At 34.4% G+C, this 134,441-nt stretch overlaps 22 protein-coding genes and 3 long non-coding RNA genes across 33 annotated transcripts in view; 11 read left to right on the plus strand and 14 right to left on the minus strand.

The window, feature by feature from the left end:
* Positions 1 to 2,112: 2,112 nt before the first annotated feature.
* Positions 2,113 to 2,562, plus strand: LOC133696577 (uncharacterized). Its single transcript, XM_062118796.1, has one exon. The coding sequence runs from the start codon at positions 2,113 to 2,115 to the stop codon at positions 2,560 to 2,562; it is 450 nt and encodes a 149-aa protein (XP_061974780.1).
* Positions 2,563 to 5,346: 2,784 nt separating this feature from the next.
* LOC133696314 (probably inactive leucine-rich repeat receptor-like protein kinase IMK2) lies at positions 5,347 to 8,542 on the minus strand. Its single transcript, XM_062118477.1, has 2 exons — positions 6,276 to 8,542; positions 5,347 to 6,181 (listed from the first exon to the last, which is right to left on the minus strand). The coding sequence occupies exons 1-2, from the start codon at positions 8,233 to 8,235 to the stop codon at positions 5,559 to 5,561; spliced, it is 2,583 nt and encodes an 860-aa protein (XP_061974461.1). The 5' UTR covers positions 8,236 to 8,542; the 3' UTR covers positions 5,347 to 5,558.
* A 1,510-nt stretch (positions 8,543 to 10,052) lies between these two features.
* LOC133697132 (PRA1 family protein B3-like) lies at positions 10,053 to 11,176 on the plus strand. Its single transcript, XM_062119511.1, has one exon. It carries the CDS (start codon positions 10,318 to 10,320, stop codon positions 10,945 to 10,947), a length of 630 nt encoding a protein of 209 aa, XP_061975495.1. The 5' UTR covers positions 10,053 to 10,317; the 3' UTR covers positions 10,948 to 11,176.
* Positions 11,177 to 11,822: 646 nt separating this feature from the next.
* LOC133697130 (uncharacterized) lies at positions 11,823 to 16,657 on the plus strand. 3 transcript variants are annotated; one of them, XR_009842820.1, is made up of 10 exons: positions 11,823 to 12,062; positions 12,359 to 12,481; positions 12,588 to 12,655; positions 13,575 to 13,628; positions 13,864 to 14,124; positions 14,262 to 14,324; positions 14,452 to 14,758; positions 14,983 to 15,051; positions 15,134 to 15,179; positions 16,383 to 16,406. XR_009842820.1 is itself a non-coding variant. In XM_062119510.1 (9 exons), exons 1-9 carry the CDS (start codon positions 12,029 to 12,031, stop codon positions 16,445 to 16,447), a joined length of 783 nt encoding a protein of 260 aa, XP_061975494.1. In that variant the 5' UTR covers positions 11,824 to 12,028; the 3' UTR covers positions 16,448 to 16,657. The 3 variants fall into 3 exon arrangements, 1 of the variants encoding a protein (XP_061975494.1); XR_009842821.1 differs by lacking the exon at positions 16,383 to 16,406 and having other exon boundaries at positions 14,452 to 14,763; XM_062119510.1 differs by lacking the exon at positions 14,452 to 14,758 and having other exon boundaries at positions 11,824 to 12,062; positions 16,383 to 16,657.
* A 1,578-nt stretch (positions 16,658 to 18,235) lies between these two features.
* On the minus strand, positions 18,236 to 20,475 carry LOC133697129 (uncharacterized). Its single transcript, XM_062119509.1, has 2 exons — positions 19,182 to 20,475; positions 18,236 to 19,065 (listed from the first exon to the last, which is right to left on the minus strand). The coding sequence occupies exons 1-2, from the start codon at positions 20,036 to 20,038 to the stop codon at positions 18,420 to 18,422; spliced, it is 1,503 nt and encodes a 500-aa protein (XP_061975493.1). The 5' UTR covers positions 20,039 to 20,475; the 3' UTR covers positions 18,236 to 18,419.
* A 2,303-nt stretch (positions 20,476 to 22,778) lies between these two features.
* Positions 22,779 to 24,213, minus strand: LOC133695977 (cation/H(+) antiporter 15-like). Its single transcript, XM_062117970.1, has one exon. It carries the CDS (start codon positions 24,060 to 24,062, stop codon positions 23,034 to 23,036), a length of 1,029 nt encoding a protein of 342 aa, XP_061973954.1. The 5' UTR covers positions 24,063 to 24,213; the 3' UTR covers positions 22,779 to 23,033.
* Positions 24,214 to 24,624: 411 nt separating this feature from the next.
* On the minus strand, positions 24,625 to 26,121 carry LOC133696578 (cation/H(+) antiporter 18-like). The gene is made up of 2 exons (XM_062118797.1): positions 25,981 to 26,121; positions 24,625 to 25,638 (listed from the first exon to the last, which is right to left on the minus strand). Exons 1-2 carry the CDS (start codon positions 26,119 to 26,121, stop codon positions 24,625 to 24,627), a joined length of 1,155 nt encoding a protein of 384 aa, XP_061974781.1.
* Positions 26,122 to 29,442: 3,321 nt separating this feature from the next.
* LOC133696579 (cation/H(+) antiporter 4-like) lies at positions 29,443 to 32,255 on the minus strand. Its single transcript, XM_062118798.1, has 3 exons — positions 32,034 to 32,255; positions 30,735 to 31,754; positions 29,443 to 30,570 (listed from the first exon to the last, which is right to left on the minus strand). Exons 1-3 carry the CDS (start codon positions 32,253 to 32,255, stop codon positions 29,443 to 29,445), a joined length of 2,370 nt encoding a protein of 789 aa, XP_061974782.1.
* A 3,480-nt stretch (positions 32,256 to 35,735) lies between these two features.
* Positions 35,736 to 36,591, plus strand: LOC133696551 (protein EARLY RESPONSIVE TO DEHYDRATION 15-like). The gene is made up of 2 exons (XM_062118769.1): positions 35,736 to 36,071; positions 36,178 to 36,591. The coding sequence occupies exons 1-2, from the start codon at positions 35,807 to 35,809 to the stop codon at positions 36,360 to 36,362; spliced, it is 450 nt and encodes a 149-aa protein (XP_061974753.1). The 5' UTR covers positions 35,736 to 35,806; the 3' UTR covers positions 36,363 to 36,591.
* Positions 36,592 to 38,396: 1,805 nt separating this feature from the next.
* LOC133696901 (copper transport protein ATX1) lies at positions 38,397 to 39,290 on the minus strand. Its single transcript, XM_062119196.1, has 3 exons — positions 39,125 to 39,290; positions 38,942 to 39,017; positions 38,397 to 38,778 (listed from the first exon to the last, which is right to left on the minus strand). Exons 1-3 carry the CDS (start codon positions 39,131 to 39,133, stop codon positions 38,633 to 38,635), a joined length of 231 nt encoding a protein of 76 aa, XP_061975180.1. The 5' UTR covers positions 39,134 to 39,290; the 3' UTR covers positions 38,397 to 38,632.
* Positions 39,291 to 44,380: 5,090 nt separating this feature from the next.
* On the minus strand, positions 44,381 to 46,045 carry LOC133697948 (putative UDP-rhamnose:rhamnosyltransferase 1). Its single transcript, XM_062120785.1, has one exon. It carries the CDS (start codon positions 45,987 to 45,989, stop codon positions 44,556 to 44,558), a length of 1,434 nt encoding a protein of 477 aa, XP_061976769.1. The 5' UTR covers positions 45,990 to 46,045; the 3' UTR covers positions 44,381 to 44,555.
* Positions 46,046 to 49,360: 3,315 nt separating this feature from the next.
* On the minus strand, positions 49,361 to 51,023 carry LOC133697397 (putative UDP-rhamnose:rhamnosyltransferase 1). Its single transcript, XM_062119906.1, has one exon. The coding sequence runs from the start codon at positions 50,976 to 50,978 to the stop codon at positions 49,545 to 49,547; it is 1,434 nt and encodes a 477-aa protein (XP_061975890.1). The 5' UTR covers positions 50,979 to 51,023; the 3' UTR covers positions 49,361 to 49,544.
* Positions 51,024 to 55,541: 4,518 nt separating this feature from the next.
* LOC133697901 (staphylococcal-like nuclease CAN2) lies at positions 55,542 to 57,832 on the plus strand. Its single transcript, XM_062120727.1, has 9 exons — positions 55,542 to 55,934; positions 56,154 to 56,209; positions 56,297 to 56,411; positions 56,525 to 56,635; positions 56,739 to 56,926; positions 57,012 to 57,068; positions 57,154 to 57,313; positions 57,392 to 57,460; positions 57,539 to 57,832. The coding sequence occupies exons 1-9, from the start codon at positions 55,782 to 55,784 to the stop codon at positions 57,650 to 57,652; spliced, it is 1,023 nt and encodes a 340-aa protein (XP_061976711.1). The 5' UTR covers positions 55,542 to 55,781; the 3' UTR covers positions 57,653 to 57,832.
* A 77-nt stretch (positions 57,833 to 57,909) lies between these two features.
* LOC133697902 (uncharacterized) lies at positions 57,910 to 62,639 on the minus strand. Of its 2 annotated transcripts, XR_009842951.1 has the most exons (5): positions 62,028 to 62,639; positions 61,062 to 61,131; positions 60,891 to 60,980; positions 59,227 to 59,325; positions 57,910 to 58,143 (listed from the first exon to the last, which is right to left on the minus strand). XR_009842951.1 is itself a non-coding variant. In XM_062120728.1 (4 exons), exons 1-3 carry the CDS (start codon positions 62,364 to 62,366, stop codon positions 60,937 to 60,939), a joined length of 453 nt encoding a protein of 150 aa, XP_061976712.1. In that variant the 5' UTR covers positions 62,367 to 62,639; the 3' UTR covers positions 59,070 to 59,325; positions 60,891 to 60,936. The 2 variants fall into 2 exon arrangements, 1 of the variants encoding a protein (XP_061976712.1); XM_062120728.1 differs by lacking the exon at positions 57,910 to 58,143 and having other exon boundaries at positions 59,070 to 59,325.
* A 1,612-nt stretch (positions 62,640 to 64,251) lies between these two features.
* Positions 64,252 to 65,518, plus strand: LOC133695963 (protein LURP-one-related 14-like). The gene is made up of 3 exons (XM_062117951.1): positions 64,252 to 64,619; positions 64,791 to 65,012; positions 65,220 to 65,518. Exons 1-3 carry the CDS (start codon positions 64,386 to 64,388, stop codon positions 65,349 to 65,351), a joined length of 588 nt encoding a protein of 195 aa, XP_061973935.1. The 5' UTR covers positions 64,252 to 64,385; the 3' UTR covers positions 65,352 to 65,518.
* A 4,701-nt stretch (positions 65,519 to 70,219) lies between these two features.
* On the minus strand, positions 70,220 to 72,064 carry LOC133695849 (uncharacterized). The gene is made up of 2 exons (XR_009842561.1): positions 70,914 to 72,064; positions 70,220 to 70,510 (listed from the first exon to the last, which is right to left on the minus strand). It is a non-coding gene; the product is annotated as an uncharacterized LOC133695849 (long non-coding RNA).
* A 5,160-nt stretch (positions 72,065 to 77,224) lies between these two features.
* LOC133697795 (uncharacterized) lies at positions 77,225 to 80,127 on the minus strand. Of its 2 annotated transcripts, none has more exons than XM_062120574.1 (3): positions 79,879 to 80,127; positions 79,734 to 79,800; positions 77,225 to 79,143 (listed from the first exon to the last, which is right to left on the minus strand). In XM_062120574.1, exon 3 carries the CDS (start codon positions 79,018 to 79,020, stop codon positions 77,350 to 77,352), a length of 1,671 nt encoding a protein of 556 aa, XP_061976558.1. In that variant the 5' UTR covers positions 79,021 to 79,143; positions 79,734 to 79,800; positions 79,879 to 80,127; the 3' UTR covers positions 77,225 to 77,349. The 2 variants fall into 2 exon arrangements, with proteins under 2 accessions (XP_061976558.1, XP_061976557.1); XM_062120573.1 differs by having other exon boundaries at positions 77,225 to 79,040; positions 79,879 to 80,126.
* An 848-nt stretch (positions 80,128 to 80,975) lies between these two features.
* Positions 80,976 to 84,560, minus strand: LOC133697796 (alpha-soluble NSF attachment protein 2-like). The gene is made up of 9 exons (XM_062120575.1): positions 84,264 to 84,560; positions 83,908 to 83,957; positions 83,750 to 83,822; positions 83,399 to 83,478; positions 82,995 to 83,146; positions 82,353 to 82,512; positions 82,220 to 82,267; positions 81,821 to 81,901; positions 80,976 to 81,478 (listed from the first exon to the last, which is right to left on the minus strand). Exons 1-9 carry the CDS (start codon positions 84,403 to 84,405, stop codon positions 81,398 to 81,400), a joined length of 867 nt encoding a protein of 288 aa, XP_061976559.1. The 5' UTR covers positions 84,406 to 84,560; the 3' UTR covers positions 80,976 to 81,397.
* Positions 84,561 to 87,400: 2,840 nt separating this feature from the next.
* On the plus strand, positions 87,401 to 90,484 carry LOC133695978 (amino acid transporter AVT6C). The gene is made up of 5 exons (XM_062117971.1): positions 87,401 to 87,846; positions 88,039 to 88,191; positions 89,302 to 89,505; positions 89,608 to 90,073; positions 90,166 to 90,484. Exons 1-5 carry the CDS (start codon positions 87,426 to 87,428, stop codon positions 90,287 to 90,289), a joined length of 1,368 nt encoding a protein of 455 aa, XP_061973955.1. The 5' UTR covers positions 87,401 to 87,425; the 3' UTR covers positions 90,290 to 90,484.
* On the minus strand, positions 89,865 to 93,579 carry LOC133695980 (uncharacterized). 2 transcript variants are annotated; one of them, XR_009842582.1, is made up of 3 exons: positions 92,571 to 93,552; positions 91,424 to 92,042; positions 89,865 to 90,786 (listed from the first exon to the last, which is right to left on the minus strand). It is a non-coding gene; the product is annotated as an uncharacterized LOC133695980 (long non-coding RNA). The 2 variants fall into 2 exon arrangements; XR_009842581.1 differs by lacking the exon at positions 89,865 to 90,786 and having other exon boundaries at positions 91,237 to 92,042; positions 92,571 to 93,579.
* Positions 93,580 to 95,377: 1,798 nt separating this feature from the next.
* Positions 95,378 to 98,555, plus strand: LOC133697195 (uncharacterized). Its single transcript, XR_009842836.1, has 3 exons — positions 95,378 to 97,084; positions 97,454 to 97,961; positions 98,243 to 98,555. It is a non-coding gene; the product is annotated as an uncharacterized LOC133697195 (long non-coding RNA).
* A 233-nt stretch (positions 98,556 to 98,788) lies between these two features.
* Positions 98,789 to 109,671, minus strand: LOC133697194 (endoribonuclease Dicer homolog 2-like). Of its 4 annotated transcripts, none has more exons than XM_062119605.1 (24): positions 109,549 to 109,671; positions 109,393 to 109,429; positions 109,151 to 109,223; positions 108,746 to 108,923; positions 108,042 to 108,155; positions 107,129 to 107,263; positions 106,393 to 106,477; positions 106,227 to 106,291; positions 105,101 to 105,241; positions 104,889 to 105,017; positions 104,660 to 104,813; positions 104,466 to 104,559; positions 103,892 to 104,087; positions 103,647 to 103,807; positions 103,288 to 103,506; positions 102,902 to 103,128; positions 102,491 to 102,765; positions 101,963 to 102,384; positions 101,770 to 101,873; positions 101,111 to 101,307; positions 100,824 to 101,033; positions 100,291 to 100,701; positions 99,835 to 100,113; positions 98,789 to 99,392 (listed from the first exon to the last, which is right to left on the minus strand). In XM_062119605.1, coding segments are annotated over exons 2-24 (4,245 nt in total). In that variant the 5' UTR covers positions 109,394 to 109,429; positions 109,549 to 109,671; the 3' UTR covers positions 98,789 to 99,017. The 4 variants fall into 4 exon arrangements, with proteins under 4 accessions (XP_061975589.1, XP_061975590.1, XP_061975592.1 ...); XM_062119606.1 differs by having other exon boundaries at positions 109,389 to 109,429; XM_062119608.1 differs by having other exon boundaries at positions 104,660 to 104,795; positions 109,393 to 109,668.
* A 4,629-nt stretch (positions 109,672 to 114,300) lies between these two features.
* On the plus strand, positions 114,301 to 115,859 carry LOC133695856 (uncharacterized). The gene has a single exon (XM_062117820.1). The coding sequence runs from the start codon at positions 115,003 to 115,005 to the stop codon at positions 115,684 to 115,686; it is 684 nt and encodes a 227-aa protein (XP_061973804.1). The 5' UTR covers positions 114,301 to 115,002; the 3' UTR covers positions 115,687 to 115,859.
* A 488-nt stretch (positions 115,860 to 116,347) lies between these two features.
* Positions 116,348 to 118,192, plus strand: LOC133696857 (large ribosomal subunit protein eL38z/eL38y). Its single transcript, XM_062119143.1, has 3 exons — positions 116,348 to 116,470; positions 117,359 to 117,542; positions 117,943 to 118,192. Exons 1-3 carry the CDS (start codon positions 116,468 to 116,470, stop codon positions 117,963 to 117,965), a joined length of 210 nt encoding a protein of 69 aa, XP_061975127.1. The 5' UTR covers positions 116,348 to 116,467; the 3' UTR covers positions 117,966 to 118,192.
* Positions 118,193 to 134,193: 16,001 nt separating this feature from the next.
* LOC133696768 (AP2-like ethylene-responsive transcription factor BBM2) overlaps positions 134,194 to 134,441 on the plus strand; it is a 5,175-nt gene continuing 4,927 nt past the window's right edge. The window contains exon 1 of the mRNA XM_062119042.1: positions 134,194 to 134,441. This exon is cut by the window's right edge and continues 261 nt beyond it. The gene's annotated coding sequence lies outside the window, so the exon portion shown is untranslated.

The following is a 134,441-nucleotide window of genomic DNA, read 5'->3' on the forward strand; positions in this document are numbered from 1 at the left end:
TATTATCAGTTTTTATTATAAGAATAACACATAATTAAGAGTTTCAATTCAGGACCAACCCGATCCAAACCCGGGTAGTAGATCAAGTCAACTCAAATTTTGACCTTTTTTTAACATATTATTTTAATTAAAAAAACTGAGTTCTCCACACCAGGCACAAAACTCAGATTAGCCGGCAGGCAGGGCGGGGTCTCACGATTGGAATAATAAACTAAGTTGCTCTTACGTTCTAACAAGGCATGGCTTAAATACAAGCTACCAAGTCTAATCCATGGCTAAAACTACTGCCATCCTCCCCACTAGGCATTAGGCATCTGGATTGAGCTTTCTAATGAGACAATGTTACCCCTGATAATAATTAATAATGTTGTGGGCTCGTAGCTTAAAGGATTAGCATTGTCATTTCGACAATTCAGGATGGAGTTTTTGCCTAGAATTTAGATAGGCTTTCATTTTAATTGACCGTGCTTTATTTATGACCTCAAGATACCGTGCTTTAGAATTCCTCTCTTTTTGTTCAATCCAAACATCAGGCTGACTGTCGCCGTCTTCCAGAAAGCGTGTGTAGCCATGCCAAAAGGACGGATGAGTTGAATAATCTAGCTTTTGGAGAGTTCATACTAAAAAAAAAAAATAAACAAATCTCAATCTAATAGTTGCAAAGTAATTCTCAAACTAGCATACCCCTGCGCAACACGCAACTAGATGTGTTGCGCAGGTGCTACATACGCAACTGTAAATTTAATTTTTCTTCTTACATATCCATGTTTTTCAAAGTGTAGAGCATTTCCAATTAAAAAAAACTAAATTGAGGAGCTAAATTAATAAAATGATTTTTTGAATAGTATAGATATAGCTTTTTTGATTACGTGTATTCTAATGATAAAAAACTTTGTAGAAAAGGCATTTATATTTTAATATATTTCATGTTAAATTTATTTTTATATAATTATATAACTAATTTAGATATTTTATATATAATATAATTATGATGTTATTAATTATATGAGTAATATGAGTAATTTATAAAAATAATATAAAATTAAATGAAATAATATGAAAGTTAAAAGATATAATTTAAAATTAAACTTAAAATTTATTTATATGAATATTTTTAATTTTCAGTTTTATATGTTACTGTTAAAAATTTAATTTTTTAAAAGTAAATTCAAATTCAAACTTTGAAAAAAAACTGTCAATATTTTAAATTTTGATTTTCAATTTTTTTTAAAAAAATTCATGTTTTGAAAAGATGACCGCCACCATTTTAAAATTTCAAATTTTGAAAAAATGACCGCCAACATTTTAAGATTTCAAAATTTAAAAAAATAATCCATCTATAAATATTCTCATATACCTTAACATTTTTTCTCATCATTCCATTGTTTTCTCTCCAATCAAAAATATATTTCATTAAAATTCATCATGAATCATTCTAATTTTAATTTTTATGATGCTTTTGATTTTGATGATGACACTCCTGTGTTTGCTTTTCAAGTTGCTGTTGTTGTGGTTGCTAAAGAAGAATCAAATAATCAAGGGCAGAAAACAGGGTATCGTGGCTCTATTTTTTGCCACAATATTGTCAATCGTAATAGAAAGGAAGGTGAGTTAAGGTTATATAATGATTATTTTGTTGAAAATCCTAAATTCATTGAAACTCAATTTCAAAGAAGATTTAGGATGAGTCGTCGTCTTTTTCTTTGGATCGCAAATGCAGTGGAAGCTCATAATCCATATTTTAAACAAAGGACAGATGCTCTTAGTGTTCTTGGTTTATCTTGTCTTCAAAAGGTAACTACAGCTCACATAATACTTTTGTATGGTATTCCTACAGATCTTACTGATGAATATCTTCAAATTGGAGAAAGCATTGCGATAGAAAGTCTTAGAGCTTTCGTCAAAACAATCGTAGAAGTTTTTGGTGATTGGTATCTAAGGGCACCAAACGAGGCTGATATTTGTTGATTATTATCAATTGGAGAGTAGCATGGATTTTCAGGGATGTTAGGGAGCATTCATTGTATGCATTGGAAATGGGAGAAATGCCTAATTGCATGGCATGAGATGTATACTGGTCATTGTCGTGAACCAACTATAATTCTAGAGGCGATGGCTTCACAAGATCTTTGGATATGGCATGTCTTTATTGGAATGCCTGAATCATTAAATGATATTAATGTTCTTGATCAGTCACCTATCTTCGTTGTACTTGCTGAAGGTCATACTGCTCCTGTCAATTATACAATTAATGGGCATGAATATGCAATGGGATACTATTTAACAGATGATATTTATCCTAATTGGTCAATTTTTGTTAAGACAATTCCAAGGCCATTAGGAGCAAAGAGAAAATATTTTACAAGAAAGCAAGAGTCTGCAAGAAAGGATATAGAGCGGGCATTTGGGGTGCTTCAATTTCTTTTTGCGATTGTACATGGACCTGTTCGATACTGGGATGAAGAAACGCTTGCAAATATTATGAAAGTTTGTATAATAATGCATAATATGATTATTGAGGATGAAGGAGTAATGAACTTTGGATTTGACCATGAACGTTAAGTCAATTCCTTTATATCAGTGTCATATGATGAAATACCAGAACTACATGATTTTCTTCAAACTTATAATCGAATCAGGGATAGAGCAACTAGCTTTCAACTATAAGAAGATTTGGTTGAACATTTATGGGAACAATATGGTAACGAGTAGAATCATTAGCTTTGAACTTCTTATGTTATCATAATTTTCAAGCTTTTTATGTTTTTTTTTTCATTATGGTTGTTATCTTTTAGGTTAATTAATCTTATTTATTGCTACTAAGTATTAGAAGAACTTCTAAAAAGTATTATGAATTGATACCACTTTTATAACAATATATTTAAAATAACCAATAAATTTCTAAATATTTAATTAAAAATACATTACATTAAACAATAAATAAATCTAGTTAATTAAAAATTAAAACCCCTCTTTTGCATAATTTCTAACTTTCTATTTTGAAAATACGCTGCAGAAATTGGAACCAAATTAAAAATATTCATTTTCATAATTTGTTTTTCTTTCTCAATCCTGTCTAATTCTTGTTTCTCTTGACTTTGTTGAATCATCATAGCTTGTTGCTCTAACATAATTTTTCTATCTTGTTTCTTTTGATCCTCAATTTCAACTAAAGTATCCCTAAATTGTTGTAAGAGATTTGTTACAGTTGTCTCCCTAACTTTATCTTTTCCTTATTTATGTTTAAGTCGTTCCTTTACAGCCTTCTGACCAATTGGTATATCTTAATAAATCAACGGTTCACTATCTTCTCCTAAACTAACAGAATCAGGGGTAGATGGAGCTGATGAAGTCGAACTTGCATTGACATGACTTTTTTGTTTCTTGTTTGACATTTGATGTTGACTTGCACGCTCAAATTGCAATTTAGGTTCTTTTCTTAAGATAACCCAACAATGTTCTAGTTGAAATCGTTTGCCAACGCAAGAAGCATATATTTGTCGAGCATCATTAATCTGGTAAGTAAAAAATTAGAGAAATTAAATAATATTAAAATATATGTTAAACAATTTAACATGAAAACGAATATTAAAATTACCCTTGATTCTTCGGTGATTCCACTTTGCTGACAATTTTCAATTTGAGTAACAAATCCAACAAATTTACCGACTTCTCTATTTATTTCTTGCCATCTATTTGAGATGCTTGTTTGGGAACGATTATTCAAGTTTCCTCCATTCTCTACAAAGTAAGCATGTACTCGAGCCCAAAATTATTTTGTTTGTTGTTCAACTCCTGTAATTGGATCTTTGCTTGCATTTAGTCATGCAGAGACAAGTAAATAATTTTCCTTTGGCGAGAAGTTTTTACTTTTTTATGATTTTTTTTATTGTATGAACATTTAAATTCGAGTATGTTAAGTCATCAATTAATTGATTAGAATTACTTGGTTGAGAGAGAATATCTTCTGACTCACTCATAAGAAAGTTGATGAAAGAGCTTGGAAAATTTAAATCCATCTACATTAAAAAAAAACCTCAAGTTAAAACCTTATAGGAGAGTGTAAAAGAATCGCACATTCAATGTCTAGCAATTTTATAGTTTACATACATGTGAATTAATAACAAGCATTGCATCCTACTTGTTCTAACATTACAATTTGACTATTTTTTGCAATTAAGAGAGGATTAATATACTGGTTTAAATGTATTTTCAACAAGATAAAATATAATTAACCTCAAATTAAAATAGACAATCAAAAATAAATTTTAAATATGTCACTCTATATTTTTATCAATATCAGCTGCCGTTATTACTTCCTCTTAATTTTGTCAAAGATAACAACATAAATAAAAAATTGTTTTCCTTAACCCATATCAAAAACATAAAATAACAAAGAAATAAAAATCATTACAAATATCAAATTAACAACAAAAGATCTACAAAATCAAGACATATTAAAGAGAAAATATAAAAAGCTTTTAAATAAACATACCTTTTAATTTCAGTTAATTAACACAACCGATATAACCAGAGAATAATTGATTCTTATTTTTCTAAATTTGAGAGAAGAGTGAGGCACAATACAAGATTTTTTTTTAAAAAAAAGTTTCTTTCCTTGCTTTTAAAGGAAAAAAAACACTTTTGACCAACGGCTATAAAAATAGTCGTTGGCAACGTTAATTCCATTTTAGCTATTCTACATAAACTTGTAGAAATAGCTCTTCCCAAATTGAATAGCTATTTTGGCTTCTCTTTTGCCTGCGGCGTTGGAATGGTAAAATAAAGAAACATAAGTTAAAAGGACACATTTTTAAATTTACCTCTTCATTTACCTCTCTTGTTGGAGATGCTATTATATATATAAAAGTTAAAATGCATGTTTGTGTTTTTATCTCTCCTTTCATATACTTATATTCCATGCCATCTTTTTTTTATTATTATTACCATTAGATTATTTATGTTTTTTTTTCATGAACATAAGATGTTTATAAAACATAAACTTGCATTTTAACTTTTACATATATAAACTTGGGGAAGCATGGATCGAAAGAGAAAGAAGTGGATTTGCAGACTTGCGCGGTACATGTGCGTGCGAATTTACGTAAAGAAGTGATGTAAATCAGCCTTGGTAAAGAAGGGTCATGATAGTGAATTGTCATCTGAAAATTATTACATAGTTAAGTCATGTCGATAATCAACTTTTTATTTTTTATTTTTGAAGGAATTGATAATCAACCTTATCCATATAGGGGTCAGTGATGCAACATGATCGGAAAACTGTCCTGTTTTTCAGATCAATTGGAAGAACCTACAAACACTAACGATAACGCTAAAAACCAAGACTCAATAATGAAAGATTTGTAGATTCATATATATATCAGTGATGCAACATGATCGGAAAACTGTCCTGTTTTTCGGATCAATTGGAAGAACCTACATACACTAATAATAACGCTCAAAACCAAGACTCAAGAATGAAAGAATTATAGTGGTCTACTCTATTTCCTAAACTCTCTGGCCACCAAATAAGTAACCCCATTTCTAGAGTCCCTTCCTTAATCACTTGTTGAAGGAACTCCTGCACCGTCATCTCCGGAAGGTCCGGGACTTGCAGCTGTCTCTGGTCTAATCTCTTCCAATTGCTGGAGGACTAGTTGAACTTCTGGTCGTGCTGAAGGTGAGGGATCAACACAATGCAAAGCCAATTTCAATGTGTTGAGCAACTCATCACCGATTATCGAGGCATCTTTCATCAATTCTAAGTCAAAAACTTCGTTGGTCCACTCTTCTTTGACAATAGAGGCAACCCATTGAGGCAAATCCACTCCATTCATTGCCTCACCAGGAGACTTCCCTGTAAGAAGTTCCAAAATAATCACTCCAAGGCTGTATACATCTGTTTTTGTGTTTGCTTTCTTAAGCTTTGAAAGCTCTGGTGCTCGATATCCTAATACACTTGCAGTTGCAATTACATTAGTGCTGGCAGCAGCTGTCATTAGCCGAGATAGGCCATAATCTGCGATTTTTGCATTTGTGCGCTCATCAAGAAGGACATTGCTTGATGTAAGGTTTCCATGTATGATATTCTCGTTGTTGTGAAGATAGAACAGGCCGCGCGTCATGCCCTGAGCTATTTTCATTCTTGTTGGCCAATCAATTAGTGTATCAGGTCCTCTAGCTGCCCAGCAAGTTAAAATACAGCATGTCACTAGCTGAAGAGAGCGCTTATAGAAATTTAAAGCCAATTAAAAAAAAAAAACAATTTTGCTAACCATGGAGGAATGTTGCCAGACTCCCTTTAGGTATGTAGTCGAAAACAAGAAGCTTCTCTCCTTTAGGTCCCAAATAATATGCCCTTAATGCCAAAAGATTTGGGTGCCGGATTTTACCAAGCACATTAACCTCGCTTTCGAACTCTCTTTGGCCCTTGGTGATCTTTTCTCTTAATCTTTTCACTGCAACTTGATTCCCATCCTCTAATGTGGCCCTATAGACAGTCCCATAAGTGCTCTTTCCCATAATTTCAGCAGTTGCGCACAAAAGATCATCAGCTGTAAAAACCATTGGCCCATCAAAATGGACTAGTTTCCCTCCAGCTTCTCCACCAGATTCAACTTCACCTGCCGCAGGCGGGACCCCCTTTTCGCCTCTTGCCGCTGCTGCCCTTGTCGTGGCTTGACCATTATTTGATTTTGATGCAGCCCTTTTCCTTATCAAACAGCAAAGCAAAATGCAGCAAATTATAAGCATTACAACGAGAAGAGCTCCTGCTGCAATGAGAATTATGTCTTTTGTGCTCAGTTTACGATGATGTTTCTTCGGTTTCTCTGGTGGTGAAACTGGGACACTTGGGGAAGGCGCATGGGAAGGACATGGAGCAGTACCACTATATCCACATAGTTGAATATTCCCCACGAAAGAGCTTGAATTGAACTTTTGAGATAGAGGAATGGGAACAGGACCTGAGAGGTTATTGTAAGAAACATTGAATGAAATAAGGTTATTTAGGTCGGCAAGGGAATCTGGAATTTCTCCACTGAGCTTATTCTCGGACACGTCAAGTTGTGTGAGTGTAGAAATGTTTCCTATTGTTGCAGGAATGTGACCACTAAATTGGTTTCCCTTCAAGTTGAGGACAGAGAGATTATGCAATCTGCCAATGGCTTCTGGAATTCGGTTATCAAGGTAATTGTTCTCGAGATTCAACAGAACAAGAGAGGATATATTGGAAAGGCTATCAGACAAGCTTCCATTAATGGCATTATTGGAAAGATCAAGTGTTCTAAGCCTAGAGAGCCCCCCTATTTCAACAGGTATAGCTCCATTTATTTGGTTGTGACTAACATAAATATCTTGGAGCTCTCTCAGCTTGCCCAAAGAAGCAGGAATACTTCCAGAAAAGAAGTTATGACTAAGGGATAAGTGCTGAAGTGGAAGAAAGTTACTCTTCTTTTGCGTTGCACCCCAAGAGTTTGGAATGGCACCAGAGAGGTTATTGTATTGAAGATCAAGGAAAATCAGGGAAGAAGAGCTTGTGAGACTAACTGGGATTAAACCCGAAAGTGAATTGTGGCTCAAATTGAGCCTAAAAAGCTTGGTAGAGTTTGCAAGACTAAAGGGGATAGACCCAGTGAGTAAATTATTACTAAGGTCTAGAGTTTGAAGCAAAGGGCAAGAACCTAATGAAGGAGGGATTGAACCTGACAACCGGTTATTGAATAACTGAACACCTCTAAGATTGGGGAGAAATCCCAATTCTTGAGGGATTGAGCCACCGATGACATTGTCATGGAGGCTAAGCTTTCTTAGTTCTTGAAGTTGGCCAATTTTCTCAGTGATTCTGCCCCCTAGTCCTTTCCAAGGAAGCTGGATTACAATAACTTGGCCTTGAGCACACTTGATTCCAATCCAACCACCAGAACAAGCTCCATAGCCACTGTCATTCCAGCTTCTCAAGATGCCTTTTGGATCAACCAGTTCATGCTTGAAGGCTTGCAGTGCTTGAAAATCAGCTTGGGTGACAATCACACCATCCCAAACTTGGCTCGAAACTGGTTGAAATGCAGAAATGAGCAGAAGCAAGAAAATGTGGGTGTATAGAGAAAAGGGATTTTGTAATTGTGACTGAATCTTCCATTTCTCCTTCTTCTTATTGGACATGCAGCATGAATCGGCTAGATTTTGGAAAGGGTAGTTGTAAAAACTATTGAGTGATTTATTTGGATTCTCCATAAACCATCAAACAGGTAGAAAAAATGAGATTAGAAATGACTAAACAAGAAGGAAAAAGGAAGGAAGAAAACAAAGATTATTTTGTTTTGCTTGTTTCAACGAAAAGGAGAGAGTTTGAGTTTATAGACATTAGTATAGAGGAATGAAACAGGAGCTAAAACACCTGTGAGTGGGTTTTGTAGTGTCAAACTAGAACAAGAGGTGGGTTTCTGTCATGGACCACGTGAAGATCTTACTCACAGTAGAGTAGAGAGGGGGAGAGGAGGAATCTTTGTATTGGGAGAGAGAAATCTTGGAGACATGTTGTCAGGGGGAGCCGGGAGGCATTAAGTTGCACTGAGAGAGTGGCTCTTCCTCCTATACAAAATCCCAACGGCTAGTTTTTTCTTAATCCATAGTTTTCCCTCTTCTCAACGAACATTTTTTTTTTACCAGTTTTTTTATTCATGTGCATTCGTTCATGGATTATACAATATGCTCTTTTATTGCCCTACCGCGCCCCTAACGGCTATCTTCTTTAAAGGGTCAAAATCCAATAAATCAAATGTAAAAACACATCATGCATCCAGAAAAGACAATATATATAATATGCAAATTTCTTGTTTCTTTGTTTTTTGAATGAAAAATTTTCCGGTTTCATGGATCGATAAACTGACGAGGGAGGTAGATCTTCGTGAGTGCCAGTAGCTACATAAGCTAGGTAACTTCAAAATATTGTAGTAAGAATTAAGGGAGACTAATGATTTAAAGTATGTAGAGGAAGACCTACGCCCTAAACATCTTATTTCTTATACCTAATTCAAATTTTGAAGCTAGGACTTTCTTTTTAAATATTCCAATATATATCTTGTTCTTTTTGAGATTGAATAGCTGGTTTTGGGCTATAATACTAGCCTGAGGACTTGGCACGATGGGATTTGTCTTCAAGGGGCTTCATTTAGTTAGTTAGTGATACGAGGTAAAACAAGACATGTCTTTGTCTCTTATGTGAATCCAAAATTCCTGACAAAAAGCGGGGTTGGTTTCTTTCTTTTGAGGATGGTGGAGTTCTTGCTTAATCTACACCGTTGGATGGCTATCTTTTCCAGGCTAATATTTTTTAAATTTGCATGGATCTAGAAGAGAAAGAGACACCCACGAGAGGGCCCCTTTAGCATTTATTAATGATTAAACTTAACTTGGAAAGGTTAGTCTTTTATAACCTGGAAAGAGTCATCATCATCATGTTCATGGGGGTGGTCCGGAAGTTCAGATGGGAGATCCATCGTGGTCTTCGATGGACCATTGCATCACATTCACAGGTGCGCACAGGGGATTAACCAGAACATGCGGTGGTCCAGACTCCAAAGGCCTTTTACTGTCTAGAAAATATACACAGCCCAAATCTAAAGGAATATTGAAAGTGGGTTTTCTTTGTTGATGGGCCAAGAGATTAACTCTGTTTCAGAGGCTCTCGTAATTTTCTCTACAGACTTTTAAGAGAGTTTGAAAGTGCCTTTTCAAAGTGATTTACCATGTGAAAATATATATAAAAAAATTAATTTAAAGTAAATTAAAAAATTAAAATTTTTTAATTTTTTTCAAAAATATTTTAAATATAAAAACAAACCGGTTAGGGGTCAAAATCAAATAAGTCCTTGAAGTAGAAGATTTTACTAGAAGAAAATTCTAATTTAGAAGGTCCCAAAAGCCTCAATGAAAAGGGCTTGAAGCCTTTCCACGAGTAAGGCCCAAGAAGAGGCCATCGCAACTGCACGCGAATGATCAATGATGAACGTAGTGAACTGTTTATTGGTCTGTTAATTGATAAACGAAGCGCGTCGTCGCCAATCAGAAAAAAGATGATTACCGTTGATAAAGAGATCAAATCCAATAGCACCGACAATCACCCCTGTCAACCTCCGTTACTGGATCCAGCGATGCATTCAGTAACTTCCCTTCGAACCTCCAATAAGTCTCTCTTTCTCTCTCCATTCACCAACACCACTGGTCCTCTACTGCATCCTCTCTTGGAGTAAAGATCTCCTAGCCACCTCCTCGCCTTTTCCACACCCACGTCTATTGCTCTCACGCGCCGCCAAAATGTCCTCTCCTACAATCCCAATCTCAAATCCCCAAACCCAATCCCCAATAGCAACTCCCGCTTTCCGCGCGTTCCTCTCCCGCATCTCCACCTCCATCCGCCAAGGCTTCTCTCAACGCCGCCCATGGTCCGAGCTTGTAGACCGGAATTACATGGCCCGACCCGACTCCCTCTCTGAAGCTGCAACCCGTATCCGAAAAAATCTCTCATACTTCAAAGTCAATTACATTACCCTACTCGCACTTATACTCGCCTTTTCTCTCCTTTCTCACCCTCTCTCACTCATCGTCCTCCTATCACTCCTTGCCTCTTGGATCTTCCTCTACCTGTTTCGACCGTCAGATCAGCCTTTGGTTATTCTCGGCCGTTCATTCTCGGACCGTGAAACGCTGGGGATTCTCGTCGTTTCGACAATTGTTGTTATTTTCTTGACTAGTGTAGGATCGCTCTTGATCTCTGCTTCGATGGTTGGGTTTGCTCTTGTTTGTGCTCATGGTGCCTTTAGGGTTCCTGAGGATTTGTTCCTTGATGATCAAGAACCTGCTAGTGCGGGTTTATTGTCTTTCCTTGGTGTCACCTCTACCTCTGCCGCTGCTGCAGCTGCACCCGCTGTTGCCGCTCGTGTTTGATTGTAATTGAACGCCAAGTGTACGGATTGGTTCTGTTTAAATTAGCGATGAAAAGATTCATCGGTATCACGATTGCAAAAGATTTGGTTACGATTTTGTAGATTGAATGAATTGAAAATTTGATGCAGTATAAGATCTTTCCAGTAATTGATTTCGCAATGTGGTTTTGATCTTGTAACGATGGATTTGATATTTTCAAGTACATGCTTATTTTTTCTATTTTTAGATTGTTTCCCTTGTATTGTTGATGATTAATCATTTACCACTTAAGAACCAATTATTATTTTATTTTGGGAAAATCATAGTGATGGCAAGGATCAGGGTTGCCCAAGTTATGATAAATAGCTGTTACTGGATGCCTTGAAATTGTCTAGTATTATGATAAATAACTTTCTTTTCTCTTTAACTAAGTTCATAAGAAAAACTTGAGAGGGTTGATTTGATTGAACATGTTTCCCCAGCTTTATTCTTAGGCTTCAAACCTGCGGTAAAGTTTCATCAAGTTTCAGCACGAATGGCTTGTGTCTAATTGAACCTTTTTGTATGCAAAATCAGTTCAGATGAATCACCTAGCTGTAGAGCTAAAATTACCGAAGATAAAATTGTTTGTTTGCAGAAAGACCTAGTCCAAATAAATCTAAAATTACCCATTGATGCTAGTTTTATTGATGAGATAACATTTTCAAATCTCTACAGTTTTCGGTAGAATTTGTGACTTGGACCAATTCTATTACCAATTTCCTGTACATCATTACTAAAATCAAATAGCTGAAGGGTGAAATTGAATAATATTAAACCTTAGGGACTAAATAAAACAAAAAATATAATGTCGGGATTAATTTGTATAATTGTCTTGCGTTTTAATGGGGGTGGAGTGGAGAAACTGAGGAGAGTGGGTGGACGGACATTATAAAGGAAGTGCCTAATATCTGTATGAACCGTGGGGGGTGTAGGTGCAGCTAAAGCTAACTGAACTAACTACCAATTTCGGAAAGCTCCTCCATCCTCAATAATAAAAAACTCGCTGCTATCTTCTCTTCACATTACACAAGCATAGCTCAAATTCTTCATTTCTTCACCAATGGAATCCTCTCTTCTTCTTCGATCCTTTCAATGTAACTCTCTCTCTCTCTCCCTCCCTCCCCTTGCATTTGTGTATTTTTCGGTTAATTTGCCGATAATTTGTTCCTTTTTATCTTTTCTATGTAATTAGATCCAAATCAGGTTGCAATTAGTGATGTCTTTTGTTTATTTGTTTATGTTTATGAGGCTAAAACTAGAAAGGAGAGAGAGAGATTTTTTATAATTAAGGCGCGTTTGGCTGAATATTCATAAATTTGCATTCCAATTTCTTTAGTTATCTTGCTGTTTTTAAACTATAACTATTTGACCTTTGAAATTCCTATGGCAGGTAACCTGCACACTCAAGGCTTGACTGTTGGGAGGAAGCTGATATCGTATCCAGTAAAGAGAGATCGAAGACTAGTATCCTGTGTTAAAACATCTGAAGCTCCTGCAATAGCCAAGACTGACGGTGAGTTATGTTTTTTTTTTTTTTTTGTTCAATTAATGTTTGTATATTATTATTATTAGAGTACATTTATTAAGATTTTCTGCTACTGATGAGGCGTGCTTGCTAGATTCCAATAAACAAGGGTCATTGGAGAAGAATTCTCAACGAAATGCAACTTTTCCAAATGGATTTGAAGTGAGTTTTTTTGCCTCTTTGAAGGCTTATTAATTGCTATCCTAATTTGTTGCTATTAACTTGTGAATTTATTTCTTATTAATAACTAATGTCATTTTTCTGCTTTCAACTACTTTATGTTGTTCTGATCACAATTTTTAACTGCTGCTTATTGTATCCTAAATAAACGTGGATTGATTCTACTCTTCATGCTATCAGAGATAAATTGAAGTTTTTATTTGGCTGCCCTTGCTCTGAGAAAGCTTGACTAATAATTTAAATCCTCTTCCATTCCAAGAGAAGTTGAGATTTAGGAGACATAGTAACCAAACTAGAGATCGATTGTGCTATCTCTCTCTCTCTCTCTCTCTCTCTCTCTCTTGTTAGAAAATTATGTAGGTAATGCATCGATCATCTTGAAAGTCAGTTACTTGCCTCTAGCAAAATTGTTGAAACTTGATGTGGGATATATGGATTTGGACTTCCAGCTTAAAAAAGTGACTAGATGCTTCATTATGGGCTGCATATAAGCTTGTTAAGATCATTATAGGCGCTGTCCTGATATTAGCCAATGCTTTACCAGAATCACAAAACTAACAACTAATATTAGTCCTGCCAGTATTTGCCCTAGCAGGCAAACGATGGTTTCAGATTTGATTTTTACACCAACTCACCTTTGGGATTCAGGTGTTGGCAAAACTATATTTGCTTCTTAGCGTAATGCTTGACAGAATGCTTAGGCGATGGCCTTTTCTGTTTTTAGTGTTTTCCTTATGCTAGTTTGATTATATATCATGGCTTTTGTTTTCTCGAGAAGGCTTGATTCAAAGTCTAATTTTGGTTCGTTTGCCATTGATAATGAATATTTCATTTTGATCTATACCTGTTTGCGTCTTTCTGATATGAATCTTTCTTGTCTATTGTTTTGAAATCATCAAAGGCATTGATACTAGATGTCTGTGACGAGACAGAGGTTGCTGAGCTGAAACTTAAGGTGAACTCCTGATCCATACTGTGCTTGTTTTTGTCTCTCATGGAACACCATTCTTATTTCTTACCCACATCCTTAGAAATGCTCTAATTGTTAAAAATAAGGTTTTAACACCTCAGCAGAAATAAAAATAGTAGTGACACAAGCTTCCACTCCTGCAATTTCCTTGAATCTTTGCCAGGTGCAGGTTTTCAGCCTTAATAATACATGATATGACTGTTTCTGCTGTTTGTGATAGGTTGAGGACTTTGAAATGCATCTGAAGCGGAACATTGGGGTTGCAAAAGCTCCCTTTACATCATCAACACCACTATCACCACCACCTATTCCAACTCCACCAATGGAGTTATCAGCAGCTGTTTCTCCAGCACCATTGCCATCTAAATCCTCTGTCGAGAAAACCACTCCCTTTACAAATGTCTCCTTCAGGAAGTCATCTAAGTTGGCAGCGTTAGAGGCTTCTGGAGCTAGTGGATATGTTCTAGTTGCTTCTCCAACTGTAAGTAATATTAACAGAGAGAAAAAGGCCGATTTCCCCTTGTGAAAAAGCCTTTAAGAAGACATATGCAATCGATATATATATATATATATATATATATATATATATATTTTTTTTTTTTTTTTTTTTTTTGTTAGGTTGGCTCATTTCGAAGGAACAGAACGGTGAAAGGAAAGAAGCAGCCACCTATCTGCAAAGAGGTACATGTGCTCACACCACTTTTCTCCATCAGATATTTTGTATTTGTTGAATTATCATGTTTATTGCCAACCAACTCCTTTTTTGAAAATTTGTCAGTTATTTGATAACTATTTTCATTTATTTCAGCTATGTGTCATTTGCCAGTTAATTTGATTGTAGATGGTTGGATAGTCCCAGGGTGATGAGACATTGTTTAAGCTTAGTGGATTTATAGTACATGTGGAAGTAATTATCCATTACTGATGGACTGCAGATAAGTAACTCTAGTTATGCTCTGCTCATTTATTAAAGGAGAATAGCCATGTTAATGGGATAAGTGTGCGCAGATAACTGGCATGTGCTAGGAATTCTGTAAGATCTGAATCTGGAGATCTCAAATTTAAAATGTGATCCAGATCATTTTTCCATCATCAAAATTGTGGCCTGGCATGCGGTGATGTATTTTTTGCTCTCAGCTGATCATCTTTACCATCCATTGCAGGAATAATTTTTTGGAAAGATATCTTTAAACCTCATTATCATGGCATCACATTCACTCTTGACATTTATGTTGCATTAATTTAAAATAATCCAAATGTTGAAATTAATTTTGTACAGTGACTTCATGTCTTCTATCGCCTCTTCTTAATTCTAAACGTTTTAAATTCAAATTTGTAGGGTGATGTGATTAAAGAAGGACAAGTGATAGGATATTTGGATCAATTTGGCACTGAACTTCCTGTGAAAGTAAGTCTCCTATTTAGTTTCTTCAGGCCAGAGTTCGCTTTGATAATTGATTTGTCTTATACCTTTGTTGATGATTGAGCAGTCTGATGTGGCGGGAGAAGTATTAAAGCTCCTCTTCAATGATGGAGGTAACACATCAACCATTTTATTGTCATTTGTAGATTTTTAGCATCTTAATATTTTGAATAACTTACAAGTCAACTTTGCTTTGACACTAACAAACATATAGGCACCACTTATGGAGCCTAGCTGGGTTTAGAATAAATCAGGCTACGAGTGCCACCCAAGAAGCATAAGTAAAGGATACGAGTTTTGATAAAAATGAGTTAGACAAGGGATGCATTCCCAAAATAAATAAATAAATAAAAATAAAAAATTAGTGCAAGCAATGAGTAATTAGGTCTCTGGAAAATTGTAGATAACTTTATACCCTATAAAGATGTTTGCCTAAAGTGCAATGTTTAGCACATGAGTTTTTGATAAAAAAAAAAAAAAAGAGTTACAAAAGGGATGCATTTAAAAAAGAAGAAGAAGCAAAAGAACATCATTTGAAGAACATAAAGGGGTCAGCAAGAGTGCAAGCATGTGGAGAGATGCCAAGGGAGAAACGGGAATAAAATATCACTGCATCTTTCTATCTATAACACACTTCTAATATAAGTATCAATCTACTATTTCTGATGATTTTGGGCATATTTTGTGAGTGATGTAATTAAATGCAAGTTATAGGTTTTTTCATGCAGAGTTTTAGGAGTTTATGCATTTTCCGCTGAGGATCAAACATGTGATATACCTTTTTAATTACTTATTAGGGGAAAATGTGAAAGGGAGGGGTCCACTTAATTATCAGGATAGATAGGTGTCTAGCTGTGTCTACGTAATGTTGCAGCTTGGTCCTGGAACACTCTGGTCGAGCAAAGTTTTACTCACTAAACTCCACCCTTCCTTTTCTTTTAATGGTGGTGCTTTTATGTGAGGACTATGCTCCTTATCTTGAATTCTGTAGTAACAGAATACTTTTTTGGTGGGGATTGGACCAGTTGCTTCCATTTGATCTATGACCTTATTATTTGGTGGCTAATTACCTTGGCAGTGACCAGTTTTGTGAAATTACTTGACATTGCTTTAGAATTTAGAATATACAGTTGTGGCATATTAAATTGTTAAGTCAGTACTGCGAAAATCTTGGAACTGTACTGAGGCATTGATGTTGGTGCAACATAAACAACTACAGTTGATGGATTGATATATTATCTGGCTGTGAATAAACTTGTCATTTTATTTTTTTTGGTTTTTGAGGAACTGATAATCTTATTTTCGGTGTAAAACAGATGCAGTTGGTTATGGAGACCCTCTTATAGCTGTCTTGCCATCATTCCATGCTACCGAGAAGTGACCATACCGTCTCTGGTAACTTTGATGCAATTCTTGGGAAGCCCTGCAGGGTTGGATATTACGTTCGCTATTTCTTTCCGTCTTTGCATCTTGTGCTGGAGATCAGAAGATAGAGTTCTGTTGGTGTACTTGGGCGTTTAGGTCAGTTAAATTGATATAAGAATAATTTGTTGAGCATTCTAGGTTGTTAAGAGGATTGTTTTTTTTTCTATTCCTCCTTCTCCTTCGGTCCGTAGAAGGATTATCTAATATTAAAAATAAATTTTTTTTAAAAAATAATAAAATATTATTTTATTATATTTTTAAATAAAAAATATTTTGAAAAGATACATGTTACCTAAAACTTCTGTTCCTTTATCACTGATTTGAGTTTGGAGACCTGAAAGTCAAGAACTCACATGATCTGTATAGCCACTTCATCAAGAAAATTGTTCGTATAGAACCTGTAATTTTATTAGTACTTTTATTTTTGAAAAACATAACTTAGTCTCTCGATCAAATTTGATTGTAATTATTTTAAAAATTCCTAAAGTATTTTTTTTAAAATACACTTAAATTGTAGATCAGATTGAAAATTTTACTTACAAATGAATGGTATCTTAACCAAATAATTTATTCAATTATGAAGAAAAAATCAACAAAAGAAGAAAGTCACAATCAAATATGAAAACACAGAGACAAAATATTAGATTTTTTATTTTATATTAGTGTTAATATTTTTGTAATGGCGTTTATATTTAAAGTGTTAGAGCTTAAAGGATATAAAATATGGTTTATAATTTATGCACATGCTTTAAATTTTGAATACACGACAACTACATCCTATCAAAAACTCAATTTAATTAGGCTGATAAAGGGTCAAAAGATAAAATTTTATAACACTAATAAGTTTTTTGTTCAACTCATTTTCAAGCATAATCAAACACACCAAAAATTGTTTTTCAGAAAAAAAAAACACTAGAAAATAATTCATTTTCTTTAAATCCACTTTTTTTTTCCGACCAACAAACAAAGACATTATAGGCAAATTCAGCTAAATCTCATTTCCTTGTTCGATTCTACATAAAATGATTTTTATATCTTAAAAAATTATCGTTTCATCATTTGTTTATTCTTCCTAATTTACTTTCTCCGTCCGGAATTATGCTAGGAAGAAAAAGGGAAGGGGGAATGCAAAATGAGATCGGGAAAACTGTGAGGGGGTCTTCGAAGGACAGAAAACGGGGGATATTTAGGCCTCGTCCGTTGATCCAAACCTAGATATAAGGTCGAAGGTTGAAAATGCTGGTTAATATCAAGAATTGATCCAAGAAATGGGTTTCTTGACGGGCCTCATATGAGACCACTCATCCAAAGCTGGGTATAATTCAGAAAAGCAAAGTGGATCTGCTAATCCGCCCATATTAGTATTATCCAATTACAAAATTCGTCAAACAATATTAAATTAACCCGAGTCCGTATAAAAAAGAGCTTAATTACCTCGGAAATGGAGGGGGGTGTTTCGAGAGGGACACTCAAAAATAAACCTATTGGTTTCACCCCTCGAAAATAATTTTTAACCAGGGCTAAAATCTTGATAAGACAAGTTTTATACATTAGTGGCACGATTAAATTTAGTTAATTACATTTTAAACTTGCTTCATTGCTTTGTCACGCGGATATAATATATATGTGCTGGGTAATGCTTATCTTATTATTATTATTATTATTATTATTATTATTATTATTATTTGCCGAGTGAATTCGAGATATAATACTTATCTTCATTGCCTTAAGAGACTGTACAATATTGATCTCAACTCAAGTACTGGATATATTTGATTTATTTCGAGCATTCATTCCCTTACTTGAAACTTGCTTTTGATATTTATTACATTTCGACGTACGTTCATGGTCACAATGATAAATACACAATGACATGCGCTTCTTAACTAATTCTAGCTGGAACAGAAGTTAAGAAACTGATAATTAAGTTAGGATGGTGGAATACTAAGATGAAGAATTTCCTTAAATTGCAGTCTCCTAGTCTCACTATACGCTGTTCTATACTTATTAGGCCAATACGTTAACCAAATCCACCCTTTCATTTCCCATTCCATTGTCTTCCCCATGGTACTTTTGTCCACCTTCCACTGCACACTCTTTCCATACTCATCACCGGCAAAGATCACCCCTCCTTGCCTAGTGAAAGGCCGGTAAGAGCTTGAGTACCGGTTTTTGAACCATGCCTTGGGTTTGATCAATGCCGTCCTTGGAGGTTTGTTCGAGAAAACCTCTCTTCCATCCATGTTATCATGAAGAAACCAATTCATTGTTGCACTGGAACCATAAACAGATTGCTCAAACTTCCAAGGCTTCAAGCTCATTGACACTGTCTCTCCTGCGGAGACCTTCAGCCCCAAGAAACTGTTTGGTGGATCAAAAGAAGTTTCTATACCTTTTTCCATTTCAATCTCTCTTGTTGGATTAGCTGAAGACTTGCCTACTGAAACGCTTATTATGTTGGTTTGAAGAATTGGAGTGAGATGCAACGATATTCTCGAAGGGAAATGCTTCTCATCAGTCCCAGCTCCTTGTTCAGTCATGAGAGTTTCATTCACTAGTCGGACTACATCACACCTAGCAAAAGTAGGAATATCTCTGATTAAAGTTGAAGATCATCAGGCCACCAAGCATAATACTAATTCATTTCAATACGGTCCACATATGCCTAAAGAAATATATATTATCAGTACCTTATGTTATCCGTGTTTACAATCACATCCACCCAATTTTCTTGAACGATGACTTTGTAGTTAAACTGGATGACACATTCAAGTTGGTGGTATTTCAGGGAGAAAAGAAGCCTCTCGTGAGCTGGAGGATTGCTTGAACTTTCGATATCCATGGCTATGACAGGACAATATAATTGAACTTTCCATAATCCCGGTGTTGAAAATGAGTAAGAAAAGAGTGGTGATGGAGTTTTGAGAGTGTGGTGGGAAGCTTGGAGCTCTGCAATCCAGTTTGTGATTGCAAGATTTAAGGACCGCATCCACTGCTCTTCTAGATTGGATCCCATGATTTTCATGAGTGACTTTGATGCTCCTCGCAACTGGCTATCAGTCAATTGATTCTTGAGACTAGCAAGACATTCAGAGCGTAGATCTGCAGGAGCTTCGTAGATGCAAATGAGGAGTGAGAGTGTTAGAAATGCAACGTTGAACGTATCTTTCAAGTGGGAAAGTACCGAATCCGTTTTGAGAACTTTGGTGGAGGAGCTACATGACTTGTTTGAGGCATAACCAAGGACATCTTCAATAAGATTGATTGAGAGACTAGAAATTGTTTCATCATCTAATAACTTCAATGATTTGGGGTTGGTTTTGATTGGTTTTGAGGACCAAAGAGATATAGGGAGATTGAGATCTGCAATGATAGAGAAGGAAATAGTTGGAGATTGTAGGTTTTTGGCCACAGAAAGATTGAGGGATGGCTGGAAAGAGCCGGAAGAACATATGCATATGGACAGGGGATTTTTTTCTTTCCATCGAGTGATTGGTGGAAGGTTCTGAATCCAAGCAAGAACATCAGGATAGCAACAAGAAGCCATGAAAGCAGCAGCCTAAGTTGAACTCCCCTTGCTTGTCTCTTTAACAATTTGATAGATAAACTTCATATTTAAAGACAACTTCATTCATGAAAGTAAATAAAGTTGAGATTCTAATTGGGAAGAAATGTCAAAAGTGAAGCAAATAATATTAATTAAAAGGTTAGATGATAGTGCTAAAATCCTGCATAGCCTAGGGGAATACTTGTAAGATGGCTAATTGTACAAGAAAATGAGCATGGAATCACTCTTGCTGAATCCGCTATGCATGCTGCGAAATGTCCAAGTCCTTTGTACTTGCTATATATGCATATGATACAATTAAAGGGAAAGTTCTGACCAGTTTGTGGTTGATCAGCTAGCATCAGATGCCTAAATCCTTTCAAAGTCATGATTATGTTACGTGGACAGGCTCCTTTTGCTATGTATATATATGATCCTGCGCCAATTTGTTTTTCTCAAGTAGTCAAGCATTCTCTCTTTTTTTAGTTATGCTTTCACTTCGAGCATCGTTATTCTTATACACTACCAGTTCTTATTTATCTCCAACTATGGCAGATCTTCTCTAGACAGCGTGCGAGAGCACTACAATCATATTTAATTTGCCAATCAAGATAATTTGGATCATCGGCCAATTTTATTCTTCATGATTCTTATTTATGGAATCAGATTCTCCTACACTACACTTATATCATTTTGATTAAAAAAAAAAACAAATTGAATTTTTTTATTAATTTGATATGGATTAAGTTTCAAGTCAACAGGCAACCAAAGATTAAAAAAAAAAGTTACAAGCTCGAAATTTATGACTCGAAAGGATGTTTGAGAGTATAGTTGTTATTATGTTTTAAAATATTTTTTATTTAAAAATATATTAAAATAATATATTTTTTTATTTTTTAAAATTTATTTGTACTATTATCATAGTATAAATCAATTAAAAGATAAATTTTTAAAAAATATTTATTTGGATAGGAATCCCAGGGGCTAGGACAGCCCTTGTATATATATTCAGGAAAAAAAAAGCTGTCCCAAGCAAAAAAACCATTGCAGAGCATCATGTTGCACGCGCCGTCCTGGTCAGGGATACAAATTCACTCACACACGCCACCATCGGCGAACCCGTGGATTATAGTAGCTTACTTTAACAAGTGAACCAGAGTATTTGGCTGCAGGATTCACTAAGAAAATACAGGAACATTTCTTTAAAACTTGAGTGGCAAGCAACTGATGAAGCAGATAAAAACTTGCAGAATCCCGGCAGTTTGGTAAATATCAAATTGAAAAGGTTGGATTCGAACTTGTACCAATAAAAATCAACTAATGTTGATGTTTAGTCACATACTTTTGGATATGGCTCCATTAATTATTAAAATAAATAATAAATAAATAAAAAACCCGGCTAAGAAATGAATCATTTCCTTCACCAGGGAAATTAAAAGAGTGAAGATACCAAACAATGGATGTGGCCTTGGAGAATCAAATTATGCTTTTCAGCTCTTTACGACATGATTATATTCTTTAGTTAGGCAATATCCATCTTCTCTTTCTTTTCTCTAAGATGCTCTCTTCAAATCTCAATGGCTGGCAGCGGCAACAGAAAACAGTAACAAGACCCAGCTTCCCCTGAGATATGGCAAATCAGCTGAAATCGCTCTATACCTATTTATAGATATCCCTAAAAGCCTATCAAAGCGGCACTGGGCTGCCCAAATCTGAGCATGCCAATAGCCCATTACAAGCAAGCCCATACCATATGTCCAGTAAATCTCAAGACAATTTTTTCTTTTTTAAGGGAAAAAAAACAAGAAAAAAAAAGTATCAATTAAACAGGAAGCTCGGAATTCCCAGTAGTCGGGAGCCGAAACTTTTCTCGGGAGGGATGCATTTGATGTTTGTACGCAGGCCGTGCAAGTGATGTATTTGATGTGTGTATTTATGATGTGCAAATGATGTATTTAATGTATTCATGCACGGTATACAGATGATGTATTTAGTGTGACGAATGGTCATCATACATTTTCAAAACGTTGAACCAAAAATATAAACTGATATACCTCGGGAAGGTTGTGATGGGTTATGCACTAATATAAAGATTTCTAATACAATCATCATCATATCATATTGTGTGTTTGATAATATTAATTATTCTAAGATATATTTACTTTGATTACTCGTGAAAACTCATTCTTTCCACAAATTATTAAATGCAGGAAAAATATATTGACCAATTATGAATGATGGGACCATGATTTGGAGATTCAAGGTTGTTTATCTTATTATAGATTTTCAATTATGATTTATATATTGAAATATTGTTATTTGGATTAAGATAATTTAATTGTATGAAAATTGTGAATGGAGTTACTATTTTTAAGGTGTTTAATGGGTAATTGATGGGACCATGGACTTGGCATGGTAATTGATGAAATTAATATGTGTGAATTTTTTATTTTTTTTGGATTTTTTATAGATTCAAGTCTTAACTCGGTAGGGGATTTTTTGGTGGAAATTCCCTTGATGATATATCAGTTGCATTTTTGGTCATTCTGTTTGGTAATGTATTTTGAGGTGTAATAAATAATTTTTTATAATTTTTTAAAATTTCTTTCCTCTCATATATTAATTACACCGAATTAATCTCAAACTATTATTTCTAACAAAATAATCTAAAATCAATCAATCTATTACCTATAATAATTTATCATAAATACAAAATGCAAATCTTCATCAGCCTCCACAATTCAAAAACATAATTCAACAACAAACAATCATGTATATCAAAGTATCCATCTCTTCCCTTTCTCTTTCTTTCCTTCTTCCTCTCTTTCTTTCTTTCGGTTTCATCTCTTCTCAGTTTATGGGTTCTTCTTCTTGTTTTTTAACTGCATATTTATATATTTATTAAATTGTGTGAAAGGTCCAATTTGCTCTTCTAGCTGGGAGCAACATGTCAAGCTTAAAAACTAATAATAATAATAACAACAATAATGACCTCCTAAAATATTCTCTGATTCCTTCTCTCCATCGAAAGGCATACTCTGTTATCATCTGGAGCTTCATGAATAAGCGGTTCCGTTTCGTTCACTCTCATTCTTGGCTGCTGAACGACTAAGACTGATGCAGTGCACTCAAAATCTGGTGAAGCAAGCATATCGCCAATGACCCCTAGCTCAGGGCACTCACTCCACTCTTCAAGGCCTCTAAATAGAGGAGACTTCTGATGATATTTCCCCACTAAAACTAAATCAAAACAACCCACCATCTTTGCCAGACATCCAGCGAGCTCTACCCCATCTCTTACCACTTCTTCGAAATACAAAAATTGCTGATTTCCCAAGTTACCTTTTCGATATTCATTGATTAAATCGCTGTCTCGCTTCCTTTCTTTACTGTTTGCATTTCCAAAGAGAAGAAAGTTCACGACTGTTATCTTTACACATCCATGTCTCACCATGCGAGCTCCATAAGCTAGTGACTCCGCGTCATCTGGGCCGCCAAAGAATAGAACAGCAACATTGAACAACAACCTACCATTCAGAACAGACAATGACCCGTTTAAGATTCCACGGTTAATGAGAATTCCAACAGAACATGGAGCGTTTTTGAGGACATTGCGGTTCATTTGTTGGATAGAACGGTTTGTAGATTCGATGGAGCCATCGATGGCCCATTTCTTATGAAACGGCATGATTACAATAGTGGCTCTCTTGTTCATTGCCAGACGACAAATATCATCATGCATTGTTTCAAAATGCGTGATTGAGGTGAATGATTGGACGGTGGAGGAGTTCCGATGATTTTGCTCATAGTTCCTTAAGGCATTGAGGATGCTGGTTGTACTGGATGATTCTGTCTCCGGGACTCCTTTCCCGCTGTTTTCTATTAGGATTGGGGCAGCTCGTCCCTCAATCTTGACGAGCACCAAGCCAATGACTGCTATAGGGCTCTCTTCTGTGGCGTGTGATATTTCTAGAAGGTTTATGATTGCAGGGACATTGTCACGTTTGTGGATGCAGACCAGCATCCGAAATTCTGAATCTCGCCTGCAATGTTGGATGGTGCTTCTTTTCAAAGTATTGTATTGCCTTGAAGGATTATAGAGTAGTTTCACCAATGGGGCAACAACTACATTTGTTAAAATCACCGAAACTACGCACAAAGCGTAATCGCCATCATGTAAAGCCTGCAATAATAGAATATATATATATATATATATATATATATATATATATATATATATATATATATCAGGCCATTGTAGATTAGCATGGAAAGGAAATTAATAAAAGATAAAAGTGATAGATCTTCTTAGAGAAACTTCATGGAAAACACCTTCCACTAGCCAGAGAAAGGGTGCTTTAGCTTTCAGGAAATAATTAAGAGGTGCTTTAAACTTTAATTATATTCTTTTGACTCCTCTATTTCCCAAATAAGGGGAAGGAAAGAACAACCTTATAAATCATTTGGGGCCATTTTTGGCGCGGGTGTCCCTAATGGGGATGTATATATTCAAAAGTTTTCCTTTTCTTGCCTCGTGAACGTTGCCATGGGGCTCTCTTACAACAGTACCAGAATTTAAACTATCTTCAAATTAACCAGACCTTGTTATCTTTCCAGAAGTTGTAAACGTTGATTTCCACAATCCCCTTTATATTCAAAATGATTGCCAGCAGAAAAGCATCTCGAACGGGCACCTGAGAATGCAAGGCTGGCAAAATGACTGCTCCCAACTTAATTATGATGCCAGAGACCATAACTATCCCCACAATAATTGCAGACTGAAAATCAACTTTGAAGATATTGGTCTGCAGACCAGTAACAGCAAGGTAAGCGGGATAGAGGAGACCGCAAACTAAAGTACTTAGCTTCGATACCAAAGTTGCTCCAAAAGGTGGTCCGATCGGTAAAACCAAGCCAAAAATCAATGGCCCAAGGACGTAATGCTGGCCGACGATCTCGCTCACAAATGCGAGGAGTAGAGTGACAACGGTGGTGATAAAAATGCATTTCTCACCCACAAGTTTCATTTCTTTTATAGGACCCATCATCCACATTACCATTGGCTTGATGATGAACACGATAACAATAACAAATGCAATGTTTGATAGGACTGCCCGCACTGGCGCTAGTGGGTCAGAAACGACATCCCCAAGCGTGAGCGAAATTGCGGCCACAACAATATCAATTAAATCAGCATATACTGCTGAAGCAAGGGCTAGGCGACCAACATCTGTGTTCTGGATCTTGAGCTCAGTTAGGAAGGCAGCAACGACTGGAAAACCTGTAAATGACTGTGATGCAGCTATGAAGACAATCGATTTATTGAGATTAGCTTCCATGGTGAAAATGGTTTTCAATAAGAATGATAGTGCAAGGGAAAGAAACAAAGCGATGCAGAACATAGAAGAGCCTATATACATAGCAGCTCGACCTGGCTTTAGCATCATTGCAGGATCTGCCTTCACTGCAATTAGAAAGGTATAGAATAAATTTCCAAATGATGCCACTGTCCACAGCGTTGCCAAACTTCTTATAGGGAACATGGTATCTAGCAACTTCTTGTTTTGCCCGAGGAGAGAAGGACCAAATATCATACCAGCCTGTCGACATGCATGCAAAATTTGTTAGATATAGGCCTATCATTATTATACATTTCTAACGTACATGATAGACTAGGTACAAATACGATATATATCATAAATTCGAAAGGGAATTTATATACAGCTGGTTTCTGCCATCTTTTATAAAAAAAAAAATGACGGACAACAAGTGCAGAGTTCCTTTGGTGTAAATTTGAAACCTTTACAATTAAAGGTCAGACGTTTTCTTAGTATATACGATCTTCACAATGCAGCAAAAGAGAGAAGAAACCATACTAATATCTGGGAAACGCAACTCGGTTGTCCAAGAGGCCTGAGAAAGATTTCCAACAAGTTTGATACCAGGGAAATAATTGTCATCTGAAACATGAAAAGAGCGGGAGAGCCATCAACAATCTTCGCGGTGAAATTGTGTCGGATAGCAAAGTCATTCAATGAATTGATAGCGTGGCAAAACAGGTCATGAGTCGCATTTTCTGCCATGGGTATTGCTTAAACTAACTTGCTTCCTCTTTAGAAGAAGGGGAAAAAAAAGAGCAGAAAAAGAAGAGGAGAAGAACGAACTACAAGGCATGAAGCCAGCCACACATAAAAGGTGGAGATAGATCGTGAGACCAACCCCATATTTTGCGTTTTGGATTTGTGGCTATTGACCTCAAAGGAACCAACGTTTATTGGGTACTACCTAAGCCATCATGGGATTCCTGCCCCCCTTTTTTTTTCAAGTTAGATCCAATACCTCCCTTGTAAATTAATCCTAACATTACAATAGGAATTTAACCAAGAATTTTATTCTGACTTCTCACGCTCTTACAACTCATAATATCCATCATCAAACTTCGTGAGGCTTTCCTATGTATTCATTTTGTTTGCGAAAATTAAACGAGAAAAAGTATTCATCAGTTGATTTCTATCAAAATTTTCATCTCTCTTCAAAGACCAAATCTACATAAACATCCTTTGATGCAAGAATCAATTACATCAAGTGAAGTCTTTTATTTATTTATTTTATTGGAGAAATATTATATCCATAAAAAAGGAACGAGTAGAAGCTCATTCCAGCTACAAAGCTAAGAAACAATTTTGAAAACATTGAGGAAAGTAGAATTAATTAGAACGGCTTTCTGCAGAGCGTGAGTATTATGGAGCCTCTATTGAACATTCTGGATAATCTACCTTGTTAGAATCTCCCACAACCATTATCTCATTCTTGTTCCTTTCCATCCCAACTCCATAAATTGTGGAGCACCAAGCAAGCCTCAAAGTCAAACCTGGAATTAAGCTCTTGCACAGATTCTGTTTATCCCGCTGATACTCTGCACACCAGGAGGTAACACTATTGTTTAGGCTCCATTTTTGTAACACAGAATCCCATATACTCTACTACACTTACGGATATCTTAAGAAGACATGATATCTATCTTCAGCAGCATTATTGAGAAGAAAGAAAAAAGGACTGTTGATTCTTCTTCCCATTCTCACTCTAGTGGACAATCTGTTTCGTGTTGCCAACCAAAAAATGAAACTGGTTTGGAATATGTATGCAACCCCAGACTGGTTTATACCAGTAAATTGGCATTCTTTTTCTTCAGTGTTTTTTTTCCAAGTGAAGCCCTGCTCTGCTACATGTATTTCTTCCATTTGGTTGAAAAACGAAGACTTGGTAACATCTATGCAAATAGGTCAAGAGTGGCAAGGAAAATACTGTCAAGAGCAATTTATGCATATATGAAATGCTACAAAGTCTAATTATCTCTCTTTTTACATTAAGGACTTCTGTCCATCCTTCTGATGCAAAATCTCTGCCATTGATTATTCTATCTCACAGGAGTCAGCTGGTGATTTCAAAGACTGCGTTATAATAAATCAAGCCCATTGCACCAGAAACTTATAAGCTATGTAGGCTAGCTAGTAGTGAATTGGATGGGATCAAGTTCAAGGAAAGGATGAAATCCGGTTTGCTGATATTGCAAAGGAAGTAAAGATTGGATGTGCAATCAGTCCACTACAAGGCCATGCATACAATATCAAGTTGCCAGCGTATCTAAGCTTAAGATACATGAAGGTTAGCTTCAGAAGGATTGTAATGTGTTTTACATGTAATAAAGAGAAATTATGCAGTTTTTCTGTCGCCCTTCGAAGCAAGGTATACTTTGAATTATCATCACCTCAAAGTACTACTACAACTTACTTTCTGAATTTGCTGTTGGATAGCCAAGACTGAAACTGTTCTAGATATATCTTCATAAGCAAGAAGATCCCTGAATCCATTCTGATAGGCCTAACAAAGCTTGCTGTACAGTTTCTTGGAGATCGATGTCATATCATGATAAGGTCATAATCTCCCACCGTTGATTGAATTATGGATGATGTTTCAGCTCACATTCTCGTCGGTCTCATGAGGCACCATAGATTGTGAATTTGAAGATGGGATCAAGGACGATTCAAAAGCTTAGCTAGAGTTGTGTGATTCGGCAAGTTGGTGTTGGACTGATTAGCTGTTTGTTCACAAAGGCTGGATTTGGATACAGTTTGAAATTGCATTTCAAACGCTATTTATAAAAACTCTAATATTTTTATATATATATATATATAGATTGTTTTAATTTGATGGTGTAAAAAATAATTTTTGAAAAATAAAAAATATTATTTTAATATATTTTTAAATAAAAAATACTTTAAAAACAACTATTACAATATTCTTAAATACCATAGTATTAATTCCGGGGGTTGTAGTTAATTGTGTAGATAATTTAGTTGGGTTGTTTGTATAAATACATCCATGGCATAATTTGGAATATAATAATTGAATTATCGAGTAGCGTAGCGATCGAACAAAAGAATTGCATTAAATTATGTAGTGGCTAGTATTAATAAGTGGTTATATTTATGATATATTATAATTTAAATTAATAATGAGAATGCAATTATGTGTTTATTAGCTTCAAGGGATGCATGTGGATGGGATTTTTTATGTTTCTAGAAGAAGCTGAAATATTTTTTCACAATCTTTATGGATCATGTTCCGTAAAAAATAAAATAAAAAAAAAACAAAAAAAAACCACTATTGATAATAATAAACTAAAATCAAGACTATGAGAATTCTACGTCAGTGCACATTTACCGCATGCTTGGCACCTTTTCTCTCGTAAAATTGCATATAAACATGAAATCAATTGATTTTCAATTCAATTCTTATGGATTGGAACAAATTTAATACAATTGGATTCAATAAAGTTTTTTTGTTTAATATTAAATAAAAAATAAATAAGATTTTGTAAATTTATCATATTACCCTCAGAGCAAGGCTCTCAACAAACTCACCATTTTCGGACCAACTAGATACAGTTCTAAATTGGATCTCCTTTACCACCCTCACAAATGCGAGGGTAATATCAAGATTTCGCCTTGTCCTTGAACCTTTCATCATCCACGTAATTTTTTATTTTATTTTTTTTCAATTGCCTCTGCCTTTCCTCGTCCCTTCTTTTAACCGCCTCCTTTGTTTGGGAAGATGGCTTTATAGAGCTGGGATTTTGGGGATGTTAGGTTCTCAACGGTAACATAGCATGGAATTCTCGGCACCCAAAATGTTGCGGGTACAGAAATCAATTCTTCGATCAATAGATGAAATGAAATCAATTATAGTCAAATCCTCCATGTTCCTGTTAAGCTTAGCTTCTCGAGGTTTGTAATGAGCAGACATTCATAATTTCTCATGTCATGTTAAAAGAAGCGGGGAATTCTCAGGTTTGTGCAGTATTTTCTCTCGCCATCCAATGCAAGTGTACAACTTGCAAAACATTAATTCAAAGTACTGCTGTGACTTGCTTTCATGATCTGCTGTTGAACCACCAAAACTGAAATTGCACTAGTAATGTCCTCAGAAGCAAGCAGGTCCCCTATCGGCCCAAGCTCTTGCAAATCCATCCATTCTGATAGACCTGAAAAAGCTTGTGGCTCAGTTTGATGGCGCCGCCCTGCCATGATAAGGTCATAACCTCCCACCATTGACTTAATTATGGATGATGTGTCAGCTCCATCTCTCACAGTCTCCTCTATGTAATTGATACTACTACTTTCTGACACTCCAAGTTTCAAGTTTCTCAAAAATTCACTGTTAAGCATGTAATCCCAATCATGATAGACTTGCTCAGTAGTAGGGGTGATAAAACGCATAACTGTTAAATGAAGTCTAAATCTTCCTGCCATCCTTAAGGCATAAGCAACTGCCTCCCTATCATCTGGGCCTCCAAAGAACAGTGCAGCCACACGATATGTTGACGCAAGGAAGATAGAAGACAAGCCCTGGGTTCTACTACGATCAATGAGGATGCCAACAGAACAAGGTGCCCTTTCCAGTACAGTAATATTCAAGTTCCTTGTATCAGTGTTGCTGGAAACCAATTTGCCTTTGCTATTCCATTTCTTATGAAATGGAAGTATTATTAGGGAGCAAGCCTTGTCAAAAGAGAGCCAACAAATGTCCTCATGCATCTGTTTTAGTGGCGATACGGCAGTGAACATATTCACCCGGACGAACTTCTTGTACTGTGACTCAAAATACTTGAAGATATCAATGACTGGTTGTGAGCGGGATACCCTGTAAGAGGACATTTTTTGGCCTAATTGGTGATTGATTAGAAGAGGGGTGGAACTGCTAACGAGTTCCTCCAGGCAAAGTACATAAACGGACAAGGGACTTTGTTTTGTAGGATTGGAATACTGTAAGAGCTTGATTGCCGCAACAGCATCCTCTTGCCTATGTGCACAGGCAAGTATCTGGAGCTCCGCATCATCAGAAGCCTTCTCAATGGATTTATTCTGGTACCCAATGTATTGGTCTGCAGGATTGTAAAGCTTTTTAATAAGGAGTGGCTGAAATGCTTGTAACAGAAATACTAAGAAAATTCCAGAGGCTGCGTCTAGTTCCTGAGAGAAAGAAAGCAATCTTGATGAGAGAAAAAGCAATGAGACGTTTGCACAAGTTGGGAATTTTTAATGGAAACGAATGCAGATAGAGTTATTAGGTGCTTGTTTCACAAACATCCACTGGTATTTAAATTCTAAATAATAGAAAGTAGTGCGAGATGTACCGTAATGTCACCGAAGCTTAAAAATTGTGCAATTTCAGTAATGCCTTTGGCATTCAAGATGATTGTGAGGGCAATAGCATGTCTTAAAGGTATCTTGCAAAAATACGCCCCGATAAAAGTTACCAGCAGCTTCATCACATATCCAATCAATGAAATCTGGAGATGGACAGCATCCTTAAACTCGTGGATAAACTGAAATAAATTGAGTTTGGAGGAACAGAACACCGCCATGAGTGGTAGAAAAAATCCTGAAACCAATGTATCGAACTTTGCTACTAGGACTTCAGCTAAAGGAGACCGTGCAGGCACTGCCAGGCCAAGTATTAAAGGGCCATACATATAATGCAGTCCTACTTCGTCACCAATTGCTGACAATAAAAATAGTACGCCTACAGTCATAGTGGTGTAGATTTCCTTCATAGGCTTACCTACTGGTGTGCTTCTAATGAAGAAGAGCATTGTTTTCCTCGACACGACTACAGTAAACACGATAAGTGCGAGAGAATAAATAACGATCCGAGCTCCCACTTGAGACGATATATTTACAAAAGCATTTATGAAACCAAACAAAGTTCCTACTGCAAAGGTTGCCAATTTGAATAACAATGAGGATGCTAGAGCAAGGTGTCCAAGCTGCGAATTTATTATCTTAAGCTGCATTAAAATGGTACTGACCATAACAAATTCGGTAGTGGTTATCGAAGCAAAATATATAGCTGAAAATGCTTCTTTTGCAAGCACGAATCCCGCAGTTAACTTCTCCTTATCTTTGTCAAACGTGACGTCGATGCTTAGCATTGCTATGTGATGGAATATGAACAGCAGAGTCGCTAAAAAAGTGGCAGTTCTTCCTGTTTTCCATATCAAACTTGGTTCCATTCTCACACCAATCAAGAACGAGAACAGAATGTAACCAATCTTTGATAATGAAGCAAAGACTTGATTGCGCACTACTGTAGGGAACAAGAGCTCTGATTTGTCATTGTCTCTCCATACAGTTTGTCCCAATACTATACCTGCCTGGTAAACATTAAAGAGAGAAAATTAGCAACACAAACTAACAGGTTGAGATAAAAACTAAACCATTTTTGTAACTCCAAAAGTAAATGAGAAGGAAAGATCAGCAACGAACAAACACATCAATTTGTTTGTTAAACCAACATTGGTGTCCCGTGCAAAATTAAAAGAAAAAAAAAAGGAATGGACCTTTAGTTTACAATCAATGCCATGCTATACATAACAAATACATAACAAATAGAATTTCAAATCATGTAGTAGTAATGCAATCAGATATATTACCAGGATCTCGGAGGTGAAATGGGTAAAATGGAATCGTTGGAGCACCAAGTGAAAAGAGTTCACAAGCAGGAAAATCACAATCAATTGAACATGGAAACGAACCAATGAATGCTGAAGAATACTTTCCCCGTGTTTTACATTCCACATTCCATCAGAGAAGACTCTAACATGGTCGAAGCAATCTCCGCTTACGTTCACGATGTTTCTTGGCGTGAAGTCCATAAACGAGCCTGCTCAATTCTTTCCTAGTTTTAAAAGAAGAAGAAGGAGAGAGAATATAAAAGAATATATACACATTAAACTGAAGAAATGAAAGGGGTGGTCGATTATATAATAAATATATTGAAGACATTTGTTTTGGTTACAGTATGTTGGCATAGTTTCTGCTAGCCATTAGTTTACAGTTTTGGCAGCTACAATTTTGGTTTCCAGTTGTGTAACCAACTCTTGTTTTGTTTTTTTTTAGGTAGAGACTCAACTTGAGACAGACCAACTCATGTTTTCTGTACATGTGATGTGTTTGTGTGTGTGTGTGTGTGTCTGTGAATCTAGGAATCGTTAACATTTATTTGAAACTCTGTCAACGTTTTTAGAAAATCAAATTATCTATTCTCAACTATATCTCCAAGTAAATTTAGATTTTCCTCGACAACTAACTCCAAATTTAGATTTTTCAAGATTTAATAATCGGTTAAATAACAGATAAACAAAACAAAATGTGCATAAATTTGACATGTTGGCAATATTGGGTGCAGGGGCATTGCATACCGCCCATGCTTCACTCAGATGCCATTAATTTCAGATATTAATTAAGATCCGGTTCTGTGACTGTTGGCACCTCGAAATAAGAGGAATTAGGAGAGTTTGCGGTGTCATTAAAGGTTTGATGCTGTGTGACTTTTTTTCTTCAGAGATTAAAATATTTGGGACTGTTCGCTGGTCGTGATTTCTCTTCCGCTTGGCTTGCTGAATTTTCCGCGGTTTCATTAATTTCTTTGGTGCATTTTGTTTTGATTTCTTGTTTTGTATCGGTGAGTTCTATCCAAAGACGTCCATGTTCGTACCTATAATGTCCTAAAAAATTCAAGTTGTCGGGGGCAATGTTTATATTTTGAATAGTTAGTTAATCTTTTTTATTCTGTTAATTTTTTCTATTGTTTTGATTATGGTAATTTTTTCTATTCTTCTTTTTGCTGTGGTTGTTGGGTTGGTATTAAAAAAGATTTTATTTAGTGAATTAGAGGATTATCTAATAATTAAATCGATGATTTTTAAAAAAAATACAATAATATTACAGATAGATACTATAAAAATAAATATGTAGTACATAATTGAAATTTTGAACCTTTTGTTTAAAAGATTTATGATCTACTTATAATCTATGAGTCTTTTTACAAAGAGAAGATGATGAAGTGTAATATTATCCTAATAGTATTAAAGAGAAATAATTTCTCTGACATGCGTATTAATATTGATAAGAAATATTCTTGGTATAAGTATTAATGAGAGAAAATACATTTAACATATATACTAACATGGAAAAAAATACAATGGATCTTTATAAGACTTTTACACACTATTTATTACGCATCATTAATATTGATTTGACATAGAAAAGACCTTTAAAGAATTTTTTGACCCGCTAGAAAATAAAAACATGATAACCTTAGATTTTTACTTTGAATACTTGTTTCTAAAAAAAACCTTGGCTTAAAAGAGTTTGGGCCTGGCAAGATGTTAGATCTATAGTCGTTTGGGTTTTATATGCAATCGAGCCTAATGAGAATGGGTCTAATAAGGTGTCAGACTCACGAGCTCTTGGGTTTAACATGATTTATTTATTTTTACTAAAAAACAATAGCAACACTTAAATTTTTAAAAAATAATAATCTAACTCATAAAAGAGCACAAAAACATTGATTTAGTTCAATATTATTGAGCATGGAAATTTTGGAAGGTCAAAATAGCATATCATTGCAAAATAAATCTTAAATTTTTATTGAAAGCAGTAGATTAAATGTATACAACTTGTAATATAACAAGAAGTTGTGTTTTCAAACATCAAAGATATCTCCTAAAAGAATTGATAAGTTCTGCAATCTTCTTTTTTTTATTTTTATCAAAAAAGTTGTGCAATCTACGTCCCCGTACTACCATGGAACTAACACGCCATTAGTGAAGTTATATTGAAAGGCGAAGCTTCGGTTCTCAAGGAATTGTAATGAAACTGCGTCCATTTTTCATGTCACGTGCAGCTTTCTCTAGCCATTATTTCTATGCAGCTTGATTGTTTGCAAATCATTAATTCGAACTGCTGCTGCGACGCGCTTTCATGATTTGCCGTTGAGCCCACGAGCACTGAAACTGGACTTGACTGAAACTGGACTTGAAATATCGCTAGAAGCAAGCAAATCCCCCAGTCGGCCCAAGCTCGAATTTATGACATTTTTATTTCTTTTTTTCTTATTTGGATTGAATGCTATTGATCCAAGTTTTCTCATATTTATTTTTGGTTCAATTATTCAAGTTGGATAAAATAAATAAATGTTAAACAATATAGTTTTTTTTTTCTTGCAGAATTTGTATAAAGATTATTTATATTGGTGCATGGGAGTTGAGGTTTGCTTATTAGTTTTGTCTTGGGCTTTTTGCCCATTTATACCAAAAAAAAAAAACAAAACAAAACAAATTTGTTTATACTGCCACGTAACAAGTCAAAGACATCGGATTAGAACAGCGACGTGTCGTCTACTCGAGATAAAAAAAAAAAGAAGAAAAGGAATGACCACCTACATGTACCGATATAGATCTAAGTTACTTCAGTTTTTACAAAAACATCACTCACATTACACGTCAGTTTTTTATTTTTCGTTTTATGTTACTATACGGGGTGTTTAAAAATTGTAGTCATTATTATTTTTAAAATTTTTTTTATTTGTAAATATATTAAAATAATATTTTTTATTTTTAAAAATTATTTTTACATTAATATTTTAAAATTATTTTTATTATTAAAAAAATAATTTTAAATTAAAAAATAAAATCGACATACAAAAACAAACAGAAATTCCACATTTTCATTTGATTATTGTTGGATTTAATTTTTATTCGATTTGATTGGGGCTCAAGCGTGGATGTTGTTGAAGAGCTATCCTGGCTTGATATTTTACTATTAACTCATCTCGCTCGATTTCAGTCAATTCTTTTATTCTGGATTCGAGTTTTATACCCTTCAGTTTTTATTTTTTTTATTAATATATAATTGTTATAAAGCTTATATTTTTGTTACCTTTATTTTATAAATAATAATAATAATAATAACATATTTTATTTGGTTTTTATTATGTAATTATTATTAGGATATTATATTACAAATATAAAAATAAAGTTTCTAACTTTACTTTAAAATTAAAGTTTAGTGCATGGTTATAAATATAAGATACTGAATTATTATTAACCGTGAATATATAAAATCAGTATGTTATTGTCTCTTGGTATTATATATAATATCAATTTGGCAAACACTAATTAATATACAATGTAAGTTAGGCAATTGATGTGAGGTGAATTTTGCATTTTTGAGAATCATACTAAACTGAAAAATAAAGAAATGTCATTTCTGTAATAGAACCCTAAACCAAGGCCAAATTTAAAACCCTACCCTTTTCAGGTAAAAATCTCTCCTCGTCCTTTATAAGCTCCTGTTCTGCTAATAGCCACCCCTCACAGTTCACTCCCCTCTCGTCTAGCTTTTCTTCTTGTTTCAAGTGGCAATGGATGTAATTTCTCACATACCAACATCAACTTTAAATCCCAACGCTCCGCTGTTCGTCCCGCTGTCATATCGAACGGTGGAGGATTTTTCCGACCAATGGTGGGCTCTTGTCCAATCCTCCCCTTGGTTCCGAGACTACTGGCTCCAAGAACGTTTCCATGATCCCGAAACTGAACCTCTATTCTCTGATATTTACGGTCCTGTCCTCTCCGAGGATCTCGACTCTCTCTTCCTCGACGACCCAATTTACGACACCATCAAAGGTAAGACCCCTCCCACAAATTAGAATTTGTGTTCAATAGCCTGAGTCACCGAGTCAACTCGCTAACTTGATTTTCTCTCTTTTTTTCCCGGGGGTGTTTGTTGCAGGAGAGGAGGTGGAGTTGAAGGGTTGCAATAAGGAATTGGTTTCGCTTGGAGTTTTGAAGTGGAAAAGGGATCGATTTGATCGTGCTCAGGCACCAAGGTATTTGGAGAAGATACCGAAGATTGTGAATGTGAAGCTGAGTCCAAAGACGATTCAGCAACCGAGGCAGGGTTGTATGACTCGGTGAGTTTGCGGATAACCCAGTTTGGTTGTTTTGTGTACAAGGACTGGCTTTGAACGGGGTACCAGCTGTTTTTTTTCCTTTTAATTTGGGTTTTTCATGTTATTGTGTAGAAAAGAACGTACTTTGTAAAATTGTAACATTATCTCTGTCATACAAAATGCTGTGAAAAACATGCGGTAATTATAAATAAATATTGCAGTGGTAGAGAAATCTGCAAGAACATAAAATTTAACTTGGGTTGCTCTGGACAGAGAGTTGATTTTGATGTAATTCTATTTGGTCCTTGGCATAATTTGGAAGGTTATTAAATCTATAAATTACCTAGTTTTAATTAATTAATCAAAGGAATTGTAATTGCATTCAAACATTAGTAATGTCTTTGATATTGCAAAAAGAGACAAAAATTGTTAATGAATGATTTGCCTTTCAACTAGTACCTTAAAACTAATACATATTTGCTTTAGTGGGTTGCTGAGGCTGACTACAAGCTAATTGAATATGCCCCCCTCTACACAACTATAGAAATGTTTTGCCTTTCAACTAGTACCTCTACCAAGTGCTTGCTTTCTTGAAGGAAAGCTGGACATCTTGGTGGCAATAACTGATAATCTTTGCAATTCTTTGTACCGACACAGAGCAGATCACACATGGTGGTCTCCCTTGGCCATCCAAGTGCTTGCTTTCTTCCCGGTCACTATGACCTGAACTTAATGTTTCATTATCTTTTGGTAAAAAACAAAAGACATGTTAAAGCAAATTCTAGTTCTTTAAGAAACAAGGAAGGATATGTAATTGGTAAAACGTGAAAATTGTACGTGTTCTTGATGATCTGCAAGGTTTTATTAAATATCTTACTAGACGTCCTGTTAAGACAAAGTCGATGACATTTTTCGATGCCAGAAAGGCAAGTGGCAGCTTGGGCTCAAACAGTACATTAATTGAAAGTACTGGTATGCCTTGCTTTCTTGATTTGCTGTTGAACCACCTACACTGAAACTAGACTAAAAATATTTTCAGAAGCAAGCATACCCCCCAACGGCCCAAGCTCTCGGGAATGAATACGTTCTGATAGGCCGGGTAGAACTTTGGTTTCGTTTTCATGGCAACGACCTACCATGATAAGATCGTACTCTCCCACAATTGATGGAACTATAGCAGATGTATCGGATCCTTCTCTTACAGTCACATCTATAAAGTTGATATGAGTGGCCCTGTATGCCTGTTCTAACATTTTTCAGAAACCCATTTGTCCCAATTGTCATGGACAAGATCATTATGCGTGATGAAACGCATAGCTGTTAAATGAACTCTGGGGTTTTTGGCCATCCTCCAGGCAAAAGACTGTCTCCCTGTCATGTGGCATTTGTAATCTTGCTCATTTTGGTCGACAAAGTCATGTTATCTTCCGGAACCTCGAGCTCAACATTTTATACCTTATGGTAGAAAAATAGCATCCCTAAAATAGAAGCTGTTTTCCATATCAGGCTCAAACATTTGGGCCTACTGTAAAGTCCCTTCAAACTATCTTTCTCTTGTTTCCATGACTACTGTTTCCCAGAACTCCCTGTTTATGTCTGTTAGAAAATATTGTTGTAGTTATTTTTTAAAATATTTTTTATTTAAAAATATATTAAAATAATATATTTTATGTTTTAAAAATTATTTTTGATATCAGCACATCAAAATAATTTAAAAACATAAAAAAAAAATAATTTAAAGCAAATAAAAAATAAAAAAATTTTAAAAATTTTAAAAATATTTTTAAAACACAAAAATAAATAGAAAAGTCTTGTATGCAATTTTACCATGTTGTTTCTGTAGCTTGAGGCTTTTGTCCTGCTTAATTTGGATAGAGAAAGTGGGTTTCATGTCATTATATATGTTAGGCCTGGGCAAGATTTGGAAGGTAATTACTCCTCTTAGTCTTAGATATTGCGAAAATTAGAGAAAGGCCCAAGAAATCACAAATGATTTGCTTTGATATGTAATAGCTAATAGGTTGTAATTTTATTATTTTATTTTTTTGCTTGGTATAGGTTATTGAAGGAGGCTAATTGTATTTAATAACTTGATATGCATATTCATACGCCCTTTACAAATCAGTACTATTCTCTCTAGAAATTGCTCCTCCATGTTGACCAGGTTGAATTGTCTTCTCTGTCAAGCCATGCATCCAGTAAAGATGAAATTAGAAAACCTTCATGGCCATAATCACATATTATAAACTTAATCTGTTGCTGAAACAGAGAGAGGAGATCACGTCATCGATTTACTTAGCAAGTCACTCCATCTCCCTCGGCTTCCCAAGTGGTCGCTGTCTTCCCAATCTTGTGAATAACTCTAATAACTTCTTCTGATGAAACATTGCCAGTCACTGTGACCTTATTGAGCTGTGTATCAATGTCGTAAGTTTCGATGTCTGCTTGTCATAAACACCGGACATGTAAATGTTAACGCAAATTGATCAAGATCTTTTTTTTTTAAAAAACAAATTAAGTAGAGGGCGAAAGGGTGATCAAATTCAAGTTCATCATCAAGAGACTATATATAAATCAAGGATAGCTTGGACTCAATATAGTTACCTTGTATTTTTTTGATAGCTTTCAATATCTTCTTAATACATTCATCGCAATGCAAACCCACTTTCAATTCCACCACCTATTGCCGAATTGAAGCATTAATTAAAGTCCAAAATGATTCAACAACAAACAGGAGTAGCTAGATTAAACACTGAAAGTACTTTGATGTGGTATATATATACTTACGTTAGCCATTCTGTTTGATGAAAACTGCAAGTTGGTGAAATTGGCGTGAATAGTGCACTGACCTTGTAGAGTGGCTAGACAGAGAGGAAATCAAGAGGAAGAGAAATAAGGAAACAGACATCAATGTTGGCAAAGTGACCAGTGCTTGAAGCATATAAATTAATGAGCAAGTTGAGAGGGGCATTGGATTCTTTACTTGATTGATGGAATTTATCACATTTTATGATAAAGCTACCTTTGTTTCCATGGTGTTGACTTGAGAGGAAAGACTATGTCCACACATGGGGTCGGAAAAAAAAGCATATTAATGCTGCCAGGTTTGATTGGGACAAATATACAAAGTTTTTCTGCGTAGCACTATTCTACTCATACCTAATTGCTTTGATTTATTAAAGCTACAAAGTTTCGTGATCTATATTCTATGGATTTTGTTAGCTTTATTGAGTAAATTGTGGGGGAAACACAGGTAAATTGTTGGCTTTACTTTCTGCAGGATGTATAAGGGATCATAGTGTGCAGGTAGAAAGAACGGCCTACAGACTCCAGAGCGTCTCTTTTCCTAATGCGTGTTGACATATCATACGACCTTAAGAAACCGAGATGAAAAAAAGTTGTATTCCTTTCGGATAAATTCGTACTCCTGGGACCACAGTGCCCTGTCTCGAGACTTTCGACCATCAATAATGGATAGCAAGATTTGACCTTTTAAGAGGTTGCACTTACCTTTGATACATGTTCTTTTAATTCACTGTACTTGTGCCGGAAGATCTCTTGAGAGGACGAGCCACGGTGATGCTAAAACCGGTGAAGTTTAGGGTATTGGGCATCTAGGTGCAAAGCAGGGGCGAAATTATATACGTAGAAAGACGGGGGAGGGGCTATGACAGCCCCAAAACTTTTTTAAATAAATCTGCATTTTAATGCTAAGCTTTTGAGATTTTTAATTACCCTTCGATCTTCTGTTTTGCGTCTTTAAAATCATGTATTATCCGAAATTTATAATTCCACCCCCGGTGCAGCGCTAAAACAAAACGGAGGGATGGCCAGTGTGAAAAAGCTTACATGGATAAAAAAACATGAATCTAAAGTAAGAAAGGGTAAAACTAGAACAATTGAACCTTTCAGGGTCGATGAGAAAAGTTAAAAGGAGCCACATAAATCTATAGTTGCCAAGAGCTTGGTAAGTATTCAGATTAAAATTTGTGAGGATGTATCGGTATCCTTTTTCAGCTTTAGGAGTGTATTCATAAATATATATTTGATTATGGGTTTTTTTTATTATTATTATAAATTCAGTACACAGAGATTGTGATGCAGAATATTTTTTAAAATAGTTTTTTTATTTTAAAATAAATGTTTATCATGATTTTTTTATTTTTACATTAATAAATTAAAAGTGTCATAAAATATTAATCAATTTAGTGTTTTTTTAAGATAAAAAAACTTTTAAAAAACTTCTAAAAACATATATAAACAGAAATTATGTGAAAAACCCATTACACCACATGCATGGTTTTTAGTGGAAAAAAACCCCTTCAATACTTTAAATATTTGTTAGCATCTCTTGCAAGAAGTGTAAATCACCCATGACTTTTTTTATTATTGTTATCAATAGATCACTATCATTTCAACTAGAAAGTAGAAACTCATTGGTAAGTAAAGAGAATCTTTGAAATCAGAAATAATTGTTTTTTATTATATTGTACATCACATATAGATTTTTAGTTATTTTTAATATAATTTTTTTAAAACACATATATTAGCCAAACACACACATCCAAACATGCACTTTAGCATAATCTTTTGCTAAGATTTTTGTTAAAACAATTGAATTAACACAAAAATAAATATAAACATGAAAGGAAAGGAGGCTAGAACTCTCATCAATTTATTTGTATTATTATTCTTACTTTAATCTAAATACAAAGAGCTTATATATAGGTTAAGCTGAAAATACTATTTTATTTTTAATATATAAAACAAAATAGATATATTATTTAACAATTTTATCAATGACTTGTTAATTGATAACTTAAAATAAATTTAAAGATAGTGTTATAATTCATTAAATCATCGATGTGGTGGTTCATGTAATTCAAAAGTTTATAAATATTCTAGAGTAGGAAGCAATAATATTTAATTATTACAATAAGATATACTAAAAATAAGAATATTTTTAAGAAAAATCTAAGTGTTTATACAAGTTTAAATATATAAACAGTAAACGATTCAATAAATATTCTATACCCATTTTTTTTAATCAAAAATTATTATTTATATTCGAATTTCAAGTAATATCCCAACAGACTTGTTGTATGGCAAACCATGCATCAACTTTTTAAATGTTCTCCGCAGGCTAAGCATTTCTTAGTCCTTTGCACATCGTTTACTGATTTCATTAATTAACCGCTAGATAATTATTTTCATGGATGTAAGATTTTGGACAAGCTGGTATAATCTTAACGACCAATATATCAACAACCAGTCAATAAATAAATAAATAAATAATAGTGATATACACCTAACAGTCATTTAATTGGCCCTTGAAATGATCAACCGATCAAGCTCGAGGACTGTTATGTGAAATTAGACCTTGCTTGTCAGAACTTTTGAAAATAATTGTTATAAAGGATTAGAACTTCCATGGACAATTATACTACTCCGTCTATCCTATCCTATGATGATAGTCTAGTGCACAAATCATTGCAGAGCACGTGTCCGGGCTGCAGGCTATGGTGCATATTTTCTTTCACTAATTGGTTGAAAATTACCTCAAACTTTTTGTGAACTGAACTATTTATCTGAGAGAGAGAGAGAGAGAGAGAGGTGGGAAATAAACGGCACGGAAATCTTCCACTGTCGGTGGATCTTTCCGTGAAAGGTCTCCTCAGGATGATGGAGTCGACTGCATAAAAAGAAGGCTATGGCCCCTCTCTTCGAAAGATATCTTAGCCCCGACAATTATTGATTGGACTTCAATCTAATGCCTGCCAGCCAGCCATGCCTGCCGATAAGCTTGGCTTTCAATTTTACATTACTTTTGTGCAAGTCCACAGTGAATGAGCAGCCTTCTTTTCTTTTCTTTTTCCCCATTTATTTCCCCTTTTTTTCTGTTTTTTTTTTCTTTTTCTATGTATTTATGGGTTTTTTTTTTTGCTTTTTGTCTTTGTGTATTTTTTTAATGAATTTTTTTGGTTTAATTTAGTTTGTTAGTGTTAATTTTTTTTATTTAGTTATCAGATTTTTATAACACGGATCCCGGGTTTGACGGGTTAACCTGTTTTGACGGGTTAACCTGAATTTTTTTTAATTAATAACATATACTAAAACTGTTCAATGTTTCACTATGCAGTCCACAGTAAAACGTTAAGTTTTTTTTTCTGTTTTATTTTTTTTTGTTTTTATACTTTTATGGGTTTTTTTTGCTTTTTTCAGTGTTTTTTTCTTTTAATGAATTTTTTTTTTTAATTTAGTTTGTTAATCTTAATTTTTTTTTTAGTTATCAGACTTTCATGACACAGATCCCGGGTTTGACGGGTTAATTTAGTTTGACGAGTTAACCTAGAATTTTTTTTTTGCTTTTTTTCTTTTTAAGTGATTTTTTTCGTTTAGTTTAATTTTCTAATGTTAAATTTATTTCTATTTAATTATCAGACTTTCATGACACGTATCCCGGGCTTGATGGGTTAACCCGTCAATTTTTTTTTTCTATTTAGTTATCAAACTTTCATGACGTGAATTCCAAGTTTGACGGGTTAACCTGATTTGAAGGGTTAACCCAGTTAATTCAGATTTTTTTTCTTCATTAGTTTTTTTCTTCCTGTAGGTTTTTTCTCTTTGCCTTTTCCTTTTTAATTAATCTTTTTCTAATTTATTTCATTAATAATAAATCATTTTTCTATTTAGTTATCACACTTTCATGACACGGATTCCAGATTTGACGGGTTAACCTGATTTGGCGGTTAACCAGGTTGATTCAGATTTTTTTTTTCTTTTTCCTCATTAATTTTGTTCTTCTGATTTCATCTTTTAATATTGTATGCAGTCAACGGTGAAAAGGCTAAAACCTTTAGTTTTTTTTTTTGCTTTTTTTTATGCCTTTCACTGTGGACTGCACAGTGCAGTCCATGATAAAAAGGTTGATACTTTTTTTTCTTTTTAATTAATTTGTTATGTAGTTTGTTGATATTAATTTTTTTTTTTATTTACTTATCAGACTTTCATAACATGAATCTCAGGTTTGACGGGTTAACCCAGTTAATTTAGATTTTTTTTTCTTTTTCTTCATTAGTTTTTTTCTTCTTATATTTTTTTTCTTTTATTGTTTCTTTTAATTTAATATTTTTTTATTTAATTTAGTTCATTAATATTAAATTTTTTTCTATTTAGTTATCGACTGATGCCTTTAGTTTTTCTTTTTGTTTTTTTGTTGTTTTTATGCCTTTAATTGTGGACTGCACACTGCAATCTATGGCAAAAAGGCTGATGCCTTTTTGTTTATTTTTTTTCCTTTTTAATTAATCTCTTTCGTTTAATTTAGTTTGTTAATGTTTAATTTTTTTTATTTAGTTATCAAATTTTCATGACACGGATCTTGGGTTTGACAGGTTAGCCCAGTTAATTTTATGGTAGCCCATCAATTTTTTTTCCTATTTAGTTATTAAACTTTCACGGCATAAATCTAAGGTTTGATGAGTTAACCTGATTTGAAGGGTTAACCCAGTTAATTTAATTTTTTTTCTTTTTCTTCATTAATTTTTTTCTTTCTTTTGGTTTTTTTTCTTTTTACTTAATCTATTTAATTATCATTATTTTATGACACGATATAACATCAATCCAAAAGGTAGGGCTCGACAAAACATTTAGATGATTCCATAAACTAATTGAATAAAGTCGAAAAACTCTTCCCAATAGCAACTTCTAAATCCACACTCTACAAGGTTAGAGTAAACATCATATAGCGAAGAGGGGTCTAGCACCTCATCTTTTCCAAACAGCCAGACCCTCATGTAAGACTAAGCAGCCAGGCCCTCGTTTAAGACTATTGAGTCTGGTATTGCAGTCAGATCTACTTAAACTTGAGTCATGTAACGTTTATTATTATTATTAATATTATAAATATTACTCTTGGATCAGGCGTTCTAGTCACATCTAAGATTCTTGGATATAATTTAAAAAAAAAACCTAATACTTTTAAATTTTAATTTTTTAATATTTTTTATATAAAAATTATTTACCCGCATCATCACCCGGAGATATAAAATAGCACATAGATTTCTCGAAACAAATTTTAGTTTCAGGAAGTGGCACTCAACAGTTTATACTCTCTACACTGCATGAAAAAAAAAAAAAGGCACTCCAGAGTCTAAACCTACGGACTCTATTTTAGAACCTAGTCAAGAACCGGATGGCACATAGCAAGTGGCACATGTCAGTTTTGCGAGTGCGTGGGCAAGTCCTCGTTGATCACTGCTGGCAGTTTTCTATGACTTCGTAAGAAGGCAACAAATTGGTCCATGCATCGATCGCTGATACTCTTATCACCAAATAATGTCACCATCTGCTGCTTGGCATTTTCTCTATATGCAGATCCTTCCTTGTTAATGATAACCAACCTGAGTGACTCAGCTACCGAGTTCCTCGTAAACGACCCGTCCTGCTCATCTCTCGGCACTTCTATCCCAACCTTCTTCTCTTCAAAAACCCTTGCGATCAATCCTTGGTCTATAGCGAAAGGTAACATGATCAAAGCAAGTCCAAAGGAGAGTGCCTCTACAACTGAGCTAAAGCCGCAGTGAGTCAAAAAACCACCGACCGATTCATGAGCCATAATCCTTAGTTGTGGTGCCCAGCTCGTCCACACCACTCCACGTCCTTTTACTCGTTCCTCAAATCCATCTGGTAACCTGACCGAGTCATCCCAGTTCCTCAAAGCCCAAAAGAACGGCAGCCCTGATAACTCTAACCCCAGAGCCACTTCAGTTGTTTCATTTTGATTTATTGTTAACTCGCTTCCGAACGCTATGTAAACCACAGATCCTTGGGTTTGCTTGTCTAGCCACTCACTGATCGTAGCCCACTTTTCGTCCAACCCGCCCTCGCTAAACTGAGTAGCTGGCGGCAGTAGGCCAACTGGGATTACAGGCTTACAGTGAAGGTCTTCCAAGAGTCTTAAGAAATCAGCCTCTAACTCTAAGCAGCTCCTCACTGCTATAACATCGCAGCCAGCAAGCACGGATCCCGAACGAAATATATCAGTGACACCTGAACTGTTCACTTCTGTGTGATCCAAAAACCGCTTAGCTTCATGGATGCGAAATGCCACTTTGGAGGGAAATGTGACCCACTTTGGAGGGACCGTGAAGTGTTGCGGTTCGGTCCTTGGATCGTCGCCGTTGAGAATGGCTGAATATGATGATCCAAAGAAGGATAAGGTCCACGCACTTAAAATGCTAAAGAAAACACTAGAGATCCCAAGCTTGGTTGCTATCTCAGGTAACCAGTAGGGAGCGAAATCAAAGATGATCCAATCTGGAGAAGAAGAATGTAAGAAGTGAAATAAAGAATCTTGGAGTCTGTCATAGGCTAACTTAAGGTATGGAATTTTGTCGAAAGGTAAGTCTGCTGTGGCCTCTGCGTTGTTTGGGAGATTTTCTACATGGGGTAAAGCGAGGCTCACTAAATTGATTCGTGGTGTTAAATTTGGAGGTATAGATGGTAAACGTTGGATGTTTCTTGGAGTAGATATAAAGGAGATCTTGTGACCCCTTTGAGCTATTAGCTTGGCGAGCTCTAGATATGGGATGATATGACCGAAAGCAAGCCATGGGAACATGGCTATGTGGAGCTCGTGAGGTTCATCCATTGATACTCCCTGACCTAAATGCTTTTGTGGCTTTAGCTTCTTATCCTGTATTCCATGTATATATATATATATATATATATAGCTAGCGAATGAGAGTTTTTTATTTCGAAATTGAATTATTATTGTAAATTTTTTTACATGAAAATCGATGACTTCAATATTTCAGCATAAGCGCTCAACTTCCCATCGTGTAGCCCAAAAACAAACGGCCCAAGGATGGTCTGGACATGGGACCGCCAGAAGCCCGAAACTAAGGGATGCCAAATTCAAAATGCACCCTTCTCTCTTCTGCAGAGAACAAAAGGTTCAGTTATCTGCAGTGTAAATAATCAAGCCAATTCATTTCATTCTCAAAAAAACAGGAAAGAATAAATAAATATACTTCATGTATATTTTAGATAAAACGTCGTCGCCGTTCGTCAACGAGCGTAACTTACTTACAGCAACGGTTAGTTATGCGACCAAATGGGTCGGTGCAAGGCATTGCAGATGATCAGTATGGATTGGTGCATGTATATATACATTTATTGTATTTTATATTTATATTTTATCACTGTCCCTTTTCTTTGCAGGGCAGGATCACAGGATACGAAGGGATCGTCGTTGCAAGATGCTATTGACTACTAGTTATATTAGTATTGGTATGTTTTGGCTGCGAATGAAAAAAGTCTCTAGCACAGAGCCGCAAGTGAATTCTGTATATTGTTTGCTGTCTATGTATAACAACGAGTATTTGATGGGGAAGTTGGCTCCTACTGTTTGAAATTTGTATTAATAGATGTTTTTTAAAGTTTTTAATATAGATTTTTATTATTTTTAAAAAATTATTTTTAATATTAAAATAATATATATAAAAAAGTATTTTTTAACCGCAAAAATAAATACAACAGCATTTTCATTTTGTCTTTCTAAAAAAAAACCAAATATCTAATTAATATGATTATTTTGGTCTTTTTATAAGGGTTTATTGGGCATTAAGACATTGATGGGATGTATTTGTCTTTTTATATTATGCAAAGTGAAACGACCTTGATATCCTTTTAATCAATTTCTTTTTATTATTACATGTTTTGTTTTTTTTATTTTATATTGATTAATTTTTATTTTTGATTTCATCTTTCTCCTTACTCTAATTTGATAATGATATCAAATCTAGTTTTTAATTTTATTTTATTTTTTTGCTTTTTTACTAATTAAATTTTGTTTTTAATTTTATCCTTAAATATTTGATTTAAATTTATTTTTATGTCGAGGTTGGCCACTATTCTTTTTATTATTGTATTATTTTGCTTAGAATGCTTTTTTTATTGTATTTTTGTTCCAATTTAATTCTTGATATTTTTTTTGTTGATAATTTCTTTCATTGTTTTTTCACTTCTATAAGGTTAGCTATGGCTTTATGACCAAGTCACAGGTTTCAAAAATTAATGCGGGTTGACATTTGTTTTCTAGATTCATTTATAAATTTAATTTATTTTCAATTTTATCCTTTAATTTTATTTTATATTGGTCTTCGTGTTTTTTTTTTCACTTTTCTTGTCGTGGGGTTAATCTTATCCCGGATTTACTTTAATTTTTTTCATTTTTTTTAATATTTTTTTATTTTGTTTCTAAGCATTTTTTTCATTGAGAATTTTGTTTCGTAGTTTTTCAGGTCTGCTTTCTATATAGTTAATTTTGGCCTCTTAATCAAGGTCACAAGTTTTGACGGTTAACATAGATTGATTTTGATCTTTTTTTTATTAAAAAAAAAACAAATCTCAATTTCATACTTCATCATATATTTTTTTGAGATTTATTTTTATTTTTTGCTTTTCTCTCTATGGGTCTGTTATAGTCTTGTACCCATGGTTTTTTGAGTTAAGGGCTTAATGTGTGGCATACTGTATTTATTATCCAAAATGGATGATTTGCGACAGCTTTGGCTCACAATTAGAGACGGACATAGAGAAAAGTAAGGAAATAAAATTTATTGAATCTTAAAATTATATGGTCTTAAATTATTAAAAAAAATAATTTAATAAATTCTCAACCTCAATAAATTTGAACTTCAGTCGGTTCAGAAAAATAAACTAAACACTTATATTTATACCAGTTATGTAAAAAAACCCTTATTAAAAGTTACATAAGCAGTAGAATTTAACTAGCATTATAATGCATACACTAAATAAAAAAAATTCAAATAACTAAGAAAAATATAAAATAAATCAAATAAATTTTAAATCTAACTTGAGCTTGGTCTTGATCTTCGTTGGTGCTGGCTTGCTGACAACATGCTTATAAGATCTTAGTTTGATTGAATAATTGGACTATAGGTTATGCCTTTTTTAACTCATATAATTTTTATTTTTTTTATGCTTAAATTCGTGGATTTGGTTCATGAATGATCTGCTGGATATTCCACTTCAGCTGCCACACTCCTCTTATCAAACTGAATGGTTACTAAATTCCTAACGACTCTTCTCTTCGCAGAGAATAAAAAGCTTATTTGATGCTGCCGAGCTCTTTTTTTGGTATATCAGATGCTACAAGATCCCAAGCTAAGAGAAAATGGAACCACAAAGCAAATCAGAAAAAAGAGAGCTTCCATACGCAGAGACTTCCCGGGCAATGGTAATAAATAGGGCACAGAATTGTACTCATGTTAATACCTAACAGAATCTGGCTGGATTTTCACATTATTTAAGTTAAGTGCAGGCCATGTATAAAGCTGAAAGTTAAATTTTCATACAATGATTTGATGTGAAGGATAGTTGGATTTTCCTGCGTGTCTTTGAAATTTACTGACATGGGGACCTAATGCAAAACCAAGATGTCTGGTCTCTGTCTCCTATCCAACTGTCTCTAGTGCATGCACACCCACAGGCCTCAGGCCAGCAGCTCAATTATATAATCTTATCTTCTCTCAAGTGTGGGCTTCGATCTTGACTCCTGCATTTCACATCATCGTTCCTCCTCCTCCTTTATATATATATATATATATATATATATATATATATAAATATTTGATGTGGACATCTTCGTTCCATTTTCTCTTGGCTTGGGATCTTGTAGGTAGGTAGGTATTCCTTTGGAGCAGAGGGAGTTAAGATGTCACTTCTCATAAAATAATTGAGTAGGGCATGCCATTAATGCCATCGCTCGTAATTAAATTTCCTCGTGAATGACCGCCCACCGGAGATTAACGGATCTGCGCAAATCATTGTAATTAGCCACAGTCCTCCTTCCTCCGGGCCATGGCCCCTCTCTTCGCAAATGCCTGCCGACAATCACGGCTTTCAATTTTGTAGTACCTTTGTGTTTTTTGAAGTTCCAGTTTTTTTTGTTAATAATTAATAAAGTAAATATTTAGATATAATATAATACATAAATTTCTTGAAAACAAATTTTAGTTTCAGGAAGCGACTCAATAGTCCATTTATACACTACATCAACAGACAAACAAACAAAAAAAACACAGTAAAAAGGCACTATGGAGTCTAAACCTACGGACTCTTTTAAAAAAAAAAACCTAGTGAAGAACCAGATGACACGACACATAAGCATTGGCACGTGTCAGTTTGGAGAGTGCGTGGGCAGGTCATTGTTAATCACTGCTGGCAATTTTCTATGACTTCGTAAGAAGGCAACAAATTGGTCCACGCATCGATCGCTGATACTCTTGTCCCCAAATAATGTTACCATCTGCTGCTTGGCATTTTCTCTATATGCGGATCCTTCCTTGTCAACAATAACCAACCTGAGTGACTCAGCTACCGAGTTCCTCGTAAACGACCCGTCCTGCTCATCTCTCGGCACTTCTATCCCAACCTTCTTCCCTTCAAAAACCCTTGCGATTAATCCTTGGTCTATAGCGAAAGGCAACATGATCAAAGCAAGTCCAAAGGAGAGTGCCTCTATAACTGAGCTATAACCGCAGTGAGTCAAAAAACCCCCAACCGATTCATGAGCCATAATCCTTAGTTGTGGTGCCCAGCTCGTCCACACCACTCCACGTCCTTTTACTCGTTCCTCAAATCCATCTGGTAACCTGACCGAGTCATCCCGGTTCCTCAAAGCCCAAAAGAACGGCAGACCCGATAACTCTACCCCCAGAGCCAATTCAGTTATTTCATCTTGATTCATTGTTAACTCGCTTCCAAACGCTATGTAAACCACAGATCCTTGCGTTTGCTTGTCTAGCCACTCACTGATCGTAACCCATTTTTCATCCACCCCGCCCTCGCTACACGGAGCAGGTGGTGGCAGGAGGCCTACTGGGATTACAGGCTTACAGTGAAGGTCTTCCACAAGTCTTAAGAAATCAGCCTCTAGCTCTAAGCAGCTCCTTACGGCTAGAACATCGCAGCCAGCAAGCACAGATCCCCAACGAAACATATCGGTGACACCTGAACTGTTCACTTCTATGTGATCAAAAAACCGCTTAGCTTCATGGATGCGAAATGCCACTTTAGAGGGAAATGTGACCCACTTTGGAGGGACCGTGAAGTGTTGCGGTTCGGTCCTTGGATCGTTGTCGTTGAGCATTGCTGAGTATGATGGTCCAGAGAAGGATATGGTCCACGCACCAAAAATGCTAAAGAGAACACCAGAGATCCCAAGCTTGGTTGCTATCTCAGGTAACCAGTAAGGAGCGAAATCAAAGATGATCCAATCTGGAAAAGAAGAATGTAAGAAGTGAAATAAAGAATCTTTGAGTCCGTCATAGGCTTCCTTCAGGTATGGAATTTTGTCGAAAGGCAAGTCTGCGGTGGCCTCTGCGTTGTTTGGGAGATTTTCTACATGGGGTAAAGCGAGGCTTACTAAATTGATTCGGGGTGTTAAATTTGGAGGTATAGTTGGTAAACGTTGGATGTTTCGTGGAGTAGATATAAAGGAGATCTTGTGACCCCTTTGAGCTATTAGCTTGGCGAGCTCTAGAAATGGGATTATATGACCGAAAGCAAGCCATGGGAAGATGGCTATGTGGAGCTCGTGAGGTTCATCCATTGATACTCCCTGATCTAAATGCTTTTGTCTTTAGCTTCTTATCCTGAATTCCACATCTATATATATAGCTAGCGAATGAGAGTTTTTTTATTTCGAAATTGAATTATTATTGTAATTTTTTTTTACATGAAAATCGATGACTTCATTAATACCTGATATATATATTACTATCCTCCCATCATAATAATAATAATAATAATAATAATAATAATAATAATCTAGACAACATATTATTATATGGAAAAGAAAAAAAAAACTCTTTAGAAAAATGGTTATAATCAAGGTTATCAAAAATATTTTTTTAACATGATATAAAATATATAATATAAATTCGGATTGTAAAATTAAATCGTAAAATTATAAATAAAATATTTTAATTAATTATATATTGACAATTCTAGTCATGTAGTAAATAATAATATAACAATAAAAAATAAAATAATATAACCCAATTAAAATAAAAGTAAAATAAATAATAAAAAATTCAAACATCTTAAAATATATAATTTAAATAATTAATACCTAGTTTAAATATCTTAAAAATATAATATAATTTTTTATATGCTTCAATTATCACCATCTGACTGCTTTAGTTAATTAGACACAAGCCCATTACACTAACCACAAACTCTACTTCGGTAACCAAAACTAGCATCATCGTCCGATTATGCAAACATGGAATTCATGATTTTCAATTTTGAAGAAGGCTCAAACTATGACATAGACAAGGAAGTGAATGCAGGGTTTATCAGCAGGCACATCAAACAACATCTTCTCAAATAACCATCTTGCAGGATGTAGTGATGGTGACTTAGAACAAGCATCTATAGGAGTATCAAGGTCACTCCTTTTATCTTCCAAGTTTCTAACATCATGAATGATACTCACAAAATACCTTGGAAAGCGTAGGTGCATATTCATAATAGAATTAATAAAAATCATGTGCAGAGTTTGCAGACCCTTAACTTCATTACTCATGAATTAATCATAGAACATGATTGCAATTTAACATTAATTACTCCAAGATTCAAGCATGTTATTTTATTCTATATATTTACCAGCAAAAACAGAGGAATATGTCAATTTAAATAAATATACCAATTCAATCTCTTCACGCTGCAAATAGCTTTTTCACCAATTGCTGTGCTTAACAGTTAGGTTCCTGCATTTGAAATCAAGAATTTTCAACGATGAATGACAAAGGAAAAAGATCAGTGAATCCAAAATAACAAATCTAGCATTAGAAATCATAAAAGTAGTCATACAAGCATAACAAAATGGTCCTCTGTGTCATCTAATTTTACACAGAATACTAAACAGTTGAATTTACAACACATTATGCATTTTGAATACCGAGCCCTTAATTATCAGATTATCAGATTGTACAAGTTTTGCAAGATGCCTTTCAATCCTTTATTCTTTGTTAAAACAATTTCCTACAAATCTATTCTTTAAAGTTTAAACTTTAAACCCACTTTACGGGATGCCTTTCTTGAGTCCATTACCTAGTTTGTACTACAAAGTTAGTAATTTGGCAACAGTTTTGGTGCCATTCTGTCTTGAAAAGAATTGAAAAAGATTCTTAGATTAATTAATATTCTTGGAATGAAACGAGTTCGGCTAACAAAGAAGGAGAATGAGACAATCTATAACAAGAAGTGTAAGAACAATAACATAGAGCACAAAAGAAGAAGACAATCAGAGGCAGACCCGCAGACGAATTAAAGAAAAAAAAAAAGGTGTTTTGAGAGAGATAGAGAGAGTGGAACTAGCTGCTGGTGCTAGGGTTAAGATTCTTGAGAGATGGCAAAGCCGCGAAGGGGACTTGGAGCTGGGGGAGTCAGTTAATTACTTCATTTTTTTCTCTTTTTTTTAACTCGTGAAATCTATCAGATTGTATTAAGTTTGATTGATTTTGAGTGAATTTAACTGATTTCGAGTTTTTAACTTAATTTTATATGTTATATACATATTAACTCATAAAATTATATAATTTTATAAATCAACTTGTAATTTTGACAACATTAGTTATACCATAGATATGAAAATGAATCTAAACCATTATAAATTAATAAAAAATGAGCCATACTATTATAATTTTTAATAAAAGTTTTAAAATTGTTCGATCAATGTCAATTGTTAATCATAGCTAACCATGACGAACATAAATAATAAACAACTAGCAATTGATGACATATATGTAAATAGTAGTTATACATACACTGACAAAACAATAAAATTATCTGCACTAAGAAAAAGCTGATGTTAATATTTTTTAGATTAAATTTATTTCGTTAATTCATTTTAATTCAAGAAATTTGAATTTTAGATAAACTAAGGGGTGCCAAATTCAAAATGCCCCCTTTTCTCTTCTGCAGAAAACAAAAGGTTCATGCATCTGCGCAAGCCAATTCAATATTTTATTCTAAAAAAAATTTGGAAAGAATAAATAAATAAATATATTTCATATATATTTTAGATAAAGCGTCGTCGTCGTTCGTCAACGAGCGTAGCTTACTTACAACAACGGTACTTAATTATGCAACCAAATGGGTCGGTGCAAGGCATTGCAGATGATAATGTGTTTGGACCGCAGACTATGGATTTGTGCATATATATTACAACAAAAACTAAAATAGCTCGGTGTCATATCATGGATTGCAACACTATAATGATAAAATTATTCTATTAAAAAAAAATTCTAAGCATGTAATTGGAGTGAGATTATTTTTTACATGGAAGACATTTGATATTAAAATAATTATTGGGGATAAAATGGGTCATTCAAGTTTCTTGAACTATAACATAGATATTGATTTGACTTTCAAAATATAAAATTTTAACCTTTAAGTTGGAGATTTTTTTTATTTTTTTAAATAAACAGTGAATATATAATTATACCCTTGTGAAGGGGAATATGCATGTGTTGAGGAGTTTCTCTATCTTTTTCTTATTAAAACAATTAAAATACAAAATTATCTTTGAATTTTAATAAAAACAAGACGCATATAGGAATCTTTCCATTATTTTCATGTGGTTTTATTGTAAATATCATGTGTGGGGTCATGAGATAATTAAATATTTGTATGTATATAAATTATTATCTATATTAAAAAATAACTGACACGTGTTAAACACGATCAACAAATGGATTGTGTGTTTTAATTTATCGGTATATTAATTTAATTTATAGTTAGTTTTATATTTGTACATTGGACAATTTCTCCTAGCATTACCAAGTTCTAAAATCAAGGTTCTAATTCCCTCTATTTTAACATGTTCTTCAACATTTCCTTTTATTATTTTTCTCTGAAATGCCCTTCCATAGAGTAATTTTAAAATCAACTGTAAGAAATAAGAAATATCTTAATATCTTTTAGAGGGAATTTCATCCTAAGTTCTTTCATTTTTCTTTAATAATAATTTAATTGTCTTTTTATTTTTTTCATTAATAAATTACTTTTTAATTTAATAACACACCAAGTATCTTTTTTTTAAAAAAACAATATTATTTCATTACTACACAAAGAAAAATACAAGTACATTTCAATTTTCATGACACATGGATAATAAAAATGAAAGTTAGAGTCAAATTAAAAGGAAAAAACCCCCCGAAAACTATCACAATATATAATATTTGAAGTTGTCAATGTTCATATCTATTTTATATACTTCTAGATTAACCTTCATATTTTGAAAAATCAATCTAATTATATTAATTATTCCTATAATGATTATTTCTATAATAATTTATTTTTATTTTATTTATCACGTCCCTCGGACCAAAAAATAATATTGAAGTCTAGTAAAAAAAAATACCTTTTGTGAGCTATAAAAAATAGCAGTTATTAAAAAGAAGAAGAAGAAGAAGCTGACACCGAATTTTGCACTGCCATGTAACGGCTTCTCAAGTAGCGGAAGAAAATGCCCGCTCCCATTTATTCCCCGTCAAATATCCGGTCCGCAACGTTTGCGGTGGCATCCGACGTAATTTTTAGTACCATATATATGCAAAGAAACACTGAAATGTTGGAGATCAAGCGCTTGATTTTTATTTTTATTTTATATAAAAAAATCCTAATTTTAGACTCAAATCTAAATATACTCATTCTAGTGGCATCCCAAATCTATAAATTTCTTTTAATAAAATCCTAAAATCTCATATATTTCTCAATTGAATCCTTCTTTATTTTTTTTTAATATTTAAAATCTATTTCCGCACCAAAAATGTATTGATTTGAATAAAAATTTATAGAACAATTAATGAACATTGACAATTTTTGTCTAAAAGAATAATTTATATATTGAAACGATATCAATTTGAAATAAAAATGATGAGAGTTTTTTTTATGAACATTAATAAAAGGACTTGACTGAGAATTTGTTTTCAAATGTTCGGGATCAAATTGATAAAATTAATAAGTTTGGGACTCCATAGATAATGAGTATATAGATTAGGAACCAAATAGACTAGAGGTTTTTTTTATTGAGAGAAATTGAAGTAACGTCTCCTAGGAGTGCATGGTTTCAGCGTTGCTTGTAAAAGTTCCTCACCTCCACTTTACATTATCTTGTCCCGTTAACAAATCAAATACTGCTACGTGTTCTTCTTCCTTCCTATTCGTTAATTACTCGCTCAAGATTCCTGCCCATAAATCTACGACTCCCTCGCCTAAATATTTCTCCTTCCCCTCTCCTTCCTTCTCAACGAAAAAGTTGAAGGAGAGCTTTTTCTTTGTTTCAAACCTTCACTTTGTTGATAAATTAAGCTTCTTTTTATAGAAAACAAATCTTAAATTGAAAATGGGAAATGCTTTGAGGTTCCTCTATGGGCATTGCTGCGAACCAACAACAGCTGGGGACTCTGATTCATTGGGACCCGACGGTGTATCAGCCGCAACAGTTGGTGTTTCGGCTCTTTCCCTTGATTTGTTTCACTTTGAAATCACCTCCCAAGTATTCTTTCTTGCTCTGATTTTAAACTTTTCTCATTTTTTGGCTGTTTCTGGCAATGTTTGACTCTGCTTATGGTACAATTAAATTCTTGGTCATAGTCAATCTGACTGATCATGGAACTTTTTTGAGTTTATGTTTTTATTTATTTATCATGTTATGGTTTAGCATAATTTCATGATCTTCAGAGTTGAGTGTCTTCTGTTTTTTTGTTTTCTTAAGGTCCCAGAAGGACTTGATAAGCATGTGGTCTCGTCCAAGAAGGCTCAAGCTAATTGGTAATAATTATAAAGCAATCTTTAATTCTCTGTAAAGTTACAAGCATGTAGTGATATATAGTTTATCTGAATTTTGGACTTTAAAAGGTATAGAAAGTTGTTGGAGGCATGGAAAGAAGCAAAACCCCCACCAGAAACACCCGAAGAAGTTGCTAGGCTTGTTATTCAGACCTTGAAGAGACACCAAAAGGCAGATGTTGAGGTACTAACTACCAACTGAAAACCAATTTCAGCATTAGACTTGTTGGAGTGCAGAATGCTCACTACATCGGGGTAGGTTTAATGCAAAATGATCGTTCCTGTTTTTCCTTAAAGGGTTTATTGGCTTTCTACGGTCTCCAACTTCCGCATACTCTTGCTCAAGTTTCTGCTGGGGGACCAACATCATTGCCTCAAGGGGTCAAGTTCGAGATGCAAACTTTACCAGTTAATTATTGCAATAACCCTTGATCAAACTTTAAATTTATTTACAATCTAGTTAGTTTGAGTTGGTTTGATGTGATAAAACCATTTGAATTAATTAACCCAGGTGGATCCAAAAGCTGTAGCTGATGGAGATACCATAACAGTTTATGTTAGCACGACCGACACCAGGGAGTCATCTTCTGTTCCAGGGGAAGTTCATATGGCCGCTGTTCAAAGATCAAAAGCTCGTGCGGAGAGGAACTATGGGAAGGCAGATGCACTTCAAAAAAAAATTGTTGAAGCAGGATATCGGTTGGTTATCTGATTTCCCTTGTATAAATTTTGTTAAATTAATCCTCGGGGTGACAAATTCGTTTCAAATAATTCGTTTGCGCAGGGTGATTAATGTTCAAAATGAGGAGATTCTTGCTCGAAAGTATCGCATTCGATTAAGGTGACATCTGCTCCTTGTAGGATTCGGTCCCTAATTAGGCTTATGTATTGCAGAGGTTAATGACTTTCGACTGGAAAAAATGCAGGGGCATAGATGCACCTGAGAGTTCAATGCCATATGGGAAAGAGGCGAAAGAGGAGCTAGCTAATCTTGTTCAGGGCAAGTGTTTGAGAGTCTTTGTCTATGGAGAAGATCGTTATCGCCGCTGTGTAGGTGATATATATTGCAATGGAATGTTTGTACAGGTGGTGCCCCCATTTTCTTGAATTGATCTTTATATGATTTATTAGTAGCGTACGAATTTTCTAAAATCTGTGTCACAGGAAGTAATGCTCAAGAAGGGTCTTGCATGGCATTATACTGCATATGATAAACGCCGGGAACTAGAAACAGTAAGTAACCATTGTTCTTTGCAAACTCCCGCACTATAAACCTCTTCGCAGTCTTAATTATTGTATGCATCTTATTAGTGGGAAAAGGAGGCTCGAGCAAAGCGTGTAGGGTTATGGGCTTCATCAAACCCCGAGATGCCATGGGAATGGAGAAAGGACAGACGTGAAGGCAGACAGCACGGACCTAATTAACCCGTCCAGACAAAGTGACCTTTTGTTTTTGTCTGCATCGACCACGTAAGCAGGCATAACCCAGACCGGGATACATTAACCCATAAGTTGTACCCTGTATCAGCTTAGAAGGTGTCTGAAAATTATGCCCAAATTTATACTTAATACTAAAGTTTTTGTAATTTAGAGTTGGATTGAAAATGCCATTGAAGCCAGTAAACTTGAGGCTAAAAGCAGGGAAATATCGTGCGTGCTAAGCTATAATCTCCGCACCTAGATGCAAAAACCATGAATGTTTGATAATCATTGCGTATGGGTAAGAGAAAATATCAGAGGAACAGTTTACAAATGCATTATTCCTGTCTTTGTCCACGCCCCAAGGACCATGTACCCAACGACAAGGATTTACAAGTTAACAAAACGTGCAAAACTTTTTCCAAATAAATACATAATCGAAGATGTTTCCAAGCGAGACCTTTAGAGCATCCTCTTCATTTCCACGTCCTGCTAAACTGCTCGTGGTAAAAGTAAGGAGTACAAGAGAGAGTGAAATTATAAAGAAAGCTAGAAAGTTAAATGGCGTGGAGATTATTATTATGAACTGCGTTAGTAAAATTACATGGATATGTAATTTGGAGGGGCATTTTAATATTATCATGTTGTATTTTTATTTTTTAATATAACAATTACTAGTGCATGCGAGAGACACCTCCGGGTAGCCAAACTTAATTATTTACCATCTCATGAGATACCCGGTTATACCTTTTTCTACATGGTACGACATGTGTATACATGTTATAGTTAAATTGTTGTCAGTGATCAATTATTTGTGTTTTTTTTTTCTTTTATCTCTCTTAACAACTAAACTGCATAGTTGTCATCTTTTTATTTGTTATTTGCTTGAGTCTGACATAACTTCCAAACCAAAGTAGCTTGGGTCAGCATGGCTCCCAAACCTTACTCTTTTACCCTTTAGCGACTTAAATTTAAGCCTTCAATTTAGAAGTATTTGGATCTTTTCATAGGCTCAGTGGTCATTAGAAGATTGTTTGGGAATATGTGCATCTTTTTTAATTTCTAACACAGTTAAAGTACTCTTTTATCCCTAGAGTCAACAAAAATTAGAACTATTCACCAAGGGCTTTCTTGATTTTTCACAATATTCATAACAGTAAAAATACTTCTTTGCCCTCAAGATCAAAAAATGATAGGCTGCTAGAAAAGAGTATTTCAGGTTTTTTCAATTTCCATGTGCAATACAATAATGCTTTTAGCCTCAAAAAAAAAAAAAAAAAAAGAAGCTTGCGTTTGACCTTTTTACCAAACCTAAGTGCCTTGGGTCTAGCACCCACGCTTCTTGGGTCTGGCACCCATGTTTCATGCCAGATCCACGGCTCTTAGGTCTAGCATGATTGTCAGACCCAACGCTCTAAAATCATTCTCTAAACTTTTAATTTTTTTTTTAAAAAAATAATATTGACCCACTACAAAGCGCGGGTTAATATACTAGTTATTTCTAAAGCTAGTCTGGAAATTAACGTACCATAGCCCAAAATTTCAAATGCAAAAACACCATTGCAACTGAGAAAACATACCTAGAGTTGGGTGATACAAAACAAAAAACTGAATCAAATGACGCAAAAGATTTCATCAGCATCTGGACTTCCAAAGAGACAATGCAGCCGAATAAGACACTGCAAAAAACGATAAACGCAATTTAGTATGGAAGCTCTTCACAACTTGCTAAAATCCATTCATGAAATGCAAACCACCACTAATAGTTTTATATCTTTTCAGTTTCCGATTTTCTTCTCCTGGCGGACCATCAGCCTGAACAGCCAGCCATTCCTACCTAACAATATTTCATTTGTTTATCCTCCCAATCTTTCCACCTTAAAGCATTGTACAGCTCAATCCCTCCCAAACATATTTCATGGCTTACTGATAAAATTCTCATAAAAACTAGAGTTCAATGTACAGCCCAAACTAGCCATTTCAGCAGTTGAGTAAAGGGCTCTCAACAGGTTGTCACTTTAAGTTTTACAACGGCATGCTCAGCAATTATATTTCTCTTTTGCTAATATTAAAGGGTGATTAAAGCTTCTCTCAACCATTCTTCTAGGAAACACCATTGACTGTTTAGAATCACTACAAACTGTTGATAACAAGATGAAATTCACAATCACCACAAACTAGTGATGGATAGGCGGGCCAATTCAGCATGATGTAAAAAGACAGACAGAAACTTTATCCAAGGACAATGCCAAGGGCTGTAACAGGATGGTTTGTGATTAAGAAGATGCAAAAACATTGAGATGATTAATGTTGGTGCAATTCAAAAGGAGTTATGTCAGGTAATCACAGCCACGTTCATCAAGTCAGTAAAGAATAGATTGATAGGGACCTGAATATGCATTCATATATCTAAGATAAATCAAATGTCAGCAAAATTTACTTATCCTCATGAATGAGCAAAGATTCAACAGTCAGAAATTCCTCACTTTTCCTGGATCTACCCAGCATCATCTCTATTTGTCTTTATTTGCCAGTAGAAAATAATATCAGATATGAAACAATGGCGTAATGAAGTAAAATAGGTCAAAATGAATACTGGAAAGCTGTTTCACAGTTCAGCTTAAGATTAAGAACTCGGGAAAATAAAGCAAACATTATGGAGATAGATCATCATAGCAGGGGTCAGGGGGAAACTCTAAGATTCAGTTGGCATCTTTAAGTATTCATAGAAAGAAAAGTTTTTTTAATATAGTATCCAATGCGTGGATGGAGGATTAGGAAACGTGATAGAGTAGAAGCTGTTCTGTCTTGTTTCCTGGCACTGGTTTTAAAGGCGATATACCAGTCCAGTAGCTATCCTAATTCCTCAAGGCAACTTCATAGCAGTTGATATTTACTCCTAAAACCACCTAATCCTAAACACTATGGCGTTACTTCAGGAACTTTTCGACTAATTTGTGGTTTTCAAAGCAACAATGGAATAAACACAGTGCTTCTCACGCTTTCCCAGGAATGAACAAAACAGCTGCATGGCAAGAGCTTCCATTGAAGCTGAACATGACCCATCATTATTTAGCATGCCATAAAATTTAGAACTTGTTATTATGCATCCAGTAATGGTTAATTTTCTTAAGTGAACCTGTACCAAGGATGAGTTTCTATCACTGCATGGAGGGAAAATGGAAATAGAATCAATCAAAAACAAGAACTTAGTAAATCAGCAGCAACAAGGGTAGAAATTCACCAGGTGTTCTCAATTGTGATTTTGCCAGAACTAAAAAAGTTTGATCTTATTTCCTGTCATCCTCTGAATCTGAGTCACTTCCATTATAACCTAAAGAAGTCCAAATAAAAGTCAAGTAAGACAAACGGGGCCATTCCCTAGAATACCACTGAGAAGAGAGAGAGCATGTACCTGGACGTTTATTGCTTACTTTCCATACTGAAGCTCGACGTTTTGAAGCTCTACTAATCCAAGCACTTCCCTTAAACACGATTTTATATAGACCATTTAGAATGGCAAAATCACAACCAAAAAGATAAAGAGAGGAAATACAAAACTGACGACTGAGACGACTGGGCAGATAAATTAACAAATGGAAGGCTCAGAATCGCTGGTAGGAATGTAGGATTAGCAATGAAATGAAGAGCCTTTATCCTATACATACTATGAGACTGTCACACTGAAAATACATAACTAAACACTCTCTTTCGTGTTGAATAGGAAACAATGAAAACTTTGGCATTGTCTAACAGTTAGAAACGAATGATTGATGTTTTCCAACCCTAAACTCAAAAATCAACCACGAAGGAGATTAATCTAAATTGAGAAAATCTAGCATAGTTCACAGTTCTAATTCCCAATTTAAAACGCAAATTTCTGATATCCATCAGGCTTTAGTGACCTCCCAAAAATCAAAATTTTATTTACCATCCCCCAATCTGACTGCTAACTGCAAAGAGAAGAATCTATAAACAACAGCAATAGGGACTATAAAATATTAAAGCTCTAACTTCTGTTCACATTCCTAATTTCCTCGGCAAACAAACAAACATAGAAGCCTCGGAATACTGTGTAATCTGCACAACCCAATTGTTATATACACAAACAAACGTGAAATGGAAAAGAAATACCAGCAACCTGATCCGAATTGTGTTTTCCCTTGTTTAAAACCAAAGGCAGCATAACATTCAAAATCCAATATTTTCTCATTTACAACTCACAAAAACCTTGAAATGGCAAATCAATGGCTGTGTCCTACAACCCCAGAACACAATACAACGCTAGTAACAATAAAATTAAAGTAAACAAGGAAAACCCAGAAACGAAAACAACACAAAGAACCAAAAAATAAGCGCTCAAAGAAAAAACAGATTAAACCTTTTCAACATCTTTAGGGACGCCATAGCCATTAAAATACATCTGACCCACAAGAACTTGCATGGAAATGTCACCAGTCTTTGCTTCCTTTAGTGTATCTTCAAACCATCTTTTAGCACAATCAGAGACAACCTGGCCTAATGGCACCCGTTTTTGGCCATCCAAAATAAGAGAACTTTCTTCCATCTTTTTCACCTTCAATCGCTCCGAGTCAACCCGGACCTCACTCGGCCGCGATGGAACACCAGGTACGATGAATCTTTTGTGTCTTGGTTTGTGTGAAGAGACGATTTTGGAGAGTTCCAGGAGTTTGCCCGTGGAAGGAAGTGACTTTCCCATACAAGAGAAGAGGATAGAACAGTTTTTTTTTTTTTTTGGGGGTTTCTTCTTAGTTTTATTGGGTTTTGGTTTCTTTTATTTCAGGGGCCCTTTCTTTCTTTCTTTTTTCCCTTTCTTATCTGCTTTTTGAACAGCTTTCTTATCTGACATTCATGATAATGAATAATGAAGATGATTTCATAGGAGGATTCCTTAGACCCTTGTCCCGCGAGCTTCTGTTTTTGTCTCTTTTCTCGTTTGACGGCCTAACCCCCATTTGCCCTAATAAACTGTGATCTCATTGAAAGATGGCAAATCCTATTTACCAATCCCTATCTTTGAAATTAAACTTGATACACGAAATTAACATGAGAGTGTAGTTAGGGGGGGGTGAATATATTTTTTTTGGATTAACCTTTCAATTAGTCCTCAAGTGCTTGGAATTTGAGGGGATCGAGGGAGAAGAAGCAGGGGATATAGCCTCCAAACACTTCGGGAAATTAACACAAATGAAATTTGGAGGAGGTGTTCAAGGTTTGTCAATTCTCCCAGCTTAGCTTTTTTTTCTTCCTGTATTAACTTTCCAATCACTTCAATTCCAAGGGATAAGCTTAATGGTTGAAAAAATTTATTGAATTCTTTAATTTATTAAGTTCAAAGACACATTATATAAATGTGGAGATGTATTTTTAATATTATTTAAAGATTTTGAATTGTTGAACCAAATAAATAAATAAATAAATATATATATATATATATATATATATAATAAAACCTTTGCAACCTCTTCTATGATCTCCCCTAGTTTGTCTCTCTTCTCCATTAACGGGATTTGTCTTCTAATTTTATGCTCTATACAAGAAAACGAGGGGGGGAATCCAGCAACGCAATTCCAAGTCGGTTCAACTCAATTTCGATCCCAAACAGATATTTATTAATCAATCACATTAATATATCTTGCAGCTTTTTCCATGATCTTGCAGCATGCAGAGTACTGATTGCGGAACAAGTCTCTGAATTCTTTGTTGCAAAATGCAAATATTGCAAACAGCAGAAAGACCATTTTATAGTTTGTTTTCGAGATATATACAACTAAAAAAGAAAATGCTCTCTATATCTCAATTATAAAGCCCTGCAGGCTTCCTATTCTAGTTTTTTCGATTATCAATTTATCATGACTAATATCTGGTAAGATTCAAGACGAGAAAAAATCAACTTACGATCTACCATGCAAACTAGAAGTTTTTTCCATAATGATTAGGCCGTCGGGATTCAGGCCACGTCCTAAGAAGCCGTTACAATTTCTGACCGACTGAAAAGGAATAAAAATAAACACATATTAATGGCGCAGAACGCTCTCCAACGTTCATTTCGAAACTCCTAGCGACAATAATTCTCATTTGAAATGCAGAAAATCCATTTACAGGCCAAAAGGATGATATATCTACCTGTTGTTGGGTCATTCAAATAATCAAAACACATCAAATTTACGTGGTTCGACAACTTATTTACTCTACGGAGCTACTGGTTTGTATTAATCATGCTTAGAAACAATACAAACAACAAAACAAGGAGGAGGAGAAAATTCTTCTCTACTCAACTCAACTTTCCCTAACTTTCTCTGTGTTTCTCTCTTGTTCTCTCTACACTTCGTCTCTCTCTCAGCATCTCTATTTATAGCTGAGACATTCTCCTTTAGTCAAATATGACAGCTACTATTTTCAATGGTTAGGTAACTTATCATGCCTAATCTTGCAGCCATGTTTGACAGCAGCCATGTTTGACATGGCTGCCACCACCCTCTTATGTCCACACATAACACCTGTACCCTTCCTATTATAGATTGTTTACTTAAAATCTTCAATGGTTAAAGATATGATGAACATAATGCTGACAACTATAAAATAGGAAACAAACCAAACTACACCAACAGTTTTTTGGAAAAAAAATCCCAGGCACAAATTAAACTGTAAAAACTGGCGACAAATCTGATTGTCTTCTTCTAGCTAGCTGGTTTCCTGTAGGTTTTGAGGCAATTCAATGACGGTTTATGGGGTTCCTCCTGTTAGTGTGGTTGGGGAAAGCTATTGCGCCCCATACCCCCTGGAGTTGATTGTCAAGAAGAAGATTAAAAAACTATCCAATGCACAATTTGAAGTATTTGATCTCAGTGGAAACCTCCTCCTCCAGGTAGATGGTGGTGTCTGGAACTTCCAGTTGAAAAGAGTTTTGCGTGATCCTGCTGGTTTTCCTATCCTCACGATCCGCGGAAAGGTAATTGATAATCCCCAGAAAAAAAAAACATATATATTCTTCTTAATGTTTCGAGGAACACAGGAAGTAATTAATTGTTACAGTATGTATATCTATGTTGTGTTCGGTATTGCGTTTATTTAAGAACCTGACCAAGTATATCTGGTGTTTTTCCTTTTTGGTTTCTTCAAGGTACTTACACTATGGCATAAATGGAAGGCTCATGCAGGTGAAAGCACGGATGACAGCAATGTCCTTTTCACTGTAAAGCAATCCCATCCTCTCCAAATTAAAAAAGCGATCAACGTCTTCTTGACCAACAACTCCAAGAAAAAAGAACCTGACTTTCACATAAGTGGATCTTATACTTCTTTGTCATTCAAAGTTTATGAAGGCCGTAGACTCATTGCAGAGGTACCAATGGATAACCTTTGTGCTTCCATGGCTAATTTCTATAATAATTTACCCTGCGGATTTGAAAATGGGAACAACATCTGTTTCGCCAATGTTCAACGTTCTAGAACATCGTTTTCTTTCCGTTTCTTTTCCATTAAAAAAAGGGTGTAGATGGATGATTTTGGATGATAGAATGAGATTTATTAATGTAACAATATTTCACAGGTCAAGCATAACTTCACGCTTGAGAGTTTCTGCAAGGGGAAGGAAAGATACAAGGTTAAAGTTTATCCAGAGGTTGATTATGCATTCGTTGTGGCGTTGCTCGTAATTCTTGACGAGAATGACACCCCTTGAGCGGGCGGTCCGTTTCTTTACCACCTCTGCGACTGTCGCCTTGTGAAACCTGTGCGGGTGTTAACCTAGCAATCCTGGTGTGTGATTTATTTCACTTTTATTGTAAGATAACACCACTCGTGTATAAACCCGGCAATTTTAATAAACCAAAGATCCCCATTAGGCCATTGCTGTTTTCAAATCAGATAAATGGAATATCCATAGACGCCAGCCACTTTCTGTGAGAGAAGGAGCACAGAGATTGAATAATTCCTTGTCGAATCATTGCTTCCATGACCGCTGCTTAATTATGAGCTTTCATGATTCTCTTCCTCAGAACTGGTTCATCTGTTATGTCTGAAATTAAAAAGCCCATTATGTCTATAGGCAGGCCTAACGATGGCAAGATTGGCAAATAGGCATTATAAATGCACACTCCATTTTACAAGCCCATAAGTGGAGCAGAGAGGGCTATGTGGGCTGTGGCCGTCAAGCGAAGCTGGCCCCAGTAGTGACTTTTTCTACCTCTCGAGTTTTTTTTATATATTTTTTTTTAACAGAACATCCTTGGTTTATGCGTGTGTTGTCTTCAAATATCAAGATAATGTTTGGAAATGCGAGCTAGCTCTGGTTTTAAAAAATAAAAAAATATTATTTTAATATATTTTAATATAAAAAATATTTTAAAAATAATCACAACAATACTACCAAAAATTAAAACTTTAGCTACCAGCTCTGCAACTCCAAACTGTAGTTTCCTCTCAATTATTACGACTACTCTGAAATCTTAAAATTAGAAGCGCAAACATCCATTAAATGAGCTGGTAATGCAGTAACTAGCGAGTGTGTATATTACAAATTCTTACAGTGGGCCCTGTTAGCATTTAATATTTTCCAACAATTATGTACTCTAGCAATCAAATTTAAATTTTAAGCAATGGTAAGTTTGACTTTAATGTTTAATAAAATGTAATTTCAATAACAAGGTGATATGCATGACATGGAAATGAAAAGATGATGTGACACAACGAGTCAAAAAAAAATTATTGATTGAATCCTTGTACTATGGATTTTGTATCATTTTCTTCCTTTGATATAGCATATCATAGTTTAATTATGAGAATAAAAAGTAATTTTATTTATTTATTTTAATTATTTTATTTTAAATTTTTATATTGTTTGATGTCTAATGTGAAAAATAAATTTTAAAAAATAAAAAAATATTATTACAATATATTTTCATAAAAAAATACTTTAAAAAATAATTGTTATTATAATATCAAACGGGCTCAGTCGTCAATTAAAATAATTCTAAAGATAGAATAACCAAATAATCAGAGGAAGAAAAAAACTTTAATCTCAAAGCATATAAAACAACAAGAAATGATTTTCGAAAAACCAAACGAAATTCAAAACTAATTTTCAATTTGATGCATTAAACTAAAACTAAAACTAAAGATACTACTATCAATATGCTGAAAAATATAGTTTTCTTGTATTCAAGATTCCGAGTCGAGCACTCTTGCAAATTACAATTCAGAATGGCATTTCTTCCCATCAATATCCTCTACACCAATGTTTTAATCTTCAACCAGGCCGGTCATTTAAATACTCATTGGTCATTATTATATATGCCACCTTTCCAGAACCTGATTGGAAAAAACCAATTGATAATCAGAATGATAATCACGTCTCAAGTGACCCAAAGCAAATTTAAAATTAATTTTTTTATATATTTTTATATTATTTTTACTGTTGAAATCAAAATAATTTTTATAAAATTAAAAAATATTTTCATAATATATTTTCAAACAAAAATAATTTAAAAAACTACCACGTTGCTTAAACTTCGGCCTGCAGCTCACGTCAAGCTTAAAGCCGGTCCAATCAACATACTGTTGCTTAATTGGATAGTCCAATTATGTTACGTGTGAAATTGAACTAACAACTAAATTTTCTCCGCTGCCTGTGCACAGGATAAGCAGAAGAAAAAAGAAAACTATAGATTTGTCATGAGTTAATTAAAAGGTTTTATGACCGGGAAAAAAGAAAAAGAAAGGCACTGAAAATGACAGGAACTCGGTGTGAAAATACATGGAAGGAAAACAACAAAACGTCGATAAGTTGTTGAGGTGTAGCATCATCTCCCACCACTGAAATCGCCAAGTCTATCCGCTCAGTAAATCGACTGTGTTCTTCAATCAATTACATCATACGTGTAACTTTCGATGTGAATTCAACGAGAAATGAAAAGAAACTTCCAAGGAGAGCAGTTAAGTTCCACTTTTCAATAGGTGCTTCAAATTATCAACACCACCAAGCCTCCGAACAGGATAAATTCCGACGTTGTTTTCAGAAAAAATTAAAGTGGATGGATTCTAGCATAAAGCACTAAAGCAAGAGGGCACCGCCAGCATCTCGAAGCAAAAGACTAGTTTCTGCCTGGTTTGTTCCCCCTCCTTTTTCTTTTTTCGAAAAAAGAGAGAAGGGTGTTATCGTATGCATCGACTTTTGTTTGGTTCGGTCAGCTATCAACCGATTCTATTGCTATAAAAAATCAATATTCCATCATGTTGGTCTTCTTATCGTGATATTGAATCAAATGGGGGAAAATAACGCGTTATTTACACTAAATGATCATGCAAGGATAAGAAACCATGGCATCTTCGGAGTCGGAAATGCTTGAGCAGGGAGCTAGAGAAGCACTGTCACAAAAAGCAAGTGGAAAACATAAAGAATATGGGTACAAATGGAATCAAACACTAAATTATTCATCGAACACTGCTCATGTTGGCCAACATTCCCCACCTTCTCTTGCTTTCGTGCTCTTGTTTGATCACATTTGTATTGAAAGTAATGGTTCAGACTTTGCTAGGGTTGGAACATGCCTGTATAATTAACCCGCTTGACATCCTTCAGCAATCAATCCCAAACTTAGACAAATCAAATTACCAGTTTCTCTCTCTCTCTCATCTCCAATATCCACTCTCATAGATCAAAATATGGTTACAGGGATATACCCTCTGTAAGTATATTTTGGTTCTTTGGAACCATTACTTGCTAGCTAAAAACACAAAAGAGTATAAAATTGAAAAGGAAAAGGAAAAGAAAGCAAGTTGTATCCTTAACAGTAAGCATCTATGTGCAGTGGCGGAGCAAGAATTTTTAGTTTGCGACCGCAAAATTAGAGAGAAAAATTTAGAGGAGCTAAAATTTAAAATTTTATATTTTTAAGGCTAAAAATCTAATTTATTGAAAGAGAAGGGCTGAAAAAACTAATCTCCTTGCATTTCCCCTGCCACTGCCAGCCCCCTTAATTACGCCCCTGCCTCTCTCTTTTTTTTAAAAAAAAAAAAAAAACTGGTCTTTTCTCTTCTAAATAATTATCTTTTTCGAGGAAAAAATAAGTATCTATGGAAGAATTCTCCGAACTAATTCACATGAGCTTGAATTTTGATGGACAAGAAGGCGACTCCTTGCACAAAAACAATAGCAATAGCTTTTACATATTTTTGCCATTTACTTTTCAAATAAGAGCTTGTTTGTAAACATGGCTTTCCGTGTGATTTTTTAAAAAAAAATATTTTATTTTTAAATTTTTTTATTGCTTTAATATGTTGATATTAAAAAAATATATTATTTATGTGTATTTTTTAAAATAAAATATTTTATTAAAAGAATTATTATTATAATACCAAAGACACCCCGAAGAATAAAAGAGAACTTTAATCACAGGAAGCATGATAATGCTGCCTTCGTATCATTACGTGTACATGGGCTACCAGGCCAATATACTACGCCTTTGCAAATTAAAATTAAAAAGCTATCCTTATTGAGGTCATTGAGACACTATTCCTTGAATGAATTTGAATTTAATCAAGCGATAGAATAATCAAACCAGATTATTCTACCAGTTTATTTTTATATTTTAAAAACATTTTAAAAAAATTAAATTTTTTTATTTTTTTACTTTAAATTAATATTTTTTAATGTTTTTAGATTATTCTAACTGCTTATATTTTAATATATTTTTAAATAAAAATTACTTTTTAAAAAATCATAACTATAAATTTAAATAAACTATTATTAGAACGGATCGTCTGCCAAAAAAACAAACAAGTGTATTCTTTGACGAGATTTTGGGCTCATATACGCGATCAGATACGTGTTGAGTTTGAGTATTGGACTTTGAGCCATATGTGTATTGTCTACGATTATGACGTCACAACTTGTTGTTAATTATTAAGATAAGGGAGAAAAAATCGAGTTCTGATCTGCTTAATCTGCGTTTCACTTAATTATTGTGTCCACGTTCATGAGCCTTGATAAACTACGCGACAAAAATAAAGGCGGCACACCATCACATGCCACCACAAAACGCACAGCAAAAGCGCCGTACAGGGCATCCAATGTTTACATTTAAAATAAACACTTTTATATGAATTGCGTATTATTGACTATTTCTTTTTTTAAAAAAAAAATTTGCTACCACTTCCGTCCAAGTAAATAACGAATATCTTGCGTGTTTCTTATTCATCAAGGAGAAAGGAGAAAGTATTTTTTATTTAAAAATATATTAAAATAATTATTATTGAGGTACTTGTGTTAATTATATACAAGGGTGCTTAATTTAGTGAGGTTAATTTATCACAGAACGTGCAACTACAATATTTCAATTATTTTCTTATTTGTGAACCGCAGAAACAAACTGCGGTCGATTCGTTTTGGATGCCCCACCATTGCAAAAGGAAAGGGAAAAATTGAAGCCTATGGAGCCTGGCCGAGGGAAAGGGAGTTATATAATAATGTTGCAGGATACGTGGACCCACTTCTTGTTCTGTCCACTACTTTCATGTGATCATGATTGATCTGTTTATGAGTTCCAAAAATAAAAATAAAAATAATTATAATTTGATAATGTTGCCCCAAAATGCTTGATATGGGTGTGCACGTTTATGATACAACGGGCCTACTCTCCCCGTGTAGTTTGAAAGTATTAGCTGTTACAGATCATGTCCGACCGTGCTCCCGTCCCGGCAAAATAAGTCGCTTGATTTAATAATTATTATAAAACGACGAGCATGTGCTGTTTCCATTCCAATTCTCATAATACACACGCACCAATGCATGTGTGTGTACGCGCGCAAAACACCTCCGAACCATGCCGAGTAAAGTTCCACCTAGTAAAAAAAACATATCAAGTTTAAGTCTTATTAAGTTCGGTATATATATATATATAAACTATTAAATTTCACTGAATATATTTTATTGATATAAAAGATATAATCTTGAAATTCCGTGCGAAGAAATTTAATCTGGCTTAACATAATTTTTTTTATTTCCATTTTTCATTGCAAACATAAATAAACACAATTTTTAACACTAGTGCCGCAATTTTGACCAAGTCACAAACAAAACAAACAAAACGGGAAAAAACTGGGATCCATCAAATTAAAATTAGAACAAGAATAATTATTTAGGTGGTGGTCCAGTGATAAGAGTTTGGGATTAAGAGGTTTGTTTTCTCTGTGATCTCAAGTTCGAGCATTATGGTTACTTATATGATGATCACTAGAGGCTTACATAGTCGTTAACTTCAGAGCATGTGGGATTAGTTAAGGTGCGTGCAAGCTGGCCCGAATATCCATATTAAACTAAAAAAAAAAAAATTAGAACAAGAATGAAGCTTAAAATAAGAAAATCGCAGTACCACATCTTTATTGCACAATTAAAATACCAAATTACAGGGAAATGTAGTGTTAACCAAACAGGTCTCCCCATCTAGGCCGACTCCTACTATTTTCACACACACAACTTCAACAATCAAAACCAAACCAATCCAAACCAAACAAGACCTAAGAGACTCACATCTCTCTTGACACACAAAACACACACGTGTGCACCCTATTTATTCCAAACTACATGTATATTACAATACTCCCGGATGCACCTGAACAAAGTCCGCTCAAATAGCCAGAACCAAACCCGGCACGGACTTACCGACCCGATTGGATAGGGTGCTCTCCCAGATGGATGGGCAATGCAACAGAGATATCTCGGGCGTTGATGATGAATTTGACTTTGACTTAAAATCAGACGGTTGCGATTGATTTCCAAGACGAGTAACAGTAAGAGAAGTATTGAAGTACTCTCTAACCTGGGTAATTATCCCATCCGTAACAGTCCAAGCGTGCACCCAAGAAATGGAACGACTTGTATTACACCCTTCAACAACCACAAGGTTTCCAAAAGAGGTGATGGAGATAGGGGAGAACTCAAACGGCACGTCGTTGTCTTTTTGTTCACCAGTAAGAAGGCGCATCATAAACTGGTGAGACGGCGGGCCATGGAACCACCACTCAAGGTCGTGGGCTAGGATCTTGTGTACCGTGTCCACGTCACGTGACTTTAAGGCTTCATAGAAAGCAAGAACCACGTCTTGGTTCTTTTTTGTTGATGCTGGTAGCTTTGGTGCAGTGATTTCTGCCAGAACTTCTTGTGAGTTAGCCAGTTCTTGGGAAAGCGCTGAATGCAGCTGATAAAGAAGAAGGACGGGGATAGCTTTGCTTAGGAGAAACAGCTACCAGAGAGAAAAGATAACCGATTGAGTTTGTCAGGGAGGCCACGGGGCCTTATATATAGAGACGGATATGGATTAGATCCTGACCCTGTGCTTTTATGTTTGTTTGGTGGGTTTGTAAGGGTATTTGTGTCCTTATGATTACTTTTTTGAGGGTGGTTTGGTGATTTCAAGTTAAGAGAAGGAAATATATGGTAAACTACGTCTCAACTCTTATTTATTTAGATATATTACATTTTGATCTTTATTGTCTTGCTATTATCAATATAAACCACACGTAATTCAAAAGCCATCCAATACTTGAACATTAAAAAAATCTGAATTGGACGAAATTGTCATTTCAGCTGGCTTCAAAAAAGTTTCATAAATGCATCCGCGATTTATCTAAATGCTTTGTTGATATTCGAATATTCGAGATACACATTTTGTTTTATTAAAACATTGCTGGGGAGTATTTTTTTATTTTTTATTTTTTATTTTTGACTAAATAATATGAATTTTCACTGTATGTTTTGCAAAATAGTTCGATATAACAGATTTTTTCCTTCAGATAAAAATTAAAAACTGTCAATTTAATAGAAGAATAAAAGATAGAGGAGCATATTGTAGTTTTTTGAGGCTTCAAGATTGATACTGGAAGAATTATTATTATAGAAGCCGAAGTGAAATTCTCCTGAATTTGTAGGGGCTAAAATATAATCTTGCAACAGCATGTTAAGAGATGACGTGGCGTGAAATGATTGGAGAAAGGATTATGGAGAATCGGTCCTCGTGTGTTTTCCTGGACCCGCCAAGGACAGGTAAGCGGCGAAGACAAGTTAGTCAAGCCAACTTTTTTGACCTTGATTGGGTTTTAATTAATTAAAGTAAGCTTAAAGATCATAATTTGTTTTTACAATTTATCGGTCGGATTTAAAAAAAAAAGTATTTTAGAAAAAAATTAAAAATTAAAAATTTATTTTATTTAAAATTAATATTTTTTTAAAATATTTTTAGATCATTTTAATATAATAATATCAAAAATAATTTTTAAAAAATAAAAAAATATTATTTTAATATATTTTTAAATAAAAAACAATTAAAAAAATAATCATAACTATTTTCTCTAGCACTATATTTTCACGAGGGATTGCATAGCTGCGTTTGGCAGACAGATTATTGCAAATTTCGAAATATTAATTGGGTTAGAGAAAAACACTTAAACTCAGAATTACTACAAATCTAGTAAATTATATACTAATTTCTCCAAGAAAAAAAAATATATATTACCTACCAATAGGCTTTGCTTTGGTATTATCGAGTTACTTGGAGTCCAGCCCTTTATTTTTTAAAGATATCTCATTCCAAAAATAAAAATTATTTTCACCGTGGTCAATTTAATCTCTCTCGTTATCATGAATTTTTCATACCGTGTCAGCTTTTATGATAATTCTTTATTTGACTATTGACTGTTGACTACATATTTCTATTTTTGACAAAAAAAAGAAGAAGATAAACTATATAGTAATTTGTTTAAAATTATTTAAAGATAAGGTGTTGAATTTAGTGATGTGATAAAAAAGCATTGGCAAGGTTTTAGAACTGACAAGAATGTAGAATTACAAGCATTAACGATGCGATCTCATTGATTTTTCTCATGGAAGACCTTTACTAAAGATTGAGATGATAAGAACAGAAGCATATAAAAAGATAAACAATCAATAGATTAAAGTTCCAGCTCTATTGGTTAAAATTATCAGTGAATGACACTGGAGGTGGTGGCTTAACAAGAAAAGAGACTTGTTTTTTTTTCTACACCCGAATTTGATTTTCTCTGTACATGTCTGTTACCCTTGCGATGTTTTACATGCCAACTGAGCTTGCAGGATGTTCAATGAATCCAGGGATTAATTGTGGTGCGCGTAAACTGACCCGGACACCCCGGATTACAAAATAATATATATATATATATATATATATATATATATATATATATATCAGTAAAATATTTTTCTATAAATATATAAATTTTGTTATATTTGAAATCTGATTGAAAAGAGAAACAATCTTGATGAAAACCGAATATAAAAACATGCCCCCGTGGACAGAAGGATTTCCCAACTTCACCGGCGATGTTAAATTCAAACAAAATAAAAAGAATCAATGCGCCGCTTGAAAACAGGTCTTTAGTTTTACTTTTCAATCTTGATTCCTTCAAATGCTTATCTTAATGGGTCCACAATGGCCACTAATTATCAATGCGAGGATGACTTCTTGGGAGGGTGCAACCTTTTTGGTTATGTTTGTAACTGTGGCTTAGAGTTTTTTTTTTTATTATTATTATTTAAAATAATATTTTTAAAAATTTTATTTTTAATATCATTAAAAAAATTAAATTAATTTGAATAAACAAATAAATAATCAGTTATATCGCAGCTTCAATATGAGCTTTTACCAACTAGGTTTTCATTCGTGCAGTATTTTACTTTATTATACGATATATAAAATTTATCTGCATAATGTACTCCAACTTGGTGGTATTTTTAGTTCATGGAATTTTTAATTGTTTCTATTTTTATACTTGTTATTCAATTGCATAAATTTTTTAATTTTTACTGATTTAAGTGTTGCTGTTAAGTTCCGTCTATTTTATGCTAACGTGATCGTTAGATTAGATTGACACGTAGCATAGCATAATGACATGTTTATCAAGGGTGCATAATCTTTGTAGTTTCTTTCGAATTAAATATTCAAGTGTCTATCTTCTTCCTTTTTCTCTGTTTGATTGTTTATACAATCATTAAGAACCTTATTTTTAATATATGAAAAGGTTATTTAATTGATACTTGAAATAATATAAAATCATTATAATTTTTACAAGACTAGGAAAAATATAAGCATGGAAGATGATTCTAGTAAAAATAAATAAATAAGTCTTAACAATCATGAAAAGGTTCTTCATCATGTGGCATGCCTTTTTCTCGGAGAGTGGCATCACACGGAGTCCACTTTCTGTCGAGAAAGAGATTTGAAAACACAAATCATCCACTTCATATTGAATTCGGCATCCCCTTACCCCTTCCAGCATGAATTTCATCTGACCAATACGACACCGTCTTTCTTACTTTATAATTGCTATGTTAATGGGAAGCTTTGGCACCAAACTTTTCCTGATCTTTTCACATAATGTCAAGGCCCTACCGATAATGGCACCAGGGGTACCGCGTATTATTTTATCATGCCACCTGAAAAACTGGTGGTGAATTGGTCTGTACTCTGTAGAATGGAAAGAAAGATCAATTCCCAGCTAGTAGCTACACAGAACAAGGTCCTGAAGCATAGAGATCGACCCATGATAATCACACAGACATGACATTGTACAGACAATCTTAAATTTGCAACGTGAATACTCACAGAAGAAATATGTTAATAGGATTATGCAGTCTGAGCTCGGTTCTATGTGCATGCACTACAACTCCACGAAAAAGTTGGTCTTACAGGTGCACACCCATGATAATCACACAGAGAATGCAAGTTATCAACATCGATAATAAAGCGAACAGTGAACTCTCGGCCATGACGGTATCGCAGGTTCATAATGCTGTTTAGCATGCCCCATTATAGGCAGATAAATTGACAGCTTGAAATGCTGGCCGCGATTGTGACCTCTGTGAGAAACAGATCTATCAATACCTAATCAAACAGCAGACCCAACTCGTGCAACATGCTAACAATTGAAGCCAACACCAATAATTGAATGATCCCTGTGATTATACGACAAAGTAACTACTCTCTCTCTGCATCTCCGTGTGTGTGCATGCGTATGCCCTCATGAAGACACATAACCTGGTTGAAGCAAAGGAATAGCTAACATGAAATATCTCCTAATAATCAATACTCTCTCTCTAAAAGATTATATCATATTTTACTTTTCACATGCATTAAAAATATAAATATCATGTCACCATTTTTTATCCATACTCTTAAAAATACCACTTTTTGATTGTAGATTCCATGTAAACGAACTCTAATTAGGGTATTATAGTAAAATAAATAATTCAAGTATTTTGATCAGATAATTATTTTCGGATAAATAAAAATAGAAGGTAGGACAATCTCTAATCTCTTTGTGACGGAAAGAGTATGACTTAACCAACATGCATGCAGTCTCAAACAGGTAATCACACGGGCATCAGTGTCCAGGGTCGAGGACTTCCCATTTCTCCCAGTATACCAACAAAAAATTTCAGTTCGTAAATTACTATTAAGACCCCCGATGTTAAACATCTCTTTTGTAATCTAAAACAAAAGCAAGTATCATTTCGGAAATATTCGGGGTGGGTGTAGCAAAAAATCTAACCCATTTTTTTAAGCATTTCAACTGAGGAACACCATCAGGATAATAGAGATTAATCAAAAACTGATATTCCAAATTAAGCAGAATAACAGTGTTAACATTGTCTAATTCTAAGTTCGTGCATAAAAGAATTTGGTGCAACAGGATCGTAATGCCTTGTCTATTAACCAGCAACTTGAACTAAATGGTGTCAGCTAGTATACTTTCTTTGAACAATAATAAAAAAAACAATCTAAAACAACCAAAAAAAAAAAGAATTAGAAAGTGAATCACAAAACAAAAAACGCATATAAATCAGGTGTATGAGGAACATAAAACGGTCTAAGTTTTACAGAAAGGGGATTGAGCGAGGCCGAACAAAAGGGCCCCCTTAAGTGATGTTTTAACTTGTATAGCATGATTGATACCTTCACTTGTCGGAAGATTCAAGTGCTTTTTTTATTCGCTCAGATACTCTTATCCACAGTGGCATGCATTCTCTTCTGTCTCTATGTTTTGTTTTCCTGAAAGGAAAACTAATTTATCAAATATAAAAGAACTAGGTTGATAAGGTTTCACAAATTGGAGCCAGATGCCATGAATATGTGCCGATACTTGTCTTCTTTCACCACCTTCACTCGTACAATCTAACTAGATGCACCAATCTACTTCTGTTTCCACGTCCCTGTAGTGAAATCTAACAAAAACCCGGGAAGCAGACAGCAAACAAATTAAGCAGCCAAAGTATAGGACAAGCAACTCACCAAGGAAAAGATGTTGGGTCACGGAATCCCGTTATAAGAACATAGAAAGTTACAATCAAATGAAGCACACATATCATTTCATTGCAAAGAGCCTAAGCACCACTTTCTATACTGTTGCTATCCGGAAATAACTGCTTATGGAGAATATTTTCTTCAAATTGAAATCAAACTATGGACAAGATTTTAATGCCATAATGGTGTTCAGAATAAACACTTTTAAAGAGGCAAAACAGTATGAAAAAAGAGAGGGATTTCAATTGAATTTCAACGCATTACACCCAGAATACATGTAATAGTTTTCACAACTCATTCATCGTCGACTAATTACAAAATAAAAATGATATATATTTTCTTTTCCAGCTAATTGGCTTCTCTTTCTATCAATGATGGAGCAGGAGGAGTCATAGTCTCATCCTTACCTCCTCTGGAAGGCTCTTCTTTCACCATAGGAAGGTGCTTACCAGGAGTCACATGCCCCTTTGAAATTATGCTTGGACTTGGAGAATTAGTTATCATAACACTGGATGGGCTAGAGTTGTTGCCAAGTGGAGAACTTGGGTTTGAACCATCTTTGCCGGAGAAAGGTGAATGTGGCATCTGGTTACTACTGTCCATTTCCTTCTGACATAATTTATCTTCCACAATATCGTAAGAATTCCCAGTTCGGACTTCCTGAGCAAGAGAGCACCAGCAACAACATAGCCACAAAGTGCAATCAGAAACTGCCGGTTCACCAAAACAAAATGTGTAAGCTGGCAAATTGAATCTCTTTCTCATTTGAATCCTCCAAAAGCCACCGTACAGTAATCCAAATGCACAGAGAATAATTCCAGTTATACCTAACACTTCCCTGACAGTCTCGTTATCAATATTAACAGCAGCCAAGTTGAAAATCCAGAAAGGAGCCAGGCAAAAGAGGAGAAAAGTTAAAATGTGAACATACATGTTCCCAAATCCGAGTCTCTCCATGTTCCACCCAAAGACACAAAAAGAGCAGAAAAGTGATAGATACGCTAAAGAAATGTCATCCCAAAAATCAAGTATCCCTCCACTCCACTGTGGTCTAGTCTCAGCAATTCTTTGTTCATCTCTGACTGCAAATGAATATCTCTTTGCTAATGATTTTGACCTCAACTTCTCTGGCCCTTCACCAGTGGTAATCTGCACCTGTGCTTCCTCATCTATTTCAGACTCATAATCCTTCCCAAGAGGGCTAAGAATGGAGTATACACCAGCAATTGCAGGTGCAGCTATTGCAACAGAAATGCATACACCAACTCCTAAGGCTGGTCTCCGTGATCTCCTATATCCTAAATTTAGACCACAAAGTGCATATTGAGCAAAGCAGTTAAGATGGAGTAGAGCCACAACCACCATCATATGTGCCCACTCATGGGGCTTATAAGTCCCATTCTTGCAGTAAATCTTTCTGAGTCTAGAGATGTCTTTTGGATTCCATCTACAGAGAAGCACAAGGTGATAAAATCGCTTTGGATGTTGATACAGACACATGAGGGTAAATAGTGCGTTTAGAATTTGATTATTGACTTCAAACCATACATCTCTCTGGGACTTCTTTGGTAGTGCATGGTCCAACATCCCGGTCATGACTAGGAACAAAATTGCGCCGGAGATAGCAACGCAGATGATCCACACAAAAAGGGCCATGTTCATTGGGTCCCAGATCCATTCTTTGCCCATTTTCATGAGCAAAGCCCAATCAATCTTTCGTGCAAAAACCCCATTGATACGTTCTCGAAAACCGTGGCTACTTGAAGAAGTCACTGAACGTGAAAACTCATCTCTTTCCTGCGCTAACTGTCTGAATTTGGCAGATGCAGAACCAAATTTGAGAAAATTTATTCCATTGGGAAGGGAAATTAAGCTGTCTTGGGACTTCCTCTGTGAGTTTTCATTGCTTAATAGTGTCCTTCTAGATGCTGAAATCTGAAGAGGACTTTGACCCCCGGCCTTAGTACCATTACATTCCTCAATTTCATCTTTGGGGTTCCCGTTATCAACTGAAGCCATTCTCACTCTCAAAATTTGACCTGTTAATCAGAGCGACAGCCGTGACCTAAACAGTGAATGTATAAAGCAGAGAGGGGGAACTCCAATATGCAAAATACTCTATGTTTTGTCTAGTTTTGAAACCTAAACAACAGAAAACGAGATATTTCATTAACTGAAGCTGAAAAGGTAGTGTGAAATGACAAGAAGCAAGAGATCTTTCAACTGAAATGCAAACTCTACAGTATACCAACAATGTGTCATATGCACAAACATCACAAACCTAGACTATAATGAACTACGCATTCAGAAGCTGACCGAAGGGGAACAATATCAAAGTTTGCTGTCAACAAATCGGCAACGATTAAACTTACGTATAAAGTGGAGAAAAGATTGTCAATTTCATACAAGCAAGAACGATCAAAACCCAAATAAAAAATGTAACAAAAGCAAGAAATGACCCATCCTTAAAACCCAGAATCAGATATGCGTTAAAAAAAAAGGGCAGTCCTTTCGTTAATTGGGCTGTTACAGAAACTTGAATTACACAATTCAACCAAGGATTTGATGCATCGAAATTAATAAAGAAATGAGTGTAATTAATTGATACGACTAAAATTAAAACAGTTACGCAAATCAGAACGAAAGCATTAACATAAAGAACCAACAAGAAAAGAATTAAAAGGAAATCTACAGAGCCCCAAGAAACAAGAAAAGTAAAATCAAAGACTTACCACCAGGTGAATTGATTGATTGATGCAGAACATAGTTTGGAAGAAACTTATGATTTCATGGCACTTCCTGTCCAAATATGATTGGTTAGTTCAATGATTAAGTGAAACAATAAGACTTTTAGCAATTGTTCAGCTGGATTTGTACCTTTTTTATGTTGCTAAGGAGAGAAGAAAGAATATAGTTGCCCAGGCCAGGTGGGTGAGGCCAGGTGGGTGAGGTAGAGTTGCTTTGCTTGACCTAGAAAAATGCTGAACGATGTCGTTTTGTGGTAAGTAAACTGTGAAAGGGCGAGGCAATACCATTGTTTATGTCTCCAGGGGAGCAAAGTGGAGATGACGTCATAAGGGGGGCAATGCAGGGTTGCATTCGCACATATCCTATCTACCCGTGTCATGTATCAAAAGATTCTTGTTTTGTAAGCTTCTCTCTCCTCTTAATCAATTTTCTAACCACTTGTTCCCGAATACAAACAATAAATCTTAACTACTTGCTTAGGTCTGGAATACTCTAATTTATAGACAAGTGAGCCTGCAAACTCAAGAGTATTTTTAATTTTTTTTTTAAAAAATATTAAGTTAACTCTATCGACTACTTTGTCCAGATAAATTAATTGCATTAGCGAGCAAACCCATTATATAATTAAATTTAGCCAAGCCAACGTACGAAACAGCTCGAAATAATAACTCAACCCACCCTCCCCTAGTAAGGTTTTAGATCACAAGATCACCTAATTAATAGCTCTACTCTACAACGCCTATTTCGACCTTGTATTTTAAGCCCATGCCATAGATGCCACATTAATACTTGATTGGTTCGAGCTATTGAAGACTCGACTAAGGAGTCATGGTTGTTTTTAAAAAGAAATATATTAAAATAATTTTTTTATTTTTTAAAAATTATTTTTCATATTAATACATTAAAATAATATAAAAATACTAAAAAAAATTAATTTAAAGCAAAGAAAAAAATTAAAATGTTTTCAAAAAATATTTTTAAAACACAAAAATACGAGGACATGCCACTTCAGAGTTGGGATGTTCAAGGCTTCAAATTCCAAATCTCCACGAACTCTTTCCGATCCAACTGCCGTGTCAGTTGCTGTTTTGATTAACGACAGAATAAAAACACCAGTTAAAAACAGCATTCCTCGGTTCATTTAGCTTTCGATAACCATGCGGATGTAACAGGAAAAATATTAGCAGAGTAATGACGGGTGATTCAATCCAAAACAAACAGCTATATGTAGACAACCTCCGTTTATTTCTGCAATCGCATGTAAATGTTGGGTAGAGGGATTGACAAACTCAACAATCATGATTCATGAATAAGCCACTCGCATCCAGGATCAGATGAGTGAAACAACTAAAAACTACACGGAAGCCAATGCAGCTTCTGCGCTTGTTGCAAATCCACCATATGCGCAAGACCATGTGGGTTTTGATTGAAGAGATTGGTTTTATCCCCCGCCAACCCCTTTCTCCTTTAGTTTGAGGGGGGAACCACATGACGCAAAAAACACCATTTATCACAACTACAAACTCAAGTCCACAATTGCAAGCATACACACTCCAAGTAAAACCCAAACCAGATACACTTTTAATAGAACACATTGTGAACAAATGCAAACAGACATCTCACCGAACAGATGACTGAAACTTAAAATTTAGGTGAGGTCATCCTCCTCTAGTTCTTTAGCTTTCAGCTTCTCTTTCACCCTCAATAGAAGGGTCGTCTTCCAGGAATCCTGCACAGCAATTAAGGAAAAGACCACCACCATCAGCAAATTGAGATACCAGATTTTCTTTTGACTTTCTAATGATCTAATCTTAATTGGGAACATACATGTTTTAGATTTATATAATATAATGATCTAACTTGTATTACATATATGGTTTTTTTATTTATTTATAGCATGCCGCCTTCTTTCGGGCGAGCGCATAGCGCCTCGGGCATTTTACAGGCTTGGCGCCTTTTAGTGCTTTTCACCTTTGACAACACCGGATATAATACAAGTTTACCCCTAAACCTGAAAATTGATTTTTTTTAGACATCTAAAGCACTTAGAGGATTATAAAGAGAAATGTACCAGTGGTGTCATGCTATCAAATTCCTTGATAACATCAGTGAACTTTGCAACATCTTCCTCATCAATGGCAGCAGCAATATCCTGTCACCAGGAAAAAAAAAAAAGTGTTTACAGGAATGGATGTGGTGGGGGGGGGGGGGGGGGTGTTGGGTTAGTAGTATTCATATTTCATACATAAACGTGTGGAAAAACACACAAATGGATATTTGCATATGAGAGTCTGTGTCTATAGTTTACAAACTATTATAACAAGCTGTGAGCAGAAGATCAATTGAATGCTAAGAGTTTTATAACTGAAAAGCAATATATTTATGGACATTCAAAACCAATTCCAAGGAAATTACTACAAAAGAAACATTAAAAGACCAACAAAAGTTTTCCACGCTGGACACAACATACCGCTAGCAATTTATATTCACGAGTTCCTGAAAAAGTTGGATCCATTTCCTGCAACAGAAATTCAAATTTTATTGATTCTATCCAAGTGGTGAGATAAATAATCAAGGTGCAATTGGGGAGCCAAACTTGAGACCTGGTAGCGCTCCAATGCATTGGTAATTGCAACAACATCGCCTTTGCAGAGATGGCAAATGCCAGCATTAAGAAGATGACCTTTGACTCCATATTTCAGTAAATTACTTTTAAGCGATTGCCGGGCTATCTCTTCATAAATGTCAATTGAAGTCTGGTATCTGAACAAGTAAGAAGTTATAAATCTCTAAATACCATGCTAACATGCAGTCCAGCTAAATGAAATGATCAGGGCCTTTTATCTTTTGTTATCATGCCCATTTTGACTAGTTAACCCATGTCTATTGCAAGGGGCAAGAATGTGATCGGCTATGGGTTGTGTAAAAAACTGTCAACATTTCCAAATGCACATACAAAAAGCAAAATACAGTTGTTTTATGCGAATAAAGTAAACATTTAATGGGAATGATTGTTCACATCTCAGGTAATCAACCTGTCGAGTGTTCCATCATTTAGCGGTGTACACAAATTGACATCACTTTACTCTCAATTATTAACACTTACTACAAGTTTGTCATACCAAGCAATATCTGCAGCAACATTCAATTTGGACACAGAAAGAGAAATATATAACCTGTACAAAGGCATGTAACAGCATTCAAACACAAGAAAGCAATACCATAAAAGAAAAAGACACCCTTACTGTTCTAGCTGAGCAGCAAATTCTGCCACTTTCTGGTTGCATTGGTTGGCAGAAGTTGTTACGTCTTCATTTTGGAAGAAGTCAGCGGCCTTACGATAAAATTCCATAGATTTCTCAATATTTGCATCCGACTCATACAACTCAGCAACTTCCTGCACAATAAAAGGTAGTTCCAGGTTCTTGAATATCTATTAGAAATTAGAACAACATGGATCCCTATGACAACTTTATAAACGTATCCCTAGTATTGAGAGCTGCATGTTATCAAATTCTTGAAGCTTGATAATATTGCAAATGATTAACACAGTAAAACCTAAAACAATCACATACATATCAATGCTGGTACAAAGAGTAAAACAAAAACAACAAAGAGTACGAAAACAACATTGGTACAAAGAGTATACCTTTAGATATCTTGCAGCCATGCTGATCCTTCCTATATCACAGAACATATCTACAGCCTGAACTAAGCATGAAATTGCCTCTGCGCAAGGAGAAGTTCCAAAATATGAGACAAAATGGACAGGGAACACAAAATTGGGGGAAGACAGATGTGACCATCACATTACAACCCCATTTCATTTCACAGATCAATAAGCAATATTAATATCCTTACAGTTGCATGCACGAACCCATGTCAAGCACAAATAACAAAGGCACACTACCAACAAACCAACACTAACATAAATTGTATTTGCAATAGATTCATGTATCAACTTAAATGATTGTGTCGGAGAGCAAGCACTGGTGCATACCACTAGTGGATGTTTTCTTATAACAATGAGCAGCATCAACATATGCTGAGGCAGCTTCATGTTTGCTATCCAACTACAAAACATAAGATAACAGTAATGTCTTAAAAAGAGTGATAGATAATAAAATGTGCTTAATTCAATCACAGCAAAGCAGGCACCTTCAAATGACACTGTGCCAGCTTGACATACGTTGATCCAGCTTTTTCCCCTGAAACACAATTGCCAGAAAAAATGAGCAACTAATCGTACAGGCCTGCTGCAAATGAGGATATCACCCAACATCATATGCTTATTAAGTGACAATTTAATTGATAAACTTTGACTGCAATCCAATCAAAACCCTAAAAAATGCAAATTCATACCCATTGCTAACCAAAATGCCAAAAAAAAATCATAATAATAATAAATCATAAACTGAGTTGTTGTAACGAGATCCTTAAGAAATAAAAAGAAATTATTTAATTTAATAGTTATTATTTTGTAAAAAGAGAGAAAAGGGGGATAGAAAGGATACAGGATTTAGCGAGCTTGAAATTGTTGGCAGCTTTGTCGAAGAGATCGGCGGCGTCTTCATATTTGGAACCGAAAATACCCCAACCGTTCAATTTCTTTTCTGCTTTCTTCTCGAGATCGTCTCCTTTCGCTACCAAATCCATTGTTCGACTTCCTCAGCGACCTCTCTCTCTCTCGCTTTTCTTTTGTATTGGTTTTATTGTTAATATGATCGGCGGACGGTGAGGGAAATGTCAATCGAAATGGAGACTTGACAATAACGAAAAGAAAAAAATCGTCAAAGTAAATAGAGTACGATGATGATAAATGTTGTCAAGAAGAGGAAAGAGAAACAATGATAGTATATTCACCCCTTATGATTTCAAAATGTTTCACTTCAGGCCTTACAGTTTCGATATTTCTATATTGACCTAAATTTCCATTAAAATCCCAATATAACTTTTTTATTTAGTGGGAAGGGTGTCTCAAGTACCTAGATTAAGGTATTGTTTGAGAAAAAGGTTTGAATATTACGTGGTAAAATTTAATTTTAAAAAAATTATATATATATATATATATTTAATTATTTTAATATGTTGATATTAAAAAAAAAATATATTATTCTAATATATTTTTAAATTAAAAATATTTAAAAAAACAGCTACTATTATTATACCAAATATACCAAATAGCTCATAAACCTCTTCGTCCATGTATTAAACAAGTCACTTTAGTAAAAAAAAATTTTTTTTTAAAATCCGCTCTTAAGATCTGAAAAAATTACTTGATTAATATTTGATTTAATAAAAAAAAAATCATTGTAAAGGTGTTTATTTAAAGAATACTATATTGGTGACGTTGTTACCAGTACAATTACAAGAAAGAGGATACATTGTAGAGTATTTATTTAAAAATAACACTTTAAATAATATGTATTTTAAAAACATTTTTTATGAAAATAATGAAATTATATATATATATATATATATATATATATATATATATATATATATATATATATTATCATGGCATGTCGGGTTGGTTATATGATTTTTTTACAAATAGTTTATTTTTTAAAAATAACTTTTAGTCAAATATTTTTCACATGTCTTAATACAAAAGTTTAAACAAGGAAACAAATGTGAGAAACAAGATTAGCTATTATAAGGGGAATAAATAAATAAGTAATATTAACTAGACGAGAGAAAATACACATGAGTTACTAGATTAGTAAAATTCACCTTGATATTATTTACATATATAGTTTAAAATATTTACACGGAGGCTCTCTATTCTTCCTCTGTAAAAAAGTTCAAAGCTTTTAACTAATAACCTTGTTTCAGTAGAATGGGAACCGGATGGATACACACAAGCCTCTGTAAGATCAAATAGTATAATTACATTTTTCTCAGCTTTGATCCTAGACTCTATTGACCTTTATCTTTTTATGTTTCTTGTATTTTACCCTCGTGGAATCCCATAAAAAATTAGGATTGCTTTAACATTAACAAAAAGCTAAAGTTAGGGTGATATTACCGTACTCCAAGATATATTTTATTATCCATTTTAATAGTATAATTACTATATTGCTTCTTGATTATTATTTTTTTAATCTTTGTTTTGAAGATAAGATGGTCTTTCTCGTGAATGTTTTTTGAAAAATGAGTGAGGTTATTTAGAAATTATACTTGTAAATACATAATAAAATAACGAATGTAACCCTAAAATCAAATAATATAATGCTTTCTAGAACGTTTTTGTATATTTCATGTTTGGTCCAACAATGAAATTACAACATTACCCATGCCATTTCATTTTATGTAGCCTTGCATTAAGGAGCTTTGCATTAATTTCATCACAGTCTCTTTGTGATTGTTCATTGGTCTAAGGGGCATTTTCAGTTTTGAGCAATTAAAATAAAATAAAAAAGTTATTGGAGTGTGCAAAGCACCCGCCAGCATGTGAGCCACCCCACTAACTTTGAACGTTGCGTGCAATTGACTCTAGTTGTTGTACTGGCTCTTCCACTACATTGTTGCATTCGTCTTGATGTCCTTTTCCTTCTTGAATGGGCGACACATGTATGGTGATTCAATGCGGTTTGGACGAAAATGATTTTTTCTTTCTTTTCCTTCTTTTTTTTCTTGGATTTACGTGTAGTAGGCTATGTAGAAAATCAAACTAGCCCTTCAATTGTTTTTTTTATACTGGTTGTTTCTAATTGGATTTTGTTTTTTATTTCATCTATAATCATTCGATTTTTTAAATTTGGTGCTCATTTTTTAAATTGTTATTTGTTTTGTTTTGAATTATGTTTCTTAATTGATTTGTTTTTTTACAATTTCACCCCTAACATTTATTTTCATTTAATTTTCGTGTCAAATTTGGTCATGTTTCTTTTAGTTGATATTTTTAAATCATTTTGTTGATGGATTGATTTTTACAATTTTATCTATGAATATTTAATTTCATTTGATTTTTATGTCAGATCTAATCCTAATTCTTTTAAGCTTTTTTTTTTAAAATCTTTTACATGGTTTTTTATTTATTTATTTTTAATTTCATTCCATGATGTCAAATTGAATCCTAATTATTTTCTCTGGTTTTTTGGGATAATTTTGATTTTTTTTTTCAAATTTCATTTTTATTTGGTTTTTTCCAGTTAGATTTCAAGCCTATTTTTTTTCTGCTTCCTTTCTTTTACAAGTCTTTTTATTATTAATTTTTTTAACAATTCCATCATTTAAAATTAAATGAAATAATATTAAAGTCATTTAATTTAATTTTAAAAAGTGTTTTGATTTGGGATTAGACAAACAAAGAGAGAAGCTCAGACAATCTCGTTGACTAGTCTTTGCACCCGAGGGAAAGTATCAAGGCATTATTAGCTTAGCATGCCAGGCAAGAGAGGTGACCTAAAATCAGTATCGTTGGACCAAAGCACATGACCTGTTTTAGGGTCCAGATTCACTTAAATCTTGATACGTTTTTGTGTCCACGTTCATCATTCTCCCCAATCATATGACCCCACATTCCTCCGCCATTGTCCATGTCACATCCCAATCTTACCCTTATCTTAACCAACTCTAACCAATCATATTCCACCTCTATCAACGCCACTTTGGTCATTTAACCATCACATTATTCACAGCTTGCCTTTAATACTCACGTTTTAAACTTAATTATGAACAACAAGACAACTTATTCCAAAAACATCCTTCTAGCCGGTAAATTCCCTCCCGGAATGTCGCCTGCCACTGGAATACATGCTCCGCTTCTGCCGGAAAGGAAGCAGGGGGAGAAGCGTGCATCGGTACAAGGAGCAGTGTTCAACGTGTCAACTAGTATAATAGGAGCAGGAATTATGTCAATACCTGCCACAATTAAGGTGCTAGGTGTAATACCTGCTTTAGTGTTGATTATGATTATTGCATGGCTTGTGGATATTTCTGTGGAGTTCTTGTTGAGGTATACACTCTCTGGGGAGTCAACAACATATGCTGGTGTCATGAGGGAGGCTTTTGGGAGGGTAGGATCCGCGACTGTACAAATATGTGTCATGATCACTAATCTTGGGTGCTTGATCGTTTATTTGATTATCATCGGTAAGTGTATGTGCGTGCGTGCGTGCGTGCAAGGAACTTGGTTGTAGGATTTTATGTTTTTTTTAATTAGAGAAGTGATCAACGCTGGGGGATTTGTTTATCAACCCTGTTAATTAGGCTTTCTGCACTTGAATTTGAAGAATGAACAGTCCTTCAATCAGTTCATGAAATTTAACTGCCTTTTTTTGTCAGGGGATGTGCTGTCAGGGAATGTGCATGATGGATCAATGCACTTGGGCGTGTTGCAAGAATGGTTTGGAATTCACTGGTGGAATTCCCGTGCTTTTGCGCTCCTCTTCGTTGTTATCTTTGTTGTGCTTCCTCTGGTTTTGTTCAGGCGTGTAGGTAAGTTTAATTTTCAGTTTTCTTTTAATTTTTATTCTTTCTTGTTTCAAGCCATATAGAGCATTGAAGATATATTCTAGACATACTTATCTTAAATCCACGTGGTTCAAGTTTTAATTTCACCATTATTATGAATGAACATATGGAGAAAAAATAGTTTATTAGTGGATCGTGATGAGAATAGTGTGACAATGCTCAACGTCCCAGAAAGATTGGAAAGGGATCTTGTACAGACTCTGAAGTTAAGGAGAGTGACTGGAAAGCTGAGAAACATGGTGGGCTGATGGTTCCAAGAGAAGTGCCCGCTAGAAAATGGATTGAAATTTGATGTTTCTTGAATCTGTAGAGAAGAAGGGGAGGATGGTGCGATATGCCTTTTGAGGCTCAAAGATGGCTAATTCCTGATATGAATTGTTTTGGGTGGAGATCCACAGTTAAAGGTAATGGACAGTTTCTATAAGAGGGTACATGGAGATGCGGAGTTGCATTTAGAATTAGGAGTTTTTATCTTTGATTTTGAAACTTGTTAATGGAAGCAGAAGATGCAAAACAAGGTCCTTGGTCATTTGTCTTAAATTCTTTCATGATTACAGGATTGATGAGAGAACAGGATTGCATTAAGTTGAGCTGGAAAAATTGTTGGTGGATAGAATAGAGAATCCAAGGAAGATATTGATCATTTAATGCTCAGGAAAATCTTTCAGAGCTTACCGTGGCAGACAGGAGTAGACAAACAGGACACATGAAAGCAAAGCAATGGATGTTTTTCCTTTTCTGAAAAGAGAGAGAAGTGAAGATTCTACTTGATCTAATTTGTTTTTCACTGGATAAATTTTTAGGATGCCCTTTTCTTGATGGTAGATTATCTGTTAGGCTAGCTGGCTAAGTGATTTTTTCCCCTCTCCATTTTGAGCTTCCTTGCGGTGGAGTCCGTGATGTTTCTTGCTTCTACCCACATGCTTATCTATTTCTCCTAGAAAATTATCAATTTACTTTTAAGAAGAATTCTTCTTTAAAAAGAAACTGGCAATATAACTGCTGGATTTTGGAAATGGCTACCAGCAGAAGTCGGGTTAACGCTTGTTCACTTTGGTTGGCCTGTTTTTCCAGAATCATTGAGGTTCAGTTCAGCTATATCAGTCCTCCTCGCAGTAGTGTTTGTTGGCATATGTTCAGTGATGGCAATCTATGCACTCATTGAAGGGAAAACCAAAAGTCCGAGATTGCTGCCCCATCTAGATAACAAGACTTCCTTCTTCGACCTTTTCACTGCAGCTCCCGTGATTGTGACAGCCTTCACATTTCATTTTAATGGTGAGAATGCTTTTTGGTATCTTAATCTATATAGTCAAAAGACTATATCATGGCATTGTTTGCCTTTTCATTCTCTCAAGTTCCTTCGTTGAATGTGTGCAGTTCATCCAATAAGTTTCGAGCTCAGGAAACCTTCTGATATGGTTTCAGCAGTCAAGATTTCCCTCTTGCTTTGTGCTGGCATCTACTTCACCATAGGCATTTTTGGGTATCTTTTGTTTGGGGAATCAATCGTGGCCGACATACTTGTAAATTTTGACCAGAGTTCTGATACAGCAATCGGTGCATTACTCAATGACACTGTCAGACTTAGCTATGCCTTTCACCTCATGCTGGCGTTTCCCCTCTTGAACTTCTCATTGAGGGCAAACATTGATGAACTTCTTTTCCCTAAGAAGCCTCTTTTAGCGACAGATTCCATCCGATTTGTGTCCCTCACTCTTGCATTACTAGTTTTCGCTTACCTGGCAGCAATTGCAATCCCAAATATATGGTACTTCTTTCAGTTCATGGGATCAACATCAGCAGTGTGTCTCGCCTTCATCTTCCCAGGTGCTATTGTGTTAAGGTACTGCTCTGTCCTTCCGGAATTGATATTTTGCAGTATAAATTTGACAGTCCTGCACAATATAATTCCTTTTGTCTTCTCATGAATTACAGGGATGTTCACAGTATATCAACGACACGAGATAAGATCGTGGCAGCAGTGATGATAATTCTAGCTGTAGCAACAAGCACAATTGCCTTGTCAACAAACATCTATAGTTTGGTAAGAAACAAGTAACAGTAATAGCCGCCCCCCTTTCCGGTGTTTTTCTAGTCGAGGTGCTTGTATTGTATATGTTTTCTTCATACTCGCAGTGTGTCCTTACAATTCAACAGCAGCTTCTCTGAAAGTTCAGGTTGTAATTTTGTATATTGAACTGGCATCAGATTCTCTCTTGCGAAGAGTCCTAGTAGAAATCATTAGTAAATACAATCACATATGCAGTATAAAAAAATTAGAATCACATAACAACGTATTTAAATCACCGTGGCGTTGCGTCTAAACAAGGAATATAGCGAACAAACATGAATCACAAGCATTAAAAACTAAACAAACCACTTGGCCACTTGCTATAGATGTATGTGATGATGTACAGGTAAGAAATGACTTCACAAGAGACAATCAAACCGTGTCTTCCTCATTGAGGACTACAATCAATGCCACAATGAGGGCATAGTCCACTCCTGGATAAACTTTCACACTGAAGTCATCTCCATGGAGAATTTGTGATTCACCTGTATAATCATACCAGCACGAAACGTTAGTTTTTGCTTTTAAAATCAACCGTGAGCTAAAATTTTGAGATAGAGCTCCATAAACCAACAGGGGAACGTGGTATCTGGGTCAAAAACGATTAATTATTTTATAGATAAACAGATGTTTGAATCTCAACTTGTATTCAGAGCTCAAATCCAGGAAATAGAAATTAATTCTATTTGTTTGAATTTATAGAGTGCTCATGTCAAGGCCAAATAACTATTTTAATTTGCATAGCAACCGATCTCGTAAAGGAAAAGTCATGAACATGAGGCGAGGATAGCAGTCAACCGGTTTTGATGTACTTTTTTGCACATGATCTGCTGTTAGTTTTGAAAAAATTATGGGATTATTTCATTTGATTCATTACAACACTTGGCATGGGATTTGAGAAAACATTGACCCAGGATCTAAAAACCAGGGGTAGGTAAGATGATAATCTGAACTTTCTTGAATCAGATTCATACACACACCATTATAAAAGATAGAAAAGATTTCATACAACAAACGGTAGTTTGCAAGAAACAATTTTGCTGTGAAAGCTTGCAAAGAAACACGAACTACACAGGGTTAATAGATAAAGAACAAGGTTAGCATAACATTATTCCCATTTACCATTCAAATAGCCGAAATTGTTTTAAGCATCTTCAATAAACTCTCCATAGAATCAAGGTCCAACTGAGCAGCAGTCCACATCCATCCATCCACTCCAGCACCAACAAACACATCCATTTCAGGCGAGCACATGGATGATGATGGAACAGTCAACACACAAAAATTGCTTGGCAAACCATCAGGGTCACAAACTAAGCTACTCAATGTAAACACAGCCTTACGAGCACAGTTATAACTGCGCAGGACAACTATTACATATCCATTCCAAGAGCTCATGGTATACAAACCCCTGCGATTCATAGCATTAAAAACATGAGTATCAATGGGGAAATTTTGGTTCAAATTACATTCAAAAGAGATGCACTGTATTTTCATTACTTGTGAGGCCTAATCTCTCCAAGATGTCAGATGACTTTCTGACCTGACTGTACTTCAAGCCTGCATTGGAAAGGGTTATGCCCTGAACCGATTACTTAAGACGAATTATCATATCTCAGATCCTGGAATCTCTTCAGCAAGCTAGCCTTGCATCTCTCAATTTCTGCTTTATCAGAGGAATCTGGGATAGAATTAATCACCGGGATCTCCCCTGCATGGTGTAAAGCCCTGACAGCTTCATCTGCAGTTTCAAAACGGAAATACCAAGTTCCAGCAACTTTTGGCAGCAATTGTGTTGTCATGAACATTTATGGATGTTGCCATAGGTTGAATACTCAAATATGTAAATCGAGCCCATCACATCACATCACGCCTAAAGAACCTAAATATCCTAAGCACCAGGAGTTGAAATTAGAAAAATCTAATCTAGACATGCATTACTCTTTATTGTTCTAAACATGTCTTGTATTGGAAACACGAACTCCAATTTGTGTGCTCAGCCTGCTTTTGTTCATTATTTCTATAATGGATTGGTAAATCAAGGTATTATATTGCCAGAGAAAAGCATCACTGATTTGCTATTAATAAGAATTCAGCACATCCTCCTATCCAGGAGAACTGGAATCACAGACAAAATTAGTTGCGTTTCCGATTGGCAAGCTGTGACGTTGAATCAAGAGTACACAGAAGACTTATTCATCCACATCTAAAATCCATTAATAAAGGAATATAAAGTACAAAATGATGAATGCAAGCATTTAAATCTAACCTGGTTGTGAGAGGGCAGCTAGAGCTTTCAAATCCGCTTTCCTGGTGTGGTCATCTTTAGCAGCTCCTTACATGTTGAACAACTCTTGAGCAGTTGAGCCCCACCCATCTCCACTATTCTCATCCTTCTTTCAACTAGAAATCAAGAAGAAGCAGCAGCAGCAGACCTTACACTGTGATTTGCGTATGAATAAAAAAAGAAAGATAGAAAAAATCTTCAACACCTCTTACGCCAAGCTAATTTCAATCTAAACCTGATATTCAATAGTTCATTTACTTAACTATGGGTCATCAGTTCTAAAATCACAAAAACAGCAAAAAAAACACAATTACAACTAGGAGAAAAGGGGCCTAAGAATATATGATTCAGAAGAGGTGCAATCTGTCAACAATAAATTTACAGATAAAAACGAATCCATCATCAAATGCTATGATCAGAGAAGAACAAAGCTCCGTGATCGCAACCCACGTCAACATAATACAAGCAGCTCGTAATTTATACCCAAAGAATGATGGTGATGGAGATGATGAGCTGGGTTTAACATAATACTTGTAATTAACAATAACAAAACCGAGAAAGAGAGGGAGAGAGGAGACCTCTTTTACTGAATGATGGTGATGAAGATGATGAGAAATTGCGAGAACGAACATTTCGAGGATTAAAACGACACAAATACTGCTCCAAAGAAAGGAAAAAAAAATGAAAGAGCAACAATACTTAACCAATAGAATTGTTTGATTTGACTGAACATTTCAAGGCAGCATTACATTCATTCTTCAGCTGGGCTGCTGCTAACGTGCGCATCATGCTCTCATTGCGGGTGAGAGCTCTCTTGGTGCATGTTTGTTTCTTGGTCGACGGAGGAGCTTCTTTCTAACCAGTTCCTTTCGGTCTTTCAGTGCCAAAGCGACACCGTCTAATTAATTTTTTTGGGTGCCTGTCTAATTATTTTATTTGTCGTTAAATTAAAGCCTCCAAGTTTGATTACCAGTGAATATCCTCCGACGTCGTTCTCTGCCTTTCCCGTACATAAAAAATATATATATATATATATATATATATATATATATATATATATATATATATATATATTTGCATTGAATTAAAAAAAAACTTCAATATACATATAATCGAGAATTGACCATGTGAGTCTTGAAGTTTTTTTTCTTTTTAATAATGAACGAATCGTGTTTTTCGAGAGGAAAATAAATTTCCATTTTCACGACTGAAAGGCGACGAAAAATTTAGGGCACAATCATACCCGTGCAGCGAACGGGTACACCAGTGGGGGTATGAGTTATCCTGGCCGCAGTTTCAACCTGCTTAAAAAATCCAAATTAAAAATATGAAAAAGCCTGCTTAAGATTTTTTTTAATTATAAAGTTAATTCAGTCATTTCACCATATTTATAAAAATAAAAAAATCTCTTAACACAAGTTTAATATTTTTTTGTTTTTAGAGATAATTAAATAATTTTATTGTGTCAAAAAAATATAAAAAACCTACGCTGTCCAAGTGAATTTCATATCTTTTAGTTTTTTTTTTTTGTAATAATTATGTTAGTATTTAGTTAGATTTTCTATATATCTTTTTTAATTCTTCATAATGTAACACTGTAATTATTATTATTTTTTCATATTAATTATACATGATCGGATAAATTTACTTTTTCTAAACAGATATCATAGAGGTGCATGTCTTGTATTTTTAAGGTATTAAAACTAGAAGCTTCTAGTTTTAAAATTTCAAAGGAGGCAGCAAAATAAAAGAATTCTTTTTAATTATCTAGGTGGTGGTTTAGTGGTAAAAACTTAAGATCAAGAGGTTTGTTTCTTCTGTGGTCTCAGGTTTGAGCTCTTTAGTTGCTTATATGATGACCACTAGAGGTTTACATGGTCGTTAACTTCAGGGCCCGTGAGATTAGTCGAGGTGCGCGCAAGCTGACCCGGACACCCACGTTAAACTAAAAAAAAAAAACTCCTTTTCTTTCTTCGAAAAAATAAATAAATGATGGCCCTCTGTTTTGTCAGGTCGAAGTTTGAACAGAGTGAGAGGCATGGATTTTGAAGTTAAAAGTTGAAGAGCATCTTTCAACGAAATATTGCAAATTTTATGTTACGAAACCTGTCAAGAAAGGTGTCACTATACCAGATTAAATGCAGTGCTATAACAGAGTCTCTTCAAGCTCTCAATTCACAGCCTCAAATTAAGACCACATACAACATGGCAGATTCAACTCCAAAACCAGACTCTGCCCCGCCTCAGCATGAAACTAATAATCACAATTCTGATCTCAAAGTCGATGACATTATAGAAAACAGCATAGGTGAATTTATTTGGGTGTGCCCAATTTTTTCGAACAGTCCTTGTCTCATTAGCTTACATGTTTGATTCACAACAAGTCTATATCAGTGTTCTCACTGATGCTTTCCCAACATTGCATTCTACCAGCAAAAGCACTGCATGCACCTCAACCTCCAACACATGTCTCTGGCTGCCTTCTCCACCACATTCTCCACCAACATTTGGATGTTCTCGGCCTTGAGATTCTTTAGCGGATTTGGTCGTGCATCAATTGGAACATGTATAATTGTGTTACTAGTGGAGACAGTTGGAAAAACATGTAGAGGCCGGGTTAGTTTTGTTGCATTCTTGTGTTTTGCTCTAGGATTTCTGTCCTTACCGGCCATTGCTCACATTACCAAGGACTCTTCATGGAGAAGAATGTATTTATGTACTTCCCTTCCAGGACTCATTTATAGTTTGTTTCTTTATTTCTTTGCTTACGAGTCTTCCAGATGGCTTTTCCTTCAAGGACGTAATGAAGAAGCAGTGGCTGTACTGAAGAAACTTTCATCCGCAACCCGCTGTGATTACTTGGAGCACATAATTAGCTCAGGCAACATTTCTTTAAAACATGAAAAGGTGAAGGATGATTAGTTTACATCAATGAAGAAGCTATTTGAGAAAGGATGGGCTTGTAGAAGAATATTGATAATCATGGGACTTGGCTGCAGCCTTGGTTTGGTGCACTACGGGATTCCGTTGGGGTTAGGCAACTTGGGTTCCAATCTCTACCCGAGTGTTACATTTAACGCCATAATTGAGGTGCCCTCAGCTTTTATCATCTTATTCTTTGTAGATAAATGGAACAGGATAAGTTCTATACTCACGTTATTCTTAGTAAGTGGAATAAGCTGCAGCATCTGTGCTATAACTGGAAGTAAATGGGAAGGGGTAAAGACTGGGTTTGAGCTATTAGCATTCTTTTGCGCTTGCTCATCAGTGATTTTTTATCTGGATTCACGGTAGAGCTATTTCCTACTACAGTCAGGAATTTGGCTACATTACTGTAAAGGCAATCCCACATGTTTGGTTCTGTGTTCAGTCCTATGTTGATATATGAAGGAAGAAAAGGCAAGTTTTTTCCATATGAAGGCAATCCCACATGTTTGGTTCTGTGTTCAGTCCTATGTTGATATATGAAGGGAGAAAAGACAAGTTTTTTCCATATGGAGTGTTCGTGACTGTGATGATGATTTCTGGAGTTTTGCCGTGTTTGTTGCCAGAAACAAGGGGTGCAAAATTATGTGATACCATGGATGAACAGGAAAGCAAGGAGACCGATCACGTTGTGTAATGGAATCAATGCTATATGATATTCGAACTCCATTATTGCTTTTGTTTGGGGATTTTATTTTCTCTGTATTTATGTTACTGGTATCACGATGTACAGAGTAGCGGGAGGGAGAGCTACTTAACTGCTAGGGTGGTGTCTGCATTGGTTAAACAGTTGAAGTTTGCACTGGCAGTACTGTACAAATTCGAAAGCCATAAACAAATGAGCCGGGCCTTGTGTTAATGTCAAAAGTTGTGTCATGGTGGTGCTGTGAGGTCACGGTCCCAGAGCTTTAGCAGAGCAGGCAGGGCATTTCTAAACTGTATGTTTATTATTATTGTTGTTGTTGTTTGTTTGATTACCCATTACCACCATGTTATGTGACGGACTCCAATTTTTTCACATCCGAAACTGATTACCATGTGTTATAGAACCAAAAAAAAACTATTTGGTTTAGAGGTTGGATAGTGTTGTCAACACTTGTCAAGGAATTTGTGCAGACTCGACAGCTAGTTTTGCATAAGTAAATGGATTTGGTTGTGCCTTTTTATCAATAATAAAGCTTGAAAAACGCAGCCTGGTCCTTGGAGCCAACCAGCAGCTAATTAATAAAAGACACGGCACACTCACCACTCCTCACCCTGACTGGGCTGGACGTTCTTTTAATGATAGCCATGATCTTGGCGTATCCTGCTTTTTGCGTAGGCTTGCGGTGGACGACATTGGTCCTGGTTCCCATGAACATGTCAGCTTGTGCCAAAATGGACACAATGTTTTCATGGCATCTGATGGATCATCCCGCTATGGAATGTCAACTATCGGGGAGGATTTTTATGGCAGGGTTTCTGCATCATCTTCCTTCAATTTTGGTCTTCACGGCACCAATTCCATACAGGTTGCGATACTTTCCTATCATTTTCCAGTTCTTGCTAATATTTACTTTTTCTGTTTTTCACATTTGCTTTACGGAAAAAGCACTATTATGAGAAATTGTTTGCTGGCATTTGTGCCTTGTAGTCCTGTCTAAAGTGTTGCCTAACTCAAGAATTTTGCATAGAAGTTTATTTACTGGGAATGCAGTTTCAGACCTTTATTTGAATAATATTTTATAAGAATTTCACTGAATTAAGTAGATGAGTGTTAGTGATTGTCGTTAGAAATTTCATCTTAGATGGTGTGTGCAGCTATGCATCCCTTCTGAAAATTTACTTTCTATAAATTCTCTTTACTGCATCCCTGGCCAGCTAACTCTTATTCTCTTTAGTTATGATCGACTATTCCCCCCACATGTTTGCTGGGGTAGAGAAAACAAGGAAGCTTGCTATAAGTACTGCTTGCCTACCTGGAATTGAGCGTGCTCTCGTGAGCAACTTTGAACGTAAGTGTTTTGATGGGTGCGCAAATCCATACTCGGCTCTGGCTGCTATAATTTCCCCTGGCATGATGGTCTTAGAAAGCTTCTTCCTCTTCCTGAAACTGTCGCTTAATAAAAACTCAATCTTGCCTTCAGCATGTTGTGTTCTGGGTATTTTATTCTCCTTTTGGTTAGCAGGTCAGAGTTTCATTGTTTTCCCGGTTCTTAAAATTATGTTGTATGCTAACATCTTGATATTGTTTTGTAAGTTTTGGCACAGATTTAGACCCTTCTACGCTTGAAAATGTTCCAAGACTGCCTCGATCACTTTCTGAGTCTTTGAAAGTTCTTAAAAAAGACAGTCATGTATGAGCTAATTGGAGAAAAGCTTTTGGTTGCTATAAAAGCAGTTCGCAAGGTATGTTCAAATGAGCTGTTTGAACGATGATCTTGAAGTTAACACATTAAAGAAACTCCAGCAATGCTTTAAGGTTTCCTGAAAAGAGTTTTGACATTGAATTCCTTGAGCCTAGAATAAGAGATAATAGACAATAGCCAGAAGCTATTGAAAAAGATGGTTTAGACTCAATCAGCTGCACACTGCACCAAAGAAAAACCTATTCTGGAATTTACTTAGACTCTGAATACTTTCCCTTCAGGATGCAACTTATGGTGCTGAATTTCATTTCCTGTTTTCAGGCAGAGATTGATGACCACTCAAATAATCCAGAAGCTTACAAGGAATTGATACACACCGCATTAAGGATATTGATTGCTGAAAAATGCAAGGAATCCCCATGGGAGCTCTTTTGCTGACATTTATGTGGAAATAAAGAGATAAAGAGATAAGAGTTGGACCATCTCAATTGCATTTTTGTTTCTGGCAATGCTTGCTAGCCTCTTCAAATTTTTGACAAAGCCAATTTGTTAGGGTGCAATATTTTCAATTATAAGATCAATGATAAGTTTGCTTTCAACAAAGTCTTTCAAGGTTATATTTTCTCCTTTCGAAGATTGCTTTAGTTTGCTGATATTTGCTGATAAGTTTCCTTTTCCTTTCATTAGTACAATGCATGAAATCTCACGAAAGATTGGTCTCGGTTCACCTAAAGCAAATACAAGAAACATGCACACAAATCCAACGCCGATGCATCTTCCAAAGCACGACACAATTGCTTCTGGTAACTACCATCACTTTGGAGACGACATACGTTATTTGTCTCTCCAACTACCGAAATTTCAAAATATCTTCAAATAGAAATAGTATTAATGCAATGTTTCTGTAAGTTACTTGAATGGCGAGTGAACGCATCATACATCACCTGTCAAACTGTTTGTAAGGCTCTTATGTATAAATTTCTACATGAATACACCTTTCCTAACATAAAATATACAAACTACTGTATAGTCACACACCTATACCAGAGCAGACATCCAACTTGATGCAAACTCAGAATTCCCAATGAGAGATGGTTTAATCAATTTTGCTTGGGGCACTACTAGACGCAAAATTACTTTCCTTCAGGGACTTCAAGACTTCTTTAGAAGCTAATTTTTTGGCTGTCTTCCTATCTGCAGCTGTGGCTGTGTGTTTGAATATCACACCATTAGCCCCAACCACTATTGTAATGGAAGCATTCCTGCCGTTGTAGGAAACAACGGATTTCTTGTAATCAAAATGTTGCTTTTGACATAATTCGCTCAATTCTCTTGCAGGATGGAGTCTTACTGTCGCAGGCGTAATTAAAGGCTCCAAAAGTGGTCTTATACTTTGAAAGACTATCTCCTTGTTGTATCCTGAATCTACAAGAATAGCCCCTGCTAGAGACTCTATAACATCTCCAAGTACCTGTTAGGATTAGGAACCATACAAGTATAGAATGACATTAGAATTTGAATTTGTTATCTGCTAGTTTGCTTTTTCATTTTTCAATACAGTAATAATGCTGAATTCTGACTGTACATAAATAATCAATTGCATGTTACACAATTGGACAAAGTTTGCAAACGCAGGAAGGTGGGGTTCTTCCATGTCAGACACCTTCCTGGATTTCACTCATTAACAAGTCAAGATGATGTTGGCATAAACTGATCAGTAAATCATGGGCACCAAGGAGCTAAAATGAGTGCACGAATAATATAATTGACAATATAGCTAACTTCAACATAAAATGACAGCAAAAACAAGAATAAATAGAGAGGAAAAAACAATTGCTGTTAAATCAAATAACACTGCAAAACCAAAGAACTTTGCAGCAAGCATATTTAACTTTAACGTGTTTGGTACTAACCTTGGGGAAAGATGTCTCAGATTCCCATCCGAATGTGGATCCTAAAGAAGATTTCTGAAAAATTTCAGCAGTTTCGACTATATGCTTGTGAAGGTCTTGTGAGGTATGAAGAATGTGTTTGTGCAAGTCTCCCCTAACAGCTGATTGTGCATAACAGTCATTGTTTACAGAAGCAGACCTCAGGTCAGTTAACAGTCCTGGTGACATCCCGGGATATTCCTTGTACAAATGCATCGTGATGAGATAATCTAGCACAGCGTCTCCAAGAAATTCCAGTCGCTGAACAACAGTTAAACACGTTGAAGTGAAGATCACCAAAAACCAGCATTTACAAAAAGGATCACAGAAACTAAAGCAATCTTCAAAAAGAGAAAATATCTGTGTGCACGTTGTAGTGTTACATCATCATATTTTCATAAACAGCATAAATGTTATCATAATTATGGATAAAATTACCTGATAACAACTTGGGATCTCAGGAAGCATGTAAGAACCATGGGTCAATGCCTCTACTAATAGAGAAGGGTCACGAAATGAATAGTTTAACAGTGACTCTAAGTAGCGAACATTAACAAACTTCTCTGCCTGCAATTGGAAGTGCCTCTCGTACGGTACAATCATGAAATCCACCTTTATACCAATCCAATCCATGAAAAATAAGGCCAGTACTTCACCACCTGTACTAAGGTATGCCCCAATGAGTGCCTCGACAACATCAGCAACTGTCTTACCTTTTACCTTTCTTCTTCCCCTGACGTAAATTTTTCTGCACTCAGAAAGTGGCTCCTCACTTAACAAATCGCTTCCACACTTGTCACCAGGAACCATCCAGAGTTTTGGATCAAAAGATTCATTGCGGATAAACCCCTATAATTCAATAAAATGAGGGAAGATTAATGAAATGAACCATGAAATTTTTTTCTCAGTGCTAGATATTTCTGTTGGTCAGGTAAAATCATTTGAACTTTTTTTCTCGAAGGAAAGACTACCGGAAGTTTGTGGTCACATCCACGCCTACAGAGTGCAGCATTAGAAATAATTTTTTCCTTCTTCATACTAAGAAGGCCCTCATGATGATTTTGATAAAGTTTAAATAGCTGCTGGCTTGCAGCATATTTAAGAAAAGAATCTCCGAGAGTTTCTAAGGATTCCAAATGAAATTTCTCTTGGCACTTCTTTGTGGTAATTGCTTCCAATACCTACCAATAACAACGTTTGGTCAGTACAAGTCCAAAAAAACAAAACATTTCGCATAATTACAGTCGGAATAAATCACCTTCATCGCTGGAATATCAACATTTTGCATGCAATGATCCGAATGCATCTTCTTTAAGTTGACAGCAATAAGCAGGGACTCTAGTCGATGCATTATTGATGGGATAAATGTATAAGAATAAAGAGTGCTGATTGATACTGGAGATAAAATTATGTCACAAAGTTCAGGAGGCAAATCTACATGTGCATTCTTCGATTCTGTCATGCCCAAAAGCAAATATCATTAATAATGTAAATACAGTATAATTATCGCACATATTGTAAGAAATAAAATAAAATAAAAGGGTCTGGATTCCATATCCAGATGGCCTAAACTGGCAACCCAATTTCCTCTTGATTTATTTCGTAGCATAAAAAACTGGAGATGGAGAGAGAGGGGCAGATCTTGAGAGGTTCTACGCAAGACCAGGCCGAAGTGTTATGATTTGGCCCATTTAACTACACCGGTTTAATTAATTCATTATTTTAACCTGCTTTTGTGTTGTATTGACAGAAAAAAAATTAGATGAAACATATTTTAAACCAGTGATGTTTCTGTTTATTTTACAATCTTTAAACGAACAGAAAAGGCTGAAATTCTTTTATCGTGGTATCATAGTATTCATGTCCTAAAGGAAGTGGGTAGGTGGTCCATGACAAGACAAGACAAGAATACCAGACCTTTCTCCTTTTTTGTTCTGCATCTGTTAAGAAAATTGTGCACTGGAAAAATAAATCTCCCTTCAAGTAATGGTTCTTGATCAAAACGCAATTGGATGCTATGCCTGCAATCAAGTGTGAGCTTGAAGTCACACATAGGGATACAAAAATAAAATATATAGCATGATACCGATGAACAATCAAAGAGCAATACCGCTTTGCATAGTGCTCCTTGTAAGTGATTGCACTTCCATCCCTCAGCTTTAAAAGCGACCTTCCATTCAAATCCTCAGAAGCACCCGTGATGAAATAGACATTACCATTGTGGGGGGTGCAGACCAAGGAATTCTGAAGCACACATGTGCAAACTGGACCACCTTTGGTATGGACAACATGGGCATTGCCCTTCGAAGAACAGTTGAAGTGGTCCTCGTTTTTATATGAAAACAGGACAGAACTAATAGGTTCCCAGTCAATGGAAGGTTGCGAGCGTGACCTGATAGCTGGAAGTAGAAAATAGTCCATCACAACACCTGTCCCTAACTCCAATCCTTTCAAGACTTCTTCCAATTTGTTCACTTCACGATGTATAAGAACTTCGAAAAGCGTAATCTGAAACCTCCTACATAAGAGAACCTGACAATCAAACAACAAATGGAAATGAGGAAAATACAATACATTACGTAATCTTTCATCACATATTACACACGTGACAAGAAAAGAAGAAAACTAGAGGACATACCGGCACTTGATCAAGATAAATATCTCCAATATACCTCAAGCTCACTGCCAATAATCCCCTCTCAACTTCTAATTCAAAACCCATGCTACTTAAGACATCAGATTCAAGCTCAGTCCTCATGACAAGCACAATATCATGGACAGGAACACCATAATCAAATTTCTGATTTAATTCAATTAAGTAGCAGTAGTACTTTGTCTTCAAGTTCCGTGGACCTTGACTGGCCAGCTCAGGTGGCAAATAAATGGGCTGTTCATCATCATACCGTTCATTCCCTATAAAATAAACAATTACAAGATTAAAATGTTTAAAGAGAATTGAAGTGAAAAATGATTTTTTAAAAGTGTAGATAGTGCTTTCAAAGCATAAAACACCCAAACCAATAATAGAAAGGTTGCAAACAGAACTTACCAATTTCTTGAGCAACAGCTTCTTCCTCAACAACATCAGGAACAAGATTGTCTGTTAAAGCACCAATTAAATGGAGTTGCTTGCAAGCTTCAAGACATGCCTTCTGCTTCAGATTTTTAATATTTCCCTGCACACAAATATTTTGTATAGGAGAGCTTTTTGGAAGATGTAGTGTGCAAGTCTCCTTCTCCTTGTCTATAGTACATATAGGAGTTGGTTTAAAATACCTACAAAAAATAAAACCCCGCCCTCCCAACCAAAAAAGAGAAAGGGGGAGAGAGAGCGTGTAAGCAATGGTACAATACAAGCTTGTGACCAGCTATATAATAAATTATTAAGAGCTTAGCTTAGCTGTATCTTCACAATTAAGAATACTGATGACTCACCCATCAGAAGGAAGACGTGAGCAATAAAAGTAAATCAAACTAACGCTTGAACTAAGAGTTACAACTGCCTCTGTGCCTTCAACACTATAGAACTCATCTTCATACAGTTCACTCTGCGGAGCTGAACAAGAAGTGGAAGAGCGGCGCAGGGACTGCCTTCTCATTATTTCACTGCTAGAAAGATAGTTCTCTAGTCGAGAATGTGTGGTTGAATCCTCTCTACGGTTATCAAAAACAAGTGAAAGAGATCAAACACTAATGATAACATAAATTCTCAGTAAAATGAACAAAAGAAGCTATTCATATTCACTAACAGTACTCATTGTTACTATGTACAATAAGAGTCACTGGAACATTACCTTTTCACCATTAATAAGTAGTCTGAATTCTGCATCCTAGCACGACCTCGGGACTGTATGAAACTGCTGACTGAGGATGGAGGATCAAATCTAATCACCAAGTTGCAACTTTGTACATCTAATCCTTCCTCAAGGATTGATGTTGCAACAATGATGTTCACCTGGAAGTATGCTACTTTACTCATTTCAACACGGACAATATCATGAATATATTATTTTGGATCCAAAGAGGAAAAATTACATACCATGCCTTTACGAAATTCTTCCACAATTTCATTTTGCATTTGGCGTGTCTGGGATTGCAACCCTGAATTATTTCCTGCTATGTATTTAGTCGTCCAGCTGCTATGTTTAGGAAGCAACTCCCTCAATAGAGATTCAAGGACAACGGCAGTAATGACCCTTTCCACAAAAACTATACATCTTATGTCCTTTAAATCCCTGTTATTAAATACACAAAAGAAACTCATCAACACACAAGCTGGTGTAAAAATGACCAAAATATTAATTTGAGGCTTTATTTATTCAAAATATGTTTATGCATACAACAGTTTAATGAATAGTCCGAGTGCAGTCGAATCATCTCATGAGCATTTAGTTTGAACAATTAAGAGCTGCACATCAATGGGAACAGAGCAAGCTCTTGTATAAACTCATTAAAAGACTCAAGCCACAATATGCAACTTTTCATTTGTTTTTATCTTTTATATGCAAATAAGAACATTTCCAGCAGACTTCAGAAACTAGAACCATCCCCAATATTCTGTCAAACATATCTGATGAAGGTAATTGAGGATGCATTTACAGTTCTGCACCAACCTGTACTGAAGAAGTGTCTTAATAAGGCAGAGAACTTTTGCAGTTATAAGCCCCGCGCCCACATCAGCCTCAGTGTTATCACCAATACAGCATTCTAGACGATGTTCAATACAATAAAAAGAAAAACTAGAAAAGTAAGAAAGAATCACCAGTTAAAATTTCCACAAATTCTCTTGCCAAGTTAGAAAAAGTACCAGCTGAAAAGCAATTAGAAATCACCAAAGACGCATCCCAGCAAAACTTCTTAACAATTGTCTCACCAGACACGTCTACTTTACCCCATGCAATAACGTCACTATCAGTGTCACTGTGTGATAAGAACCGTGCAGCCTGTTTCATCAACACACACTAAATGATTTTAACTACACGGATATCAGTGCAATGGCAGGCAGGTACATGAGGGAGTGCAGACTAAGAAAATACCTGAAAAGCCAACCAAACACCAAGTTCCCCTGAACAAAACATCAAAGCTGAATGTACTTTTGATATTTTACTGTGTACAGATTCTGCAGCAGACTCACTGAGATCCAATTGCTTGAGCAATAATTCATGCTGAAAAACAGTAAATCGACTAACAATAAAATCATAGAAGCCACCAGCATCCCTTCCAAACTTGCAATAAAGAAAGCACACACCTTTGCTTTTAAATTCCCCAATTCTTCTTCCAAGCAAGCATATACACCATCAGGGATCTTCATGGGCTCATAAAATAAGAATTCTGCGGCCGGGAATGGTATAAATTCGGCAAGCACAGTCTCACTAGCACAGGTGTATACCTTCGATATAAGAAATGTTATCATAAACGGATTATTGAAGAATAAAACAAATTCACGTACAACAGAGTGGGCTGGAACATAACAATCAAATAAAAAATCTAGCAATAACTAAGTCTATATGCCGAACATGTATAAATGATGTTCTATATCTGCCAAGGTAAAAAGCTAAAGCTACATAAGTATTCTTATATTTCCCCTGAGCCCAAAAAAGGGCAAAGATCATCGATTTTCTAGATCCAATGGTAGGCTATGGGGTTCCTCCAGCTTGCCTAAACCCAGTAACATGTAATGAGCTGTACAGCATGTACCCCAAGATATAATTTTCATGAAAAATTTTGAGCAAGGAAGGGAAAATATTATGGATATTAGTTGAGTGCAATTGAAATGTGCCATGTGGGATCGTTTAAATGTTTAGAAGTCACCCAGAAGCAAAAGGAGATGATATACATAATAATTTCAAATAGGAATGTGAACAATCAATTCAATATTCAAATAAAAAGAAATCAGTGCTGATAATAAAATCCTGTACATGAATGGATGGGTAGGAAAATGTAAAACAAAAAATGAAAGATTATCGTAAGAAGGTTAGAGAATTAATATATGATGCATCATTTAGGTGTTTTTCCTAAGTGCAACAAGAGAACACCAAATGCACAAAAGCACCTAGGAAAAGTAAATCTTTCTTGTACAAGAAATGTGGATCTAAGTGAACTCCTTAAAGGTTATACACAGCATTACTCCTTTCTACTGAATTGTTTCAGTGACCATTCACAATAAATCATTAACCATTGTCTGATGAAAAACTCCTTTATAATGAAGAGATCCACTGGCCATACCCAGGATACATTTTTTTTTAATGAAAATTGGACCTTGAGGATTTTACAACAAACAACTCATGACGGCCTTAGTGTAAATAAATATTATGGGGACCAAGCAAATGGGAAGAAACCAAGGTAAATATTCTTAACAAGAAGCTAGAAGCAACCTTTGAATTCAAAATATTCTCCAGTTCACAAATCTGCTGCCTGTAGTATGATTCTGAGTTTGCACCTTTAACACAAAGCAAGAAAAAAGGGTCACATCTTACATCAAGTGAAATAGTGCAAAATGCAAGTATCAAGCAAACAATATGATCTATTGCTAAAGCATACCCTTTGACTTTATGAGAGAAGCTGTCATCCCAAAAATCCTAGGAAGATCATGGTGACCAGACCTTAACTCACGATGAAAGAACTCCTGCAAATGTAAATCTTTCATACTTAGCAGAATATTCACTGTACAACATTGACTTCAAGCATCATCTTTTGTGGCTCTAAGTAAACATAAACGGTGACTTAATACACATTAGTTTAATAAATAATATATGACTTAAACTAACGACAAAACTTTGCATCCAACCAAACCACCCTTGTGACTGGCACCCCACATATTATTCATATTTATTTAAGCGTCGAATTTTCTCATCAATAATTAAGAAAGGTGGTATGTTTGGTTCTCGCAACAGATAGTAGAATTCATAGGATGCTTAGAAATGCCTGCATGTATTTAATCTAATTGCAGAAATCCATCAATCTAATATTAACTTTCATCCATGAAAAAACCTGCAGCAGTTCAGGTTATTCTTCTCAAATCTGACACCCTTGCCAATTTCTTCTACCAAATCCACACAGATCTTCACACCATGGACAACAAAAAAATGCTTGAAACTCTAATTGAGCAGGGTTCATTTCTCATAAAACAGGGGGGGGGGGGATTTTCAGAAACTCTTCCCTGAAAAACGAATATCACTTCAACTAGTGTTATTATGAATCAAAGGTAAATCATTATGATACAACAGAATAAAAATTTAATAAAAGAGGTAGATTGAAGGGGAGAGAAATAGCTCACCGTCATGATGCATGCATAAGGGTGATTGCCCCTGGCATGATGACATTCATCAAATATCAACACCTTTATGAAATCTAGCTTGAAATAGCCCTGCCTCAAGCCGTTCAGCAAAATTTGATGTGTCATAACAAGCACCTATACATATTAATCCAAAGGTCATTGTCCATTGCATAAGCCATATGCTGGTAACATTGGCAAACTACAAAAAAATTGCTGCAGAAAGGAAGAGGATCGTAGTGCAGAAAATTTTAAAAAATAAAAATCAGAGGAGAAATGGCTAAGTACCAAACTGACAACAACTGAAATGAAGTCATTGATGGATAATTAATTTTATGTCAGCGAATCAATGGTATATCATGCAGTTCCTCAAAGGAAAGCTAGCACTTGATATCGTCAAAGAAGAACCAGAACTCCAGATAAAACTCCAGATACATGTTAAAGACTGGATCAGGGCTACCTTCATCATATTTCTTCAAATCTCACAGGTGTAAAAGCGACAGCATTGAAAAAAATATAAAAATGAAGTCCTAAAACAAGAAATGATATATAAAAGCCTTCAAAAATCACCATTTGCTATAACTAAAGAAAGTACAAACCACATCCACTACCAGCACCACTAGCATGCTAATCAACAACCATTGAAAACAGTTTTATTTTTTTCTTTATTTTGAGCCTCTCAAAGTATGTTTTGATTGTTGTAGTTCAAAATGTTTCCCCCTTTTGGATAGTAAAAAAATAGCTGGCCGATTGAGGACAAGTTCTTAAATAAGACTTTGAAACAGAGGTACAAACAGGTGAAAACTCGGAACTTGAAAACATAAGATGAGGCTAACAGATGCAAATGATTACAAAGAAAAACAGAGATAAAAAAAAGTAAACGGATAATCAATGAAGCAGCTTCCACCCAGCTTACCTCATGCTTGTCTATTTCCTGCTTCCATGTAGCAGCATGCGAGAAGTCAATTCCCATGTCTCCCCAGTACATGCCCACATTCAAGTCGGTATGCATTCTCACAACTCCAGCTTGCTAGCAATCATAGAGGACAGCAAGAACGACGACACAAAAAAAAATCACTTTTCTGAATTTTACTTTCATTATTCATATCTAACTACCTCAAAATTATCATCAACATTAAACTTGTGAAGAAAATTCCATTCATTCTCTTATTTTTTAAACCTTCGATGGAACTCTGGCTTTAATATCAACTCGCCAAGTTTCATTTTGTAACTTAAAAAAAAGTTGAGTAAGCTACACCCGAAGTGTTTGATGGGGAATCTAAAAAAAGTCGGGGAAATTTCATTACATTGCAAAAGTTCAACTGCCAAATATATTTTTTCAAATTCAGCTTTAGCAACGACATGGCATTTTCAGAACTCCACAGCAGATGTATAAGGCAAGTTGCATACAACTCATAAAGTTACAAAAAAAAACACCCCTTCTTCACTGGCGATTCCTAACATCTCCAATATTTAGTCCTATTGTTATAAATTTCAGCAGCAGACAAATGAAACTTTTATATTGAATTGTTGTACTGTTTCTAAGTAAATGGATTAGCACAAATCGCACATAACATAGACACACATAAGCAGCAGAGAAAGGAGCTTAATCTGTCATACTTGGCGAACCAGGAAAACTTCAGGAACCAGGAAAACAGCAATAAAACGTGAAGGCTTGCGAAGAAGATGGGCGTAACTGCGCAGTAGCATGGTGGCAATCAAAGTCTTGCCAGAACCAGTCTCCAAAAAGACAATTGTGTTCTGCTTTAGCGCCTGCTCCAAAGCCTCCAATTGATAACTGTGAAAAAAGAAGAAAAAAAAAAAGGTATCCCAACACAGAAAAACATAAAAAAAACAACAGAATCTATGTGTAGAAAACACAAAACTACATAAACACAAGAATAATCAGTAACCCATTTATTATTCGAAGAAAAAAAGAGCAACAAAAAACTCTCTTATTTCTTTCTTTTTTAAAGGCATCCTCTAAGAAACCAAACAATGGAGAAGAAGGAATCAAGAAAACACCTTCTAGCAAATGGGAGAGGATCAGCAGGGAGCTGTTGGGTTGTGTCTATATCCACGCTAACAGGCTCCATCACTGCTCAATGCAATTCAAATGGCACTCGAAATTAATTAGAAAAAAGAAAAGAAAGAAAAGCCATCTCTCCAAAAACATGATCAAAATGAAATTCCAGAGAAAAGGACTCAACAAGAAGAGAGGAAGAGTAAAACTTAATCAGCAATTGAAAAGCATAAAACTCACTCACTCGTCAGCTGACTGAGGTATGAAGAGCAGGATGATCGCTTCAGAAAATAGAGAGAATGTAGAGACAAGAATAACAATAGTGAGTTAGCAATGCCATGGAATGAAATCTCCCAGAGGGTATTATTATATAGACAAAACTTGAGAAAAAAGGATCAACAGTGAATGAGTGATGCTTTTCTTTTCTGCTTGCCTACGCGAGGAAGCAACCTCCGAAGGAAGGAGCCAGTCGGAGTACTGTAGACCACCAAAACAAATAATATATAAAAAGAAAAGGGAAGACCGGGCATCTTTGCTTTTCCGTTTTGAAAGCTGTTTTCTTGAGATTTATTTTTTTATATATATTTTTAAATCGTTATGAATGGATGGTCAATGGTCATGTCAAGACATGCCCTTTTTAGATTTGAAAGGAATCTGAAGAATCTAACTAACTCCTGTCTGAACTCTGAAGCTCTGTGCACTTCGGTCATACGTCTCTTTCTCTCTACTGTCTGTGGTATACTCTGTACTTCTACCTTGTATTTTGTTCATATTCTCTTAGTTACTATTTGTTTTCTTTAAATTAATTCGTAAAATTAAAATTTTGTTGCAATCTTATCATTTTTATTTTTTTTATCTGTCATATTTGGTCCATATTTTTTAATTTTTTTTATCATTTTCTTGATTTGTTTTATTTTTCAATTTTATTCCTTATTATATTATTTTATTTTTATATTAGATTTGATCTTCATTTTTTTTACTGCTTTTTTTTATCCATTTCTTAATTTATTTTATTTTTCAATTTCATCCCTCGTTGTTTTATTCCATTTATGTTCTTATACAAGATATGGTCTTTGTTTTTTTTATTACTATTTGTTTTGTTTTTTAATTTTAAATAATAGATAATTTTTTATGATTTTTACGAGTTTGCCTTAAATGTGTTAGCCTAGTCTCATGATCTAGGTTTGGGTTTCGAAAATTGGCCAATTTGACTTTATTTTTTCAGGTTTTTTTTTTTTAGTTTTATCATTCGACATTAGGTTATTGAATCTTTATTTTCTATAAGGTTATTTCAATCTCAAATCCTGAGTCATGGGTTAGTTCATTTAATTTTGGTTGACTCAAGGTCCTTTTTCAATGTTTTTTTTTTCAATTTCACATTTTATTATTTAGTTTACTTAAAAGTTGACCGTGATTATTGTATTTTGTTTTTACAGGGTATCAAATGGGCCACCAATTTAGCATGTTGACTAAAGTTATTTTTAAAAAAAAATGATTTTTTTTCAATTTATCGTTCAACGTTTGATTTGCTAGTAATTGAGTTTCATTTTTCAATTTACGAGGTTATCTCATTCTCATTTAATTTTTGCTTTATTATTAAATAAGTTGATCAAGACCTTTTAAGAATATTTAAAGAGTATATTTTCATGGTATTGAAAGCATTTATTTTTTTCGACTAGTCTTTTTGTTTTGTTTATTATTGTCATTGTTTTTTTTATAATCGTACTATTAATTTAATTGAGTTTATTGAACATATTCAAATCAATTACATTGATCCTATATTTTTTTGGTTCATTTCAAAACATTATTATAATCTTAATATTTTTTTATATATTAAAAGAAATTTAACCCAGTTTATAACATAATGAAAGCTACCTATCTACTAAACTTAAAAAAGAGTGGTAGCTCAAAACACCAACACAAATTTTCTCCAAACTAGCACCATCTCATATTCTTTTTTTTTTTCAAATGATGAAAAATCCAGACCTATAACCTTCATTTGCAGAGTAAAAAAAAATGTATATATAGAATATGATGTATAGTATTTTTTAATTAAAATACATTAAAATTATATTTTTAATATGAACACAGCAATAAAAAAAACCTGAAAAATCATTAAATTTAATGTTTTTTCAAAAAATTTTAAAAAATTATTAAAAAGCAAGTATAACTACAAAACAAACACTCTTTAAATCTTAAACAGGAAACATAGAAATTAAACTAGCTGGAATCCATGGGTCGAGCACCCCTGTGAAATTATATCTTAATACCTTATTTAACAGCTTAATCTATTGGGTTGAGATGATTCTTTATCAAAATATAGGTGTCATTAGATCCGGTCTTTAGATATACATTTTCACTTGAATCTTTTTGGGCATTTCATCTGTACAAGCTATCAAGATGACGAAACATTTGTTGCCTAGGACTGCATGGTTGGCCATGTCCAGGGTCCAATACCTGAAAACATGTCGTCATGAGGAAGTGTAAGCTTTGTAGTCACAACTTCGTTGCTGGTAATGGACTTCCTGATCTGCCATGGATTGCTAGGATCGATGCGTGGAGCTGGATACCAGTCCCTTATTTCGACTACGGCACGGGCTACCTGGTACGGCACGTTGCGAGCAGCCACTGCATCTTCTTCGGCTTTGGTGGGCAAAAAATTGTAATAGAAGGTCTTCCTCATGGGTGGCCATGGCAGTGATGGAAGGGGTTCCAATAAAAATCAGGCGAAGGGGGTTTTAGGTATTATGTGTAATGAATTGCTTTGGCTAATAAGGAAATTAGAGATCTTATCTTTTGCTTGCCTTTCTCGCATATTTGGAATAGAGCTGGATTTTCTCTGTATGTGATTGTGAAACAAATTCATTTCCATCCTTGAAGGATGAACATTTTCACAATGAAACACAAAAATTGAAACCTGTGATCATGAAGATGCTTGATTATCCTTTCTTATTTATTTTGTTATTTTTTAAACTTGAGATTTATTATCAATCCACGAGTATTGATTGAATTCTTTACTTTCCATCTTTAGAATAGAAATCCAATTATCATTTATTATCAATCCATGAGTATTCATTTATTATGCAATTGATTATCCATGAGTATTCATTTCCATCTTTATAAAACTCATTTGTGATTAAGTGACAATATGAACTGAAATTTATTTATTTAGTTAGTTAGTTTTATTCATAAACTCATTTGTGATTAAGTGACAATATGACAAACAACACAGGCGCTATATATATGATATTTAAAATACATATACAGTACAGGACAGGAGAGTAATCGAACTCAACCTAAACAAGGATGTCTTTGGCGAGTAAAGAACATTAAAAGTACGAGAAATTTTGTGATCAAAGGAAGTTTGGTGTCTGTCTCTTTCTCTCTCTCTTTTTAAAGAGTCCAATCAAAATTCGATGAGGTATAAAAAGAAGATGCCAATGGTTGAATAATAAATATAATTACAGAAGAGTCTTTAATGTCATATGTTCTCATCTCCAGGCCCGAACATTCTCTAGTTTACCTCCGAGCAAGAGAAACCCAAATCATATTGCTTGCTTGTTCATGTTTCTAATCATGAAAATTGCCATCTCAACTTTAAATATATCCCAATCGTGCTCGTAAATATAAAGAATAAATGGGTACTCGAAGACCGTGCTAGTTATTATTTTTAAAATGTTTTTTACTTGAAAATATATTAAAATAATATTTTTGATATTTTTTTAAAAAATATTTTTAATATCAGCATATTAAAATAATATAAAAATACTAAAAAAGTTAATTTAAAATATAAAAAAATATTTTTTAAAAAAGTATTTTCAAAATATAAAAATAATCTTACTAGAAATGTTATTAGAGCAGTGTCTGAATATGCTGTTGTTTTACCATCTCTCACTCGAATTCATTGCGAGTCAGATTCATGTCTAGACTCGTTAGAATATCACACCTAGTTATCAAGTTATAATCTACTGTTGTCTCGAACTCATGATAAACTACGGCTATAAAATTTGGATTATTTTTTTTTGGTGAAAAAAAAAAACTATTTCCAGATCTTTATACAAAAAGAAGGAAGTGTTTGTCATAGATCTGTTTCGTGAATAAATACAGGTTAGACTTGTTTGAGAGTATAGTTGTTATTGTTTTTTAAAATATTTTTTATATTAAAATACATTAAAATAATATTTTTAATTTTTTAAAAATTATTTTTTAAATTAACACATTAAAATGATTTAAAATATATATATATATATATATATATATATAAATTAAAATTTAAAAAAACATGGTAAAATCACGTTTCCAAAAGCTAACTTAACAGGAAGGAAGCCCGTGTTGTTTCTCTCGTTTTACCTGCCTTTTCCTTGGAACCCCAACCCGTATCAGTTGAGATTAGAAAACGATAAAAGGACCAGAGGCCCGGATCCTGTAGTTGAAAAAGAAAGGATAAACTGGCCTATCAAATATATAATTATATATAAATCACCCCGTGGGTGTTTCTCAATTCTCATATTAATTAAAAACAAGCTAGAACGCAAGGTGAACTTATTGTGTTCAGAGACACGTATCATTATTCATCTTAATAATATAATTACATTTTTATCTTTTAAAATAAAATATAATATAATTACTATATTAATTGTCACTTTAACTTTTTAGATAAAATAACTTTATCATCTTTAAAAGGAAAAAAATTTACGCTAGCTTGTAGGGTTTTTTTTTTTGTTTTGTTTTTGTCTTGTTTTTTTTATTGGGCTAGTTGGGAGATAATATGGTATTTTAATAAATTTAAAAATAAAAAGCTACTAACACACTGATTCAATGCGCGCAGCACATCTACTGCTGTGTAGTTCTCAGGTGGCACGTGGGGTGTGTTATGACAGCCAAACATGATTCTCGCCAATATGGTTGGAATCATTTTAGTGGCCGCTCTTTTATTGAGTGACGCTTATAGTTTATTGCTTATAATTTATTGATCTCTGATTTAATGTTCGATGATTTTTTCTCTCTTTTGATTTTCATACTTGACCATCCAAAATTCTAAAACAACCATTTAATGTATTTTTTCTTTTCTTTGTATTTGATCTATATATTTTTATTGCTATTTATTTTATTTAAAATAATTTATAAAAATATATTTTTTAAAAATTTTATCCTCCTTTAATTTTTTAATTATTTAAATTTATTTCTTATTCTTTTCACTGCTACTTGTTTTATTTGACATTTTTTTTTGAATTTATATTTTTGCGACTTTGTTCTCCTTTATTTTTTTTCCTATCAGATTTAATTCTTATTTGTTTTGTTTTAAGTTCTTTTCTTAATTAATTTTATTTTAATTTTACTGTTCAATATTTGATTTGATTTTATTTTATGTTGGATTTGAATTTGGTTTTTGTTCTTTTCTTAATTAATTTTATTTCAATTTTACCTTTTAATATTTAATTTGATTTCATTTTATGTTGGATTTGAATTTGGTTTTTGTCCTTTTCATTGTCAATTTTTTTAGCAAAATTTTTAGATTAAAATATTTTTTTTAATTTTATTATTTAACATTAAATTAGTTAGGAATTAAATCTTATAATAATTTATTTTTTTAATTAAACGAAAAGATAGCTCGGTCATAAACAAATCAAGCACGATCAAGTAATTTACTTAAAAGTTACCGTGCGATTAGCGCCGTCCTTTATTTAATCCCACTCTTGTCTCATAAAACCAAAAGGAGGTTTTTTTCCCAAATCCGATTTTGGCAAGGAAAAAAAATAAATCCTCCAAATCTCTATATAAACAAACCCTTCTCTCTGTTTTTTTTTCCTGTTTATGCATAGCGTCTTTAGTTTCAAAGTTCATCACAGGCACCATGACACCAGTTACCGGAAACAAAGGGCAGGAGAAATCCTACAAGATGAGACAAACCACGATAGAGAAGAAAGCAACAGAGCTCGCAATTTTGTGCGATGTTCCTGTTTGTGTTGTTATTAAAAACAATACTGACGGCAGGATTTCAACTGTGCCACAAGATAGAGGACAGGTGGTCGATATTCTCTTCTCTTACAAACACAAACTACAAGCAGAGTTAGTGGCGGGCAATGCGAAGTCCAAGGTAGTGAAAAAGGATGAAACCTGGGACCCAAGTTTTAATAACTTACCTGAGGAAAATTTGATGAAGTTTATGAAGGAATTGGAAGAGAAGTCAAAGATGGTGGATGAAGCAATTAAGAGAAAACAGGAGGTTGTTAGTAAGAAGGGGAGAGGAAAAAGAATCCATGCTGGTGATGGGCCGACAGAAGTCGGCAATAAAAAGGCAAAGGGCAATATTGTTCTTGATTCAAGAACGACCAATTCTTCGTTTTCTACAGATTCTGGTTTAGATTCTTTTGGTTCTAGCACCAGCAGCAATACTGGTTTTTCTGATGGAGTTTCAATTCCAAGGAGATTAACTGATGGCACGTTTGCGGGTGAGATTGACAATGATACCGATATCGAAGCTTTACCTGCATCCACAGTGCGGCCTGTAAAGCTGTTTGGGATTTTTCTCAATTGAGATGACTTTTGCCTCTATTTTTTAGAAATTCTCTCCGTGTAGTTTTCTAGAATTTTACCCCTAATAGTTTTTAAGACAAGAATAATTACTGAATTTCTTGCCAGTTATGGGTACTTTGGTGCATGGATGGTTGTTAGAATTTGATTCTTTTTTAAGTGTAACTGTTCATCCAACTGCTTGTTTGGTAGGGGGTATCGTTCAATCTAATTTTTTTAAAATTTAATTTTTTTTTTTTAGTATTTTTAGATAGTTTTAATGCGTTGATATAGAAAATAAAAATTAAAAATTTTTAAAAAATATTATTTTAATATATATTTGGTTAATTAATCTTCCATAATTGATATATTTTATATCAAAACTAATTTTTTTCTCAACTGAATCTCAAGCAAAACATCAACTCCCTAATAGAAAATACAAGTTGCTCCTCCCCTCGGAGGATGATATAAATGATTAAAAAAAATCTTTATTCGCCCATTCTTTCTTGTGTTTTTTTTTTAGAAATAGCAACGCTAGTATTCAACTCCCTGGGCCTCGACCCAATATATCCATCTATCTGGGCCTCCTGAGCGAGAAAAATAACCGAATTCTGGAATCTAGGCCCATAAACTGGAACACTAATATTATGGACACAATGGGAAAAACAAAAACGAGCGGGGCCATATATGGATGAAAATAAAACTAGGGTCTAGAGGCATTTCACCTTAGTATATATTACCGCCATCAACTCCTGCTCTCTAAGGCGTCTCTACTCAAGGAGGAGAGGAGGAGATAGAACAGAAAAATGGTAATTTCTTGTAATCTTTACTCCTATCGGATTGCTTTGCTCATCCTCGTTTTTGCTCTCTGTTTGTTTATTTGCATAGAATAAGAACTGTCTGGAAAATAGTCTGTGTCCACCCATCCTTACGGACGCGTCTAGGGTTTTGTTGTTTTGAAAGGCTTGTATGATATCAACTGCTCCCATTTGGGCTCTACAATTTTTCCTTATTACAAGCAGATTACAATGTAGTACCAGTGTTTTTGCTTCGCTATTGTTAGTGATTTGATGTATTTTGGTTTTGTGGTAATTATGGTGTAATAGATAGGTTCTGGAATTTAAAAGCAGTTTTAGAGGGATTCTCTTAGATGGTTATTGGAAGTAGTCTTAAACTTTGATGACTTAGAATGGCTGTAAACAGTTCTTCTCAATTCTAGCAATTGGCGGAGAGTGAAATCAAATGTATTTCAATTCCAGCAAATGTGTTTGATGGCTTGCAGCGTCTGGATTTTCTGGTTCAGCTAGAATTAGCTTTGGTGTTAGCCTAATGTTTTAAAAGCGGCCTTTTCAGTTCTTTCCAGTCAGATAGATGATTTTAACTTAGAGCTAGATCGAGACGTGTTGTTTCTTTCTTCTTCTTTTTTTGAAGAATGAGTTTTAGGAATTGAACACCAATCAAATGCATTTTTGCAATTTACGTAAGCTGATTGTTAGTGTGCTCTTATAGTGGAAACTGGGTTGCATTCAAATGTCTCGCGGAATAAGTTTTGGAAAATTGTTTTTTTGGGACTATTGAAGATCTTATCATGTTTCTGTTCTTCTGGGAAAATGCTTTGCTTGTTCCTTTTGTAACTGGTGGTCTGGCGTATTTGGTTTTTTACTTTCCTAATAGCTCTTAGTCTTTGTCATTAACAGCCGAAGCAAATACATGAGATCAAGGATTTTCTTCTCACAGCAAGAAGGAAGGATGCGCGTTCTGTTAAAATCAAGAGAAGCAGAGATGTGGTGAAGTTCAAGGTTCGTTGCTCCAAGTATCTTTACACGCTATGCGTGTTTGACCCTGAAAAGGCTGACAAGTTGAAACAATCTCTTCCTCCAGGTACAGGCGACCTTCTGTTTTCAATCGCTGTTCATATGTTGTGCTATTGGGACTATTTCATCATTGTGTTTTGTTCAGTGGCTATTCATGTCTGTGACCTGTCATGTTGCTCATGCATTTTGCACATGTCATCTTGTAGACTTGTTCATGCCTTTTGCTCCTAGGTAATCTAGAATTTATGCATGTATTATTTACTAGATATCATTATGATTTTTTATATATATAATACATCTCTTGCTTGATGCTCAAGATGAGATAAAATTAAGAACTCAACACTTTCTTTACCTCCTTTTCCCTTATATATAATTTTATCATATCCTTGAAAAGGATTGATTTGTGTAGTCTCTGTAATTTATTTTAGGTGATTACTTCTTATTTGGTTCCTAAAATTTGTTTGTAGGTTTGAGTGTTCAGGACCTTTGAAGAAACAATCGGAGTGATTTCGGGCCTTTGCAGTAATCAAGAGATTTATTTTAGCTTATTTATCTCCCTTTTTTCTTGTGATTTTTGAGTAATGTTTTCTTGATTTAGTGACTGATTGTTGAGAACCTATCTGATTTGTGGAGGCTTTCTTGTATAATCTTAATTTTTAAGCGGTGGATTTGGAGAATCGCTTCTTGGAAATATTTATAACCATTTTGTTCTCATAATTTTCCCTTTTTCAGGGATTTGTCCTCTCTGAACTCCCTCCCGTGCTTACAAATTTACAGGCACATAGTCAATAGATTTCAGGGATTACCTATTCTCACAGCACTAGTGATACAATATATTTTTTTGCAGAGGCAAAAGCTTCAATGTTTGTAGTCTCTATGTACGCAGACCGCCCATAGTTAGGCATATCATTTCGTAGACTACGAATGTTCTGGAGATTGTAAATGGAGACTGTAAATGAGGTTCCATCAAGGAATAAGCAATTAAACGTCATGGAAACAGAATATCTTCAAAAATTCCTGACCGAGGAAGGAACTCCCGTGGGGTTAGTCTGGGTTAAGAGAATGATCGCCTTGGTATGGAAATCCTGGAGAGGATTAGTCTGGGTTAAGAACACTCGGAAGTCCCAAACTGCTGATTTCAAGACTATCCTTCGAGTTTGATAGGAGAGGTCCTATATTTAGTCAAGATAAATATTTTTGCTTTCTAATATTGTTGCGACTGTCATCTGCAATCAATTTCACAACATTTTAACAGGACAGATTTCTTGATGAGTTTAGTTTTTAAGGAATGAAAAACAGCGCAATAACATTAAAAACCATGCAATAGTTAAGTTTCCTTTCAAACTAATCAATAACGTCGGAAAACTCTGAAGAACTGAAAATTCATAATGAACAAAGAAGAGTCATAGAGAGGTCACCGAATCGATTAACCGTCACTGGCTGTTCTTTCAATTTTGTTGGATGTTGCGGAAGGGACAGTTATTTGTCATCTTCAATGCGTATTCTCTTGACCATTCTTTCTAATTCACGTTCTTGATAATCCCGAGGAGGTGCAAAGTCGACCTCGCAGTCTGTTTCAACAATGCTTATTGCAGACGATGGCTTTGCTTTAACAAGTAATTTTTCTTTTTTTCTGTGTTGTGCATTATCAGAATAGTATATCACCAACAGTACTTAAACAAGTAGAGCTCCTGAGAGTACTTTCTAAAACAGATTTAGAGTTTGAGAGTCCCAAAAACCTTGTGGCATGTGGCTGTAATTTTATGTACGTTCCCTTCACAAGATCAACACTCTTCACTAGTGGGAGGCCTTCCTTTAGCTTCAACTTCTCCATCATCCATTGTGGTGAATAGATGAAACCCTCCTCTGCCATAACTCTAGAACTCCTCAACGCGAAACATTACCTGTTAAAGGGTTACGCAACTCGAATTACATAGGATAAGAAATCTCAAGCATAGCCAGACGATCAAGGGCTGAAGGTGGCATTAAAATCTTGTCACAAAAGTCTTTCCGCGATGAATTGCGAAAGTAAATCTGATCAAAGGGAGCATAGTTTTGGTAGGTCTGATAATCCATGCTTGTAGCGTCAGGAAATTGTGATAGCCAGTAGTGCTCCATTGGAAAGAATAGGTTTAGGGGTATTATATAAATAGCTTCCCCTGTCATCCTGTATGGTAATAACGAAGTTGGGACATTAATTTAGAAATTTATTTTATCGAAAGCGGTTTTTTGAGTTATTTTTTAGATTTGTATATGTTATTTTATTATTTTAAAAGTTGAGTAACATAAATCACTTTCTAGTTCAAGAAAAAATTAATTTGATTTTTAGAAAAATATTTTTCTTTTATTTTAGACTGAATACACTTTTCATAAGTTACAAAAAAAATTAAAAATATATTGTTATTATTATTATTTTTAGTTTAACGTGGATGTCCGGGTTAGCTTGCGCGCACCTCGACTAATCTCACGGGCTCTGAAGTTAACGACCATGTAAGCCTACAGTGGTCATCATATGAGCAACCACAGGGCTTGAACCTGGGACCAAGCACAAAGGGAGCAAACCTCTTGGTCCCACGCTCTTACCACTGAGCCACTACTTAGATGGTTGTTATTTATTGATTATATCAAATTTGGTTTTTAATTTTTTGATTGTTATATATATTTTTTTCAATTTTATATCTTAGAATTTGATATGATTTGCTTTTTATATTAACTTTACTCCTTGTTTTTTTTATTGTTATTTTTTTTAATTGAATCTTTTTTATTAATCATATTTGATGCTCATTCTTTTGATTGCTATTTATTTTATTTGAAATAATTTATAAAATTAGATTTTTTTTAATTTCATAATCTTTTAACTTTTTTATCCGTCAAATTTGATCTCTATTTTTCTGATTGTTATTTATATTTATTTGAAATAATTTATAAAATTAAGTTATTTTTTTCTAATTTAATTCTCCTTCAATTTTTTTATATATTAGATTTGGTTCTTATTCTTTTAATAAACTTGAAAAAAAAATAAAACATTAATATTTCAGCTCATTTTTTATGGCATAGTCAAACACTAAAAAATATTTTTTAATTTATTTTTTATAACACTATTAAATATAAAAAATAATGTACTTTTTAAAAATTTATTTTTCATAAAAATTTATTTTTTTAAAAAAATATTTCACAACAAATAAACAATCCTCGAAGAGAGATTTACAAGGATAATGGTGGGATATGTATTTTGGACTTCACTCCAGGATAGAGTGGGCGTGATATATAGTTGGAAGCGGGCCTAACTCACTAATGGGCTTAGTTCAAGATAAAGACCAGTTCTCTATCCATGACAAAGTACCTGCAGTAGTTGGCCCAACAACCATTTAACAGTGCAAATAAACGTTCACCGAAGTGGGAGAGGGAATATTTTCTAGGTTTAATTCATCTTTTACGGACGGCATGATTTTAAATTAGGAACAAAGGCAAAAGTGAACAGATTTTTATATGATAATTTAGTTATTTCCTCCAATTTTGGAAGTGCCATGCTCGCTCCATCCATACCTAGTTATAAATTCATCACTTCTAGATCATCATCATAGTTAATTTTGAATAATTAACGTACGTAATGGTCATATTTCCAAGTGATGAAAGGACTTAATTGCACCAGTTATTTTGAAAAGCTGAATAATATTGCTGTATTTCCTTAATTAACAGTTTGGAGCCAATAAACAACTGTTGTATATATATCTTGTCGTAGTATAAGTACTCAAAATTAAAGTCGCTAGGGAAAAAAAACAGGGTGGTTTCATTCGCCCGATGCATGTGCAATTAGCCACCCAAAAAATATATTTTAGGCCCTAGCAATCATAGTTGCTGAAGGTGTAGAAAGGATGCAAAGATAACAGGGCAAATATGTACATGGACCTGGAAGAAGCTCAGCTCAAATCACGAGCAACAGTGCGCACGGCCATAGGTGTAGATGTTCATGCAATGACACACTCCACAGAAAAGAGGGGGCACTTGTACACATGCTCAAGGGAAGATCAACTTAGGCTAGACCAAAGGGTAGCAATAATAAACACTTAAATCCAAGACGAGACAACTTCAAGAAATAGCTTTGAGTTTTGATATCTCTAAACTTTAAACAACACTACTAGCAGTATTTATTTATTTATTTATTTTTGTGTAAACCAGAGCTAGCTAGGCTCTTTAAAGCAAGTTATCAGGAGGAGATATGTAGCAAGGTCCAGGGTTACAAATGGTTTGAATCCCAAACAGAACCCTACATGGGGTTTTGAGGCCAATGAAGGATCGATGAATATATAAAAATCCCAAGAAATTAAGAGACGAGAATGAGCATTCCTAGGGCTTGTTAGCTAGCTTGTGAGAGGATTATTCTAATATTTTAGACATTCACAGACACGCATGAGGCATTCACTATTTTAATGCTAACTAGAATTATACAAATGGGGCCAAATTAACATCTCCTTCTACAATCTTGACTTTGACTTTGACTTTGGGGTTCTTATAGCATGTATCGAAGTGTATCCCAGAGACTGACATTTCCTGAGCATCTAAAATTACTAGCTAATTCTTACACCAGTTGCTGTTCTCTTAATCATTTCTTAGATTTCGAATTAATATTTAACAACGTTTTTTTTAATAATATTAATATTTTACTGTACCTTTTTTTTAGAAAGTAATATTTAATCACCCATTAATGTGTTTTTGGCAAAAAAAAATTATTTACAGTCAGCACCTTATTATTATTCGACAATATGAGAGACTAGATGCCTGTAACTTGTACTTAAATGTTCTTCTTTAGAAAGGCATCGTTAAAATCCAGTGAAATAATACCATAAAACTTGATGAAATTGGTGTAGTCAAATGGAAAATTCAATCTATGGTAGCGTAGTGCAAGACCACTAAAATAAACCCATGCAAAGTGAGGAAAAGAAAAGGTAGAGAGCAGAAAGTGCTAACGAATAGAGAAGACAAGGCATGGAAGTAAAAGAAAGCATTTTGGAGGTGGACCCTTGTTATCTTACTTTAAAATAAAGCTTACTTTTCTTGGAAATCTCTCACTCCTACTACTGGAATTTCTTTAGAGTGAGAGAGGAGTTTTTTTTTGCTGCTAAAATGCATGGATAAAGGTGCAACCAGAGAGAGAGGGCGAGAGAGAGAGAGAGAGAGAGAGAGAGAGAGAGAGAGAGAGAGAGAGAGAGAGAGAGAGAGAGAGAGAGAGAGAGAGAGAGAGAGAGAGATGATGATGATGATGGCTGGGTATTGGCAATGGCAATACTCACGTAGAGGTATGCTTTCCAAGGAGGCACGGGTGCTCCGCTGATTTCTCCAATGCAATCCCAGTTCCCGCTGGCTCTTGCCTTTGAATATGTATTATAACCACACACTCTCTTTCCTTGGCTTTTGGGCTTCATATGACCTTATAATTGTATAGAGTACAATCTTTTCTACTCTTATATATATGTGTGATCTTCCCACCTATGAAACAAATTATATTGATTAAAAATGCATGAAGATATTATCATTTGTTTTATACAGTTCTTTCAACACTTCTACACAAGGTTGTCAATTCCGTTTCGGTAGGTGTTTCGTTTTTTCAATTGGAACGGAATGTTTCAGTTTCGGAGTGTTTCGGCGTGCCGTTTCGGGGTTGTACTGTTCATATATATATATATATATATATATATATATATATATATATATATATATTCAACAAACATAATTCAAATTCAAGATAAATTAATTATAAATTATGCAATACAAACACAATGCCAAACAAATATAATTTCAAAATTTAAAATATTTCTAAATAGTCAAGATTAAATAGATCTTTAACTTAAAGTAATTCAACTTAAACAAAATATCAAAATATTATGAAAGTAAAATGTTTTAACACAAATATTTTAAATATAAAGTTAGGTCAATGTTATTAAGGCTAATGAAATCTAAAGCATCCCTTGTTTTGCTCAAATTCCTACAAAATATAAACATGAAAAAAACAACATGAATATAAACCATATATATTAGTGATAAATCTAATTTTAAAAAATTAATATCATTATTAATGAAAATAGTAATAATAATTTTCAATGTTATTATTAATATCATTGTTATAGAAAATAGTAATAAAAAGAGCTTTTTATAATTGGGTGGTTTAATTAATTAAATTGAATAAGGTTCAATTTGATTCAATGGCTTTTCAAGAGCGGAACGGAACATGTGGAATGGAACAGGAACGTTTCGGGCGGAATTTAGCCGAAAAATCCGGAACGGACCGAGATTTAAAATGAGATGAAATTTGTTCCGTTTTGTTCCGTTTTTTGAATTGGTATGGAATGTTTCGGCCATTCCGGGCGGAACGGAACGAAATTGACAACCTTGCTTCTACACTTACTTTATTCTCAGCATAGAACTAGCTAGCTCTGTGGATACAGCAAAACTTGAACATACGCAGACGCGGACAATTTGAAGGCTCTTCCGTTAAATGCGAAGGGCTGGCAGGCGAGAGCAGCTCACTCTGTACAGCGGTTAATGTAAAAGGCTTATAAACTTGTTTGAGGTTGAAAATATCAATTCCAAGCCCGCTAAAGTATAGTGAGGCACTTATATGTTTAAGTTTCGAAAATCTACCATCAAGCATTTGTTGCTAGCTATTTGATCTTTTGTTGAAACAGGATATATATTTTGTCTTATCATACGATTTTATATACAAGGAAACTTACCTTCATATTATAAATTGTGATATTCTGGACAATAAAAAACCATTATTCATTAGATTGGCCAAATTATTAATTAAGTCAGCGATGATTTATTTTTTGTAATACAATTTATCCAATAACTCGCCTATGGAAATTCTCCGGGATGACCTGCGCCTCCGCGAGGAAAGTGAAAATGGAGATGAACTCTCGATATTGGTGCTGTAAGAACAAGGTGGTGAGCCTGTACGTCCAAGAATTTATGCTTGTTTAACTTGAGGTCGTTTGTGTGAATGGAATAAAAAACGCACAAAATTATATATGAAGGCCGGTGGATAACTTTGACTCCAAGCAATGGAAATTTCTATGGTGTTCAAAATCTGCGTTCGTCTATCAGGGAACTGTTTACCTTGATTTACTAATTACTAATCAGAAGCACCTGCAGATTTTAGTCATTTACGTTGTTTTAGTATTTCTATGTCTGTCGATGCAGTTGAAAAGTGATAGATATGTACTATCCAAGTTGGATTAAACCACTGCACCTTTAGAAATGAAAATTTTCGTTTGAATTTTGTGCGGGGGATGCCAGGTTGAATGTCGCATTCAAATTAAAGTATTATTTTGTTTGTTGAAAAATATTTTTTTTTAAATATAGTTTTTATATAAAATAAATTCTTGAAAATTAATTATTTTTTTATATTTGTTAGTATTATAAAAAATAAATAAGAAAAAACTTTTTAGTATTTAATTAATTATATCATTCATGATTTTTTAAAAATTTATGATGAAGACATCACGGTTTTTTTTATATCTGCCTTTGTTTCGGTTCGCTTAAGATAAAGAATTAAACAAGAAATACCCACGAATTGCATGTAATATATTAGAATATATCCAAACTTTTGCGGTCTTAGCTGAGGTAATAAATGGATACATGTAACTTAAAAGAAATTAATTAGCTATAAGTTTTGGTTGATTAAAAAAATACCATGACTGTTGCGGGGGAAAAAATGCCCGTCCGACAGCGATTTTTGTACATGCAAACCATCATTTATCAAGGCTCTGGGAAAAAACTTGAGGTTCTATAAATTACATCATCACATTGCAACTCATTTTTGGTGCATGGATTTGGCTCTTCCGTCACATGATTAACCATGTTTGTAAAAATAACAGCCGGTTTTAGAAAGTTTTCATGGTTTTTGAGTATTTGTTTCAAATTGAACACAAATGTTTGTGTATATACTATGATAGATAATGCTATTACCCTTGAATTTGATTTTTTTTTGTTAAAAAATGTTTCAGTTATTAAAATATCAAAATATTAAATACCCTTAGCAGTACATAATTTTGTTGAATTTCAAAACAAAAACTTCCTAACAAATATCATATGCATGTATATATATATATATATATATATATATATATATATATATATATATATATATATATATATATATATATATGTGTGTGTGTGTGTTAAAAAATAATATAAAATATGTGTTATACATGAGTGTTAGAAAATCATGTAAGATGTATATTATGGTTTCACCAAATAACTTAAGATCTTGAATTGATTATTTCATATGATATAAGAGTTACAAGTTTTAATTTCATAACTTTACTTGATGAGGTGTGTTAAATAATAATATAAATCATGTATAATTTTTTGAGTTGAATTGATATCTGACACTGACATAAGACACTTTCTTTATTATTTTTATTATATTATTTCTTAAATTATTAAGATTTTTTTAGGTTTTGACAAGTTTTAGAAGAGTCTAACGTGAAATGTAGTGAAATAAGCATAATTTTTTATTTAATTATTAGATTAAGCTGATATTTTGATTCTAAAAACCTTGTATAATATGGGTTTAAGGTTTCATAGGAGGTAGGGAAAACCTTTAAATAAAGCCCATAAGTTATTGTTTGAGAATTTTTTTTTATTTTACTTGTTATATTTAGATTTTTTTCCATTTAGATCATAACTATTAATTTAATTAAAATTTTACTATGTTTTTCTTATATTTAAACAATAGTACTGTAGACTATTTTTCTTAATGCACCAGAGTTTTTTGTACATTCAAGAGTTATAACTCTAGAGTTTGAGACGCCTAATTTCTTTTTCTAGCATTAATAGCTATAAAATCTTAGGGTTCGAGGAATCTAATTTTAATTTACGTTATATATGGTATTAAAAGAGTAATATAAATTATAATTTGAGATTTCGTTTAATAACTTAAATCTTTTTAGTTAAATTAGTTTTTAGATAATGAGCAGTCATTGGATAAATACTTCATTAATTTAAATTTAAATGGTAATAATTCAATTTTTTTTAAAAAAAAAAACACTTTAGCATATATAATATAAAATTAAGGTATATCTTAGAATTAATGGATCTATTCTACACAAACATATTAGTTTTTTTCATGGAGCTCCAAACCAATATTACCGCATATTTTTCCAAAGGGATCTTAATGAAAGTTAATTGGATCTGCTTAACTTTTACTCTCCGAGGAGGCACTTTTGTTTTGTAGCAGGTGCTTCGGCTGTTGGCCACTACCACCTCTAAATGCCATGATTTGCGATAACCAAAATTTGATATGGAACTTGACCTGTAGCCATGTGTGGGCAAATATATAGCCGAGCGGCTGTCCGCAATCATTTAAACCCGCCCATTAATTTCCTCCTCGCTTGTTATCCGGTTTTGTGTCTGATTGTCACCACCCCTACCATACCACTACAAGCCCTAGCACTTGACCATAACTTCTTACTACACACCTATGTCTGTGTTCCACTTCGATAAAAACCTTGGCCAGTTGCATCATTTCTAGCCTGATCAGCTGGATATGGTTCTTGGATATTTAACGTTAGTAATCTCCATGTCTTAGGATCATGTGTTTGATTAGAGGAAATTTCGAGCGTTTACCGGTGATGTCAGTAGGTGCCTAGCTATAGGGCTCTTAGGACGCATCTTTTCTTTGAGATTAGAACAAGAACATGGAAAAACAAAAACAACCGTCGACTCTCTAGGGATCGTGTCCTCTGAATTCGTGCCGTCTTCGAACAGCCTGTTGTATCTATCACTTGTTGTCTGTGAAATCGTGTCTCTTGTTTCTTTGCGAAATTGAAAGAATTGTTCTTTTTTCTCCTCCAAAATAGTAATGAAGATTGCACTCTCTTCACCTTGCCATCGTTGTCCATAAAAGGAAACTCCATGCAACGCATAGAAGATGGCCATCAATAATGCGATCGATCTTACTGCATCGCTCAAGACTCGAGCTAGTTAATTAGTGTGTCATTTCTCTGCATATTGAACCCTAAGATAAAAAACGTGTTAGAAACCAAGAGGCAATATATGTATGTGTGTGTGTGTGTGTGTGTGTGTGTGTAATTTTTGAAAATAATGGAAAACGTAAAAGGAACATCGGAAAATATCAGGTAAAATTTCTCTTTCGGCTACATAGCATATTTTTCCAAAAATTAAAATTTCTTCCTAATTAAATTAAAAGCGTTATAAAAACACTGCAAAAAAATTATGTCTCTTTTATTTATTAACAAAATAAAAATGAGAAAGGGTTTAAATTTATTGTATCTCCTCACATGACATTATTCACTTAAATAGTATTTTGTTTACTATTTTTTTTTAATCTTTTTTTGTTTTCACAATTTAAAATCCTTCCTTCAATATTTAGATTTAGTGCATATTGAGTTATTATTATTTTTTAATTTATTTTTTATAAGATTATTTTTGGCTCATAACCCGAATCATGTATTTAACAGACTAGCTTGGTTGATTCAACCTTTTTTTCCCTTTTTATAATGAATATTTTTTAACTTTAATTCTATCTTTTAATATTAGATTAATAGGGGATTAGACTTTGTGATTTATTTTAGCATGTTTTTTATGAGATTATCCTCATCTCATAACTCTAACAACGTATTTGGCAGGTTAACATTGGTAAACTCAGGTTGTTTTGTCCCTTTTTTAATATTTTTTTATTTTATCTTTCAACACACCAAGTTCAATGAGTATTAAGTTTTATAATTTATTTTGATTTATTTTTTATTTGGTCATTCGGATCTCATGAACTAGTTTGCTGGTTTGGTAGATTAATCATGGTTGACTAAGGTCATCTTTTGAATCTTTTTTTTTAAATTGATATTTTTTTCAATTTTATCTATCAACGTTGAGTTTATTGAAAATTAAGTGTTGTAATTTACTTTAATTTATCTTATACTAAGCTATCATGATCATAGAATTTGGTATGTAAATTGACAGATCAATCAAGGTTGACTCGAATTGATTCAGTATATTATTGTTTTAATATTTATTAAAAAAATCACATCTTAAATATTTATTTTAAATCAAACTATATTTTTATTATCATAATTATCGTCAACATAATTAATTAGTGATACCGAATTTATTCTTACATGTTTTTTTTACTGGAAAAAATAACAGCAACATTAATATATTTTTTCTATTAAAAAAAAAATCAATCCAACCACAGCGTATCAGGGGTGAATTATCTAGTGTTAGTGTAATCATGTAAGGCGGTACTATGTGATTGTATTATTCATCTCTCGCTGGTAGTTTTTCAAGCCCCCACTTTTCTGATGCAAAATCAAGCACGTACCTTCCTGGAAAAAAACGTAACTGTGGCTTCTCTGCCGGTGTCACGTGGTGGAGTGGATCCCACAAAATCATGAGAACTGCGTTTTTTTGGAAACAAAGCATGGACTGTATGGGCTACATGCATATCTTGACTAGTCTACACGTCGGATTTCTACTTAAAGCCATGTCTCTGGGCCCATGGCTCTACGTCATGGGCTGAGTCCTTTTCCCTTTTTATGATTTTTTAAATATTTACTTAATTTATTCCTCTCTTTTTTCCAGACAAATCCATGGGGGGGATAATGGTATGAAAGTTGGGTTGCTGTGCCTGTCTTTAGGACATCATGCTTGATACCTTGCTATGAAACAAAATGAAATGATATACCAATACAATAATGTTCTCCAGTCGCATAAAAGGTGTCATATTCAAGAAAAAAAAATAGAAAATAGAAAATGTAAATTTATTACTTATTAGTTAGCAATAAACTTTAAATTTTTAGAAAATTAAAAAATCTATAATTTCAAAGATTTATCATTGCCCTTTTCTTTTCTTTTAAACAAAAGTAATGTATTGAAAATTAAAGCTATTTTATAGTTTAAACACAAATTAATTGTTTGTTTTGAAGTGCTGATGTTAAAAATAAAATTTAAAAAATAAAATAAAAATTATTTCAATACATTACTTAAAAAAAACTTTTAGAAAATAACTGTAATATTAAACTTGCTGTATCCATGTCAAATGAATGTTTCGTGTATATATCTTGCATAGATTAATGGATCATCGACCATTTTTTTTCTTAATTCAAAACCGCACAGCCCGTATACTAATCAGCTTTGAGTTAGTATGTTCAGCTTCAGATCGAAAGAGTGATACTGAACTGGCATGAGAAACACATGGCATTCTATTTTGGTGTGGCGGGAGTCGAATATAAACACATGGCATTCATTCAGCATTCTAATGTTTACTACACACACACACACACACACACACACACACGTGACACCGAGAGGTGAAATTAATCCCTTTTTTTTTCACGATTCAGGCGCGTAGTGCATACAGTCCGAGAAATCAATTTATATGTTTGAGATTTTTTCTGGAGGTGTTGGTTTGAATTCAAATCATAAAAGTATAGACAAAAGTTCATCTCATTTACAAATTAATTCATCTTAAAATTAACACTGAAAATATTAATATTCCAAAAATATCATCTTTCTTTTCTTCAACGAAAACTTAAAGTTTTTCATCCATGATTAATTTTCGAGTAACTTGGCTTGGCACGGTGAACTTAATTTAAAAGTAAAGTTCAAATTCTTCTTGTGTCCAGCCCTCATGAGCTTCATTGTTGAAGTCATCTTCAAGAACTACAGCATCTAGCTAGTTTAACGGAGGCTTCTGTGCCAGAAGTTACGACATGTCTAGTGCTCGCATCATCCAAAACAATATGGATTGCGGCACCCTGCTCCCCCTCTACTTTTCCTCCTGTGGAAAGGGGAAGAGACAACCTAGACCTAAAGTGCAACTGCAAGTTTTTTCCATCTGCAAGTTTAACAGAGGCTTTTATGGGGGTATTTGGAAGATATTATAAGCTGATATTTATGGATTGTAATGCATAGTTTTAACTTATTCTCGGTTAAAGATTTGGAATAGTAACTTTACATAAATAAGAAATAATTTAATTAGAGGTTCTCACAGTATTTTATCATAGTTTTATAAAAAAATAATAAGAATAATAAACCACGTCCCTAAGGATGAAACCATACATTCTTAATTCTTGCAGCAAATGAAAAGGACACAGTGATTATTGCCTTCATATAGTTAGCAGAGTTGCTAAAACAGTACTAAAGTTGTATATATCTACCAAAATTTACAGACAAGATAAACATGCTGCCATCATCAAAACTTTGCAATCAATTCAATATATAGCAACATTAATCCTGCCAATATACTAAATAGTGTACACGCTCTGTTAGCCAACAAACAAGAATTTTGGCGGTAATAATTCGGTTGTTGTTGCCATTCTTAAATTAATCCTGCTAAATTAAGCAATACCAGTTTTTACATATCGATCTTCCCTGGGATTAAATGTCTATTACTGATCATATATTTACCTTTATTATAATGTTTATTATTAATCATGTATATGGTAGATGTAAGTTGTATTCCAAAGAATTAATATAAATATTTAAGAAATTATAATTACTTGTAATACTTGTAAATAATATCAAATTATTCGTTGATAAAGTGTACGATAGCATGTAAATCCGAAATAAAAATAAAATAATCAAGATTGTTAATTCAATAAAATAGTTGTATAATTAAATTTAATTATAGAATTTAATATTTTATTTTAAATATAAAAATTATAATAAATTATTAATTAAGTTTGAATAACAAATAAAATTTAATTTAATTTGAAGGTTGTTTTTGGTTGCAAACATGGTCTCGGGGTGAGTCTCATTTGTTTTTTTTTGCCAGCCCTAAAAGATGGTTCCTAGGTCAAAAGTCCTACTGAGCTGTTTCTCACACTAAGAGAAGTTTTGCTCTCTTTGTCTCTCTCTCTCTGTCTAAGATAGAGGGCTAGGGTTGGGCATGATTATGATTAGATTACCGAGAGCATTTATTTTTTCTTACAGTGGAAGGCAGGCTTTTAAATATAATAAACGGATTTTGAGACCATGTGGACGTTTTACCGTCTTTGATTCCTTTCTTGACGGTCAAACTTACAGTGTGGTTATTGCACCCTTCGAGATGATCTCTCTCATACTTTCTGCGACACTCAATCTTTAAACTATTCTTTCTCGAGGCTGTCTGAAGATGTACTATGAATTGTTATTTAAAAATATATTAATTTTTTTAAAAAATATTTTTTATATTAATATATTAAAACGATATAAAAAATAAAATTTAAAATTTTTTAACCAAGATCCAACATTAAAATCTTGGATTTTAGAGAAAACTCCTGTAGTTAGTTTGTAAATATAGGAGAAACACAGGCGCGAGGCACGTAGTGTTGATTAAATGCAAGGTGATTATTGATAGTAATCATGGAGATATAAGATCAAATCCATAATATTAATTACTAGTTTTCAATTAGCAATACTACCATGTGCTAGTTCAATAAGAGATGGTACTAGCTAGGAGTACATGCATGCGAATCTCACCGAGGAAAATCTATTTGGGGTCTTTGGTGTTTATCGTCGATTTGCAACGTCTGTTTAACAAATTTAATCGTGAAGTTCAAAGAGGCGATAAAAGATCATATGTGCAATAATTATAGATAAATAAAAATTGTACAAAAGCTTATAATATAAAACACACGTTTAATTATACTATTGCATGAGTACGTATTTATATATGTATCTGTATATACATAGCTAGCTGGTGTATCCGAAATAGAAAATGAACAAGGAAAGATTTATACGAGAGATCAAGAGCAGTCGACAAGCGCATAGAGAAGGGAGAAAAGTATCTTGAATCCCATTTGCATCCTTGGAGATTAGATTTTCTTCCAATCTGTCCCTCTCAAGAGGAAAAACAAAAAAAAAAACTTGAGAATGAAATAACCTCAGAGGACCCGGAAGACAGGGGTTATTGTCTTCTTGTAGGGGTGCAAGAAGCCCTCCCATCTCCATATTTTTATCTTTCGTTTTCCACTTTACCACTATATATACATACACACAGTAAGAATAATTATAATTATTTGATGTAGTGCTATGTATACATGATTCTCGATCCCTTGCATTGAAAAAAATATAAAAAAAAGTCTGTCATGCATGAATTATTTGTTAGGTGCACGGTAGAGAGAGGGACTCCGTCTGTAGCGGGGGAGCAGGTTGATGATTAGGACTTGGAGATAATAGTAAAAAACTGGCATGAATGAATGGAATGTGAGAAAGTTATGGGTATTTGAAGGCAGAAACTGAGGGGTCTGAAGATATGCATTGAGATAGTGGGTGATCTGGCCGTACTTGCGATAATAGAGGATTTTCAATATCCGAGCAAATATATTTATGAAATAATAGGGTGAGTTTAGATTCTAGAGAATGAATGGTTATGGTAGGCTAGAATGAAAAATTAATTAAAATGACTATAATTTTTAATTTTATTCTTATAATAGTTATCACATCGTTAAATATTTAGATATTAAAAATCTCCTTTAAGCTTTTAGTTTTGATAATTTTACTACTTTTCTTGTGATTTTTATAAATTTATCTGAGAAAGAATTTATGGTTTATTTAAGATTTTATAAATCATACAGGAAGATAAATTTTATTATTATGAATTTAGAGAGAATAAATCTGTAGATCTTAAGAGTTAACATCTATAACTTCTTACACGCATCAAAATTTTGTCTTTTAACTTCCGGCTGCATGTAGTTAAAAGGGCTGGTTAGAGGAGTGGTGGGAGCAGATTACACTGACAATGAAATGACTTGTGTCCAACTGGGCATGAATAAACAGGTGTGGCGAGGGGGTGCGTGTGGGTTTTTTGTCCACCTCTGTCTGGTACCGACTACCGAGTAGTCATCTACTACAGGGGTTCTACAGCAAAGAAAAAGAGAGGAATGGATCACCATCGGTTCATCAGATTAGATGGAGAAAAATCAAGATAGATTCTATCATAGCTTATACAGTTTGTTTTATTATAGCAGGAGACCATGAATGTAGTAAATTAGGGCGACAAGGAAAGTTCAAGGTGTATAAGTTTAATTAACAATGAAATCATGTAGTCAATTGGGGTGGTGATACATGAAAAGAATTAAATCAAGGATATCTTTGAAGTTCAAAGGATTAGTTTCAAGCTTACGAAACCACTTGCTTGCATGTTATGAGCACCGGTAATTGCTTGCTTTTTTTGTGTTTTATATTAATTTGTTTTGGTGTTTTTAGATTATTTTGATATGTTAGTGTAAAAAATAATTTTTAAAAAATTAAAAAAATATTATTTTAATATATTTTTAAATAAAAATATATTAACGAAATCTTATGAAATATACTTAAAATAAAATTTGAACTATTGATGGCACGAGGATGAAGATAAGCTCAACTTGCCTAGCCTTAAACTATTTGCAATAGGAGGGAGAGTACTAGCACCGCAGGTCCGGTTTCATTCAAAATCAAACCACCCCTCGTGTACCTTTTTATTATTTTAAGGGGAGATTAGATTTTATGCTACCAAGGCGTCTGAATAGAGAGAATGGGAGAGAGAGGGATTCGACATCAAAACAAAACAAAAACCCTCCTTGTAAAGATCATTATTTGAGCACCTCGTTGGATTTATTATTTCTTATATTAGACTTCTACGTGCAAAAGTACAGTCCTGCCCATTAGCCCACCATCTGCTGTCTTCATTTCTCACTTGTAGAGTTGATGAATGTGTTAAATATTCAGGTGCCCTTGACTAGGATGGGTGCTCCATTTATTGTTTGAGAGAGAGAGAGGGAGAGAGAGGCAGAGACGGTTTATATGTATCTTCACTTGCTTTGGAAGAGATGATTTCACTCTCATCCTTTGACCTTTCCTCTTCTTTAATTTTCCTCTTCTATATCATGGTTTCTCGACCTCCCTTCTCTACTTCATGCATGAACTATCCCTTATCTCCCTTCTGCAGCAACATTAAATCTCCAAGTTTTAATTAGAAGCCCATCCA

Source organism: Populus nigra, chromosome 6, assembly GCF_951802175.1.
Source record: "Populus nigra chromosome 6, ddPopNigr1.1, whole genome shotgun sequence".
Taxonomy (NCBI): Eukaryota; Viridiplantae; Streptophyta; class Magnoliopsida; order Malpighiales; family Salicaceae; genus Populus; species Populus nigra.

Coding starts and splice junctions, on each gene's coding strand:
- LOC133696901 (XM_062119196.1), bottom strand. Junction 38,779..38,941: donor AGCTATCAAAAAAATACAAG/GTAACTATATTG, acceptor TATGACAAGCAG/ACATCGAAACTTACGACATT.
- LOC133696578 (XM_062118797.1), bottom strand. CDS start 26,121: ATGGCAGAAAATGCGACTCATGACCTGTTTTGCCACGCTATCAATTCA. Junction 25,639..25,980: donor AGATGACAATTATTTCCCTG/GTATCAAACTTG, acceptor GCATGTCGACAG/GCTGGTATGATATTTGGTCC.
- LOC133697397 (XM_062119906.1), bottom strand. CDS start 50,978: ATGGATGAACCTCACGAGCTCCACATAGCCATCTTCCCATGGCTTGCT.
- LOC133695978 (XM_062117971.1), top strand. CDS start 87,426: ATGAACAACAAGACAACTTATTCCAAAAACATCCTTCTAGCCGGTAAA. Junction 87,847..88,038: donor CGTTTATTTGATTATCATCG/GTAAGTGTATGT, acceptor TTTTTTTGTCAG/GGGATGTGCTGTCAGGGAAT. Junction 88,192..89,301: donor GGTTTTGTTCAGGCGTGTAG/GTAAGTTTAATT, acceptor CTGTTTTTCCAG/AATCATTGAGGTTCAGTTCA.
- LOC133696579 (XM_062118798.1), bottom strand. CDS start 32,255: ATGGACTTCACGCCAAGAAACATCGTGAACGTAAGCGGAGATTGCTTC. Junction 31,755..32,033: donor ATTTCACCTCCGAGATCCTG/GTAATATATCTG, acceptor AATGTTTACCAG/GCAGGTATAGTATTGGGACA. Junction 30,571..30,734: donor TAAGCTTCGGTGACATTACG/GTACATCTCGCA, acceptor TCTTTCTCTCAG/GAACTAGACGCAGCCTCTGG.
- LOC133697948 (XM_062120785.1), bottom strand. CDS start 45,989: ATGGATGAACCTCACGAGCTCCACATAGCCATGTTCCCATGGCTTGCT.
- LOC133697796 (XM_062120575.1), bottom strand. CDS start 84,405: ATGGATTTGGTAGCGAAAGGAGACGATCTCGAGAAGAAAGCAGAAAAG. Junction 83,823..83,907: donor TGGCACAGTGTCATTTGAAG/GTGCCTGCTTTG, acceptor TATGTTTTGTAG/TTGGATAGCAAACATGAAGC. Junction 83,479..83,749: donor TAAGAAAACATCCACTAGTG/GTATGCACCAGT, acceptor CTCCTTGCGCAG/AGGCAATTTCATGCTTAGTT.
- LOC133696551 (XM_062118769.1), top strand. CDS start 35,807: ATGGATGTAATTTCTCACATACCAACATCAACTTTAAATCCCAACGCT. Junction 36,072..36,177: donor AATTTACGACACCATCAAAG/GTAAGACCCCTC, acceptor TGTTTGTTGCAG/GAGAGGAGGTGGAGTTGAAG.
- LOC133695856 (XM_062117820.1), top strand. CDS start 115,003: ATGACACCAGTTACCGGAAACAAAGGGCAGGAGAAATCCTACAAGATG.
- LOC133697795 (XM_062120574.1), bottom strand. CDS start 79,020: ATGGCTTCAGTTGATAACGGGAACCCCAAAGATGAAATTGAGGAATGT.
- LOC133697194 (XM_062119605.1), bottom strand. Junction 104,560..104,659: donor TTCTAATTGCTTTTCAGCTG/GTACTTTTTCTA, acceptor AACATCGTCTAG/AATGCTGTATTGGTGATAAC. Junction 99,393..99,834: donor CTGAGACATCTTTCCCCAAG/GTTAGTACCAAA, acceptor TAATCCTAACAG/GTACTTGGAGATGTTATAGA.
- LOC133697132 (XM_062119511.1), top strand. CDS start 10,318: ATGTCCTCTCCTACAATCCCAATCTCAAATCCCCAAACCCAATCCCCA.
- LOC133697902 (XM_062120728.1), bottom strand. CDS start 62,366: ATGGGAAAGTCACTTCCTTCCACGGGCAAACTCCTGGAACTCTCCAAA. Junction 61,132..62,027: donor TCCCTAAAGATGTTGAAAAG/GTTTAATCTGTT, acceptor ATCGTGTTTAAG/GGAAGTGCTTGGATTAGTAG. Junction 60,981..61,061: donor AGTAAGCAATAAACGTCCAG/GTACATGCTCTC, acceptor GGACTTCTTTAG/GTTATAATGGAAGTGACTCA.
- LOC133697129 (XM_062119509.1), bottom strand. CDS start 20,038: ATGGCTTCTTGTTGCTATCCTGATGTTCTTGCTTGGATTCAGAACCTT. Junction 19,066..19,181: donor GTAAACACGGATAACATAAG/GTACTGATAATA, acceptor TACTTTTGCTAG/GTGTGATGTAGTCCGACTAG.
- LOC133695977 (XM_062117970.1), bottom strand. CDS start 24,062: ATGCTGGTCTGCATCCACAAACGTGACAATGTCCCTGCAATCATAAAC.
- LOC133696577 (XM_062118796.1), top strand. CDS start 2,113: ATGGCTTCACAAGATCTTTGGATATGGCATGTCTTTATTGGAATGCCT.
- LOC133696857 (XM_062119143.1), top strand. Junction 117,543..117,942: donor GAAACAATCTCTTCCTCCAG/GTACAGGCGACC, acceptor ATTTGTTTGTAG/GTTTGAGTGTTCAGGACCTT.
- LOC133696314 (XM_062118477.1), bottom strand. CDS start 8,235: ATGGAGAATCCAAATAAATCACTCAATAGTTTTTACAACTACCCTTTC. Junction 6,182..6,275: donor TCTGGCAACATTCCTCCATG/GTTAGCAAAATT, acceptor CTTGCTGGGCAG/CTAGAGGACCTGATACACTA.
- LOC133697130 (XM_062119510.1), top strand. CDS start 12,029: ATGGAATCCTCTCTTCTTCTTCGATCCTTTCAAT. Junction 12,063..12,358: donor TCTTCTTCGATCCTTTCAAT/GTAACTCTCTCT, acceptor TTCCTATGGCAG/GTAACCTGCACACTCAAGGC. Junction 13,629..13,863: donor TTGCTGAGCTGAAACTTAAG/GTGAACTCCTGA, acceptor TGTTTGTGATAG/GTTGAGGACTTTGAAATGCA.
- LOC133695963 (XM_062117951.1), top strand. CDS start 64,386: ATGACGGTTTATGGGGTTCCTCCTGTTAGTGTGGTTGGGGAAAGCTAT. Junction 64,620..64,790: donor TCCTCACGATCCGCGGAAAG/GTAATTGATAAT, acceptor GGTTTCTTCAAG/GTACTTACACTATGGCATAA. Junction 65,013..65,219: donor GCCGTAGACTCATTGCAGAG/GTACCAATGGAT, acceptor AATATTTCACAG/GTCAAGCATAACTTCACGCT.
- LOC133697901 (XM_062120727.1), top strand. CDS start 55,782: ATGGGAAATGCTTTGAGGTTCCTCTATGGGCATTGCTGCGAACCAACA. Junction 56,636..56,738: donor TCGAGATGCAAACTTTACCA/GTTAATTATTGC, acceptor TAATTAACCCAG/GTGGATCCAAAAGCTGTAGC. Junction 57,069..57,153: donor AAGTATCGCATTCGATTAAG/GTGACATCTGCT, acceptor GAAAAAATGCAG/GGGCATAGATGCACCTGAGA.